Consider the following 144,179-nt stretch of genomic DNA (forward strand, 5'->3'; position numbering starts at 1 on the left):
AGAGCCATAAGAATAAATGCTCCAGATTTGTTATTACATGGAGAATGCAAGTAGTTACTAAAACAAACATGTCAGGACAAACAGGTCCTCTTAAAAGTGCTTGTACAGGACTTGGACATAACTTTTTTCTTCCAAACACAGTGCCACCTCTGTTTACAGGTTATGTGTGGTATTGCATCTTACTCCCATTCACTTCAATGAAGCTGAGCTGCAATATCAGTGACAGACCATGCCCAAGTGCCGAGCTATTTCTGAAGAAAAGAAGACATGCTTTCTTACAACTACTTGAAATATTTTCATGACAGATCTGCCTTAATGATTAAAATCTCTACCATTTTACTTGGTCGTGATACTTTGTGAGCTGTATGATTGTGTTTTTTTCATAAACCAGTTTCAAAGGTTTTTATTCTGCATACCACTGAATTAATTTCTATAATAGATAGATGCACTTGAACAATTTCTGTTTTTAGTGATAGATGCCAAATATTATGTGCTCTGAAATGTTAAACTCCGTAATTAATTTCAAAGTCGGTAATTGTGAAGTTTGAAGAAGCAGATAAAGGCTGCCAAACCACTTGAGCAGAAAAGTTGTGGTAATGGCTTCATATTATTGTTCCATGATTTATTTAATCTCTCTTGATCAAATCAAGAAAATCCAGCTGAAACTGAGTGCCTGTGTTCTAATGACAATTGTAAAATGGCTTTGGTACGCTGCTCACAAATGCAGCTTATTTGATTGAAAAATAGCCAAACTACTGTATTAGTGTTTATCGTTCAGAATACAGAATATAATCACCATATAATGCTCCTCATGAGGCAAGTGACACAATACAGGACATTTACTTAATGAATGGCCACTCTGAAAGTCCACAGAAATGCATCAGAAGGTCAATTGAATCATCCTTGTTATGAGAGAAATATGTTAACTCTTTATAAAAAAAAAATTAACAATTGGATTTGGGAGAGAAAGGAGAAATTTCAATATTTAAATTTAATGCACACGAAAGACAAAGGGGTAACTTGAAGCTGATGGGCATTAATTAACAGAACCCACACCTACCATGTACTATCATCTATCTATACAGTAGGCGGGCCCAGTCACACCCTCTATGACAGCGATCGTAACACCCATGGTCTCTGGTAATAATAATATTCCCCCACTAATGTATCTATAGCTCCCACAGTAATATCCCTATAGTGCTCCCAGTAGTACCCTTCAACTGCCCCAGTAATGTCCCTCACTGCCTCCAGTAATGTCCTTCCACTGCCCCCAGTAATGCCCCCCACTTCCGCCAGTAATGTTCGTCCACTGCCCCCAGTAATGTCCTTCCACTGCCCTAGTAATGTCCCTCACTGCCCCCAGTAATGTCCCAAAGTGCCCCCATTAATGTCCCCCACTGCCCCAAGTAATTACCTCCACTGCCCTTAGTCTTCACTCACATGTAACGGGCCCAGCACTGTCACTGTACTTCATGCCAGGCCTCGTCAGAGCGCTCATCTAAGCTGCATCACATGAAGTCTAGTATCTATCAGACCCCAGTGCTGCTACTATTACCGTATTTTTTGCCCTTTTAGATGCACCTGCCCATAAGACGCACCTAGGTTTTTGAGGAGGAAAATAATAAAAAATATATTTTTAACCAAAAGGTGTGCTTTTGGTGGGTTATGAACTAATGGTGGTCTGTGCATGACACTACTATGGGGGATCTGTGGATGGCACTGTTATGGGGGGATCTGTGGGTGGCACTGTTATGGGGGGATCTGTGGATGGCACTGTTATGGGGGAATCTGTGGATGGCACTGTTATGGGGGGGATCTGAGGGGGGCACTGTTATGGGGGGGATCTGTGGATGGCACTTTTATGGGGGGGGTGATCTGTGGATGGCACTGTTATGGGGGAAGGTGATCTGTGGATGGCACTGTTATGGGGGGTGGATCTGTGGATGGCACAGCTATATATGTGTCACCCACAGATCCCCCACCCCATAAAAGTGCCATCCACATATCCCCCACCCCATAATAGTGGCATCCACAGATGCCCTAATATACCGTAGCTAAACCTGTGGGAGCGGCCGGTGGCATGCAAATGCGGCGGGGCCGGTGAGGTCACTGTACTCCGGCCCCGCCGGTCACTCACTGCTTTATTGCCTAAACCTTTTATAATAATAACTTTAATTGAAGTACCGATCCCCAGCCCCATCTGTACTACTTACTAAATGTCCTGTAGCAGGCAGAGCAGGGCGGGCGGCCGGCCGTAACTCACTGATGTCACGTGCCTGCGCCGCCTACTTTATGAATGATCTTAGGGAGACCAGCTACAGAAAACACTGTGGAGCCTCATTTAAGAGTCTCAACACAGCAATCCAAAGTGCAAAGCTCCCTCGGAAACAGTAATATGCAAATAATTGTTGAGCCCCAGTTATGGGTCTTCAACACAGTGAAAGCTAGATATCCCTCAAAGGAAGGAAAACCGAGCAAAGGGGTGTCCCCATTACAGAGATCACCAAATCCACCATATTAAGTGGCCCCTATGTCAAGATCCCGCTCTTTTACTGTAGCTGGTCTCCCTAAGATCAGCCATTGTTTTGTTTGAGTAGTCTCCAAGGCATTGCTCCCAGTTAGCCAGAATCCTACTCCACACTGATGAGGGGCAACACCCTGAAACAGCTGTCTGTGGATGGATAAGTAAGACTATGTTTACATCACTGTTTATTTTTTAGTTCTTCTGATCCGTCAGAAGAACAGGCCAAAAAAAGCAGATCCTGTAGTTTGAGCATTCGCCTTCAAACCTTCAGTATTTGGTCAGCATTTGATCAGTATTGGTAAGGCAAAAACATGAGTTAGTCCAAAACAGAGATAACATGTGATGGAAATATTTGCATGTCGTCTGTGTTTTGGATCCACTCCTGCTTTTGGCTTCCAAATCATGATCAAATCCTGATGCAAAATACTGACCGTGTGATAGAGGCCTCATGCTCAATTTGCGTGAGTTTAGGCCATTTGCGTCTGAAATCGGTTTTATTCAGATGGAAATTAAGTTCTGCATGAAGGACTTCTTTGGCCAGTATTGGATCAGTTTTTTGCATCAGTTTTCGATCAGTATTGATAAGGCAAAAACAGGAGTGAGTCCAAAACAGAGATAACGTGATGGAAATATTTGCATACTTGTCTTCTGTGTCTTGGACCCACTTAAATCATGATCAAATCCTGATGCAACAAAAACAAAGACAGGTGCACTCTGCGGTCTTACTAAGCCCTCAAACTGGTGTTAAAATTGAGAGATTAGCCAACATGTCCTACATGAGGACATGACTGAGCCCGAACACCGCGCCAAGGTTTCTCAAGTAGCTCGGGACCTAACGCTAAACCTACCTGGGCCGTATGGGCAATACCAGGAGCCAGTGGGCGAATTACAGGAGCGCAAGGTCCGACTCAAAGCAATCTCCCAGTAACCTCCAGCATGTGACCATGCATACAATGGGAAGGAGGCAGAGAGCTCTGAGCACCACCCAAGACTGGCTGATATAGCCCGGGCCTCACATGTGCACCAGAATGCTGCCTGTGGATGGAAATAAAGGCACGTTCAGACTAGGAGTTTCTACACCTCCAAAAAATTCTAATTACAAACTGCAAATTGGAGTGGTATTAAAAAGCAGGAAGTACTCAACCCCATATGCAGTGGCTTAATTTTTTGGAGGTGTAGAAACTCCTAGTCTGAACGTGCCTTTATTTCCATCCACAGGTATCATTCTGGTGCACATGTGAGGCCCGGGCTATATCAGTCAGTCTTGGGTGGGGCTCAGAGCTCTCTGCCTCCTCCCATTGTATGCATGGTCACATGCTGGAGGTTACTGGGAGATTGCTTTGAGTCAGACCTTGCGCTCCTGTAATTCGCCCACTGGCTCCTGGTATTGCCCATACGGCCCAGGTAGGTTTAGCATTAGGTCCCGAGCTACTTGAGAAACCTTGGCGCAGTGCTCGGGCTCAGAAATGTCCTCATGTAGGACATGTTGGCTAATCTCTCAATTTTAACACCAGTTTGAGGGCTTAGTAAGACCGCAGAGTGCACCTGACTTTGTTTTTAGGTTATATTATTTTTACTGTTTATCACATCCACACATTTGCTATCCTGTGTAGGATGTGGTACTTGTTGTCCGCTGCAGGCATCCTCCATTGTATGCATTTTTGCTGGGGATTTCCAATAGCAGCGGACCACAAGTGCAGGATTTGCCCCCCTGGTATAGATGCACCACTGCATATGGGGTTGAGCACTTCCTGCTTTTTAATACCACACAAATTTGTAGTTTGTATTTCAAATCCTGATGCAAAATACTGACCATGTGATAGAGACCTTATGAATGCTCCCACAACAGGGCCTGTTTATTTTTTTTGTTCTGTTCTTCTGACTGATCAAAAGAACGGAAAAATAAGCAGTGATGTCAGCACTGCCAAACAGGGACACTAATGGCCTTTTAACAGACTGGTGAGGGTGGCAACAGCATGAAGAGTCACAATAGAAGCCCCGGAACAGAGTGGGTAGGGTGGCAACAGCATGAAGAGTCACAATGGTTGCCACGGAACAGACTGGTAAGGGGGAAGTGGGGGAAACAGCAGTGGCAGTAACAGCACAAGACGGTGGCATATCACAGTAGAAGCAGATGGCAGTAGAGGCAACAGGCGTGTGGCAGCAGGCAGGTGACAGCATCATAATAGTGGCAGCAGCACATGGGCAGAAGTAACGGGCCATTTATCACAATGTTCCAGTTACTGTTAGAATAATCTAGTCTGTTGTATAAGGCCCAGGTGTGTGGAAATCCTGGTTGATCCAGGCCTGATTCATCTTCATAAAGGTTAGTCTCTCAACATTTTGTGTTGAAAGGTGAGTTCTCTTTAGGGTAACTTTGCCACCAGCCGCACTAAACACTCGCTTTGATGCCACACTATTGGCCAGTCAGGAAAGCTTGTCCAGGGTAAACAACTGCTGGTTTAGGTTCTGCTCCATGTCCTGCTACTACTGGCTGGTTTCTTCAGTAGGTGGGTGAAGAAAAGTGCTCATTAGACACTCAAGTTGCTGCTGATTGAGCTGGTGCTGCTCCTGCCCCCGCTCCTCCCTCCAGCAGTCATGGCAGTGGAGTGTGAGTGCCATGGTCTGTCAAGGTCATCTGCGCTGTCTTCCTCGTCGCCCTTTACCTCCTCATGCTCCTCACCTGTTTATGTTCTCCTCCTCATCCTCCTCCTGTGCCTGTTCAGCCTCCACAGGGCTCAGATGGCCTTGAGATGTAGGCGCCATGATTTCTGTGCACTTGCCAGTCAGATTTATCAGCATCCCTTCCAGGACGTGAAGGAGTGGATTGACATCATTCATCCCACAGTCCTGGTAACTGACAAATAAAGTGGCCTACTCCAAGGGCCTGAGCAAACAGCAGGTGTCACGCATGAGCTGCCACTGTCTAACATCAAAGCTATACAAGGCAGTGGTCCTGTCAATCTGCATCATTAAGAAATTGTTCACGGATTTCCAATGCTCATACAGTTGGTCCAACTTGTGGAATGTGGAGTTCTAACGTGTGGAAACATTGCATATGAGGCAATGTAGGGGAACACATTCTGTAGCTCAAAAAGGGCATGTTTTTCACAGTAAGAGTGACTGAAGTGCATGCACAGTTTCCTTGACATTTTCAAGACGTCTTGCCGTTGGGTGAAAGACTTCAGGAATTGATTTAAAACCAGATTGAAGACATGCACCATGCAGGGAGAATGGGTCAGACCTCCATGATGCAGCATAGACAGAATGTTCTTCCCATTATTGGTAACCATGGTTCCTATCTCCAGTTGGCAAGGAGACAGCCAGAATTAGATTTCTCGGTTGATTAGGCAGAGCAGTTCCTCCCCAATGTCACTCCATTTGCCCAGGCTGAGCAGGTGCAGAACACTATTCTTTGCATAGGTGGTATGCTGGAGGACCACTCTGAACTGTGCCAGTAGACGCTGAGGACAAAGTGGAAGATGGGGAGGCAGAGGAGGACATTGGCGCAGAACTCCCATGATTACAACGTGGAGTCGGCATTTCTAACACCTGGCCAAGTTGCTAGTGTGCCTGGGCCAGAAGGACATTTACCTAGTAGGTTGTAAAGGTTGTATTGTCCTTGGCCATAGTTACAGCTGGCATAAAATTTACCAGACGCTGACAGGCTCAAGGACTGGACCACCTTCTGCTCAACATACGTGTGCAGGGCTGGTACAGCTTTTTAAGAGAAGTAATAACGGCTTAAGAATCTTCACCTTTGGTAGGCACAAGCCATTAATTCTCCTAAATGTTCAGAGTCAACAATAGGGAAAGGGAGGGACTGTAGTACTAGCCACTTGGCCAGGTGCATGTTCAGGTTCTGCGCTGTTGGATGAGTGCATGCGTACTGTTGTCTTTTTGCCATTGTCTTGGTGATCGATTGCTGGCAAAACACGAGGGAGGAGGAGCATAAGGATCAATAGACAAAGGTAAGGAATGACAGCTTCCCTCTGCTGAGGTTGAGGAGCCCTAACTTCTGGAGAAGGTGTGCGGGCCGCTGGGAGATGCAGTGGTTGCTGCATCAGGCTGTACATTACATTAGTGCCGCAGTTTTCGTTGGCCTCTTTATGGTGATGCTCCATGCGTTGACGCAGGCCAATGGTGCCAACATTACCACCATGACAGCGCTTCACCTTCTGCCCACATGTCCTGCATACCCCCACGCTAATGTTCTCTAGTGACTTGAAATTCCCACACTGCCGAATATGGCATTTTACCCCTAACAATCCATGCTGACTGCCTGTCATTCCTGTATGAACCCATACACTGCTAATTGTTTTCTGACAGGTAGGCTCCTGAGTAGCAGACGGTCTACCCCATGCACACTTGGCTCTCAATCTCCCACTGCTTCTACCCTGTTGGCTCATCGGCACACAGCAAGCCTCTTGCTGTCTCACAGGTCTGCTGCCACCCTCACCCCTTGATGATGATGATGTCCCCCACGTGTGATGGGATACATCCACTACTGTTTGCTTCTCACTCATGTCACCCTCACAAGTCTCATGGCAACATCCTTGACCACTCGCAACATGTGCTCCCACCCAACTGTTATCATCCTTAGCAGGACGCTTAAGGGAGGATGCAGCGGACCTTTCCTCAAAGTCCATGCTGGCCTGTAGCTGCTGATTATCTTCACTAAGTTTGTCCTCACTAAAAAGTGGAGAAGATGGCAGCATGCATTACTTCCCAAGCAGAAGGAGCAGCAAAAGAGAGAGGCACCACGCACAAGATTTTGTGCAAGATGTTGAATCAAGATAGCGGTTGCGGGCTTTTCACGATCAAACAGATGAATAATTATGATCATATATTAATTATGATATATATATATATATATATATAATTATGATATACTGTATATAACATATATATATATATATATATATATATATATACTATATATATATTATATACCCCTATTATAGCACATGTTACTATGCTTGAGAAAGGACTCATTGTGTTGGGCTGAAATGTCGCAGTTGGGTGAATGAAGAAGTTCCACCACCCTTCAACATATCCGGAGTGCTGCCTCGTGTTTGCAAATTATATACTGTGGGACCAAGAATCAACGGTCTTGGAGGGATTGCATGCATCTACATTTCAGAAGTGCTAATGATCTTTTCTTTTTCAGTATCTATCTATCTATCTATCTATCTATCTATCTATCTATCTATCTATATATTTCATATTTATCTGTCTCATATCTCATATGTATCAATCTAGAAAGTAAAGAAAAATAAAATAGCACTATACGAGAAGCCTCAGAATCAGCATCCTCAATATTCATAAGAAAGAATAGCAATCAATTGAGATCACAATGCAGTTAAAGGGGTTGTACAGTGGGTAGATACAGATGGGTGCATATTGATGACCTACCCCATGCCAATCAGCTATTTGAAAAGGAGGAAATTCTATGCGAGAGCTGCTTCCTTTTCATTACACTGCTTGTCATTTCCCTTTCAGCGGCTGTGCAGTGTAAATACAAGTACTTGGTCCATTGAAGTGAATGGAATAAATGCTTGTAATTATACTTTGCTGCCAAGACTTCTGAGAGATAGGCGGTAATGAACAAGAAGCAGCACTGGCATGGAGCGCCGTCTCCTCTTCAAACAGCTGAAGGGTCCTGGGTATCGGACCCATACTGAGGATAAGTCATAACTATATACTGCAACCCAAGGTAACAAGGTATATGAGTTATGAAGAGTGAAAAGATCACATACTGTATGTGTTAGAATGTAGAACAAGAGATAGGGCCAAGGGAAAAAATTTACTAATGGTTATTTTAGGATTATAGCTAATAATTTCACTGTATGATTCAAATGCTTTTAATCCACTCCAAAATTAAGTTAAGTGAAGTAAAGCTGGTACATATTCACCCATATATGTGCAACTTTTCTGCTCATATAGAGCCTTTTTACCTCTATCTCTGGATCACTTTCCATCTTCAAATAAAAATATGATATTCTAAAGAGGATCTTCTGCTCGCCTGACTCATTTATTCCACTAAATAATTGTGTTCCCCATAAATAATTTTAGAACATTGTTTCTTGGAACTCTGTGTTACGCCATTCCTTAGTGCTCCCAGTTTTGCCATTCCCCTTGTAAGAGGGTCAGAAACTTATGGGTGTAGCCTCTGACCATTATATGGCAAGGTTTATTAGAACAGTGGTTTACTTAGTTTGAACATCAGTGTTGTGTTAATTGGTGTCTCCGGCTATTGGTGAGGGAAGTGCACTGGATATTGTGCTTGAAAACTAGACTCCAGTCTGGATTAAATCAGAAAACAGATTTGTCATTCATATTGTGGCGATGTGTACAGTAGAAGTTCTGGAAGGGATGTACTGTATATCTCACCCGGGTTCCTCAACTTGGTGAGATAAGTAAAATGCAGGAGGATGGCACTGGCTTTTGTTGGAGTAGAAGGGCTGGATTTTATTTGGATTGGGAAGGTAGGTTTGGTAGTGGGACCTTCCCAGTTCACCCCCATTTCACGGCAGGTTTTCCCCTAGCCAGAGGTCATCCAGGTGAGGCCTACTGTAATCAAGGAGGCATAAAACCAACCCTCTGTGTGTCAGTCTGGGAGAAGAGAGGACTTGTAAGCAGAGGCCTAGTGAGGCTCTGGGTGGTCTCAGCCAGGAGGGCTGAGGGGCCACGAGGCTACTTATAGCCAAACCTCTTCCCCATATGGACTTGTGTTTTCATGACCGGATCTGCTAAGGCTTGGAGCCTGTGACCCTGTGTGTAAACCTGTGCTTAGAGGTGAGTCAGGAAAAACTACTGTGTATTAGTTAGAGCCCAGACGGGCAGGTGTTTATTTCATTTTGATGATTATGTTTGTGTGGGTGCTGAAATGCCACAATAAAGCACCAGTTTGGACATTAAATCCAGTTGTCTGTGAAGAAGTCTATAACTGCGACCCCCTGAGAGAGAGTGATCCCTTACAATATATTGAGTCTAAAGGAAGTATATATACAGTTGCAAGAAAAAGTATGTGAACCCTTTGGAATGATATGGATTTCTGCACAAATTGATCATAAAATGTGATCTGATCTTCATCTAAGTCACAACAATAGACAATCACAGTCTGCTTAAAATAATAACAATCAAATAATTAAATGTTACCATGTTTTTATTGAACACCCCATGTAAACATTCACAGTGCAGGTGGAAAAAGTATGTGATCCCCTAGATTAATGACACCTCCAAGAGCTAATTGGAGTGAGGTGTCATCCAACTGAAGTCCAATCAATGAGATGAGATTGGAGATGTTGGTTACAGCTGCCCTGCCCTATAAAAAAACACACACCAGTTCTGGGTTTGCTTTTCACAAGAAGCATTGCCTGATGTGAATGATGCCTCGCACAAAAGTGTTCTCAGAAGACCTAGGATTAATAATTGTTGACTTGCATAAAGCTGGAAAGGGTAATAAAGGTATCTCCAAAAGCCTTGCTGTTCATGAGTCCAAGGTAAGACAAATTGTCTATAAATGGAGAAAGTTCTGCACTGCTGCTACTCTCCCTAGGAGTGGCCGTTCTGTAAAGATGACTGCAAGAGCACAGTGCAGACTGCTCAATGAGGTGAAGAACAATCCTAGAGTGTCAGCTAAAGACTTACAAAAGTCTCTGGCATATGCTAACATCCCTGTTAGCGAATCTACAATACGTAAAACTCTAAACAAGAATGGATTTAATGGGAGGATATCACAGAGGAAGCCACTACTGTCCAAAAAAAAACATTGCTGCACATTTACAGTTTGCACAAGAGCACCTGGATGTTCCACAGCAGTACTGGCAAAATAGACTGTGGACAGATGAAACCAAAGTTGAGTTGTTTGGAAGAAACACACAACACTATGTGTGGAGAAAAAGAGGCACAGTACACCAACATAAAAACCTCATCCCAACTGTGAAGTATGGTGGTAGGGGCATCATGGTTTGGGGCTGTTTTGCTGTGTCAGGGCCTGGACGTATTGCTATCATCAAAGGAAAAATGAATTCTCAAGTTTATCAAGACATTTTGCAGGAGAACTTAAGGCCATCTGTCCACCAGCTGAAGCTCAACAGAAGATGGATGTTGCAACAGGACAATGACCCAAAGCATAGAAGTAAATCAACAACAGAATGGCTTAAACAGAAGAAAAAACGCCTACTGGAGTGGCCCAGTCAGAGTTCTGACCTAAACCCGATTGAGATGCTGTGGCATGACCTCAAGAAAGCGATTCACACCAGACATCCCAAGAATATTGTCGAACTGAAACAGTTCTGTAAAGAGGAATGGTCAAGAATTACTCCTGACCGTTGTGCACGTCTGATCTGCAACTACAGGAAACGTTTGGTTGACGTTATTGCTGCCAAAGGAGATTCAACCAGTTATTAAATCCAAGGGTTCAGATAATTTTTCCACCTGCACTGTGAATGTTTACATGGTGTGTTCAATAAAAACATGGTAACATTTAATTACTTGTGTGTTATTATTTTAAGCAGACTGTGATTGTCTATTGTTGTGACTTAGATTAAGATCAGATCAGATCACATTTTATGACCAATTTGTGCAGAAATCCATATAATTCCAAAGGGTTCACATACATTTTCTTTCAACTGTATTTATGTGCCTGTTCACAGTGATTGTGGTTTACACGTGTTAACTGTCATTGTGCATAAAGCTGTTATTAATACAAAACAATGTTCATGTTGGAACTTACACATGAACTTATTGTACATATTAGAGCTGATGACTCTAAATATGATGGAAGTAATACCGTTAGGGTTAAACTTGACTCTAATTTATGTCTATGATTAAGCTTGGGTGGAGCAACTTGTGTATTTTTTTGTGAATACCCCCTTATTGTCAGAAACTTACCTGTCCGGGCTCCAGCGGTGAGATCTCCAGCTTCGCTGCAAACGCTCCACTGCTAAGCTACACCCCCTGGTGTCACAACAGCATCCTTAGCAATATGATGCAATACTCTTTCTCCCCACCATGGGTGTGTGCTGGAGGTAGCAGTGGAATGATTGCTCAGCTGTTCTATTCCTGTGTACTGTGTCTCACTAATAGAGCGACGAGTAATGACCAATCAGGTTCCGATTCTGGGACTTGGTGCTCTACTAAAACCCCTTCCTGGCCATACACCAGTGCTAGTTATAGTTTTGCTTGGGCTCACTAGCTAGGTTTGGATTTATTTGTGCTTTTGACCTCGGCTTGTCTTTTGACCAGTCTCTGTCTCACGTGATTTGTTCTGTGCATCCCATCTGGTATTTGATCTTGGCTTGTCTTTAGACTACTCTCTGTCTCTCGTATTTGTACTGCTTTGTCTGCCTGGTTCTGACCCATTCATGTACAACTATACCTTTGTGTTGTTTTTTTCCTGTTGGTGTTTGTATGTCTCGCCCCCAGCCTGTCTTCCTAGTCAGCACAGCACTGCCCTGTTAGGAAGACGGATGTTACATTGTTACATAGTTACATACTTAATACGGTTGAAAAAAGACATACGTCCATCAAGTTCAACAAGGGATAGGTGGGGATGTGAATCCCAAAAGGAACTGAGACTCAGATTTCTACACATTTTCATAAGCATTAATGTTGTTTACTTTTAAGAATTCATCTAAACCCTTTTTGAAACTGTCCACTGTTCCTGCTGTGACCACGTCCTGAGGAAGTCTATTCCACAGATTCACAGTTCTTAAAGCATGACAATATCCTGGTGGCCTTAGAAGCAGCTGATTGACATTGTATGCTGTAATTTAATCTACCATCCACAAGGACACACAAATCCTTCTCTATAAGTGCTACATCACCTAGGACATATGAAGCACAGAGATTATTACTACCAAGATGCATAACTTTACATTTGTCCACATTGAATCTCATTTGCCAAGTTGATGCCCAATCACTCAGAGTGTTCAAGTCAGCTTGTAGTTTATGGACATCTTCTATAGACTGTACAGTTCTACACAGCTTAGTGTCATCTGCAAAAATAGATATGGTGCTATTAATCCCCCCCTCAATATCATTAATAAATAAATTAAATAATAAAGGGCTCAGCACTGAACCTTGGGGTACACCACTTATAACCTGGGACCATTCTGAATAGGAATCATTGACCACAACTCTCTGGACACAGTCCACACTACATTCACAGCCACCCCTCTGTCCAGGCTACTACTCACCTCCTCATAAAAACAAATCAGGTTAGTCTGACAACTTCTGTCCTTGGTAAACCCATGTTGGTTATCACTTATAATATTATTTACAGTCACATACTCCTGTATATAGTCCCTTAAGAGTCCTTCAAACATTTTTCCACAACAGAAGTTAAACTAACTGGTCTATAATTACCTGTGGAGGACCTTGATCCTTTTTTGAATATGGGCACCATGTTTGCCTTGCGCCAAGCACTTGGCACTGTACCAGTACCTAGAGAATCTTTAAAAATTATAAACAGGGGCACAGCAATGACTGAACTGAGCTCTTTAAGCACTCTTGGGTGTAATCCATCTGGACCCAGAGCCTTGTTCACATTTACCCTATTTAACTTCTCTTAGACCATATCTACAGTTAGCCAATTGAGTATATCACTGGATGTACTAACAGCCCCGGAGCCACACATATCAGCTCCTTTCTCTTCTTTTGTATATACAGAGCTAAATAACCTATTTAGGAACTCCGCCTTTTCCTTATCTTCAGTGACTACCCTCCCCCCCCATAATCATTATTTAGGACGCCTACCTGCTCAGACCTAGGTTTTTTAGTTTTTTTAGCATATTTAAAAAAACTTTTTGGAATTAGTTTTGCATTCTTTTGCTATCTGCTGTTCGTTTTGTTTCTTTGCTAATTTAATGTCCTTTTTGCAGATTTTATTAAGCCCTTTGTAATCTTTAAATGCTACAGCTGACCCCTCAGATTTGTATTTTTTAAATGCCCTCTTTTTGTCTTTTATTGCCCTCTTTACAGTAGCTATAAGCCATAGGGATTTAATTTTAGCTGTTTATACTTGTTACCTAAAGGGATACATTTTTTACTCAATGTGGATTTGAAACTCTCCCATTTATCTTCAGTATTATTACGTGACAGTAGCTGCTCCCAGTCTATGACCTGAAATGCTGCCCTCAACCCAGGAAAATGTGCCTTTTTGAAATTCAGTGTCTTTGCTCTGCCTCACAGAGTTTGCTTTTCATAGTTTAGGGGGAATATAATTATATTGTGGTCACTATTACCTAGTGTTTCTCGAACAGTAACATTTCCAACAAACGAAATTACCAGATCCAACCGAGCATCGCCCCTAGTGGGAGCTTCTACAAACTGGCCCAAAAAATGGTCCTGCAGCAAGTTGAGGAATTTTCTCCCCTTTGCGGTTGAGGCAGAACCATGACCCGAATCAATATCTGGGAAGTTAAAATCTCCCATTATGACCACTGTACCAGCCTGTGCCGCCTGCTCTATTTGGTTATACAGTTGCTGTTCTATCTCTTCTGTGATGCTAGGGGGTCTATAGATTACACCAAATATTATTTTTTCAGTGTTTATATCCCTTTAAACTTCCACTCATAAGGTTTCCACATCCTCACCATCCGCTCCCACAATTGCCTCTTTCACACTTGTCTTCAGATCACTCCTCACATACAGGCACACACCACCACCTTTTCTATTGACCCAGTCTTTCCTAAATAGTGTAAAACCCTCAAATTTAACAGTCCAGTCATGCAAAGAGTCCAACCATGTCTCAGCCACACCAACTACATCTATGTGTTCTTCTAGTACCATAGCCTCCATAGCTAGACTTCTGGTATTTGTGAAAATGCATTTTAAATTACTATTACCTGTATAGTGAATATCCAGTTTTTTTCGTTACCTGGGTTGATTTTTGTATGTAACAGGTTCTTGTTACCAGCAGTTCTATTTTTCATAAATGTATAGTTATGCCCAGTCTTCTCCCTATTTTCCTCGCTAACCCCAGCCCCCACTAAATCCCCACTGTCCCCTTCTATAACCCACTCTCTATCTACACTATCTACCCTCTTATTTGTATGACCCCCCACCCCACCCCCAGATCCTAGTTTAAAAGCTCCTCCAGCCGTCTAACCATTTTTCCCCCCAGGGCAGTTGCACCCTCCCCATTAAGGTGCAGCCCATGCCTACTGTAGAGCCTGTAACCAACCGAGAAGTTGGCCCAGTTCTCCATGAAGCCAAACCCTTCCTTCCTGCACCAGCTTCTGAGCCACCTATTTAACTCCCTAAGCTCCCGTTGTCTCTCTGGTGACGCTCGTGGCACTGGTAGTATTTCTTGGAGGTTCTGGACTTGAGCTTCTCCCCTAGTTCCCTAAAATCGTTTTTAAGAACCTTCCATCTCCCACTGACTTTGTAATTGGTGCCAATGTGTACAATGACCGCCGGGTCTTCCCCAGCCCCGCCCAGCAATCTGACAATCCGATCCGCAATATGCCGAACCCGAGCACCCGGCAGACAACACACTGTTCGGCATTCACGGTCTCAGCGACAGATGACCCTGTCTATCCGCCTAATAATAGAGTCCCCTACCACTAGCATCTGCCTGACCTTTGCTACACTCCTTTTTCCATCCTTCCTGCAGCGGTCATCCTCTTGGTTGCTAGGAGAAACGCCCTGTTGCAGTGTTGCTGGCCCTGGGCTTTCATCCCCAATATCAGCCAAACAAGCATATTTACTAGGGCGTGCCAGCTCAGGACTAGCCTCCCTGGCACTTTTCCCTCTACCCCTTCTTCCTACATTACCAACGGCTCTGAAAGAGATCACTGCTAAGGGAAATTTCAGCCTTAGTTATATGCTATAAATAAAGGTTTTCCCTAAAAAAAACTATCTTAGAAAAATGTTCCTTATCTCTGTCCCTACACATTAGCAAAATGTAAAACAAATTACAGTTACACTTTAAATGGAACTGAGCAGCAATACCAGATACAGCACATGGAAAAGAGTGGTGATTTTTTTAATTAGAGATGAGCGAAGTATTCAAAAATTTGATTCAGCTGCCTCACTGAATTTTACAAAAAAATTAGCTTTGTGACGAATTACTTCCATCCAGTTCGGCCTGTCATCCTGCAAGTTGATCCAGAGGAAGGCAAAAAAAAAAAACAACTGTGAGGTAGAAGACAATTTTCCCCACTTTAGGGGAATAAAAAATTCCTTCCCGACTCCAATCAGGCAATCAGAATAACTCCCTGGATCAACGACCCTTCTCTAGTATCTATAGCCTGTAATATTATTACGCTCCAGAAATACATACAGGCCCCTCTTGAATTCCTTTATTGTACTCACCATTACCACCTCCTCAGGCAGAGAGTTCCATAGTCTCACTGCTCTTACCATAAAGAATCCTCTTCTATGTTTGTGTACAAACCTTCTTTCCTCCAGACGCAGATGATGTCCCCTCGTCACAGTCCCAGTCCTAGGGATAAATAGATGATGGGATAGATCTCTGTACTGACCCCTGATATATTTATACATAGTAATTAGATCTTCCCTCAGTCGTCTTTTTTCTAAAGTGAATAACCCTAATTTTGATAATCTTTCAGGGTACTGTAGTTTCCCCATTCCAGTTATTACTTTAGTTGCCCTCCTCTGGACCGTCCCCAGCTCTGCTATGTCTGCCTTGTTTACAGGAGTCCAGAACTGTACACAGTACTCCATGTGTGGTCTGACTAGCGATTTGTAGAGTGGTAGGACTATGTTCTTATCACGGGCATCTATGCCGCTTCTGATGCAACCCATTATCTTATTGGCCTTGGCAGCAGCTGCCTGACACTGGTTTTTGCAGCTTAGTTTGCGGTTTATTAAAACTCCTAGATCCTTTTCCATGTCAGTGTTACTGAGTGTTTTACCATTTAGCATGTACGGGTGATTTGCATTATTCCTTCCCATTTGCATAACCTTACATTTGTCAGTGTTAAACCTCCTCTGCCACTTATCTGCCCAAGCCTCCAATCTATCCAGATCCCTCTGTAGTAGTATACTGTCCTCTTCAGTGTTAATCACTTTACAGAGTTTAGTGTCATCTGTGAAAATTGATACTTTACTATGCAAGCCTTCTACAAGATCATTAATAAATATATTGAAGAGAATAGGGCCCAATACTGACCCCTGAGGTACCCCACTAGTGACAGTGACCCAATCTGAGTGTGTACCGTTAATAACCACCCTCTGTTTTCTATCATTGAGCCAGTTACTTACCTACATACAGACGTTTTCTCCCAGTCTGAGCATTCTCATTTTATATACTAACCTTTTATGTGGTACAGTGTCAAATGCTTTGGAGAAGTCCAGATATACGACATCCATTGATTCGCCGCTGTCAAATCTAGAACTTACCTCCTCATAGAAACTGATTAAATTAGTTTGGCATGACCGATCCCCCATGAAGCCATACTGATATGGCGTTATTTGCTTATTTCCGTTGAGATGCTCTAAGATAGCATCTCTTAGAAGACCTTCAAACAGTTTACCCACAACAGATGTTAAACTTACCGGCCTATAGTTTCTAGGCTCTGTTTTTGGACCCTTTTTGAATATTGGCACCACATTTGCCATGCACCAATCCTGTGGGACATTCCCTGTCAGTATAGAGTCAGCAAATATCAGAAATAAGGGTCTGGCTATGACATTACTTAATTCCCTTAGGATACGGGGGTGTATGCCATCCGGTCCTGGCGATTTGTCTATTTTAATCTTTTTAAGCCGCTGTTGTACTTCTTCCTGGGTCAGACAGGACACTTTTAATGGGGAATTTATTTTTACATTCTGCATGTCAACTGACAGTTTATTTTCCTCAGTGAATACATTGGAGAAAAAAATATTTAACAGCTTTGCTTTCTCCTCGTCGCTCTCTGCGACTCCCCCCTCATTACTCTTTAAAGGGCCGACACCTTCAGATTTATACTTTTTAACATTTATATAATTGAAGAACATTTTAGGGTTAGTTTTACTCTCTTTGGCAATTAATCTCTCGGTGTTTCCTTATAGTTTTTCAGTGCTTCCGTGCTACCCTCCTGTTTTAGTGATTTATATGCTTTCTTTACAGTTCTATTTATCCACATTGGTTTCTTTTTGTTCCTTAACCTTTTATTCCCATACGGTATGTACCTCTCACAATGAGATTTTAGGATGCTTTTAAAGATATCCCATTTTGTGGCTGTATTTTTATTTTTGAGGACTTTGTCCCAATTAGTTAGGCCTATGGCCTCTCTTAGTTGGATAAATTTTGCTTTTTTGAAGTTTTGTATTTTTGTTCCTCCCTGTAGAAACGCTCTTTTGAATGATAATTGGAAGGTTATTACTTTATGGTCACTATTTCTCAGGTGTCCCCCAACCTGCACGTCTGTTGTTCCGTCAAGCCTATTGGTTAATACTAAGTCCAGTATGGCCGTCCCTCTAGTCGGGTCCTGAACCAGTTGGGAGAGGTAATTGTCTTTGGTTATTGCCAAGAACCTGTTTCCTTTATGAGATATAAAGTTTCAGTTTCCCAGTCTATATCTGGGTAGTTGAAGTCCCCCATAATAACCACCTCATTATGATTTGCCGCCTTGTCTATTTCGTTTAGTAGTAGATTTTCTGTGGACTCTGGTATATTAGGTGGTTTATAGTAATATCCTATTAGTAATTTATTATTGTTTTTAGCTCCATGTATCTCTACCCGCAGTGACTCCACATGTTCATGTCCCTAACTTATATATTCCCGGAGTGTGGGCTTTAGACAAGACTTTACATAAAGGAAAACCCCTCCCCCTCTCCGGTTTTGACGATCCTTTCTAAACAGACTGTAACTTTGTATAATAACTGCCCAGTCATAGCTATCATCCAGCCATGTCTCAATTATTCCCTTTATGTCATAGTTCTCCTCACACATCACTAATTCCAGCTTCCCAGTTTTATTAGTTTATTAGTCAGGCTTCTGGCATTAGTATACATACATTTGAGAGGTTTATGTATATTTTTAACCCTACACCTTTCCTTCTGAACTGTTCTAGTCCCTCCTTCCATTCCTCCCCCAGTCCCACTACCTTGCCCCCGGTCTCTATCTTCCCCTCCTATAGTGTAATTTCTCTCCCCCCCAGACCCTAGTTTAAACACTCCTCCAACCTTCTAGCCATCTTTCTCCCCAACACAGCTGCCCCTTCCCCATTCAGGTGCAGCCCGTCCCTACGATAGAGCCTGTAGCCGATAGAGAAGTCGGCCCAGTTCTCCAGGAACCCAAACCCCTCCTTCCTACACCAATTCTTGAGCCACTTGTCAATCTCCCTAATCTCCCACTGCCTTTCTTGTGTGGCCCGTGGTACAGGCAGTATTTTGGAAAATACTACCTTTGAGGATCTTGTCCTAAGCTTTTGACCTAAATCCCTGAAATCGTTTTTAAGGACTCTCCACCTACCTCTAACTTTGTCATTGGTTCCGATATGGACCATGACCGCTGGATCTTCTGCAGCCCCTCCCAGTAATCTGTCAACCCGATCCGCGATGTGTCGAACTCTAGCGCCAGGAAGACAGCACACTGTTCGGCGATCACGGTCTTTGTGACAGATTGCCCTATCTGTTCCCCTAATAATGGAGTCTCCCACTACCAGCACCTGTCTGGCCTGCCCTGCTCTCCTGGTTCCCTGCTTACTGGAGCTGACATTCCGCTGAGTATGATTTTTTTTGTTTTTTACCGCCATTCAGGGAAAATTGATTTGCTACCACGAAGCATGAGGAAATTCAGCTTTGCAGCGAATTAAATTTTCCCTGAAATTTGATTTGCTCAACACTATTTTTAAAATTTCACACATTTTTATCAAGTTGTACCAAGAGGGCTCAAAAATCTGAATATCTTCAACCTGCCTTTGATTTTGCCATTGTTTTACAAGGTGTCACAGAAATGTAAAGATTCATGTTTTGTATAATTTGTGGGGTTGCCTAGTGAATGAAGAAATGGTCACAAATGTAGCACCTAAAGGTGATCTGACCCTGCCAGGTTCATCTTCTGAACTGAGCTTCCATAACTATTAGACATGAGATATGCATCGCATGCCTTGAGATCCTTGTAGATCCTCCAGCAGTTTTCATTTAGCATAGTGGTGTAAATTACATTATGAAATTGATATATAGCATTTTGACTTGTTTGTAGAGGTTACTAGTCACATTAGATCAGCTCTAGCTATTTCCTAAATAATCTGAACCTAAAGAGCGCTTTCACCCAACTCGTGTGATGACACAAGATCATGTGATTTTTAATTGCACCCGTAAGTTGGGTTGATCAATTTAATTTTACTGAAGGACAATATTATTGTTTAAAATAAAGGAGCTGATTAAGTCTTTCACGGTCATGTTGTTTCTTTGTGGTATAGTCTGAGGAAAAATGAACTGATTTGCCTAAACAAATAGAAGAATAAATGCAAACATGACAAGATATTTAGGCAGAACTCATTTGGACAAAGCACAGTAAATACAAAGCTCTAATGGCACAAAAGCAATTCTGTTAAAATAAATAAAGGGATTGATTACTTGATGGGTTTCATATATAGCAAGGCTAAATGTTTTCATATTCACAATGCATCTGTCCTCAGCAAGGACAACAATTTAATTTTGCAAAAATTTGACTTTGTTTAAAAGGAAATCTGTCATCACAACTTAACATTTTCTGATTCAGAGCTGAAGACGGAGCACACAGACCAGTAAAGCACTAAGAAGTGAAGTAATACTTGCTAAGTAAACAAAATCCAAACTAATGCAGGGGGAAAATGGGGAATTGACCTTTTGTCATGACCGCCGTGCCGATCACATACGTGACGCAAAGGGAGGGAAATGGGAAGGCCCTGTCCAAGGGAGAGGGAAAGGTGGTGACCCCTAACTCACCTTGAGGCTGGCACCTGACTGCCCTGACGTCCCTAGACAGGTTTCTCACCCGTACGCCGATCACGTGCCTAAACCCTGGCTTTCCCTGAGATGAGCCCCACATAGTCCGCACCACTAACACTAAAGGGAAACACCAAGGAGAGGACAGACAATACAGACAAACATATAATCCCAGGTGGGCGACAACAGCGGACAACAAAAGCCCAACAGGGATCCGGAGGGTAACGCTCTGGAACAACAACCAGGAATCACAGCTACACAGCTCCAGTGGGTCAGTATAGAAGTCCAGGCAGGAAGCTCTATATCTGACAACCAGAGAAGTGGGAGATGGGAATATAAGGAGGTTGGGAGTGCTGGACAAGAAACAGCTGAGGAGAAGGAGCTACGGATCCCTGAGTGAGCCAAGAAGGGTTGCAAGGCAAACCCAGAAAGCTACCATTAAGAATCAGCACAATCTTTAGACATAGAGCGCGCAGCCACCCGCTGCGACTTCCTGACCCCGGGTATAACGGAGTCAGACGTGGCTCTTGACACCCTCGTGACACCTTTATTTTTATTTTAAATAATAGTTTTTTTGTTTTTTGCTAAAACATGGACAACACACAGAATAGTAGCATTGAATATGGGTCAGCATCTTTAAACTAGAACTGTACATTTCATTGTCATATTGGGGATAAGGCTATGGTGCATTTTTATCATGTGATGGCTATGACTTCAATGGGCAGATTTACTAATGCTGTTTAAACAGAATGTGTCTTCAGAATATGGAATAAATAATTACAAGAATAGGTGCACTACTATGGTGGATGCAAACAGTAACATCTGACTAAACCCTCACACTGATGTTAAAAATGAGATTTTAGCCAGTATATCCTTATATTAAGGACATACCTGAGCCCGCGCACCATGCCAAGGTTTCTCAAGTGGCACGGGACCTAACACTAAACCTACCTGTACTGTATGTGTAGTACCAGGAGCCAGTTAGTAAATTACAGCAGCGTAAGGTCCGACTTAGAGCAAACAGCTCCCAGTTCCCTCCTGTGTGACTAACGACACATACAATGGGAGGAGGGAGGAGGCTTAGAGTCCCACCCATGGCTGGCTGATATGTTGCAGGCCTCACAGGTGCACCTAAATGCTGCCTATGGATTGTAATCAAGGCACATTTAGATTGGAGTTTATACACCTCCAAATATAAATATACAATTTAAATGACAAAAATACGTGGTCTCAAAAGGCAGGAAATGCTAAACCCCAAATGCAGTTGTGCATTTATACTCGGGGGAGCAGATACTGCACTTGTGGTCTGTTGCAAAGGGCGATCCCCAGGAAAAAATGCATACAGTGGACGATGCCCACAACAGATCACAAGTGCACAGAGACATCCTACACCAGATGGTAAAATGTGTGGATGTGGAATGATATATAGAATAAATAATTAAAATAGGTGCACTACTATGGTGGATGCAAACAGTAACATCTGACTAAACCCTCACACTGATGTTAAAAATGAGACTTTAGCCAGTATATCCTTATATTAAGGACATACCTGAGCCCCTGCACCACGCCAAGGTTTCTCAAGTGTCACAGGACCTAACACTAAACCTACCTGTACTGTATGGGTAGTATCAGGAGCCAGTGGTCAAATTACAGCAGCGTAAGGTCCGACTCACAGCAAACAGCTCCCAGTTCCCTCCAGTGTGACTAACCACACATACAATGGGAGGAGGGAGGAGGCTTAGAGTCCCACCCATGGCTGGCTGATATGTTGCAGGCCTCAAAGGTGCACCTAAATGCTGCCTATGGATGGTAATCAAGGCGCATTTAGATTGGAGTTTATACGCCTCCACATATAAATATACAATTTAAATGACAAAAATATGTGGTCTCAAAAGGCAGGAAATGCTCAACCCCAAATGCAGTTGTGCATTTATGCTTGGGGGAGCAGATACTGCGCTTGTGGTCTGTTGTTAAGGGCGATCCCCAGCAAAAACTGCATACAGTGGAGGATGCCCCCAGATAAATATACAATTAAAATGACAACTGTATTTGGGGTTGAGCATTTCCTGCCTTTTGAGACCACGTATTTTAGTCATTTAAATTGTAAATTGCAATTTGCCGGAAAGCCCGAACACCAAACTCGAACTTTAAAACATGAAATTTGCTCATCACTAAATACAGTCTGAAAGCACCATGTTATAGAGCAGGTGGAGCTAAATAGGTTGATATATTTATGTTGGAAAAAGATATGTAAAACCTGTAATTTGTACATTTATATCTTTGCTTTTTCTAACAGTTATTGGTACAGGGAGGAGGTGTTATCAGTTAGTGACAGCTATATGTTATGTACACTTATACACACAAAGCTATCAGTCATTGATACCTCCTTTCCGTTCCGATAGCTGTTCACAGGAGGTGTAAAAAGCAAAAGTTTTCTGTAAATCTATAAAATACATATTTTACTGAATCTTTTCCCATAAAAAATATATATGAATGCGCTCAGCTTCTCCTGCTCTATTAGACAATGCTATCAGATTGCATTTTGTGGCAACAGGCCTTCTTTAAGACAAAAAATGACAGACAAAATGTCTTTGTTTTATTAATATTTCATGGGTCTATTACATTCGGCAGTTCAGGTAAAATTACCACAGATATATTTAGGAAAAGCACTGGCAATAATAATTTGCTACAATGGGAGAGTTGACATACTATTGCCCTTAAAAGAGGAATCCCGAAGGGCCAGTATCTCAGAGTGTGGAGAAATTGCTCAGAAATGATGGATTTTAAGGTGACGGCCTTTGATCTGAGTTACCAAGCAAGGATAACCACAAGTGGTGATTAGGGTTGAGCGAACCCGAACTGTAAAGTTCGGGTTCGTACCAAACTTTAGGATTTTTGAACCCCGGACCTGAACCCGAACATTTCTGTAAAAGTTCGGGTTCGGGTTCGGTGTTTGGCGATTTCTTGGCGCTTTTTGAAAGGCTGCAGAGCAGCCAATCAACAAGCGTTTAACTCTACTAATGGCATGGCTGTGATTGACCAGAGCGGCATGTGACCTAGCCTCTATATAAGCTGGAGTCACGTAGCGCTGCACGTCACTCTGCTCTGATTAGTGTAGGGATAGGATGCTGCTGCTGTGAGGAAGAGAATAGGACAGAATCTTTAATCAGAACTCCAATTGAACTTAGCGATCTACATAGATTTTGCTGTGTGGGTGCAGTGCACAATCTTTTTACCCTGCCCTGAGCCCAGTGACAGAGAAAAATAACTTTTATCCGTCTGTTAGTTAGGTGAGCGGCGGCGGCCATTTTATGCAAACTCAGTGCACCAGCACTACATCTGGTGCCTTTGCAGCATTAGTGAGTGTGCAATTTAAGCTAGAAATACAATTATAAATTTCTGGGTTTTAAAAAACACCCTTTTTGGGCAAAATATACAATTTTACAGCCCTTGCTGCATCTGCACGTGTGAAATTCTAGCGTTATATACTGATGTCATATTCTGTTAGTAAATAAACACCCTTTTTGGGCAAAATACTTAATATTGCAGCCTTTGCTGAATATGTCATTGTTAAAAACAAGCTTGAAATACTTCAATAATTTTCTGGCTTTAAAAAAACACCAATTTTTGGCAATACCCTCCATCTAGGGCCTCTGCCACATTAGTCAGTGTGCCTTTTAAGCTAGAAATACAGCTATAATTTTCAGGGTTTTAAAAAACACCCTTTTTGGGCAAAATACACAATTTTACAGCCCTTGCTGCATCTGCACATGGGAAATTCAAGCGTTATATACTGCTGTCATATTCTGTTAGTAAAAAAAACACCCTTTTTGGGCAGAATACTTAATATTGCAGCCTTTGCTGCATCTGTTATTGTTAAAAACAAGCTTGAAATACTTCAATAATTTTCTGGCTTTTAAAAAACACCCATTTTTGGCAATAACCTTCATCTTGGGCCTCTGCCGCGTTAGTCAGTGTGCAATTTAAGCTAGAAACACAGCTATAATTTTGGGGGTTTTAAAAAACACCCTTTTTTGCAAAAATATACAATTTTACAGCCCTTGCTGCATCTGCACGTGTGAAATTCAAGCGTTATATACTGCTGTCATATTCTGTTAGTAAAAAAAAAACTTTTTGTGCAAAATACTTAATATCGCAGCCTTTGATGCATCTGTCATTGTGAGATACACCCTTTACATACTGTTGTTCTATTCTGCTATTAAAAAAACACACATTTTGGGCAAAAATCTTATTTTTGCAGCCTTTGCTGCAAATGTCATTGTGTACAAACTGAAAAGACTAGCGTGGTATTAGCAGGAGGTGCTCAAACCCACATGCAGTCGTGCATATATATAGGGGAGCAAATCCTGCACTTGTGGCCCGTTGCTAATGGCGATCCCCAGCAAAAATGTATACGGTGGAGGATGCCCGCAGCGAACCACAAGTACCACAATAGACATCCCACACAAGGTAGCAATTGTGTGGATGTCATAATCAATATAACAATATAACAAAATAGCAAAGACAGGTGCACTCTGCGGTCTTAATAAACCCTCAAACTGATTTTAAAATTGAGAGATTAGTCAACATGTCTTACGGTGTAGGACATGTCTAAGCCCGGGCACCACGCCAAGGTTTCTCAAGTAGCTCAGGACCTAACACTCTCCTAACTGAGCCGTATGGGCAATACCAGGAGCCAGTGGGCAAATCCTCCACCGTATGCATTTTTGCTGGGGATCGCCATTAGCAACGGGCCACAAGTGCAGGATTTGCTTCCCTATATATATGCACGACTGCATGTGGGTTTGAGCACCTCCTGCTAATACCACGCTAGTCTTTTCAGTTTGTATATATAGAGATTCCTGGAGGTGTATGAACTCCAATTTAAATGTGCCTGTTTTCCATCTACAGGTCACATTTGGGTGCACCTGTGAGGCCTGGGCTATATCAGCCAGTCTTGAGTGGGACTCGCAGACTCCTCCCTCCTCCCACTGCAAGCATGGTTACATGCTGGAGGTAACTGGTGAGTTGTTTGTGAGTCGGCCTCATGCTCCTGTAATTCGCCCACTGGCTCCTGGTATTGCCCATACGGCTCAGTTAGGAGAGTGTTAGGTCCCGGGCTACTTGAGAAACCTTGGCGTGGTGCCCGGGCTTAGACATGTCCTACACCGTAAGACATGTTGACTAATCTCTAAATTTTAAAATCAGTTTGAGGGTTTAGTAAGACCGCAGAGTGCACCTGTCTTTGCTTATTTTGTTATATGTCATTGTGAGATACACCCTTTAGATAATGTTGTTCTATTCTGTTATTAGAAGAACACCCATTTTGGGCAAAAAACTTAATTTTTCAGTCTTTGCTGAATATGTCATTGTGAGATACACCCTTTAGATACTGTTGTTCTATTCTGCTATTTAAAAAAACACCCATTTTGGGCAAAAATCTTAAATTGCAGCCTAGTCTTCATCTGTACGTGTGAGATACACCCTTTAAATAGTGTTGTTCTATTCTGCTATTAGAAAAACACCCATTTTGGGCAAAAATCTTAAATTGCGGCCTAGTCTGCATCTGTACGTGTGAGATAAACCCTTTAGATGCTGTTGTTGTATTCTGCTATTAAAAAAACACCCATTTTGGGCAAAAAACTAAATTTGGCAGCCTTTGCTGCATATGTCATTGTGAGATACACCCTTTAGATACTGTTGTTCTATTCTGCTATTAGAACACCCATTTTGGGCAATAACCTTCATCTTGGGCCTCTGCCGCATTAGTCAGTGTGCAATTTAAGCTCGAAATACAGCTATAATTTTTTTGGTTTTAAAAAACACCCTTTTTGGGCAAAATATACAATTTTACAGCCCTTGCTGCATCTACACGTGTGAAATTCAAATGTTATATACTGCTGTCATATTTTGTTAGTAAAAACACACCCTTTTTGTGCAAAATACTTAATATTGCAACCTTTGCTGCATCTGTCATTGTGAGATACACCCTTTACATACTGTTGTTCTATTCTGCTATTAACCACCTCCAGGCCGCTGTACGCACAGACGCGTCCTGGAGGTGGTTGATTCATTCCGAGTGGACGCGCCGGCGCGTCCTCTCGCGAGACGCGAGATTTCCTGTGAACGCGCGCACACAGGCGCGCGCGCTCACAGGAACGGAAGGTAAGAGAGTTGATCTCCAGCCTGCCAGCGGCGATCGTTCGCTGGCAGGCTGGAGATGTGTTTTTTTTAACCCCTAACAGGTATATTAGACGCTGTTTTGATAACAGCGTCTAATATACCTGCTACCTGGTCCTCTGGTGGTCCCCTTTGTTTGGATCGACCACCAGAGGACACAGGTTGCTCAGTAAAGTAGCACCAAGCACCACTACACTACACTACACCCCCCCCCGTCACTTATTAACCCCTTATTAGCCCCTGATCACCCCATATAGACTCCCTGATCACCCCCCTGTCATTGATTACCCCCCTGTCATTGATCACCCCCCTGTTATTGATCACCCCCTGTAAAGCTCCATTCAGACGTCCGCATGATTTTTACGGATCCACTGATAGATGGATCGGATCCGCAAAACGCATCCGGACGTCTGAATGAAGCCTTACAGGGGCATGATCAATGACTGTGGTGATCACCCCATATAGACTCCCTGATCACCCCCCTGTAAAGCTCCATTCAGATGTCCGCATGATTTTTACGGATGCACTGATAGATGGATCGGATCCGCAAAACGCATCCGGACGTCTGAATGAAGCCTTACAGGGGCATGATCAATGACTGTGGTGATCACCCCATATAGACTCCCTGATCACCCCCCTGTCATTGATCAACCCCCTGTAAAGCTCCATTCAGATGTCCGCATGATTTTTACGGATGCACTGATAGATGGATCGGATCCGCAAAACGCATACGGACGTCTGAATGAAGCCTTACAGGGGCATGATCAATGACTGTGGTTATCACCCCATATAGACTCCCTGATCACCCCCCTGTCATTGATTACACCCCTGTCATTGATCAACCCCCTGTAAAGCTCCATTCAGATGTCCGCATGATTTTTACGGATGCACTGATAGATGGATCGGATCCGCAAAACGCATCCGGACGTCTGAATGAAGCCTTACAGGGGCATGATCAATGACTGTGGTGATCACCCCATATAGACTCCCTGATCACCCCCCTGTAAAGCTCCATTCAGATGTCCGCATGATTTTTACGGATGCACTGATAGATGGATCGGATCCGCAAAACGCATCCGGACGTCTGAATGAAGCCTTACAGGGGCATGATCAATGACTGTGGTGATCACCCCATATAGACTCCCTGATCACCCCCCTGTCATTGATCAACCCCCTGTAAAGCTCCATTCAGATGTCCGCATGATTTTTACGGATGCACTGATAGATGGATCGGATCCGCAAAACGCATACGGACGTCTGAATGAAGCCTTACAGGGGCATGATCAATGACTGTGGTTATCACCCCATATAGACTCCCTGATCACCCCCCTGTCATTGATTACACCCCTGTCATTGATCAACCCCCTGTAAAGCTCCATTCAGATGTCCGCATGATTTTTACGGATGCACTGATAGATGGATCGGATCCGCAAAACGCATCCGGACGTCTGAATGAAGCCTTACAGGGGCGTGATCAATGACTGTGGTGATCACCCCATATAGACTCCCTGATCACCCCCCTGTCATTGATCACCCCCCTGTAAAGCTCCATTCAGATGTCCGCATGATTTTTACGGATGCACTGATAGATGGATCGGATCCGCAAAACGCATACGGACGTCTGAATGAAGCCTTACAGGGGCATGATCAATGACTGTGGTTATCACCCCATATAGACTCCCTGATCACCCCCCTGTCATTGATTACACCCCTGTCATTGATCATGCCCCTGTAAGGCTTCATTCAGATGTCCGCATGATTTTTACGGATGCACTGATAGATGGATCGGATCCGCAAAACGCATCCGGACGTCTGAATGAAGCCTTACAGGGGCATGATCAATGACTGTGGTTATCACCCCATATAGACTCCCTGATCACCCCCCTGTCATTGATTACACCCCTGTCATTGATCAACCCCCTGTAAAGCTCCATTCAGATGTCCGCATGATTTTTACGGATGCACTGATAGATGGATCGGATCCGCAAAACGCATACGGACGTCTGAATGAAGCCTTACAGGGGCATGATCAATGACTGTGGTTATCACCCCATATAGACTCCCTGATCACCCCCCTGTCATTGATTACACCCCTGTCATTGATCAACCCCCTGTAAAGCTCCATTCAGATGTCCGCATGATTTTTACGGATGCACTGATAGATGGATCGGATCCGCAAAACGCATCCGGACGTCTGAATGAAGCCTTACAGGGGCATGATCAATGACTGTGGTGATCACCCCATATAGACTCCCTGATCACCCCCCTGTCATTGATCAACCCCCTGTAAAGCTCCATTCAGATGTCCGCATGATTTTTACGGATGCACTGATAGATGGATCGGATCCGCAAAACGCATACGGACGTCTGAATGAAGCCTTACAGGGGCATGATCAATGACTGTGGTTATCACCCCATATAGACTCCCTGATCACCCCCCTGTCATTGATTACACCCCTGTCATTGATCAACCCCCTGTAAAGCTCCATTCAGATGTCCGCATGATTTTTACGGATGCACTGATAGATGGATCGGATCCGCAAATGCATCCGGACGTCTGAATGAAGCCTTACAGGGGCGTGATCAATGACTGTGGTGATCACCCCATATAGACTCCCTGATCACCCCCCTGTCATTGATCACCCCCCTGTAAAGCTCCATTCAGATGTCCGCATGATTTTTACGGATGCACTGATAGATGGATCGGATCCGCAAAACGCATACGGACGTCTGAATGAAGCCTTACAGGGGCATGATCAATGACTGTGGTTATCACCCCATATAGACTCCCTGATCACCCCCCTGTCATTGATTACACCCCTGTCATTGATCAACCCCCTGTAAAGCTTCATTCAGATGTCCGCATGATTTTTACGGATGCACTGATAGATGGATCGGATCCGCAAAACGCATCCGGACGTCTGAATGAAGCCTTACAGGGGCATGATCAATGACTGTGGTTATCACCCCATATAGACTCCCTGATCACCCCCCTGTCATTGATTACACCCCTGTCATTGATCAACCCCCTGTAAAGCTCCATTCAGATGTCCGCATGATTTTTACGGATGCACTGATAGATGGATCGGATCCGCAAAACGCATACGGACGTCTGAATGAAGCCTTACAGGGGCATGATCAATGACTGTGGTTATCACCCCATATAGACTCCCTGATCACCCCCCTGTCATTGATTACACCCCTGTCATTGATCAACCCCCTGTAAAGCTCCATTCAGATGTCCGCATGATTTTTACGGATGCACTGATAGATGGATCGGATCCGCAAAACGCATCCGGACGTCTGAATGAAGCCTTACAGGGGTATGATCAATGACTGTGGTTATCACCCCATATAGACTCCCTGATCACCCCCCTGTCATTGATCACCCCCCTGTAAAGCTCCATTCAGATGTCCGCATGATTTTTACGGATGCACTGATAGATGGATCGGATCCGCAAAACGCATACGGACGTCTGAATGAAGCCTTACAGGGGCATGATCAATGACTGTGGTTATCACCCCATATAGACTCCCTGATCACCCCCCTGTCATTGATTACACCCCTGTCATTGATCAACCCCCTGTAAAGCTCCATTCAGATGTCCGCATGATTTTTACGGATGCACTGATAGATGGATCGGATCCGCAAAAACGCATCCAGACGTCTGAATGAAGCCTTACAGGGGCGTGATCAATGACTGTGGTAATCACCCCATATAGACTCCCTGATCACCCCCCTGTCATTGATTACCCCCCTGTAAAGCTCCATTCAGATGTCCGCATGATTTTTACGGATCCACTGATAGATGGATCGGATCCGCAAAACGCATCCGGACGTCTGAATGAAGCCTTACAGGGGCATGATCAATGACTGTGGTTATCACCCCATATAGACTCCCTCATCACCCCCCTGTCATTGATTACCCCCCTGTCATTGATCACCCCCCTGTCATTGATCACCCCCCTGTCATTGATCACCCCCCCTGTCATTGATCACCCCCCTTGTCATTGATCACCCCTCTGTAAGGCTCCATTCAGACCTTTTTTTTGGCCCAAGTTAGCGGAATTATTATTTTTTTTTCTTACAAAGTCTCATATTCCACTAACTTGTGTCAAAAAATAAAATCTCACATGAACTCACCATACCCCTCACGGAATCCAAATGCGTAAAATTTTTTAGACATTTATATTCCAGACTTCTTCTCACGCTTTAGGGCCCCTAGAATGCCAGGGCAGTATAAATACCCCACATGTGACCCCATTTCGGAAAGAAGACACCCCCAGGTATTCCGTGAGGGGCATATTGAGTCCATGAAAGATTGAAATTTTTGTCCCAAGTTAGCGGAACGGGAGACTTTGTGAGAAAAAAATTAAAAATATCAATTTCCGCTAACTTGTGCCAAAAAAAAAAAATTTCTATGAACTCGCCATGCCCCTCATTGAATACCTTGGGGTGTCTTCTTTCCAAAATGGGGTCACATGTGGGGTATTTATACTGCCCTGGCATTCTAGGGGCCCCAAAGCGTGAGAAGAAGTCTGGTATCCAAATGTCTAAAAATGCCCTCCTAAAAGGAATTTGGGCACCTTTGCGCATCTAGGCTGCAAAAAAGTGTCACACATCTGGTATCGCCGTACTCAGGAGAAGTTGGGGAATGTGTTTTGGCGTGTCATTTTACATATACCCATGCTGGGTGAGAGAAATATCTTGGTCAAATGCCAACTTTGTATAAAAAAATGGGAAAAGTTGTTTTTGTCAAGATATTTCTCTCACCCAGCAAGGGTATATGTAAAATGACACCCCAAAACACATTCCCCAACTTCTCCTGAATACGGCGATACCACATGTGTGACACTTTTTTGCAGCCTAGGTGGGCAAAGGGGCCCATATTCCAAAGAGCACCTTTAGGATTTCACAGGTCATTTACCTACTTACCACACATTAGGGCCCCTGGAAAATGCCAGGGCAGTATAACTACCCCTTAAGTGACCCCATTTGGAAAGAAGACACCCCAAGGTATTCCGTGAGGGGCATGGCGAGTTCCTAGAATTTTTTATTTTTTGTCACAAGTTAGTGGAAAATGCTGTTTTTTTTTTTTTTGTTTTTTTTTTCATACAAAGTCTCATATTCCACTAACTTGTGACAAAAAATAAAAACTTCCAAAAAACTCACTATGCCCATCAGCGAATACCTTGGGGTCTCTTCTTTCCAAAATGGGGTCACTTGTGGGGTAGTTATACTGCCCTGGCATTCTAGGGGCCCAAATGTGTGGTAAGGAGTTTGAAATCAAATTCTGTAAAAAATGACCTGTGAAATCCGAAAGGTGCTCTTTGGAATATGGGCCCCTTTGCCCACCTAGGCTGCAAAAAAGTGTCACACATCTGGTATCTCCGTACTCAGGAGAAGTTGGGGAATGTGTTTTGGGGTGTCATTTTACATATACCCATGCTGGGTGAGAGAAATATCTTGGCAAAAGACAACTTTTCCCATTTTTTTATACAAAGTTGGCATTTGACCAAGATATTTATCTCACCCAGCATGGGTATATGTAAAAAGACACCCCAAAACACATTCCTCAACTTCTCCTGAGTACGGAGATACCAGATGTGTGACACTTTTTTGCAGCCTAGGTGGGCAAAGATGCCCATATTCCAAAGAGCACCTTTCGGATTTCACAGGTCATTTTTTACAGAATTTGATTTCAAACTCCTTACCACACATTTGGGCCCCTAGAATGCCAGGGCAGTATAACTACCCCACAAGTGACCCCATTTTGGAAAGAAGAGACCCCAAGGTATTCGCTGATGGGCATAGTGAGTTCATGGAAGTTTTTATTTTTTGTCACAAGTTAGTGGAATATGAGACTTTGTATGAAAAAAAAAAAAAAAAAAAAAAAAATCATCATTTTCCACTAACTTGTGACAAAAAATAAAAAATTCTAGGAACTTGCCATGCCCCTCACGGAATACCTTGGGGTGTCTTCTTTCCAAAATGGGGTCACTTGTGGGGTAGTTATACTGCCCTGGCATTCTAGGGGCCCAAATGTGTGGTAAGGAGTTTGAAATCAAATTCTGTAAAAAATGACCTGTGAAATCCGAAAGGTGCTCTTTGGAATATGGGCCCCTTTGCCCACCTAGGCTGCAAAAAAGTGTTACACATCTGGTATCTCCGTACTCAGGAGAAGTTGGGGAATGTGTTTTGGGGTGTCATTTTACATATACCCATGCTGGGTGAGAGAAATATCTTGGCAAAAGACAACTTTTCCCATTTTTTTATACAAAGTTGGCATTTGACCAAGATATTTCTCTCACCCAGCATGGGTATATATAAAATGACACCCCAAAACACATTCCCCACCTTCTCCTGAGTACGGAGATACCAGATGTGTGACACTTTTTTGCAGCCTAGGTGGGCAAAGGGGCCCATATTCCAAAGAGCACCTTTCGGATTTCACAGGTCATTTTTTACAGAATTTGATTTCAAACTCCTTACCACACATTTAGGCCCCTAGAATGCCAGGGCAGTATAACCACCCCACAAGTGACCCCATTTTGGAAAGAAGAGACCCCAAGGTATTTCGTGATGGGCATAGTGAGTTCATAGAAGTTTTTATTTTTTGTCACAAGTTAGTGGAATATGAGACTTTGTAAGAAAAGAAAAAAAAAAAGAAAAAATCATAATTTTCCACTAACTTGTGACAAAAAATAAAAAGTTCTATGAACTCACTATGCCCATCAGCGAATACCTTAGGGTGTGTACTTTCCGAAATGGGGTCATTTGTGGGGTGTTTGTACTGTCTGGGCATTGTAGAACCTCAGGAAACATGACAGGTGCTCAGAAAGTCAGATCTGCTTCAAAAAGCGGAAATTCACATTTTTGTACCATAGTTTGTAAACGCTATAACTTTTACCCAAACCATTTTTTTTTTACCCAAACATTTTTTTTTTATCAAAGACATGTAGAACAATAAATTTAGAGCAAAATTTATATATGGATCTCGTTTTTTTTTGCAAAATTTTACAACTGAAAGTGAAAAATGTCATTTTTTTGCAAAAAAATCGTTAAATTTCGATTAATAACAAAAAAAGTAAAAATATCAGCAGCAATGAAATACCACCAAATGAAAGCTCTATTAGTGAGAAGAAAAGGATGTAAAATTCATTTGGGTGGTAAGTTGCATGACCGAGCAATAAACGGTTTAAGTAGTGTAGGTCAGAAGTGTAAAAAGTGGCCTGGTCTTTCAGGGTGTTTAAGCACTGGGGGCTGAGGTGGTTAAAAAAAACACCCATTTTGGGCAAAAATCTTAATTTTGCAGCCTTTGCTGCATATGTAATTGTGAGATACACCCTTTAGATACTATCGTTCTATTCTGCTATTGGAAAAACACCCATTTTGGGCAAAAATCTTAAATTGCGGCCTTTGCTGCATATGTCATTGTTAGATACACTCTTTAGATACTGTTGTTCTAGTCTGCTATTAAAAAAACACCCATTTAGGGCAAGATCCTAAATTTAAGAAATATGATGAGAGCGTCAAATAAGGAACGTGACCCTGGTCGTGGTGCTGCTGGTGGAGCTCCTGTTGCAGGGAGAGGACGTGGTCGATCTGTGCCAGCTACACGCACAAGTGAAACACCTTCCTCAGGTGCAAGTAGGCGACAGAACCTTCAGCGATATTTGGTCGGGCCTAATGCGGATCTATGAATGGTGAGGCCAGAACAAGTACAGGCGATAGTAGATTGGGTTGCTGACAGTGCCTCCAGTTCCTTTACATTGTCTCCCACCCAGTCTCCTGCTGAAAGATCAGAGTTGGCACCTGCAGCCGATGTCCATCAGTCTTTGACCTCACCCCCTTGCAAATCAGCCAAGCAGTCTAAGTCCCAAGTCATGCAGTAGTCTCTTCTTCTTTATGATGACTCTGTTAGCAGGGTTTCCCAGGGCCATCCACCTAGCCCTGCCCCAGAAGTGGAAGAGATTGAGTGCACCGATGCCCAACCACTTATGTTTCAAGATGAGTACAAAGGAGCTCCATCGCAGCACGTCTCGGATGATGACGAAACACAGGTGCCAACTGCTGGGGCTTTCGAAAGTGTGCAGACCGACAAGGAGGGCAGGGGTGCAAAAGCGGATCGGCCGTCCCCTAGAAAGTACGCCTGCTACTGCCCACCGCAGCAAGGGACCGAGCACACCAAAGCCAGCTCCAAAGAGTTTCCTGGCGTGGCAGTTCTTCAGACAATGTGCTGACGACAAGACACGAGTGGTTTGCACGTTGTGTATTCAGAGCCTGAAGCGAGGCATAAAAGTTCTCAACATGAGCACAACCTGCATGACCAGGCATCTAAGTGCAAAGCACGAGCTGCAGTGGAGTAGACACCTCAAAAACCAAGAAAGGTCTATGGCTCCTCCTGATTCCTCTACTGCTGCAGTCTCGGCCTCTTCATCCACCTCTGGAGTGATAGTGCCACCCATCAAACAGAGGATCTGCCAGCAACACCACCATCTAGGTCACCAAGCATCTCCACAATGTCCCACGAAAACGTTCAGCTCCCTATCTCCTAAACACTGGAGCGGAAGAGGAAGTACCCCCCCTACCCACCCGCGATCTCTGGCCCTGAATGCCAGCATTTCAAAATTACTGGCCTTTGAAATTTTGTCATTCCGTCAGGTGGAGACGGATAGTTTTAAAAGCTTTATGGCGGTGGCTGTCCCACAGTACGTCGTGCCCAGCCGCCACTACTTTTCCAGGCATACCATCCCTTCCCTGCACAACCAAGTGGAGGACAAAATCAGGTGTGCACTGCGCAACGCTATCTGTGGCAAGGTGCACTTCACTACGGGTACGTGGACCAGTAAGCGCGGTCAAGGCATTATATTTCCATAATAGCACACTGGGTAAATGCAGTGGCGGCTGGGCCTGAGGCGGATAGCAGTTTGTCGCATGTCCTTCCACCACCGAGGATTGCAGGGCGCTTCTCTTTGCCTCCTGTTGCTTCCTCCTCCTACTCCGCTTCCTCATCCTCTACCGGCTCCTCATCCGTTCAGTGTAACACCTTCACCACCAACTTCCGCACAGCCAGGGGTAAACGACAGCAGGCAGTTTTAAAAGTTATCTGTTTGGGGGACAAACCCCACATCGCGCAGGAGCTGTGGACGGGCCTTGAACAACAGACCGATGAGTGGTTGGTGCCATTGAGCCTCAAGTCCGGCCTGGTGGTATGCGATAATGGGCGAAATCTCGTAGCAGCTCTGGGACTAGCCGGTTTGACGCGCATCCCTTGCCTGGTGCATGTGCTGAATTTGGTGGTGCAGAGATTCCTTCAAAATTTCCCCGATATTTCTGAGCTACTGCATAAAGTGAGGCCCGTCTGTGCTCGCTTTCGGTGTTCTCACTCTGCTGCTGCTCGCCTGTCAGCGCTGCAGCGTAACTTCGGCCTTCCTACTCACCGCCTCATATGCGAAGTGCCCACAAGGTGGAACTCAACCTTGCACTTGCTGGCCAGGCTGTGCGAGCAGCAGCAGGCGATAGTGGAGTTTCAGCTGCAGCACACACGGGTGAGTCGCTCTGCGGAACAGCACCACTTCACCACCAATGACTGGGCCTCCATGCGAGACCTGTGTTCCTTGTTGCACTGTTTCGAGTACTCCACCAACATGGCCAGTGCCGATGACGCGGTTCTCAGCGTTACTATCCCACTTCTATGCCTCCTTGAAAAAACGCTTCTGGCGATGATAGAAGAGGATGTGGCACAGGAGGAGGAAGAGGGATAATTTCATAAGGTTTACCGCCAGTCACAAGTGGCTCCGAGGGTGTGTTCCTGTACCCACAAAGGCCAGGTACACAATTGTCCAGCCAGGGCACAGTTCTGGAGGATAAGGAGGTGGAGGAGGAGGAGGAGGAGGGGATGGAGGAGGGAGAACCATGTTCACAGCAGGGTGGTACCCAAACCAGCTCATGGCCATCACTGGTGCGTGGCTGGGGGGATACAGAGGACACAGACGATACACCTCCCACAGAGGACAGCTTTTCATTGCCTCTGGGCAGCCTGGCACACATGGGCGATTACATGCTGCAGTGTCTCCGCAACGACCGCCGAGTTGCCCACATTCTAACTTGTGCCGATTACTGGGTGGCCACGCTACTGGAACCCTGTTACAAGGACAACATACCATCCCTAATTCCATCACTGGAGCGTGATTGTAAGATGCGCAAGTACAAGCACACGCTGGTAGACAGATGCGCTGCTAGTGGCATTCCCACCTGACAGTGGGGGCACAGTGGAAGCACAAGGTGAAGGTACAGGAGGAAAAGGTCGCCAACGCAGCTGGGGCATCACCAGCACCTCAGAAGGCAGGGTTAGCATGGCCGAAATGTGGAAAAGCTTTGTCAGCACGCCACAACAACCAGCACCACCAGCTGATATGGAACGTCTTAGCAGGAGGCAGCATTTCAGCAACATGGTGGAGCAGTATGTGTGCACACAACTACACGTACTGAATGACAGGTCTGCCCCCTTTGACTTCTGGGTCTCCAAATTGGGCACATGGCCTGAGCTTGCCCTTTACGCCTTGGAGGTGCTGGCCTGCCCTGCAGCCAGTGTATTGTCTGAACGTGTGTTTAGCACTGCAGGGGGCGTTATCACAGACAAGTGCAGCCGCCTGTCCACAGCCAATGTGGACAAGCTCACATTCATTAAAATGAACCAGGCATGGATCTCACAGGACTTGTCCGTACCTTGTGCAGATTAGACATGTATACTGGCCTTAACCAGCCATTGTTATACTACAGCGCAATTGCTCATTGTTGTATTTTGGATATTTCACACTCTTTTGGAGTGTACCCTAATAAAAATTAAAAATTAAAATCAAAAACCAGTGTTGGCTACCTCGTCCTCCCCCACCGCCGCTTTCACCTACACCACTCCTCAAACTCCTACTCCATATGGACCTCCACCTCATAAATCAAGTTTATTTTTTTTAATTTGTAAGTATTTTATTTTATGTCATTACACAAATTTGTCTGTTACATTTTCGGGTGAAATTCGCCAATTTTTGGGTGTGATATACCACTGCTATACCTAGTAGACAGGTAAAATAAATTCATTAATTTGTCTGTTACATATTCGGGTGAAATCCACCAATTTATGGGTGTGATATACCACTGCTCTACCTAGTAGACAGGTAACATTTCACTAATTTGTCTGTTACATATTCAGGTGAAATTCACCAATTTTTGGGTGTGATATACCTCTGATCTTCCTAGTAGACAGGTAAAAAAAAAATCGCAAATTTGTCTGTTACATATTCGGGTGAAATTCACAAATGTTTGCGTGTGATATACCACTGCTATACCTAGTAGACAGATGAAAAAGTTTCACTAATTTTTCTGTTACATTTTTGGGTGAAATTTACCAATTTTTGGGTGTGATATACCACTGCTATTCCTAGTAGACAGGTAAAAAAAAAATCACTAATTTGTCTGTTACATTCTTGGGTGACATTTGACCATTTTTGCCGTGATTAAACCCCTGCTTTGCATAGGTGATAGGGACCTAAATTTCAAAAAATCGTCTGTTACAAGGTCACATTTTACCAATTTTGCCGTATACAAAACTCCTGCTCTGCATAGGTGACAGGGAATTAAATTTCAAAAAATTCTTCTAGTTTCATTCAATGATTAAACTAGAGGTGGGACGAATCCAATTTTTTTTGAATCCGAAAAGGTTCTCGAATCTCTCGAATCTTTCAAATCTCGAATTCTACGAATCCTGTACATAAGAATTGTGTGAACGGTGTAAGAAACAAAGTGATCCAAACTCAATATTCTTTTAATATGAAAAAATAAAGAGTCCTTACTTTTTTAACAAAGTATTCGGATTTGGATTCGAAAAAAATTGGTAATACAGGGCAAATACCTCTTACATCCAGTAAAGTCTCTTTGACGTAGATATTCTCTTTCCTTATCTTCTCCTTTCAGATCTTCAGATCAGACCTCCAGTTTTCAGCCATTTTTCGTCTCTGCAGTCTGACAAAAAAAAAATCGTAATTTACTACTTTTCCATCATTCTCGCATCTTTTGGACGAATCATCCTACCTCCCCCAATACTGTGCCGCTGTGCTCCCCAATACAATACTGCAGAAACAGATAAACCCCCTGATAATACTAGTACCACACAGAGCCCCCCATATAAAATGCCCCTTCTTTATGGCCTCAGTAGATGCCCCCATAGTGCCCCCCCAATATAGAGCCAGTAAAAATGGACCCCCGTAATGCCCCCCAATAATGTGCCAGTAAGTGTCCCCATAGATGCCCCCCATCATGTGCCAGTATCAAGTGCCAAACCTCCCCATGTGCCAGTATGAACTGCCTCTCTCCTCCCCCCTATGTCCCAGTATCATAGTGCCATCTCCCCCCCAATGTCCCAGTATTAAGTGCCTCTCTCCTTTCCCCCCTATGTCCCAGTATCATAGTGCCATCTCCCCCCCAATGTGCCAGTATTAAGTGCCTCTCTCCTCCCCCCCCATGTGCCAGTATCATAGTTCCATCTCCCCCACCCAATGTGCCAGTATCAAGTGCCTCTCTCCTTCCCACCCCCCCCATGTGTCAGTATCATAGTGCCAACCCCCATGTGCCAGTATCAAGTGCCTCTGTCCTCCCCCCCATGTGCCAGTATCATAGTGCCATCCCCCCCAATGTACCAGTATTATAGTGCCATCTCCCCCCTCCCAATGTGCCAGTATCAAGTGCCTCTCTCCTTCCCCCCAATGTGCCAGTATCATAGTGCCAACCCCCCCATGTGCCAGTATCATAGTGCCATCTCCCCCCCAATGTGCCAGTTTTATAGTGCCACCCCCCAATGTGCCTGTATCATAGTGCCATCTCCCCCCCCCTCCCAATGTTCCAATTTCAATTGCCTCCCCCCCCCCACCCCCCATGTGCCAGTATCAAGTGCCACCACCCCATGTGCCAGTATCAGGTGCCAATCCCTCCCCTTGTGCCAGTATCAAGTGGCTCCCGCTCAGCCCATGTGGCAGTAACAGTCCGGTATTTAAAAAAACAAAACACTTATACTTACCTACATGTCAGCGATGCGATGCAGGCCTTTTCCGGCCTGTGTCCCGTGCTGTATGTCCATATATGGAGTCAGTGCTTGTGTATTCGAACCCACACTCGAACCCACGACCTTCATGCATTAGAGAAAAGGCACTTACCCACACAGCTATAAGAGCTGCATAGCCACTGCCTGAAAAAATATGAGACTACTACTGTAGACTCTGTTATAGCTTTAATAGCCAGTGTACATCCATACACATGACAGCTGCCCCAGCACACTCAGCTCTGCTACATCAATACACATAACATCTGCCCCAGCACACCCAGCTCTGCTACATCTATACACATGACAGCTGCTCCAGCACACTCAGCTATGCTATATCTCTATATATCTATCTACTATATAGTAATACTTACAGATATATAGATATAGCAGAGCTGAGTGTGCAGGGGCAGCTGTCATGTGTATAGATGTAGCAGAGCTGAGTGTGCTGGGGCAGCTGTCATATATATAGAGAAATATAGTAGAGCTGAGTGTGCTGGGGAAGCTGTCATATATAGAGATATAGTAGAGCTGAGTGTGCTGGGGCAGCTGTCATGTGTATAGATGTGGCAGAGCTGGGTGCGCTGGGGCAGCTATCATATATAGAGATATAGCAGAGCTGAGTGTGCTGAGGCAGCAGTCATATAGAGATATAGCAGAGCTGAGTGTGCTGGGGCAGCTGTCATATAGAGAGATAGCAGAGCTGGGTGTGTTGGGGCAGCTGTCATATAGAGATATAGCAGTGCTGGGTGTTTTGGGGCAGCTGTCATGTGTATAGATGTACACTGGCTAGAACAGCTAACAGAGTCTACAGTAGAAGTCTCATATTTCTTCAGTCAGTAGCTATACAGCTCTAATAGCTGTGTGGGTAAGTGCCTTGCCTCTGATACAGAAGGTCGAAGGTTTAACACCCAGCAGACACCCATCTCCATCTCCTGCTGCAGCATAGGCAAGGCATCTGTATCACTGTCCTGAGGACTATGCCCAGGATTCGTCGGATTCAAATTTTGAAAATGAGGTCGGGATTCGAGTCCACGAATCCTTCAATCCAGCAAGATTCGAGGGATTCGTGGATTCGAGGGATTCGTCGTCCCATCTCTAGATTAAACTTTAATAACTTGTCCCACATTTGCGCTTCAATAATTTGTCCCACTTTTCCGCTCGATTATATTTAATTTAAAAAAAATTAACCTCCCTTGGATGTGGTCTTTCTTTCTCACGCTCCCTCTCCGGCGTGGAAACCTCATTCGCCGATAACCGTGATCAACATGGTAGGCTCAGAAAAAAACATCGAATGTTGATAGAGAAGATATCCAAATGGATCGTGGACGTCATGGTAACAGGTTGATCAGGTTGTGACAGGCTGATCAAGCTCACCAGCTACAAGTAGAAAATTTATTTTGGCATACATTTTCATTTGCACCCTATTGGGACATTATCCCGACCTGAAATCCTATAAAATGAAGAAAGAAAAATCATTAAGTTACATTTATATTTAGCTATAGTATATATCTATAATATCTTATGTTGTAATATATACGTTGTATAAATATTCCTGATTGGACACTCTTATTCATAGTTCATACGTGATTTTATATTTTAACACCTTATATTTTTTAAATTGTGTAAACCATTGTTTTAAAGTATGATTTTATCAAATTATTGTATTATCTGTATTATTTATATTATATATACAAGGTATTCTTGTGTTATGTTACTACCGAAAACCATATACCAACATCTGAATCTTTTTTGCAAAAATATGATTTGAAATATGAATAATTCGCATATGCAATCTTAGTCAACAGTTTCCTTTATATAGGAGACATAGAAGGACCAAAGGAGTGTATATTACAAAAAACGCACATATACAAAAAAGACGCATAAGAAACGCACAGAAAACGCACATGATTATTCATGGGCTGATGAAATCCAGGAATCCATAGTTTGGTACTGATTGTGGGTATAAAAGGCAGAGGCAAACAGAAGTGCGATCCCACTGATGAAGGGAAGGCGAGTTCCCGAAACGCTTCTGGGCTGGATCGCACATACTGGAGAAGAAGGACCTCCGCAATAATTAGCATGGCCATGCGAAGACTGTAATTATTACAAACCAACACTCGGAATCCAGATAGACTGTCTTTCTCTCGCATTGCGCTGGATAGAAGTCACGTGATTCAGGTAAAGCCGGAACATTGCCTCAACTCCCGCGAGAATTTGGGTGAGTTGGCTTGAGGAGCACGCAGTGAGACGCCGATAGTGTCCCGCGTTGCCCTCGCTGAACCGGATAAAGATATGAAATAACAACAAGGAAGGTAAGGTGAATTCACCGATAAACTCCTGTATAAAGACCGGCAATACATCTTTATTACAAAACCTGAATCTTACAGGCATAAGACTGCACCAAATGCCATTGTGTGTCAGCTACTAAAAGGAATCTAATTACATGTGCAATTACTGTGCGAATGGAGACCATCATCTAATACTGTTCACAAATTAGAGACTAGACCACTCATACCGTGTGCGTATACAAACACACGAACCATACGCATACAGAATAGAGTCTGGATGACTGCATAGTATCTCTTTATTGTACAGTAACAGAGAACTTTCGGCCAAACGGTTGTGGATATAAGGGATCCTTCCCAGAGTGAATATATGTGAATTTATGTGATTTTGTGTGAATTTTATATTTTCCCACAGTATATGGTTTATATTATTCTGTGTTTTATACCACATACATGTGAATTTTACATTATTAATTATAACTGTGTTTAATTAAACTTTTAGCACCAAATGTTGAGTGCTCACCCAATATTTTGCTATTTCTAATAATTTACAATTGGAGGGTGGGTGTCCCTCATTTTTGGGTTTGTAGCACCTAATCCGCAATTTCGTCCAGAGTGAGCCACCGTTTCTAAAACGCAATCCTGTATTGTTATTTATCGTCACTACCTCCCCAAGTCGGGAGTGGGTAATTGCCGTGCGCCCCCTTCATTCCTTTGATTCTTCCATTTTAATAACTTTTCCCATATTTCCGCTCGCTCACAATTAAATTTCATCCATTTATCTCCCTTGGATGTGGTCCCTCTTTCTCACACTCCCTTTCCGGCGTGGAACCTTGATTCTCCGATAACCATGATCAACATGGTAGGCTCAGAAAAGAACATCGAAAGTTGATAGAGAAGATATCCAAATAAATCGTGGACGTTACATTGACATGCGACATGGTGGGGCAGTATGTGTGCACACGCCTACACGAACTGACTGATGGGTCTCTAAATTTGGCACATGGCCTGATCTTGCCCTTTATGCCTTGGAGGTGCTGGCCTGTACTGCAGCCAGTGTATTGTCTGAACGTGTGTTTTGCACGACTGGAGTGGGTTATCACAGGTTATATTTCCCAATGTTTTGGGGTGTACCCTGATTTAAAAAAATATAAATAAATGTAAAACAAAAAAGCAGTGTAGGCTACCTCCTCCTCCTCCACCGCCGCTTCCATCTACACCTCCACATCCACTGCCTCCTCAACCTCCTACTACATATGGACCTCGTCCTCCTAGATCAAGATTATTATTATTTTTTTTTTTACGTATTTTATGTTATTTAACCTCTTAATTACCAGGCTCATTTTCACCTTAAGGACCAGGCCATTTTTTGCAAATCTGACCAGTGTCACTTTATGTAGTTATAACTTTAAAAAGCTTTGACTTATCCAGGCCATTCTGAGATTGTTTTTTCATCACATATTGTACTTCACGACACTAGTAAAATGGAATAAAAAAAATATCATTTTTATTTATAAACAAAATACCAAATTTACCCAAAATTTGGAAAAATTAGCTAATTTTTAAGTTTCAATTTCTCTACTTCTATAATACATAGTAATACCTACAAAAATAGTTATTACTATACATTCCCCATATGTATACTTCATGTTTGGATCATTTTGGGAATGACATTTCATTTTTTGGGGACGTTACAAGGCTTAGAAGTTTAGCAGCAAATCCTTAAATTTTTCAGAAATTTTCAAAAACCCACTTTTTAAGGACCAGTTCAGGTCTGAAGTCACTTTGTGAGGTTTACATAATAGAAACCACCCAAAAATGAACCCATTCTAGAAACTACACCCCTCAAGGTATTCAAAACTGATTTTACAAACTTTGTTAACCCTTTATATTCCACAAGAATTTATGGAAAATAGAGATACAATTTCAAAATTTCACTTTTTTGGCAGATTTTCTATTTTAATAATTCTTTTCCAGTTACAAAGCAAGGGTTAACAGCCAAACAAAAGTAAATATTTATGGCCCTGATTCTGTAGTTTACAGAAATACCCCATATGTGGTCGTAAACTGCTGTAGGGGCACACGACAGGGCACAGAAGGAAAGGAATGCCATACGGTTTTTGGAAGGCAGATTTTGCTGGACTGGTTTTTTGACACCATGTCCCATTTGAAGCCCCCCTGATGCACCCCTAGATTAGAAACTCCAAAAAAGTGACCCCATTTTAAAAAACTACACCCCTCAAGGTATTCAAAACTGATTTTACAAACTTTGTTAACCCTTCATGTGTTCCACAAGAATTAATGGAAAATAGAGATAACATTTCAAAATGTCACTTTTTTGGCAGATTTTCCATTTTAATTATTTTTTTTTCAGTTACAAAGCAAGGGTTAACAGCCAAACAAAACTCAAAATTTATGGCCCTGATTCTGTAGTTTACAGAAACACCCCATATGTGGTCGTAAGCTGCTGTACGGGCACACGGTGTCATGGTCTTACCTTCTTGCTGTTCTCCTTCGTTTGACATGTGCTGGCGGCCATCTTGGTTTCTGGGTTTCTTGTAGCCTTCCACCCTGCGGCTCCTCCTTCCCACTGGGAGGAGCTGGATGCCTAGCTCATATATGTAGGAGGTCTGTGGCTTCAGTTCCTTGCTTGGTCCTCCTGTGTTCACATGCTTCTAAGACTGCTGCTGCTTCTGGTTCCTGATCCTGGCTTCGTCTGACTACCCTGCTGGTTCCTGATCCTGGCTTCGTCTGACTACCCTGCTGGTTCCTGATCCTGGCTTCGTCTGACTACCCTTTTGGTTCCTGACCCCTGGCCTCTCAAAGACTCTGCTTCGGTTTCACCATCCGTTTGGACTTTTGCTTTACAGCTTTATTTTCAATAAAGCCTTCTTATTTTCACTTATCTCTTGTTGTACGTCTGGTTCATGGTTCCGTGACATTAGGACCAAGCCATGAATTCTGACGGTACAGGGCCATCCTCGCTACCCATGCTGGTTGCCAGACTTGATCAGCAGGATCACCTGTTGGGTCGGTTCGCTGTGGCGTTGCTAACCCTGCTTGAACGCACGGCTCATTTCGCTCCCGTTGCCGATGGGTCGGTTGTCGCTCCTACTGCCGCTCCGGTTGTTGCGCCAGAGTCTACCCCGACACCTGTTGTTGCGCCTGCGGTGTTTCGGGGTATGACCGGTTCTGCCCCTCTTCCACAGCGCTTTGGGGGAGAGCCAACTCAGTGCCGAGGTTTCCTTAACCAGGTGGGCATTTATTTTGAGTTGCTGCCACATGCCTTTCCTACTGAGAGATCAAAGGTGGGCTTCTTGATCTCGCTGCTCTCGGACAAGGCCTTGGCCTGGGCCAGCCCTTTATGGGAGAACAACAATCCGGTGGTTGCCGAGTTTTCCGGTTTTGTTGCTTCTCTTCGGAAGGTATTCGATGTGCCGGCTCGTGCTGCCTCTGCTGCGAAGCTCCTTATGTCCATCAGACAGGGTTCACGATCCGTAGCTGAATACGCCATTGAGTTTCGTACCCTGGCAGCAGAGGTGGGCTGGAATAATGAGGCTCTGGTCGCTGCTTTCTCTCATGGTCTCTCGGATGCCTTGAAGGATGAGGTTGCAGCTAAGGACCTACCAGTGGAGCTCGAGTCTCTTATTTCTTTCCTGATTTTGATTGACACCAGACTCAGGGAGAGACCTTCCTTTAAGGAGAGCCTGCGGAGGTCTTCTAACAGATTGGCGCCTACGTTTGCTGTCCCACCCGTGCCTCCCTCTCCTCCCACGCCTCCTGGGGATGACTTGTCTGGGGGTGAACCCATGCAGCTGGGGTTTGCTCGCCTGTCCGAGGGGGAGAGGGTACTCCGGAGACGCGAGGGCCGATGCATGTACTGTGGTCTCGGTGGGCATTTTCGGTTGGCATGTCCGAACCGTCCAGGAAAACGCTCGCACATGAGATCCTGTCGGGGGCAGATCTTGGGTGGAGTCTCCTCGTCCCCGGTTTCCCGTGTTGACAAACCACTGATCACTGTTGTCCTCTCCTGGGTCGGGGGCTCGGTGACGACCCAGGCGTTGGTGGACTCTGGTGCTGGTGGTTTGTTCATTGATAGTGTGTTCGCTGCCGCCAATTCCATTCCTCTGCAGGCTCGAGGTTCCCCACTGGCTCTTGAGGCGATAGACGGCAGACCCCTTCTGCCGCCACACGTGACTCATGAGACCCTTCCAGTGGGGATAGCCATTGGTGCCGTTCACAGAGAGTCGGTCTGCCTCCAGGTTATTTCGTCTCCACACTACTCGGTGGTCTTGGGGTACCCCTGGCTCCAGAAGCATAATCCGACTTTCGATTGGAGATCGGCCGAGATCCTCTCGTGGTCACCGCAGTGTGGGGCTAGTTGCATCCATGGGTCTGTCAAGTTGCTGTGTACTTCCTCGGACTCTCTGTTGCCTCCTGAATACGAGGAGTACCGGGATGTATTCGATAAGGTGCGCGCGGTTGCCCTACCTCCGCACCGCCAATACGATTGTGCCATAGAGTTACAACCTGGTGCCGTTCCTCCTCGTGGCAAAGTCTATCCACTGTCGGTAGCGGAGAATGAGGCCATGGAGGAGTACGTGAGGGAGGCGCTTTCACGCGGACACATTCGCAAATCCTCGTCCCCGGCAGGGGCTGGATTTTTCTTTGTGAAAAAGAAGGGCGGTGAGTTGAGGCCTTGCATCGATTACAGGGGTCTCAATCGCATCACGATCAAGAACGCTTACCCGATACCCTTGATTTCCGAGCTGTTCGATCGCCTTAAAGGGGCCACGGTCTTTACCAAACTCGACCTGAGGGCGGCATATAACCTGGTAAGGATCAAGGCGGGCGATGAGTGGAAGACCGCGTTTAACACCAGGACCGGTCATTACGAATCCTTGGTTATGCCCTTTGGGTTGTGCAATGCGCCCGCAGTCTTTCAGGAATTCATCAACAATGTTTTCCGTGACCTGTTGCAGCAGTGTGTGGTGGTCTATTTGGATGACATCTTGGTATATTCTGAATCCATGGAGGCCCACATTCTGGATGTCAGACGAGTGTTGCAACGGTTACGAGAGAACAAGCTGTTCGGTAAGCTTGAGAAATGCGAATTTCACCGATCCCAGGTAACCTTCTTAGGTTACATCATTTCCGCTGAGGGGTTCTCCATGGATCCTGAGAAGGTTTCGGCTGTCTTACAGTGGCCCCAGCCCAGTGGTCTTCGTTCCCTGCAGCGCTTTTTGGGCTTCGCCAATTATTATCGGAAGTTCATCAGGGACTTTTCCATGCTGGCCAAGCCTCTCACGGATCTGACCAGGAAGGGCAGTAATTCCCAGGTCTGGCCGCTCGAGGCCATCCGAGCTTTTGAGGCCCTAAAGTCCGCTTTTGTGTCGGCTCCGATTCTGTCGCATCCCAACCCTGGGTTGCCCTTTGTCCTCGAGGTGGACGCGTCTGAGACGGGAGTAGGCGCCCTTCTGTCTCAGCGTAGAACACCAGAGGGTCCTCTGCTTCCTTGTGGGTTTTACTCCCGGAAACTGTCTTCCGCGGAGTGCAACTATCAGATTGGTGACAGGGAGTTATTGGCCATCGTGCAGGCCCTTAAAGAATGGAGGCACTTGCTCGAGGGTTCGGTGGTTCCGGTTCTCATCCTGACGGACCATAAGAATCTGACCTACCTTTCTGAGGCCAAGAGATTGACACCACGTCAGGCCAGATGGGCTCTGTTCTTGTCACGTTTTAATTACGTGGTCTCCTACCTACCCGGTTCCAAGAACATCAGGGCGGATGCCTTATCACGGCAGTACTCCGAGCTGTCCAGGGAGGAGTCGATTCCGACTTCGGTCATACCTCCGAATCAGATCCTGGCCGCCATTCGCACCAGCCTGACCTCTCCCCTGGGTGAGCAGATTTTGGCGGCTCAATCTGGTGCTCCCTCTGGGAGACCCAACGGCAGATGTTTTGTGCCTGAGGAGTTGCGCACTCGGTTGTTGCGAACCTACCATAACTCCAAGACCGCGGGGCATCCTGGAAAGAATCAGCTGTCCTGGGCTGTTTCACGTCTGTTCTGGTGGCCTTCCCTACGTTCCGACATCGCCGCATATGTAGCGGCATGCTCCGTTTGTGCCCAGAGTAAGTCCCCTCGGCACCTTCCGTTGGGCCTTCTGCAACCCATAGCCACCGGGGAGCGCCCATGGTCACACCTGGGGATGGATTTCATTGTGGACCTCCCTGCATCCCGAGGCCATACGGTCATTCTCATGATTGTGGATCGGTTTTCCAAAATGTGCCACTGTGTTCCTCTCAAGAAGTTACCCTCTGCACAAGAGTTGGCCACGATTTTTGCCAGGGAGGTCTTCCGGTTGCACGGTTTGCCCAAGGAGATTGTGTCGGATCGGGGGAGTCAGTTTGTATCCAGGTTCTGGCGCGCCTTTTGCTCCCAGTTGGGGATTCATCTCTCCTTCTCCTCGGCCTATCACCCTCAGTCCAATGGGGCCGCAGAACGATCCAATCAGGCCTTGGAGCAATTCCTTCGTTGCTATGTCTCCGATCACCAAGACAATTGGGTTGACCTCCTGCCTTGGGCTGAGTTTGCCAGGAACACGGCGGTGAACTCTTCCTCTGGACGTCTCCCTTCATGGCCAATTATGGGTTCCAACCTGCCGTGTTACCGGAGGTATTCTCTCCCCAGGATATTCCGGCTGTGGAGGATCACCTTTCCGTCCTACGTGCTTCTTGGGTACAGATCCAGAAGTCCCTTGAGGCCTCTGCGCAGCGCCAGAGACTCCAGGCTGATCGCAGACGAGCGCCTGCTCCTTCCTACCAGGTCGGAGACCGTGTATGGTTGTCCACCCGCAACCTCAACCTTCGAGTGCCCACTCCCAAGCTGGCGCCTCGCTTTGTTGGTCCCTTCCGAGTGCTTCGCAGGGTAAACCCAGTAGCCTATGCCCTTGCGCTTCCTCCTGGCATGCGGATCTCTAACGTGTTTCATGTCTCCCTGTTGAAACCACTGGTGTGTAATCGTTTCACTTCCTCGGTTCCTCTGCCTCGTCCGGTCCGAGTGGGCAATCGTGAGGAGTATGAGGTGAGCAATATCCTGGACTCACGCCTGGTCCGCGGTCGGGTGCAGTTTTTGGTCCATTGGCGTGGTTATGGTCCAGAGGAGCGTTCCTGGGTTCCCTCCGCAGATGTCCATGCTCCTGCCTTGCTCCGAGCCTTCCACGCACGCTTCCCTCAGAAACCGTTTTTTGCTCCGCGGAGGAGGGGCCCTTGAGGGGGAGGTACTGTCATGGTCTTACCTTCTTGCTGTTCTCCTTCGTTTGACATGTGCTGGCGGCCATCTTGGTTTCTGGGTTTCTTGTAGCCTTCCACCCTGCGGCTCCTCCTTCCCACTGGGAGGAGCTGGATGCCTCGCTCATATATATAGGAGGTCTGTGGCTTCAGTTTCTTGCTTGGTCCTCCTGTGTTCACATGCTTCTAAGACTGCTGCTGCTTCTGGTTCCTGATCCTGGCTTCGTCTGACTACCCTGCTGGTTCCTGATCCTGGCTTCGTCTGACTACCCTGCTGGTTCCTGATCCTGGCTTCGTCTGACTACCCTTCTGGTTCCTGACCCCTGGCCTCTCAAAGACTCTGCTTCGGTTTCACCATCCGTTTGGACTTTTGCTTTACAGCTTTATTTTCAATAAAGCCTTCTTATTTTCACTTATCTCTTGTTGTACGTCTGGTTCATGGTTCCGTGACACACGGCAGGGCACTGAAGAAAAGGAATGCCATACAGTTTTTGAAAGGCAGATTTTGCTGGACTGGTTTTTTAACACCATGTCCCATTTGAAGCCCCCCTGATGTACCCCTAGAGTAGAAACTCCAAAAAAGTGACTGCATTTTAGAAACTACACCCCTCAAGGTATTCAAAACTGATTTTACTAACTTTGTTAACCCTTTAGGTGTTCCACAAGAATTAATGGAAAATAGAGATAACATTTCAAAATTTCACTTTTTTTGGCAGATTTTCCATTTTCATATTTTTTTTCCAGTTACAAAGCAAGGGTTAACAGCCAAACAAAACTCAAGATTTATGTCTCTAATTCTGTAGTTTACAGAAACACCCCATATGTGGTCATAAACTGCTGTACGGGCACACGGCAGGGCACAGAAGGAAAGGAATGCCATACGGTTTTTGGAAGGCAGATTTTGCTGGACTGGTTTTTTGACACCATATCCCATTTGAAGCCCCCCTGATGCACCCCTAGAGTAGAAACTCCAAAAAAGTGACCCCATTTTAGAATCTACAGGATAGGGTGGCAGTTTTGTTGGCACTAGTTTAAGGTACATATGATTTTTGGTTGCTCTATATTACACTTATTGTGAGGCAAGGTAACAAGAAATTGCTGTTTTGGCACCGTTTTTATTTTTTGTTATTTACAACATTCATCTGACAGGTTAGATCATGTGGTATTTTTATAGAGCAGGTTGTCATGGACGCGACTATACCTAATATGTATACTATTTTTTTTATTTATTTAAGTTTTACACAATGATTTCATTTTTGAAACCAAAAAAATCATGTTTTAGTGTTTCCATAGTCTGAGAGCAATAGTTTTTATTTGTTTTTGGGTGATTATCTTGGATAGGGTATGATTTTTGCAGGATAAGATGATGGTTTGATTGGCACTATTTTGGGGTGCGTATGACTTTTTGATCGCTTGCTATTACACTTTTTGTGATGTAAGGTGACAAAAAATGGCTTTTTTTACACCGTTTATTTGTATTTTTTTGACGGTGTTCACCTGAGGGGTTAGGTCATGTAATATTTTTATAGAGCAAGTTATTACGGACGCGGCGATACCTAATATGTACACTTTTTTAAATTTACTTAAGTTTTACACAATAACAGCTTTTTAAAAAAAAAAAAAATGATGTTTTAGTGTCTCCATATTCTGAGCCATAGTTTTTTTTTTTTTGGGCGATTGTCTTAGGTAGGGGCTCATTTTTTGCGGGATGAGGGGATGGTTAAATTGGTACTATTTTGCTGGGCATACGCCTTTTTGATCGCTTGCTGTTGTACTTTTAGTGATGTAAGGTAACAAAAAAAAGTTTTATTTAGCACAGTTTTAATTTTTTATTTTTTTACGGTGTTCATCTGAGGGGTTAAGTCATGTGATATGTTTATATAGCCAGCTGATACGGACACGGCGATAACTAATAGGTCTACTTTTTTATTTTTCCCTATTCTTTACAAATTTTTATTTTTTAACTCTTTGGGGGGGAAATTACTTTTTTTTTTATACTTGAAACTTTTAATTTTTGGGGGGGAAACTTTATTTTTTCAACTTTTTTCACTTTATTTTTTTGTCCCACTTTGGGACTTCCACTTTTGGGGGTCTAATCTCCTTTACAATGCATTCCAATACTTCTTTATTGGAATGCATTGGCTGTATGAGTAATACAGTGTGTATTACTCATACAGCTTCCTGTCTGTGAGATCCAGGGGGCTGGATCTCTTAGGCTCATCTCCGGAAGGCAGCGCCGATGCCTAAGGAAGGCATCCTGCTGCCTTCCATGCCATCGGGTCCCCATTACAGCCGCACGGGGACCCGATGGCACCTCCTGTCACCGCCACAACCACCCATAAAAGCTGCAAACCACAGGTCTGAATTGACCTGAGGTTTGCGGCGATTGCCGATACGGGTGGTCACGGGACCCCCCCGTGCATTGTCCCAGGGTGCCTGCTCAATGATTTGAGCAGGCACCCAGTTACGATCACCGCCAGACGTGCGGCCGTGATCGGAACTACACATGACGTACCGGTACATCATTGTCCTTAAGTACCAGGACATCATGACATACCGGTACGTCATATGTCCCCAAGAGGTTAAAGTCATTTTCCTATCCACATTTGTTTGCAGAGCTCTTGCCATGCTCTTAACCACATTTTGATGCCATTTGCAGCCCTTTAGCCCTTTCCATGACATTTTTAGAGCCATTTTAGTGCTCAAAAGTTCGGGTCCCCATTAACTTCACTGGGGTTCGGGCTCAAGTTCGGGTCCCGAACTCGAATTTTTTTTTGAAGTTCGGCTGAACCCGTCGAACCCGAACATCAAGGTGTCCGCTCAACTCTATTAAGAATAGATTGGAGGGGTGCAAGAGTGGTAGATTGGAGGCCACAGAGAAGGATATTGCTGTAGTCTAGGCAAGAGATGACGAAGGCATGCACTTGCATTTTAGTTGATTCAGGGGCGGTGAAGGAGTGAATACGAGAGATATTCTTGAGTTGAAAGCGGCAGGTGGAGGTGAGGGTTTAGAAGTGTGGTTTGATGGATAGGGCAGAATCAAATATTATGATTTATATATATAGTCAATTGCTTGTTTTATATTTCATTAAGAAATTTTATGAAATAAATAAAAAAATAATCCAGGGGGACATTCAAAAATGTAAAATTGTCGAATTTATCTGTTTGTATTTATCTTTTCTATGACAATGAAAAGAAGGGGATACCTTTTAAGATTTGGCACACACCAATAAACCTTTATTTTCTGAAAAGGGCACACAGATTATTCTAACTATAAAGACCCATTTATTTACCTCGCCTATGCTAGTTGTGCATTTTCAAAATGTTAAATACCTACAAACTATCAATGTTAAGTTTTATAAATGTAATGTGGGCAGCTTCTTGTCCTGATATTTTGTGATCTTTTAAAATGTACAGTCAAATTAGAAAACATGTTTGTAGATTTCAAGCACAAAAATAATAAAAAGTAAATATACTAAATAAAGTGAAAGGAGTACATCATTTGTTATAATGGAAATTCTTAGTTTTACATATAGTATATACATTAAATTTAAATTAATCATACAAGTCTCATTAATTTAGGTCAGTAGTATGTTCAGTTCCACACACACAAGTTGCTTGAGCATGGTACAAATTTCAAAAGCCATGTGGCTCTTGGTAGAATAAGGCACAATTATAAAAAATGGTCTAGGTTGGGAAATGTCTTAATTCAATCTTTAAAATGCTGCATGTATCTAAGGCTTATACACAAAGCAATTTGCAGTATTAGTCATGTGGTTCTGTCCCTGCAGACAACTATTTATGCATAGTGGTATTGGTACAACAGATAGCTGCTCTCTATCTAATCTGTCCAACTCTCCTCTTTTTCTTTATGATCACAATCTACTTACATTTTCACCCCATTTTCTCTCCAACTGCCTAGTGTCAAAAAATAGTACACCCACATAGGAAAGTCTAAATATCCATACCCTCTATGACCCTTCACAATGCAGATGCAGCCAGTGTTCTCTATAATACCACAATTACATCAACTCTTGACCTTGTTGCCAGGCAAAACAGGCAAAAAAATTAATAAAAATAAAACAGGCAAGCTTCAAAACAATGCTGGAAGAAAACTCACTCCAAGCAAAACTTACAGTGGCATGCAAAACTTTTGGCACCCCTGGCCAAAATTACTGTTACTATGACCAGTTGAAGATGAAATGATCTCCAAAAGGCATAAAGTTAAAGGTAAAACACACTTTTCAACATTTTAAGTAATATAAGCGAATTGTTTTGGTTTTGTACTATTTTAGAGTGAAAAATGAAAAGGAGTACCTTGCAAAAATATGGGAACTCAAGGAGATATGAGTGCTCAGATAACTTTGACCGAGGTATAAAACCTTACATAGCCTACTAGCGTTAAGGCTTGTTCACAATCATCATTAGGAAAGGTTGGTGATGCAAATTTCAAAGTTGTATAAATACCCAGACTTATTTAACCTTGTCCCAAAAAACACCAGCCATGGGTTCTTCTAAGAAGCAGCCTAACACTCTGAAAATGAAATTGGTTAAAGCACACAAAGCAGGAGAAAGCTATAAGAGGATAGCAAAGTGTTTTCAGGTTGCACTTTCTTCAGTTATAAATGTAATTAAGAAATGGCAGTTTACAGAAAAAGATACATTTCATAGACAGCTGCTTGTAGGATTGCTATAAAGGCAAATCAGAACCTCTACTTGACAGCAAAAGACTTTCAGGAAGATTTAGCAGACTCAGGAGTTGTGGTACATTGTTCTACTGTTCAGAAACACCTGTACATATATGGCCTTCAAGGATATGGCCTTCATCACAATATAGTTTTTACTACATCCTCACTGCAACATTCAGCATCAGAAGTTTGCAAGAACATCTAAACAAGCCTGATGTATTTTGGAAACAGGTCCCGTGGACCTATAAGGTTAAAATAGAACTCTTTGGCCACAATGAGCAAAGGTATGTTTGGAGAGAAAAGGGCCCATAATTTCATGAAAATAATTTTTCTCCAACCATTAAGCATGGGAGTGGATAAATCATGCTTTGGGTTTGTGTTGCAACCAACGGCATGGGGAACATTTCACGAGTAGAGTTAAGAATGGATTTGATAAAATTCCAGCAAATTCTGGAAACAAACATAACACTACTTATAAAAAAGTTGAAGTTAAAAAGATGATAGCTTCTTTTTGGTGAAATTGCAGCACGGAGGTCTGCAGTAAAAGTTTGCTGTAAAATTCATCATGTAAATGTCCTCTAGATCAAATATAACCATCTGCAGAGTCGTATTTACCAAAAGGCACTAAAGGCTCAGTGCCTAGGGCACCACCTTGCAGGGGGCATCGCAGCTACTAGTAAAGAAAACTTTCCTCTTTAAGAAGATCCTGCCTACCACCAGAAGAACTATGAAAACTAGTGTCTTTATGAGGTGTAGATTATTGGAAACATGACAGTGAAATATGAATGAAGACGCTTCTTTCTCTCCTTTGAGAACTTAGTACTGATGTTAGTTTTCTAAAAGGCGTGCCTGCTTTAGCCACCACACTCACTGATGTAAGGAGAAATGCTGCTGAACTGGCAGGTACAATTGTCAGCGAATGAAGCAGGAAAGATCACAGGGTGGAGAGGGGATGATGAGAGGAATAGGCACTCCAGAGTCTGCTCCCTGAGATGGTATATGGTGCAGATAGCATCTCCTGTGCATCAGTCACGTTTAACTGGAAAGATCTGCTTAGACAGAGGGAACATTGAGGGTTGTTGCTGGGGACTAGACAACATTGAGGGTTGTTGCTGGGGACTAGACCTCTTGCCGCCATAGAAAGTAAAATAAACAGTAAGTGCCTCTGTCAAGCAGCTTGTGGGGGAAAAACCATAGCTTCTAGAAAAGAGAAGGATTTAGTTTATCTCAGTCAGGAGGGGGTGACTTCAGTTTAACAGTCAGTTCAGTCACTTCTACTATTGAACCATCCTTATTCCCAGTTCCTAGCACTCACTACTGTGAAATCACTGTGCATCATGGCCTACTAATGTGACATCACTGTGCATCTTGGACTACTACTGTGAACTTCACTGTGCACATTAGCCCAGTACTGTTACATCACTGTGCATATTCACTCACTACTGTTACATCACTGTAAATATTCACCCTTTACTGTGACATCACTGTGCATACGTGCTCACTACTGTGACATCACTGTGCACATGATCTCTCTGCTGACTGCTGCAACTTCATTGATTTCAATACAGTTAATATGAAAAATGGCATCATGTTGAATAGCAAAAAAAACGACATATACAGTATTTTATGTCTGTGTGGCACGAAACTATGACAGTCTGCCCTAGGGCTCATTCAGACGACCATATGAATGGGTCTGCATCCATTCCGCAATTTTGCAGAATGGGTGCGGACCCATTCATTTTAATGGGACCGCAAAAGATGCAGACAGCCCACTGTGTGTTGTCCTCATACAAAGTTCTCGCAAAAAAGATAAAGCAAGTCCTATACTTATCCGCAATTGTGGACAGGAATAGTCATTTCTATCATAGTGCCGACCATGTGTAGTCACCGTCCGCAAAACACTACGGCCATCAGAATGAGCCCTTAGTGTGTATTTTGCAGTGCTAGTATGCACCGGTTGTGTATACTCTCTGGATTAATGTAAATCACTAACCAAGCACAGTAAAGCACTAACCAAGGTATTGTGCTAAACCTTTTGGCCAGGTTCACGCGTGACCGAACAGCTGCGGATTTGCTGTTGCCGATTTTCATGCTGCAAATGTGTTTTAGGAAATCTCATCCACATGCTGCATTCAAAAACTGCAGTGTAAACTTACCTGTGGTATGGATTTGAAATCTGCATCGTGTCATTTTACGCTGTAGATCTCCCTAGTGGATTTCCCACTTTTCAATGGAGAGGCTGCCTTTTCTGCTGAAAAACTACATGTGAGGCTGAGTTCACACATCAGATTTTTGATCACTTGTTTCCATCAGTTAGTGTGAACCAAAACTAGGTACGGGTCAACAACACAGAACAGGTGCAGATTTTTCCATTATACCTAATCTCTAAGGCCTCATGCACACGACCGTTGTGTGCATCCGTGGCCGTTGTTCCGTTTTCCGTGATTTTCTGCGGACCCATTGACGGACAACATTCAAGTCAATAAGTCCGTGAAAGAACACGGATGCACACAAGATTGGCATCCGCGTCCGTGATCCGTGGCCATAGGTTACTTTCATACAGACGGATCCGAAGATCCGTCTGCATAAAAGCTTTTTCAGAGCTGAGTTTTCACTTCGTGAAAACTCAGATCCGACAGTATATTCTAACACAGAGGCGTTCCCATAGTGATGGGGACGCTTCTAGTTAGAATATACTACGAACTGTGTACATGACTGCCCCCTGCTGCCTGGCAGCACCCGATCTCTTACAGGGGGCTGTGATCCGCACAATTAACCCCTCAGGTGCTGGGTTAATTGTGCATATCATAGCCCCCTATAAGAGATCAGGGGCTGCCAGGCAGCAGGGGGCTGACCCCCCTCCCTCCCCAGTTTTAATTTCATTGGTGGCCAGTGCGGCCCCCCCGGCCCCCCCTCCCTCCCTCTATTGTATTATTTTCATTGGTGGCACAGTGTGCGGCCTCCCCTCTCCCCCCGATCATTGGTGGCAGCGGAGAGTTCTGATCGGAGTCCCAGTTTAATCGCTGGGGCTCCGATCGGTAACCATGGCAACCAGGACGCTACTGCAGTCCTGGTTGCCATGGTTACTTAGCACTATTAGAAGCATCATACTTACCTGCTGCGCTATCTGTGACCACCCGGGAGCTCCTCCTACTGGTAAGTGACAGATCATTAAGCAATGCGCCGCACAGACCTGTCACTTACCAGTAGGAGGAGCTCCCGGCCGGTCACAGACAGCACAGCAGGTAAGTATGATGCTTCTAATATTGCTAAGTAACTGTCACGGCTGAGGATGGGGAAAATCCTCAGCCGTGTAACACCAGGTCATGTTATGGCCTACTCGGCCAGGAGAACAGGATAGGGAGCAGGTCACCTCCTAAGAGCGTCCCTACCCTGACCCTAACTCCTAACTGCATGGGCCGACCTTAAAGGTAGGAGGGCCCATGCGCAGGAACCTCGGATCCCTAACTCACCCTCCGTCCGGTCCCTGCGCTAGGAGTCAGAGTAAGACGCCCCACTCCTCCTAGGCACGGAGGAGCAGGAGTCTCAACGGCCAAGCTGTTGGGAAAATGGGGGAACACAAACAGTCCTATGGATATGGCAGGTAATGTGAACTAGTTCCACTTACCTGCCACAGCCTTGCTGACTGGATCCCTGTGCAGGCAAGCTGAAGTCCAGACAAGATTCAATGAACCCAGCAAACACACAACCACACACAGGAACCCAGATCCATAGCTGCACAAATATACACAGGAACAAATCTACTGATCATAACATAAGAGTATAACAATTTATGATCACAAGGGTGGCCCACACTGGCAGATGGAAAAGACCAGGAGAGTTCCTCCAGCTTACAAGGCTGGAGTACCCCTCAGAAGTCTGTCTCAACTGAAGCTATATAGCCCAGGCAGCCACACCCACAAACGGACACACCCAGTGCACACACACTAGGAAGGAGATTAACCCTTCCATCACCAGGGAAGGGGAACTCACAAAAAGGAAAAGTGTCCAACAACAGATCACACTGTGGCCGTTGCCGCAAGCAACGACATGGGTGGCAAGCGTGTCCTGGGAGTCAGCCCGAAGGCCGGGACACTGCCACCACATGTACACATACAACCAAACGTTGCCACGGGCAACCACAGTGCGAGGAATGATGTCCGTGCGCACACAAACATAAAACACAGTGCACACCAGACATACAAACGTGCATCCACACACAACTCCCCGGGAACCGCACACAAGGCTGTTGTCCGCGGCAACCGCACCGAGGCCAACTACATAATGCCTCAGCTGCGGTTGACACAACAACCAAAACCGCGGGCAACTGTATGCGACTCCCAAGGAGTCACGACCATAACCGTGGCCGTGACACTCCCACCCCTCAAAGCCCCCCCACCAAAAAAAAAAAAAACGTGAGGGACTCAGACAAGGGGATAGGAGAAGGGGACGTCCACTCTCAGTGCCGGTTCTAAAAAGGGGTCGCTGTCAGCTGCATCCTCTCCCGGCTCACACTAGCCAGTCCGACGAGGACTGCAGCCCGCACCAGCAACAAAGGGGAAAGAACCACTGAGAGATGGACGAAGGGACTCTCCAGACACGTCCCCACTCCAGTCGCTGCCAGCAGACACCCCTAACCAGCACGCAGCTGGACTACTTACAGAGTGCTGCCAGCAAACGACCAGAGATGGGAACAAGGAGAGGGACGAGGGATCCCCAACACGGACACGGAAGGTGAGGTGGCGGGGAATACGCCACCAACCGTGCCGTTAACGGAGAACCCCCAGGAACGCTCTCCCTCCGGAGAACGCGCATGCAGGCCACAAAGGTATGGCACTGCATGCTGCACCCTCTTTCGAAGGTATGCATACCGCATACCAAACACACACCACGTGTAACAAAATCAGGGGGACGCCACACGAGGCAACGGTGAAGGGATGGCTGGGAAACGCCACTCACCGCGCCCTCAGAGGCGAAACCCCCAGAACGCTCTCCCTCCGAAGAGCGCGCATGTACCCCTTCCGCAGACGGCGGTACATGCTTCACCCTCTTTCGAGGGAATGCATACTCCCACCCCTCAAAGCCCCTCCCAACAACAAAAGGGGAAAGGTTGGTGAGGCATAGGAAACACTGGGAGGGGGGGGGGAAAGACAAACAAAGGGGATACCAACACGGACAACGGTGAGCGAGGAATGGCGGGGAATGCCACTCACCGCGCCGTAAATGGTGAAAGCCCCATAACGCTCTCCCTCCGGAGAACGCGCATGCACCCCATCCGTAGATAGCGGTGCATGCTTTACCCTCTTTCGAGGGAGCACCACGTGAGGAGCCATTGTGATCATACTGTCACGGCTGAGGATGGGGAAAATCCTCAGCCGTGTAACACCAGGTCATGTTATGGCCTACTCGGCCAGGAGAACAGGATAGGGAGCAGGTCACCTCCTAAGAGCGTCCCTACCCTGACCCTAACTCCTAACTGCATGGGCCGACCTTAAAGGTAGGAGGGCCCATGCGCAGGAACCTCGGATCCCTAACTCACCCTCCGTCCGGTCCCTGCGCTAGGAGTCAGAGTAAGACGCCCCACTCCTCCTAGGCACGGAGGAGCAGGAGTCTCAACGGCCAAGCTGTTGGGAAAATGGGGGAACACAAACAGTCCTATGGATATGGCAGGTAATGTGAACTAGTTCCACTTACCTGCCACAGCCTTGCTGACTGGATCCCTGTGCAGGCAAGCTGAAGTCCAGACAAGATTCAATGAACCCAGCAAACACACAACCACACACAGGAACCCAGATCCATAGCTGCACAAATATACACAGGAACAAATCTACTGATCATAACATAAGAGTATAACAATTTATGATCACAAGGGTGGCCCACACTGGCAGATGGAAAAGACCAGGAGAGTTCCTCCAGCTTACAAGGCTGGAGTACCCCTCAGAAGTCTGTCTCAACTGAAGCTATATAGCCCAGGCAGCCACACCCACAAACGGACACACCCAGTGCACACACACTAGGAAGGAGATTAACCCTTCCATCACCAGGGAAGGGGAACTCACAAAAAGGAAAAGTGTCCAACAACAGATCACACTGTGGCCGTTGCCGCAAGCAACGACATGGGTGGCAAGCGTGTCCTGGGAGTCAGCCCGAAGGCCGGGACACTGCCACCACATGTACACATACAACCAAACGTTGCCACGGGCAACCACAGTGCGAGGAATGATGTCCGTGCGCACACAAACATAAAACACAGTGCACACCAGACATACAAACGTGCATCCACACACAACTCCCCGGGAACCGCACACAAGGCTGTTGTCCGCGGCAACCGCACCGAGGCCAACTACATAATGCCTCAGCTGCGGTTGACACAACAACCAAAACCGCGGGCAACTGTATGCGACTCCCAAGGAGTCACGACCATAACCGTGGCCGTGACAGTAACCATGGCAAGCAGGACTGCAGTAGCGTCCTGTTTGCCATGGTTACCGATCGGAGCCCCAGCGATTAAACTGGGACTCCGATCAGAACTCTCCGCTGCCACCAATGATCGGGGGGGGGGAGAGGGGAGGCCGCACACTGTGCCACCAATGAAAATAATACAATAGAGGAAGGGAGGGGGGCCGCACACTGGCCACCAATGAAAATAATACAATAGCGGGAGGGAGGGGGGCCGGGGGGGGCACACACTGGCCACCAATGAAAATAATACAATAGAGTGAGGGAGGGGGGCCGCACACTGGCCACCAATGAAAATAATACAATAGAGGGAGGGAGGGGGGGCCGAGGGGGTTCTGACCCCTGCTGCCTGGCAGCCCCTGATCTCTTACAGGGGACTATGATACGCACAATTAACCCCCCTCAGGTGCGGCACCTGAGAGGTTAATTGTGCGGATCACAGCCCCCTGTAAGAGATCGGGTGCTGCCAGGCAGCAGGGGGCAGTCATGTACACAGTTCTTAGTATATTCTAACTTGAAGCGTCTTCATAACTTGAACGCCTCTGTGTTAGAATATGCTGTCGGATCTGAGTTTCACGATCTAACTCATATCCGACAGTATAATCTAACATAGAGGCGTTCCCATGGTGATGGGGACGCTTCAAGTTAAAGTATACCATCAGATTGGAGAAAACTCAGATCCGATGGTATAATAGGGACTCCTGACTTTACATTTAAAGTCAATGGGGGACGGATCCATTTGCAATTGCACCATATTGTGTCAACGTCAAACAGATCCATCCCCATTGACTTGCATTGTAAGTCAGGACGGATCCGTTTGGCTCCGCACGGCCAGGCGGACACCAAAACTTTTTTTTCATGTCCGTGGATCCTCTAAAAATCAAGGAAGACCCACGGACGAAAAAATGGTCACGGATCACGGACCAACGGAACCCCGTTTTGCGGACCATGAAAAAATACTGTTGTGTGCATGAGGCCTAAGTAGGCTTCACTATTGGTTTGGGCTCACAATAACTGATAGAAATAACTGACCAAATAACTGCAGTGTGATATGGGTATAATCTGTCACCATTTTTAGGCTCTTTAGGGCAGCATAAATTTGTGACAGTGACCCTGAATAAAACTCTTAGGGCTGTTTCACACGAGCGGATGCCGTGCGTGGCATCCGCTCCGTGAAAGAGTGCCAAGACCCGATGCAGACTGCAGAGGCACGGAGCATTAACATGACTGATAATGCTCCGTGCCTCTCTGTGATCTCTTTACTACGAAATCACAACTGTGATTTCGTAGTAAAGAGATCACAGAGAGGCACGGAGCATTATCAGTCATGTTAATGCTCCGTGCCTCTGCAGTCTGCATCGGGTCTTGGCACTCTTTCACGGAGCGGATGCCACGCACGGCATCCGCTCTTGTGAAACAGCCCTTAGGGTTTCTGTCACGAGTCATTTTTTTTAAATTCTTATTGAGCAGCTCCAGTGCAAGCTAAACACTGGAGTCCACTCAATACACCCCACAAACTCAGAAGTCCTCGTATTCATGAGCTATTGCCTCTCCCATGCTAATTGGCAGCTTTTTATACATAGTATATAAAGAGAGGGCTCATGAATATCAGGACCCCAGCATCTGGCTTGCACTGAAGCTTCTCACTATGAATAAAAAAAAAAAAAAAAAAGTTGGCAGTATTTCTGAAACTGCACAGTTTGTTAAATGTTATTTGCTGCTGTGGTGAAAGTATGCCATTGTGAGAGGTGAATGTTTGTTACAAATGTGCGCGAGTGCAGACTGGCTTCAATTTGTATCGGAATTGGACCTCCACTGATTGGGAAAGGGTTGCCTTCTCCAGTGACTAACGTTTTCTGCTTCATTGAATGGATGGACGTTGTCATGACAGGCGAGAAACATCAGAGAACCAATACTCAAAGAACCATTGCTAGAAGCTCTAGCCCCACGCATTGATGTAGAAAGGGTCTCATAGGCACACTGTCAGTGTAAAACTGTTTTAATGTAGTACAATATAGCATGTATTGTACTACATTGAAACAGGGATCAGACCCATAAATGTTGAAGTCTCTGTACTAGTACAAAAATAAAAAGTGAAAAAGAGTAAAAATAAAAAAAATGTAAAAAATACATTTATAAAAAAAAAAAAAAAGTTTACATTAAAAAAGAAAAGTAAAAAAGTGATACTTGGCGCTCTCATACCTCATTACCTCATACCTTGACAACTAAACATTCAGCATCTTCTATTCACATGTTACCATGTTATTATGCATTTTCTTTGTGAGTGTCCCTCAAGACTCAAGACTACAGATTATAGAGTCCTGTGGCGTTCAGTACCATTTCTGTGCTGATGATGACACTTAAATTTACCTCTCACGTCAGATGGAACTTCCCTGCTATTCCAAATCCCAGCATGCCTATATCCTCATTCTTCTCTTCCTGTTTTCTAAAAGTCAGCATGGAGAACACCAAATTTATCATCTTTCCTCCATGTCAATTATCTCCCACACCAGATGTAATCACAATTAATCACACTTTCTTAAGACTCTCAAGTCCATTGCCTTCAGATAACATTTTCCCCGTCCTTTAAACATCACATCAAATCCTTACCTCCTCCTGATGCCTGCAACTCAAACACATTTCTTGTATCTCCTACTTCCTTAACCCTGGGTCAACTAAAATGCTGGTGCATGCCCTCATCGGCTGTCACCTAGACTACTGCAGCATTCTCATTTTTAGCCTCCCAATCCATCCTCAAATCCACCCTCAACTCTGCTACCTGATTAATCCACCTCTCCTCTTGCTTCTCCTCAGTCTCTCCTCTCTGCCAATCCTTTCATTCGCTCTCCAATATCTTACAAATTCAGTTTTAAATACTAACAATTTTATATAAGGTTATCAACAATTTGTCCCCACTTTATACCTCTGATCTACTCTTCCCATAAATCCCAATTTATAATCTCTGATCCTCACAAGATGTCCTTCTTTGTTGTTATGATATCTGCTCCTGACACAATCATCTACAATGTTTCTCAGGTGTATCGCTCATAATCTTGAGCACACAACCCCAACACATTTGACTCTCCTCAGTCACTCAAACTTTCAAAAGCAACCTGATAACTCATCTCTGCAAGAAAGCCTAAAACATACTGTACAATAAACCCAAATCCAGTTGCCACTACACAGCCATATTTTAAGCTTCTACTCTCACCTACTGTATATTTCCCCTTTTCTTTAAGATTTTAAATCCATGTGGGCAGGTTACCGTAATTCATGCTTATTGTTAATTCATGCTTATTGTACTTGTTTTTAGTTTATATTATGTATGTATACTCTTTTTTATATGTACAACATCTTGGAATTAATGATACTTTAAATACATAATAAACTCAGTTGTATTATTTTTTTCAGTGTTTTTTTTTCTACATGAAGAAACAGGAAAACATGCATAGATGTTCAAATATAAATGTAAATTATTAATATGCCAATACTTACAATTTGAAAATAAAATATGATGAAAACATGAAGAAAGCAACAAACAAGTCCCATTGAAATATCAGAGTAAAGAACTCATGTATGGGTCTTGCTATGGTTATTCTAAAATATATTATGCTTTGTAGTGTTTTTTTTTTACATTTATGTTATATTTTTTTCAGATCAACTTCAATGCGAAAGCACAACCAGAATGTAAATAATGAACAAATCATGTTCTAATATCTCTTTCTTTCCACCTATATTGATGATCACACTGTCTAGGTGTTTGGCCTCATGCACATGGCAGTTGTTTGGGTCCGCGTCCGAGCCGCCGTTTTGGCGGCCCAGATGCGGACCTATTCACTTCAATGGGGCCGCAAAAGATGCGGACAGCACTTCGTGTGCTGTCCGCATCCGTTGCTCCGTTCCGTGGCCCCGCTAAAAAAATATATCATGTCCTATTCTTGTCCACGCTTTGTGGACAAGAATAGGTATTTATATTAAAGGCTGTCCGTGCCGTTCCGCAAATTGCGGAACACGCATGGACGACATCTGTGTTTTGCGGATCCGCGATTTGTGGACCGCAAAACACACCACGGTCTTGTACATGAGGCCTATAATAGGTGCAAAATCTTCATCATTGGTAATGGCAATAGCACTGCTTAGTTATATTGTTATCGTGTAATGAAGTTAATAATCAGGAATATACAGTATCTCACAAAAGTGAGTACACCCCTCACATTTTTGTCAATATTTTATTATATCTTTTCATGGGACAACACTGAAGATATGACACTTTTATACAATGTAAAGTAGTCAGTGTATAGCTTGTATAACAGTGTAAATTTGGTGTGCCCTCAAAATAACTCAACACACAGTCATAAATGTCTAAACCCATGGCAACAAAAGTGAGTACACCCCTAAGTGAAAATACCCAAATAGTGCCCAATTAGCCATTTTTCCCTCCCCGGTGTCATGTGACTTGTTAGTGTTACAAGGTCTCAGGTGTGAATGGGAAGCAGGTGTGTTAAATTTGGTGTTATCGCTCTCACACTCTCTCATACTGGTCACTGGAAGTTTAACATGGCACCTCATGGCAAAGAACTCTCTGAGGATCTGAAAAAAAAGAATTGTTGCTCTACATAAAGATGGTCTAGGCTATAAGAAGATTACCATCACCCTGAAACTGAGTTGCAGCACAGTAGCCAAGACCATCCAGCGGTTTAACAAGACAGGTTCCACTCAGAACAGGCCTCACCATGGTCAACCAAAGAAGTTGAGTGCACATGCTCAGCGTTATATCCAGAGGTTGTCTTTTCAAAATAGACACATGAATGCTGCCAGCATTGCTGCAGAGGTTAAATAGGTGGGGGAGCAGCCTGTCAGTGCTCAGACCATACACTGCACACTGTATCACATTCATCTGCATGGCTGTCATTCTAGAAGGAGGCCTCTTCTAAAGATGATGCACAAGAAAGCCCACAAACAGTTTGCTGAAGACAAGCAAACTAAGGACATGGATTACTGTGGTCCTGTGGTCTGTGGAGGCCAAGAAAAACTTCTTTGGTTCAGATGGAGTCAACCGTGTGTGGCGGAAACCAGGTGAGGAGGACAAAGACAAGTGTGTCTTGCCTACAGTCAAGCATGATGGTGTGAGTATCATGGTTTGGGGCTGTATGTTGCTGGCTGTGGGGAGCTACAGTTCATTGAGGAAACCATGAATGCCAACATGTACTGTTGCATACTGAAGCAGAGCATGATCCCCTCCCTTCGGAGACTGGGCTGCAGGGCAGTATTCCAACATGATAAAGACCCCAAACACACCTCCAAGACAACCACTGCCTTGCTAAAGAAACTGAGGGTAAAGGTGCTGGACTGGCCAAGCATGTCTTCAGACTTAAACCCTATTGAGCATCTGTGGGGCATCCTCAAATGGAAGGTGGAGGAGCTCAAAGTCTCTAAAATTTACTAGGAAGAGGATTCCAGTGGAAACCTGTGAAGCTCTAGTGAACATGCCCAAGAAAGTTAAGGCAGGGCTGGAAAATAATGGTGGCCACACAAAATAGTGACACTTTGGGCACAATTTGACCATTTTCAATTAGGGGTGTACTCACTTTCGTTGCCAGCGGTTTAGACATTAATGGCTATGTGTTGAGTTATTTTGAGTGCACACCAAATTTTCACTGTTATACAAGCTGTACAATGACTACTTTACATTCTATCAAAGTGTCATATCTTCAGTATTGTCCCATGAAAAGATAGAATGAAATATTTACTAAAATGTGAGGAGCGTACTCACTTTTGTGAGATACTGTAGTTAATGGGGCAAGTGGGGCACTTGTCACAGGTACAGTTAGGGAGGTAGATGGATGAGAGTGTCTGGAAATCCTGTATTCCCCTCCTTCTCCTGTGTTCCGTAAGTTAATTCAGCCGAAGCCTCTTACTAGGTCTTGTAACTTGATGCAGACAGAAGGTCTGTCATGATGGACAAAAGAGGGTGGGGGAGAGAGTCTGCTCCAATGCTGAGATGTAAAAGCTTTTCTAGAGAGCTAAGTATATGTAATGTGTGTATCTATGGGTGTGATGAGTATGTATTTGGGAGGGGATGGGGTCTCACTACACACTACACACTACACACTGCCACTTGCATATACTACATATTAGTGAGTTTTTCTGTTAGGCTGCTCAGCCATGATGGCATATCATAGGCAGGATCACATCATTACCATCTGTTGTAGGACAATGTAATTTGTAGTGAGGCCCACCCCCCTCACACACCTAGAGAGCTTTTCAAGTGGTGGCAACCAGTTCTGCTCAAATTCTAGGACAGGTTGGTGATGGCCATTTTTAAACTTTATGATAGGGAGGAGGAAATGAAGGCACTATAGATGGCAACATCCAACATGAGGCTGGCCATGGGTATATGCAAGGGTTAATGGGGTTGTTGCACTGTCACTGTATACGCACAACCAGATCTTCTTGGGTGATAATTTGAATATTTAGCATACTTGATTTGGGGATTGGTGGGTTAGGAGTCATCTAGGAGTCATTAACATGAAATAAAATGAAGCAATACAGTGTATATTTTAAATAGCATAAAAAGCCAAAAGCTATAAATACAAAACAGAGACTAAAGCTAATGAAGTATAAATACTGAAATAGCGACAGTACATATCATTTCAAATTAGGTCATGTTAAAGCTGTTCTTTACCCAGATTTAAAAAAAACTTTACATAAACTCTTGAATATTCCTTTTATTTTTCTCTGCACAGTATTTAACTTGTTAAATCTGCTCTTCCTTCTGTAGCTGGGAGAAGAAACTTACATCTTTGTCAGTCATTTCAGAGCTACTTTATGGCTAGCTAAGCCTTCTCATGACCACATAACCCGGCCAGCACACAGAATGCTGTCAATTCTAATCAACACACGTTGCATGGTCACTAAAAAGTTATTGTTAGTCATTGCTGTATTAGAGGAACATAATATAACACAATGAAGAGTAATGCAACATAATTTTGAAATCACAAAATAATGACAGCTTATATTTATTTTTTCCATTTGACATTTAGTTATCAGCTTACCTGTATCTGTCTGCTTGGGCACACTGCCCTCTACAGTCCCTAATATGCTGACAACCATAATATATGTGTCAACAAATATGGTAATGCTATCATCCATTGAAAAACGACATAATTGTTGCTTATAAAGATGATATAATCCATCAGTTGTAAAGAATGTATTATATATTGTAATGCTTTTATTTATTTAATCATATTTGTAGATTTCCTTAAACAATCTAAAATGTATAAAAACTGGCACAAATGACATCTCTCCAAAGTGTTACCTGACAGCTTAAAAGAGGCAATTAGACTGGGTTCCCATACATCAGTTGTATCCAGCCAATTTTTTTTTTTTTTTGCAAAGCCAAACAGAAATGATATACAACACTCTTGGAAAGTTTTCAGACCACTTCACTTTTTCCACATTTTGTTATGTTGCGGTCTTGTGCTAAAATAAAAAAATATATAATCTGAGTTGTTCCCCATTTCATTGTTTTCCAATTCTGCACTCAATACCCCATATTGACAAAGTGAAAACAAAATGTTCGGAGTCTTTGCTAAATTTATTGAAAAGGAAAAACTAAAATATTGCATTGACATAAGAATTCAGACGCTCTTTATTCAGTACTTAGTTGAAGCACTTTGGGCAGCAATTACAGCCTCTAGTCTTCTTGGTATGATGCCACAAGGCTTGCACACATGGATTTGGGGATTTTCTGACATTCTTCTCTGCAGATCCTCTAAAGCTTGGTCGGGTTGAATGGGAAATGTCGGTGGGCAGCCTATTTCAGATCTCTCCATAGAAGTTTAATTGAGTTCAAGTCAGGGCTCTGGCTGGGCCACTCAAAGACATTCACAGAGTTGTCCCTAAACCACTTCTGTGTTCTCTTAGCTGTATGCTTAAGGTCATTATCTTGTTGGAATGTAAACCTTCGGCCACATCTAAAGCCCAGAGCATTCTGGATCAGGTTTTCATTAAGAATATCCTGTACTTTGCTCCATTTAGCATTTCAATAAACCTGACCAGTTTCACTGTCCCACCACCATAACATGATGCTGCCCATGCTTCACTGTAGGGATAGTATGGGGTCATGCCTGCTTTCCTCCAGATGTGATGGTTAGAATTGAGGCCAAAAAGTTCAGTCTTGGTTTCGTCAGACCAGAGAGTCTTGTTTCTCACAGTCTCAGAGTCCTTTAGGTGCTTTTTTGCAAAAAGATTGGCTTACATGTGTCTTTTACCAAGGAGAGGCTTCTTTATGGCCACTCTATCATAAAGCCCAGATTGTTGGAGTGTTGCAGTGATGGTTGACCTTCTGAACGTTTCTCCCAGTTATGAGCGGGAATCAATCATATACATTATACTTTATAGTATATATCATTGGAAACTGCTCAAATGTTAAAGGAAGCCTCAGAGATTATTCACAAAGTCTACAGAAACATAGAAGACTGAGTGCAGAAAGAAAAAAAAAAAAAACACGGTCAATCTAGTCTGTTAATAAATGACAGTAATTCCTTTTCAATTTTCTGTTAGAATAGATGCATGTTTTTCTCAGCCATGTTTAATTCCTGTTCTGTTGATATCCAAACCATAACTGCTAAAGTTTCTTCCAAGCATCTATTAGTCTGTCAGTAAAATAATATTTTCTGATATTGCGTCTGATCTTCCCTCCAATAATTTCAGATTTTGTCTCCTTGATCCTATACTTACTTTTTTTTGTTTTAAAACCTGTATTGTGGTGGGATCAGAAGTTTAGGAAAAAATAGACTTACAGGCTATGTACACCTTCGGCTCTTTATTAAAAATATTGACCTCTTCTGTCGCAAAGTGTTCAGTGTTTCTCTAGCTGTGTGAATCGTACTTTTTACTTTCACTTTGTGCCGTCATCTAATAACCCTTATCTCTAATTTACAAAGATTTCATAAACACTTATTTAAGCCACAGTCTTATCTGTAAGATAAGAACTGAGCTATAATAAGTATTTATAATGTCAGAGAGCAGAGATAAGGAGCCTGTCAAATTTGCTCGCTGACAGATAAGAGAGAAAATTCAGAGGCTGCTACTGGAGCATCTCAGCTATGTACAGTCGTGGCCAAAAGTTTTGAGAATTACATAAATATTGGAAATTGGAAAAGTTGCTGCTTAAGTTTTTATAATAGCAATTTGCATATACTCCAGAATGTTATGAAGAGTGATCAGATGAATTGCATAGTCCTTCTTTGCCATGAAAATTAACGTAATCTCAAAAAAAACTTTCCACTGCATTTCATTGCTGTCGTTAAAGTACCTGCTGAGATCATTTCAGTAATCGTCTTGTTAACTCAGGTGAGAATGTTGACGAGCACAAGGCTGGAGATCATTATGTCAGGCTAATTGGGCTAAAATGGCAGACTTGACATGTTAAAAGGAGGGTGATGCTTGAAATCATTGTTCTTCCATTGTTAACCATGGTGACCTGCAAAGAAACGCGTTCAGCCATCATTGCGTTGCATAAAAATGGCTTCACAGGCAAGGATATTGTGGCTACTAAGATTGCACCTCAATCAACAATTTATAGGATCATAAAGAACTTCAAGGAAAGAGGTTCAATTCTTGTTAAGAAGGCTTCAGGGCATCCAAGAAAGTCCAGCAAGCGCCAGGATCGTCTCCTAAAGAGGATTCAGCTGCGGGATCGGAGTGCCACCAGTGCAGAGCTTGGTCAGGAATGGCAGCAGGCAGGTGTGAGCGCATCTGCACGCACAGTGAGGCGAAGACTTTTGGAAGATGGCCTGGTGTCAAGAAGGGCAGCAAAGAAGCCACTTCTCTTTAAAAAAAAATCAGGGACAGATTGATCTTCTGCAGAAAGTATGGTGAATGGACTGCTGAGGACTGGGGCAAAGTCATATTCTCTGATGAAGCCTCTTTCCGATTGTTTGGGGCATCTGGAAAAAGGCTTGTCCGGAGAAGAAAAGGTGAGCGCTACCATCAGTCCTGTGTCATGCCAACAGTAAAGCATCCTGAGACCATTCATGTGTGGGGTTGCTTCTCAACCAAGGGAGTGGGCTCACTCACAATTTTGCCCAAAAACACAGCCATAAATAAAGAATGGTACCAAAACACCCTCCAACAGCAACTTCTTCCAACAATCCAACAACAGTTTGGTGAAGAACAATGCATTTTCCAGCACGATGGAGCAACGTGCCATAAGGCAAAAGTGATAACTAAGTGGCTCGGGGACCAAAACGTTGACATTTTGGGTCCATGGCCTGGAAACTCCCCAGATCTTAATCCCATTGAGAACTTGTGGTCAATCCTCAAGAGGCGGGTGGACAAACAAAAACCCACTAATTCTGACAAACTCCAAGAAGTGATTATGAAAGAATGGGTTGCTATCAGTCAGGAATTGGCCCAGAAGTTGATTGAGAGCATGCACAGTCGAATTGCAGAGGTCCTGAAAAAGAAGGGCCAACACTGCAAATATTGACTCTTTGCATAAATGTCATGTAATTGTCGATAAAAGCCTTTGAAACGTATGAAGTGCGTGTAATTATATTTCACTACATCACAGAAACAACTGAAACAAAGATCTAAAAGCAGTTTAGCAGCAAACTTTGTGAAAACTAATATTTGTGTCATTCTCAAAACTTTTGGCCACGACTGTACAGAAAAAAGGGTTCTATATTTGTAATAAAGACCATTATAAAAAATTATTTTAGCTCAAAATGAGTACAATGCAATAAAAAAAATAAAAAATATTGCCCCCAAAGGTGTACATAACCTTTAACATGACTTATGTACAGTATTTGCAAAAAGACAGTTTACTAAACTATGATAAAAGATATATACAAAGATATACAAAGACAAAGATTAAGTAAAGTCTCCGATTGAGGAGAGTCGTCAACAAATGGACTAGCTCTACTGACCAGTACCCAGTATGGCACTCGGCTGATGCCCATATAATACAAAGAGAGGTGATGGTAGCAAGACATCTTACCCTGATGATGTCTTCAATGGAGCTGAGCTCTTTGTTCCAAAACTAATGGGGTAATTTATTAATCTGAAATATGGCTAAATTAAGTGTATTTTAGGTGCAGATGGTGGCACAATGGTTAGGTATCTGTGAGTTTTTCCTGTTCAAGCCAGGTCTAAAATTGTCGGTGTTGAATGGGTAGGGAAGGGGACAGTCCTGCATTTGCCATTTTCTTTGCCTAATTTAGGCGTAGGAAATTGTTTAAATGTAAAACAGCTCGGAAGCTGTCTTACATTTAGAACTGGCGCTGGATACACCCAAGTTATGGAGAGGCCTGTGCCTTTTCATAACTTTGGCAGATCTTCTGCCAGCTACAGGGATTTATTAAGCCTGGCATCTAATAAGTGTGTCCCTAAGTGTTTTCTAGTCTCCTCACCTCTCCTAGCACCACCTAAAGGTTAGTATGCCTGTATAGTTACCTTATACTGCAGAAATGCAGCTAGATATAGACATCACTAAACAACTACATGAAATACTGGCATGGAGCCTGCATGCCTCCTTTAATATGGTGCCATAAAGCCTCCATTAACTGCTGTACAGGTGCTCATTTGTATGGAGATATGGTTATTATCGCCTAGCAACAATGTTTCATTGAAAGATAAATTTTGTATATACAGCTGGAATCCTACTCTATATGCCTAAGACCCAGCACCATGGCAAATTCTTCACAACCCTTCCCCCCCAGCTGGTTGTAACTAAATTTCCTCATGCCTTGCTCAGTATTACATCTCAGAAGATGATTCATCTTGTCTCTGCAGAGTTTACCACACAGAAATTTTAGATTCCTCACTTTTCTATCATCATCCACCCAACCCTGGTGCCCAGTACAGTGTTACCCAGCTGCTACCCACAGTACTATTCCTACTGTGCTCCCCAATGCCCCTAAATACTATACACTGCGTGCAGAATTATTAGGCAAATGAGTATTTTGACCACATCATCCTCTTTATGCATGTTGTCTTACTCCAAGCTGTATAGGCTCGAAAGCCTACTACCAATTAAGCATATTAGGTGATGTGCATCTCTGTAATGAGAAGGGGTGTGGTCTAATGACATCAACACTCTTTATTAGGTGTGCATAATTATTAGGCAACTTTCCTTTGGCAAAATGGGTCAAAAGAAGGACTTGACAGGCTCAGAAAAGTCAAAAATAGTGAGATATCTTGCAGAGGGATGCAGCACTCTTAAAATTGCAAAGCTTCTGAAGCGTGATCATCGAACAATCATGCGTTTCATTCAAAATAGTCAACAGGGTCGCAAGAAGCGTGTGGAAAAACCAAGGCGCAAAATAACTGCCCATGAAGTGAGAAAAGTCAAGCGTGCAGCTGCCAAGATGCCACTTGCCACCAGTTTGGCCATATTTCAGAGCTGCAACATCACTGGAGTGCCCAAAAGCACAAGGTGTGCAATACTCAGAGACATGGCCAAGGTAAGAAAGGCTGAAAGACGACCACCACTGAACAAGACACACAAGCTGAAACGTCAAGACTGGGCCAAGAAATATCTCAAGACTGATTTTTCTAAGGTTTTATGGACTGATGAAATGAGAGTGAGTCTTGATGGGCCAGATGGATGGGCCCGTGGCTGGATTGGTAAAGGGCAGAGAGCTCCAGTCCGACTCAGACGCCAGCAAGGTGGAGGTGGAGTACTGGTTTGGGCTGGTATCATCAAAGATGAGCTTGTGGGGCCTTTTCGGGTTGAGGATGGAGTCAAGCTCAACTCCCAGCCCTACTGCCAGTTTCTGGAAGACACCTTCTTCAAGCAGTGGTACAGGAAGAAGTCTGCATCCTTCAAGAAAAACATGATTTTCATGCAGGACAATGCTCCATCACACGCGTCCAAGTACTCCACAGCGTGGCTGGCAAGAAAGGGTATAAAAGAAGAAAATCTAATGACATGGCCTCCTTGTTCACCTGATCTGAACCCCATTGAGAACCTGTGGTCCATCATCAAATGTGAGATTTACAAGGAGGGAAAACAGTACACCTCTCTGAACAGTGTCTGGGAGGCTGTGGTTGCTGCTGCACGCAATGTTGATGGTGAACAGATCAAAACACTGACAGAATCCATGGATGGCAGGCTTTTGAGTGTCCTTGCAAAGAAAGGTGGCTATATTGGTCACTGATTTGTTTTTGTTTTGTTTTTGAATGTCAGAAATGTATATTTGTGAATGTTGAGATGTTATATTGGTTTCACTGGTAAAAATAAATAATTGAAATGGGTATATATTTGTTTTTTGTTAAGTTGCCTAATAATTATGCACAGTAATAGTCACCTGCACACACAGATATCCCCCTAAAATAGCTAAAACTAAAAACAAACTAAAAACTACTTCCAAAAATATTCAGCTTTGATATTAATGAGTTTTTTGGGTTCATTGAGAACATGGTTGTTGTTCAATAATAAAATTAATCCTCAAAAATACAACTTGCCTAATAATTCTGCACTCCCTGTACTGAAGAAATTATACTGCTATACAGATAGTCCTCCCATAGTATTATAAGAATCCCATGAATAGCTATAATCCTCTCCCAAAGTGCCATTATTAGTAATAGTGCCCCTACAGTGCTCCCAATAATGATAATGGTCTCCATGTATTAATAAGGCACCCCTGTAGTGCCCCAGTAGTATTAATGCCCCTTTTTAGTGCCCTTAGTAGTTGTTATTTCCCTTATAGAACCCCCTGTAGTTACTGTATAATGCACCTATACTGCTCCAGTAGCTATAAGGCCATCTATAGTGCCTCCCACTAGTTATAATGCCACAGTAGTAAAAATGCCACCCTATAGGGATCCAGTAGTTAAAATGCCCCTTATAGTGCCCTCTGCATTGTTTACTTTAACTCCTTAAGGTCGAAGCCTATTTTTGCATTTTGGATTTTTCCTCCCCACATTCCAATAACCAAAACTTTTTTATTTTTCAATTCACATATATATTTAGACACTGACACACATATTCAAGTTATAGCTTTTAGCTTTCATTTGAGGGTATCCACATTAAAATTGGATGGTTTATGAGTTTCAGCTCCTTTACATGTGGCACCCTGTTTTATAAAGGGACCAAAAGTAATTGGACAATTGACTTAAATGTTGTTTCATGGGCAGGTGTGGCAATTCCTTCAATATATCATTTTCAATTATGCACATAAAAGTCCTGGAGTTGATTTGAGGTGTGGCGCTTGCATTTTAAAGATTTTGCTGAGAAGTAAACATGCGGTCAAAGGAGCTCTCCATGCAGGTGAAACAAGCCATCCTTCATCTTCACAAACAGAAAAAAAACATCAGAGAAATTGCTACACTATTAGAAGTGGAAAAAGCTACCGTTTGGTACATCCTGAGAAAGAAACTAAGCACTGGTGACCTTAACAATGCAAAAAGACCTGGATGCCCATGGAAGACAACAGTGGTGGATGATAGCAGAATAATTACCATGGTGAAAGAGAAACCCCTTCACAACAGCCAACCAAGTGAACAACACTCTCCAGGATATAGGCGTATCAATATCCAAATCTACCATAAAGAGAAGACTGCATGAAAGGAAATACTGATGGCTCACTGCACGGTGCAGGCCACTCATAAGCCTCAAGAATAAGAAGGCTAGATTGGACTTTGCTAAATACTATCTTAAAAAACCAGCACACTTCTGGAAGAACATTCTTTGGACAGATGAAACCAAGATCAACCTTTACCAGAATGATGGAAAGAAAAAAGTATGGCGAAGGCATGGTACAGCTCATGATCCAAAGCATACCACATCATCTGTAAAACATGGAGGAGGCAGTGTGATGGCTTGGGCATGCATGGCTGCCAGTGGCACTGGGTCCCTACTGTTTATTGATGATGTGACACAGGGCAGAAGCAGCTGGATGAATTCTGGGGTTTTCACAAACATACTGTGTGCTCAAATCCAGCCAAATGCAGCCAAACTGATTGGTCGGCGTTTCATAATAGAGAAGATGGACAATGACCCAAAACATAAAACCAATGCAACCCAGGGGTTTATTAAAGCAAAGAAGTGGAATATTCTTGAATGGCCAAGTCAGTCACCTGATCTGAACCCAATAGAGCATGCATTTCACTTGTTAAAGACTAAACTTCAGACATAAAGGCCCACAAGCAAACAGCAACTGAAAACCGCTGCAGTAAAGGTCTGGCAGAGCATTAAAAAGGAGGAAACACAGCATCTGGTGATGTCCATGAGTTCAAGACTTCAGGCAGTCATTGCCAACAAAGTATTAGAAATTAACATTTTATTTACAATTAGGTAATTTGTCCAATTACTTTTCAGCCACTGAAATGAAGGGATTGAGTTTAAAAAATGCTTTAGTTTCTCAAATTTAATGCAATAATTTTGTTCATTCTGCTGAATTAAAGCTGAAAGTCTGAACTTCAACTGCATCTGAATTGTTTTGTTCAAAATCCATTGTGGTAATGTATAGAACAAAAATTAGAAAAATGTTGTCTCTGTCCAAATATATATGGACCTAACTGTAGTTATATGGGGGAGGGTTGCGGGGAAAGATGCATTTTTATTGCCACCATTTAATTTACCATATCTTGTATTTTGACATCACAGCGTTCACTGTGCGCTAAAAATGACCTGACATCCTCATTCTGCGGCTCAATATGAATGCGGCGATACCAAACCCATAGGGGCCTAGTACATGGGATCTTTTGATTCCTTCTTCTATTTACCCATTATTAGAGTGAATAGGATTTTCACACTGTCCATTCTGAGCTATGCCTCGTGCATATCTCAGTATAGAGAAAGACATTGCAGACGTGGATTGCTTCAGCAGCGTCCAGGCAGCCATGGAAACTGATCAGAGCCCCTCTATTTCACTACAGGGGCTTCTCTCGGAAGGCACAGTGAACAGCATCTCTCTGCCTTTACTCACAGGTGCTGCTATCAGCGTTGATTGCGGCACCTGAGGTGTTAAATGACAGGGGCGGTAAGATCGCTTGTTAACGATGGAAAAAGACAAAATTCCATCAAGTCCAACCTGTAATCCTGCTATATTGATGCACTGAACAAATCCCTGGATCAATGTCCAACGTCCTTTTTAAAAGGGGTTGCACCAAAGGGGAATAGTTTCTAAAACAATATTTCTATGCATTGTAATAAGCCTCATTGTTATTTTGAAATATAAAGTAATCTAAACCTTTTTTGAAGCCATCTATTGTAGTTGCTGTGACCGGCTCCTGTGGCAGGCTATTCCAGAGATTCACAGCCCTTAGGCCCCTTTCACACGGGCGAGTATTCCGCGCGGATGCGATGCATGAGTTGAACGCCTTGCACCTGCACTGAATCATGACCCATTCATTTCTATGGGGCTGTGCACACGAGCTGTGATTTTTACGCATCACTTGTGCGTTGCGTGAAAATCGCAGCATGCTCCTCTTTGTGCGTTTTTCACGTAACGCAGGCCCCATAGAAATGAATGGGGTTGCGCTAAAATCGCAAGCATCCGCAAGCAAGTGCGGATGCGGTGCGATTTTCACGCACGGTTGCTAGGAGACGATCGGGATGGAGACCCGATCATTATTATTTTCCCTTATAAGATGGTTATAAGGGAAAATAATAGCATTCTGAATACAGAATGCATAGTAAAATAGGGCTGGAGGGGTTAAAAAAAAATAAAAAAAAATTAAACTCACCTTAGTCCACTTGATCGCGCAGCCCGGCTTCTCTTCTGTCTCCTTCTTTGCTGATTGCAGGAAAAGGAACTGTGGTGACGTCACTCCGGTCATCACATGATCCATCACATGATCTTTTACCATGGTGATGGATCATGTGATGGACCATGTGATGACCGGAGTGACGTCACCACAGGTCCTTTTCCTGCAATCAGCAAAGAAGGAGACAGAAGAGAAGCCGGGCTGCGCGATCAAGTGTACTAAGGTGAGTTTAATTATTATTATTTTTTTAACCCCTCCAGCCCTATTTTACTATGCATTCTGTATTCAGAATGCTATTATTTTCCCTTATAACCATGTTATAAGGGAAAATAAAACAATCTACAGAACACCGATCCCAAGCCCGAACTTCTGTGAAAAAATCGTGGAAAAATCGCGCATGTTCCCGCAACGCACCCGCACCTTTTCCCGCAACGCCCGTGTGAAAGAGGCCTTACTGAAAAGAATGCTTGTCGTCTCTTATGACTGAATCTTTTTTTTTCTCCAGACATAGGGAGTGGCCCCTTGCTTTTTGAGGGGTTTAACACAGAATAGCTTTCCTTGATTATTTTTTTTTGATCCGTTTATATATTTGTACAAGTTAATCATGTCCCCCCCCTTAGACATCTTTTTTCAAGGCTAAACAAATTCAATTTGTTCAATCTTTGCTCATAGCTGAGATCTTCCAGGCCCTTTATGAGTTTAGTTGCTCTCCTCTGTACTTTTTCTAACTCAGGGCATCCTTTCTATGGACTGGTGCCCAGAACTGAACCACGTATTCCAGGTGAAGCTGCAGCCAGCCAGTCGCAGGGGCAACACATAAGGTGCACGCTGGACCGATGAGGGGCACAATAATATAACACACAGTTCATCAGTTTACTCACGGTTAGCAGATAGCCTCCCTAGGCTGGCAGCACAGTGTTGAGGTGGACAGCACGAAATCCTCCGGGGCTAGCTCTGTGGTAGGAAGCATCAGCCAAGATGGTGGTTGAGGTGCCCTTGATGTTAGGGGTGCTTAGGGTGCTTGTTGCGGCTGAGTCCCTTGATGGTTTTTGTCGTGACGCCAGTACCGTTAATGGTGGTACAACCATAGGTAGTAATAATGAGGTAGACAGTGGTAAGATGCAACTCACAACTTTTACTTTGGATGTCTCTTGGTTGCAGCAGTACAATTATGCATTCTCTAGATGGTACAGAGTTAATTCTGCAAATCCACTGTTTTAGGCTGTTTAGGTTTTGTGGCTTTGGAGCAGTGGGTTAGGTGTACCTGGTTCCTTTAGATGTGTTGGATCCTATTCCTTGACTTTCCCTACAAGCTGAATATTTTTAGACAGGAAAACTCAACTGTCTCTTAGAAGGTTGGTGTGGCTGCCTGAAGCTATAAAACCTCCACCATGCAAAGGTGTCTGTGGCCCTCAATAATGGCTCTTATCACCGATGAATTCCTAGGAATGCTTGTTTCTTTTCCAGGGAGGCAAACTCTTCTCCTACTGGTCAGGGATGCAAGTCTATAGTCCAGCTACAGAAGGAAAATGCTCTTCTGCACCTAACATTTGAGTATCACCTCCTAGCGAAGTTGGCTCCACTCACTAATCTGTGTTGCGAAGTCTTCACTCTATCTTTCATCCCACTAATTTGATCTGACTACCTTAGATCTGCTCTCTTCTGACTACATTTTCAACTGCCTAATCTCCTCTCATCCCCACAACTCACTAACTAGGCAAGGCCTAGGATATATATAGGACCCAAACTTTATCCCCATCTAGTGGCGGGATGTATAAATTACACCTAATAGGCCTGTTAACAGGGATTTTGCAGATACATAAATACAAAATCATACATTACAACCTACTGCTTTTAATAAAGTAAAAAGTGCTTTTAAGCAGTGCCCACACACACGTAGTGGGACGCTGCAAGGCCACACCAATGCTTTGTATAATGGCAATATTACATCCCTGTCCCGTGAGTCCATACCTCTTTTAATACAAGACAAAATTCTGTTGCCTTTAGAGGCAGCTGACTGGCATTGCATGCTGTTATTTAGTCTTTGATCTACTAATACACCCAGATCCTTCTCAGACAGTGACTCTCCCAGTTTTACTCCCCCTAGGACATATGCTGCATGCATATTATTAGCCCCCAAGTGCATAACTTTACATTTATCTATATTAAACCTCATTTGCCAAGTGGAGGCCCAAACAGTAAGTTTGTTCAAGTCAACTTGTAACTTCTTAACACCTTCCATAGACTATACCGTATTACAAAGTATGGTGTCATCTGCAAAAATAGAAACAGCCCTATTAATCCCATCCTCTATGTCATTAATGAAAAAATTTAATAATAGCGGACCCAGCACAGAACCTTATAGTACACCACTTATAACCGGGGACCATTCAGAAGGAATCATTGATCTTTGGATATGATCATGAAGTCAATTTTCAATCCAATTACAAATTATATTTTCTAAACCAATAGACCTTAATTTACACATTAGTCATCCGTGTGGGACAGTATCAAGTGGTTTCTACTCAGCTCTTTATAAAAAAAAATCAGGTTAGTTTGACAGCTTCTGTCCTTAGTAAAACCATGTTGGCTATCACTTATATTATTGACAGTTACATAATCCTTTATGCAGTCCTGTAGAAGGCCCTCAAACATTTTTCACACTATGGATGTTAAGCTTACTGGTCTATAATTTCCTGGTGAAGACCTAGCACCCTTTTTGAAAATGGGCATCATATTTGCCTTGCACCAGTCCCTTGGTACAATGTTTGTCATTATGGAATCTGTAAATATTATGCACAGAGGCAAATCAATAACTGTGCTGAGTTCCTTCAGAACTCTAGGGCGTAGTCCATCTGGACCTGGGACCTTGATTACTTTTAATTTTGTTTAGCATATTAAGGACCATATCTACAGTCAACCAGTTTTACAATTGGGTGGGGTGGGGTGGGGAATTAAATAAATCTTCTATGCCAGTTTTCTGGTGTAGAAAGGTAATACAGTTTTAGAGAGAGAGAGATGATAGTGAGAGCTAGAGAGAGAGAGAGAGAGAGAGGGAGAAAGAAAATTGATTAAAAAAAAATAAAGAAATAAGTTTTGAGGCTACAGGACATCTCAAAGTGTTATACACAAATTTTCAGGCCAATCGGTCCAAAAAATTGTCCAAATTGAACCTGAAATGATTTTCTTATCTCTAATTCATAATGTAATGTTAAAGAAAAAATAAATACATTTAAATAATGCGAATAGCAAAAGCTATAATGAATACACAAACAAAAATGACAAAAGTTTATTATATTTCACCACTTCACCATTTTCTAGTTTTATCATTCCTCTTATTTTCCTATTTATCATAAGGATTTGTTTATTTTGTAAATTTTTTCCTCTAGCCATAAGTATTACAATGACAAATAGACACATTTTTGGATAAATCTGTTGCAGATTGCCGTGCAAAGGGTATTTACACCAGGTCTGAAAAAGGGGGCATAGCGTGGATGGGGAAGGAAGCGGGCCAGCAGGCCCATCTCAATTATCATTTTCTACACCTGTTTTAGGCTTGGAAAATGGTCTAAATGTATTCTAGCAAGGTAACTGGCATAGATTTGGACAGATGATGTATATGCCAAAGTTATGTAGAGGCTGGAACATCCACCACCAGCTAAAGTGGTATTAAAACACTGGTCTTAATAAGTGACCCCCAGAGTACATAATAATGTCTACTATATATGGAAGAAAAATTTTTTTTTTACAATAATCAGTTAGTGCCAACTGGGTTCCATTCATTTCTGAATCCTTGAACACTGTTAACTTCCACTTTAGTTTTCAGTGTTCTACCTGTTCAGCCTATATACAAAAAAAAAAAAGCTACAAACCCTCCCTTCTTCACACATGGCAACGTCCTACTGTTTTCATTTGTTTTTGATTTGCCTCATTAAAATGCTATTGATAGCTTTAACTATTGTGTTTGTTTAGGTGCTGATTTACAAGCTCTAAAATCTAACTGTGCCAAGATTAATAGGCGACGATGGGGTTTAGAATTATTACAATTCTCCCTAAGTCCCTTGACCACACAGGTAGGAGTTTGGTAGAGGTCATGCACTTCTAAGAAGAACTCCAAAGAAGGCTTAAACCTAAGAACATTTTAATAGGATTGAATTTGTAATAGGATTTGGCAGCTCTACTTAAAGCAATGTCTTTTTTTAATGTGGAGTCATTATTTCAGAAAATAGGTCCAGCAATTTATGCTAATGAAGAATGATCTATTTTAGTATGTTCTGAAAAGAAAAATCAAGTATTCAAGTAAGCAAATTACAAACCATGGAATTTCATAATGGCAGAACGTGCGTGTTAAGAACAAAAATGTTGCTCAAATTTGTAAAGCAGTTAAAAAACTATGCCTATGAATGTGAACTTTCACAATATTTTAATCTGCCTATCCTATCATTTATTGGGCTGGTTTATATGGCCTCAGCAGCTTCCAGTTTTACTTATAGGTATCAATGCTAAGGCCAGTGAATGATTGCTGCGGTCACATGAATGTACGGTACATGATCACTGCAGCAAAGTAAGTAAAGGCCACCAGTAACCACCACGGCAGCAGAATGCTGGGAAATTTAACAGGTAAGTTATGGTTATTGCTTATCACATTCCCTGTTCTTACCTATTTTATTTTAAATCCCTGACAACTCCATGTAATAATACTTAATACTATCATGAGAACTATATCTAGGATGTGGAAAATGAGGGAAAAAATCATAAAAAATAATAGCCTGTATTTTCTGAGAAATTACAATGAGCACCAAGATCAGTTTGATAAAGTGTCGGTCCTAGTACCTTAGATAAAATTAAATGTCAGATTACACATGAATTCTGGTGTAAAGAAGGCCTCAAGTGAGACATAGTTCTTGCTCAAACTTTTCAACAAATTACTTCATTAACAGTTAGGGTACGTTTACATGGCATAAATTTCCCTTTAAGCGTGCATTCCACTCTGAAATCCACGTGAAAACCATACCAAAACCAAGTTCCATTGATTCCAATGAAAATACAAATTACCAGTCATATGCCAGTAGATGTTGTCCATGCATATTTTAAAACCATGTAGAAAAAGGAACACGTGGGATTCATGTGTAAACTATGATTGGATATCAACATGCAGAATGCAGAACAACCAACTACTGTCTTTTCATGGCGGGCAGCGCAGGGAATCAGTCTGCAATCATTTCTTTTGGTATTGCTGCAATAGAGGTGGCTTTCTGGCTCCAGGAGCACTCCTGTGCTAAGAACCTGCTGTCACTAACAACTATGGTTCTTACCGCAGGCAACTGCTTCAGAACTGGTTGGAGGAACCTCTGATCCAGGTCATTAAGTTTTAGATTGCTGTGATCCATGACTGTGAAAAAAAAATCACAGAAAAAACAAAGATAAAAACATCCTGCACGGTATGATATATAAATGTGCGGATGTCCCTGGCCATATTATTGAAGAAAATCACAGAAATGAGATAATAATGCACTTATAAAGTAGATGCAAGCATTATACAGTACAGACCAAACGTTTGGACACACCTTCTCATTCAAAGAGTTTTCTTTATTTTCATGACTATGAAAATTGTAGATACACACTGAAGGCATCAAAACTATGAATTAACACATGTGGAATTATTTACATTTCAAACAAGTGTGAAACAACTGAAAATATGTCATATTCTAGGTTCTTCAAAGTAGCCACCTTTTGCTTTGATTACTGCTTTGCACACTCTTGGCATTCTCTTGATGAGCTTCAAGAGGTAGTCCCCTGAAATGGTTTTCACTTCACAGGTGTGCCCTGTCAGGTTTAATAAGTGGGATTTCTTGCCTTATAAATGGGGTTGGGACCATCAGTTGCGTTGAGGAGAAGTCAGGTGGATACACAGCTGATAGTACTACTGAATAGACTGTTAGAATTTGTATTATAGCAAGAAAAAAGCAGCTAAGTAAAGAAAAACGAGTGGCCATCATTACTTTAAGAAATGAAGATCAGTCAGTCAGCCGAAAAATTGGGAAAACTTTGAAAGTAAGGGCTATTTGACCATGAAGGAGAGTGATGGGGTGCTGCGCCAGATGACCTGGCCTCCACAGTCACCGGACCTGAACCCAATCGAGATGGTTTGGGGTGAGCTGGACCGCAGAGTGAAGGCAAAAGGGCCAACAAGTGCTAAGCATGTCTGGGAACTCCTTCAAGACTGTTGGAAGACCATTTCAGGGGACTACCTCTTGAAGCTCATCAAGAGAATGCCAAGAGTGTGCAAAGCAGTAATCAAAGCAAAAGGTGGCTACTTTGAAGAACCTAGAATATGACATATTTTCAGTTGTTTCACACTTGTTTGTTATGTATATAATTCCATATGTGTTAATTCATAGTTTTGATGCCTTCATAGTCATGAAAATAAAGAAAACTCTTTGAATGAGGTGTGTCCAAACTTTTAGTCTGTACTGTATATGGATGAAATCCTGATATGATAAAATCTGAGACACTTAGCCAATATATTTTGATCAAAACACATCTGTGCCCGCCTACCAAGCGCCAAGGTGGTCTCAGGTCAGGCGGGTCCTACGCTAAACCTACCTAAGCCGTTGGGCTTCTATGTTCAGGAGCGCAGACGCCGCACATATGGTGTGCTGCTCCTAGTCACCTCCATGTGCATCAAGCAACCGATGGGAGGAGGAGCAAGCACACTTATATGTACCACCTAATCAAGGCGCTCTATTGGATAGGAATGGCAAAAGTGCAAATAAATGCTACTCCCAAGATAAAATAGGAGCTCATTCACACTTGAAGGTGCCACTCCCTCAAGCATAAACTACAAAAATCACAGAAAAAAACAAAGATAAAAACATCCTGCACGGTATGATATATAAATGTGCGGATGTCCCTGGCCATATTATTGAAGAAAATCACAGAAATAAGATAATAATGCACTTAGTAAAGTAGATGCAAGCATTATATATGGACGAAATCCTCACTCTGATATGATAAAACACTTAGCCAATATATTTTGATCAAAACACATCTGTGCCCGCCTACCAAGCGCCAAGGTGGTCTCAGGTCAGGCGGGTACTATGCTAAACCTACCTAAACATGGCTTAAATTTCCCTTTAAGCTTGCATTCCACTCTGAAATCCATGTGAAAACCATACCAAAACCAAGTCCCATTGATTCCAATGAAAATCCAAATTACCAGTCATATGCCAGTAGATGTTCTCCATGCATATTTTAAAACCATATAAAAAAGGAGCACGTGGGATTCATGTGTAAACTATGATTGGATATCAACATGCAGAATGCGGAACAACCAACTACTGTCTTTTCATGGCAGGCAGCGCAGGGAATCAGTCTGCAATAATTTATTTTGGTATTGCTGCAATAGAGGTGGCTTTCTGGCTCCAGGAGCACTCCTGTGCTAAGAACCTGCTGTCACTAACAACTATGGTTCTTACCGCAGGCAACTGCTTCAGAACTGGTTGGAGGAACCTCTGATCCCAGTTATTAAGCTTTAGATTGCTGTGATCCATGACTGTGGCATGATCAAAGAGGACTCCCTGCTATGATTGGATCACTGGGTTTCCCAGTGACCTGATTGGAGGCTGGAGAAGCCATATGCACTTGACAAGGGACTCTAGGGCCATCTGTCCAGTTTTTTTGTAGTTAGGGCACACTAGTGATGGGAGCATGTAAGTATAATAAGTTTAAATGAAAGTTAAAATTGTAATCCCATAGTGAAATAATCCCTCAGTGTTGCCCCGCTGTCTCCATCTTGTGGTTCAGGCGCTGTTTACATCCTTATTCTTTAAATATGCAAACTGACACCCAAAAAAATGATTACAATTAGTTCCCTATTTTGTGTTGGTTGTTTTGTACTATAATATGTATAGTTTTACATGAATGGAGGGAATGGCAGCGGTTTTGGTTGGTGTGGGCATTTAGTTTATTTTTTTACATTTTATTATTTTTTTGTCTTTTCATTTAACTTTTTAAATATATTTCTGCCACATATGTTACCCAATAGGTCATAAAAAGACCTTTGGGGGACACTGACCCTTTTTTTTTTATTATTTTGCACTCTTTCCTTTTTTTTATTTTAGTTGTATTTTATTATATTTTTAATTTTACTATTTTTTTAATTTTATTTTTTAACTTATTTTTTATATATATTTTTGCCACATAATTTGTCCACTAAGAGGTCACTAAAAGACCTGATCAGGGTCTAATGAGACCCTCCAGCTCTGCTCTGCCCCTGAGTGATCGCCAGGGTCCAAACTGCATAGCACTCCCCTATCTGAGGAGAATTCAGAAGTGGTAATAAGCTGCTTCTGTCTTCTCCTCAGCTACCCTGTTGTCACTGACAGCAGAGGACCTGACCTGCTTTTGTTGGAGTGCTGGAGCAGAAGCTGTAATCCAGCGCAGTGAGGCAAGCTGTGTTTCTGTCCAGCAGGAAAGGGGCCACAAACCATGGCACCGTGGGCTGTGCACCTTTGCCCTAGATCAATAACCAATCTCTAAAGTTCTGTACATAGGAGAGTGGACATCAGACAGAGAATAAAAGACTAAAACACAAAAAACAACAAAAAGGGATTATTTTGGACCGCTTTTTTATTTCATAAAGCATAAAACATACAGGCCATCCTGGCACTGTATTTGTTGTTGCCAAGTAAACAAGGATACCCCAATGCACAGACTTTGAGTCTATCTCCATGGATTATCTGCTTCCATCCCTATTTAGGTCTTTGCAGTTGGACTAGACAACTTCCAGCATGCATAGCAGCACAGCGATCCACATCCTTCAGCTATCCTGGTGTACAGGTGCACAGCCATGCCTGGTCACATTTGTCATAGCAGTTGGGGTTTATGGATTTCCACACTTGGTCTACCCTGTGGAGAAAACGGTTTTGCAGAAGAAGTTGTTTGTATATGCAAGTGCAATTGCTCACCCCAAACTCTCCTCACCTCAAGATTTCTAATCACAATTACTTTGCAAACAAGGGTTGGTGTGTAGCCCAAACAGGAATATCAGTTGTCAGGGGTATAGTGTTTTTTCCCACTTTATCTTTGTTACAGGAATTTTGAAGGCCTTTTATTCTTGCAAGGGCCAGAGTTTTACAGTTTAGTCCATTGTTCTTCACCAGAAGGAGTTCAAGACTACATCCAATTTTCCTTGGCCACTCTCCTTTCTTTATTTTGTGACTTTTGCAGCCAATTGAAAGTCTCAGATTACCACATTCGAAACCAGTGGAGATCAAAGCAGTGCTGGTCTGGAGCAGCTCAGTATTGGTTGCTTTATTATGCTAAAGTGCTCCCAACCATTGCAAAAAACTCATCTACTGGACAAGCCTTTTAATGTTTGTTGTCAAATGGTTTATTTTACTGAAACCTATCTGCAGCTATTTTTTAAGACATTTCAATAAAGCTTTTCCAATTGTGTTTCTATGTTATCAGCAAACATTTAATACTATTATTTATTCACTAGATAAATAATCTGGCATATAAGTCTCTAACTTCCAAATGATGTAGTAAAAGTATTTGGATTTATGGTAATATTGGCACTAGTAGGTAGTTTATGCTCGCAATAGTCTTTATTTGCCTCTGTGCTAGTCAGTGATTTTATGGCCTCATTAACTCATGTAAGGTAAGTCAGTAATAGCTGTAGGATTCATGACTTCAAGGCTTTGCATACCCGACACACCCCCAAAATTTATAATAGCTAATAATAGTCATGTATCCTAAGCTAAAGCTGTCAGGGTATAATGAGACATTAAATCAAGCAGAGCATATTGATTTTGTAAAATAGTTTCTCTTTAAAATGTAATTAATTTTTAACAAATTAATAGGTTGAAGAATGAATTGTACACTGACAGCTCTTTCTGCTAAGATCTGCTTAAATCTTTTGTCTGGTCCAGTTGAAATCATATGACCCTAGGTGGCTCAAAGTGTGATATAATTAACCATTTCTACAAAGTGGGGTGAATGAGAATGATATAACCCTGAGAAATGGAAATGGAAGTAGAACTCCAAGAATGTCATAAATGTTCACACAGCAATCCTTTATAATGGAGATTAAAAAGCTACGATTTTTTCTTTGCTAATCTTTTGTTCCAGTATTTAAGGTTTGCATAAGGATAATTAATAACTATAATTAACCTATCCAGCACGAGAATGACCATAATGAAATTACAGAAATTTAATAACGCTTTTAAACATTTAGGGGGTCATTTATCAAATCTGCTACACCAGTTTTGTGGTATAAAAAAGTTGCAAGTGATGCATTTTGTGCATATTTTTGCGACATTTGCCCAAATTTTGCCTTGCCACTTTTAGAAGTGGAGTGAAAAATAGGTCAGGATTAGAGATTAGAACAGTGTTATAGCTCATTTATGATGTGTGACTTTTTAAAGTGTCACAAAAATCACATTAGCACTTTACTGAAATTATTATTACTGTGCACCACTTTTATAAATTTTCAGCAGGTGTATATATACATATAAATATATATATATATATATATATATATATATAAAAAAAAGAGAAAAAGATGAGCAGCACACACTTTGCAGAGGTGCAATCCCTTGGGTAGATCACGGACTTGATCCAATAAGTTATATATATAGAAGAATCCAAGGCAGCACACGAATAACGGTGAAAAAAAGTGGTGTTTATTCCCACATGTGCAGACAGCAACGTTTCAGCTCTCTCAATGGAGCCTTTGTCAAGCCATAACAATCAATGCAAACTCAAATGTTTAAATAACATACATGATTATTGTGTAAATTACATGATTGTACAGAAAATTACATAATTATACAGGAATAGTCCATGAAAAATTCATCCTGGTTTCTCAAATAGGTGTCACATACTTGTAGTACATCGACTGCAAAATTCATATTCATTATTAAAATTGAACAGTGTCCCCAACTCACTAAATTGTGGTGTGAATACATAATTCATAATAATTACATTCAGGTGCCTGTGATTATGTGATATTTAAAAACATATAAGGAAACTCACATACTGGAGGAGAGCAGGAATCACACGGCGTCCGGAAATCGCAAACGCGCATGCGCGGAACTTCATCAGTCCCGCGAGACCGTCAATATTGCACAGAATTCAGAGGCCCACAACCAAGATGGCCGCACCTGAGCCGAAGCGATCTGCGCATGTCCATTCCCGACCCAGGGCGGAATCAGCATAGCCGGCGTAGCAGTCATGTGTCCTGTCATAAGGTGTAAACAATCCACCACGTCATGGACTATCCAGCGATCATACGCTGCAAATACTATATTAGGTCAACTCAAAGCAGGGGTCCAGCGGTGTATTCCAAAGCAGTGGCATCCACCACCTATATATAATACCGCCTCATCCCAATAATCAACAAGGCATTATACTAACGTCCAAGTGGTTCATACAAACAGATGACAATCTCTCAAGCCCGCGGTCTGCAACCGAACCTCGATCGGAGACCCCGGGCTTGTGCGGCAGCTGCAGACATGGATGCCACCAGTCAGGGGCCCCAAGCCACAGCTGTCCCAGAGAGAGATGCATCAGAACAATCATTCATTACACGTATCTCATGTCACCGTCCCTGATCCGTATACCTGTCAGTCGGGAAAGGCCACGCCCAAGATCGCCATCAGACCACGCCCCCTCCCTGGTCCCGGGTCTCAGAAATCTGATCATATAAAATATAACATTGTACAAATATATAAACATAATCACTATACAGTAGCCGATCGATCCTGCCTTCATCCAGTATTTCCAGAGATAATCCAATTGTGAAGCTTAGTTTCATATTGATCTAAAAAAATAATAAAGAAACAATGTTATTGTTCACTATTATTAGATGCTTGCACTTAAATACAGCCTTACTCCCGAGGTAAGTAGAATTTCCCAGAACCCCAATACATATAGACCACAAGACAAAAACAAAAAGGAAAAAAAGGGGGGGGGGGGGGGGGGAAAGGGGGGGGGGGGAAGGGATAGGGGAAGGGGAAGGGAAGAAGGGTCACCCACATTCATGACATGCGATACATAAAAGGATAGGGAAATGAAACAATACTAGAAGAATCAAATCACCCTAAAATCCACATTGAGCCCCATTGGTTTGAGAGTCTGCAACTCAAAAATCCAATAGAGCTCCCTTCTCTTCAGACGTGTAGTCCTGTCTCCACCCCGTCTGGGTAAGAGCACTTGTTCTAAAATCCTAAATTTTAAATCACGTTCCATATGTCCTGCTTCTGTGAAGTGCTTAGGCACAGGTAAATCCAATCTCTTCTTTCTGATAGTATAACGATGCTGATTTAGTCTGGTCTTGACATCCCAGGTTGTTTCTCCAACATACCATAGTCCACAAGGACATGATAGCAGATAAACAGCGTAGGTTGAGTCACATGTCAGGTATTGTTTAATATGCACTGTCTTCCCATTTGTAGGATTAACAAATGACTCTCCCTTTAGCATATATGGGCAGTTTACACACCCGTGGCACGGGTAGCAGCCCTTCCGAGACGAGCCAAAATACGTGGCACAGTCAATTTTGCTAGAACCCACATCAGATCTGACTAGTTTATCACCCAAATTCCGACTTCTTCGGAATGAACACAGTGGGGGAACCTTGAATTCCTCAACCCAGTCAAAACCACTGGTCAGAATTGACCAGTGTTTCCTGACAATGGATGACACCTGTGGACTACTATTGCAATAGTCAGTGACCAGAGGTATTCTAGATATAGACTTCTTGGGTCTGGCCAGATCACCATCTCTCATCCTCACTTTTGTCTTCTGGATGCTATCTGTCACAAGCTTGTTGGGGTAACCCCGCACCTTAAATTTGCTGGCCATTTCACATAAACGTTGGTCCCTCACTGGACCTTGCCCAACTATCCTAGCCACACGTAACATCTGACTCAGGGGTAGAGATTCAATCATAGGCCTGGGATGGTGACTCTCAAATCTAACCAAGGTATTTTTATCTGTAGATTTGACAAAAAGGTCGGTGACTAGGGTATCACCCTGAACCATCACCTCTGTATCAAGAAATTGCATTGTTTTTTTCGAATATAATACGGTGAATTTGACACTAGGGTCAATATTATTCAAATATGAATGAAACGCCATGAGGTCCTCTGTGGCTCCCACCCATATCAAGAACACATCATCTATGTAGCGCCACCATCCCAGCACATGGCTGAAGTGGTGACACCCATAGATGAATGTGTCTTCCAAGTATGTCATATATATATTTGCATAGGTGGGCGCCACATTGGACCCCATCGCGGTCCCCCTTAACTGTACGTAATAATCATCCCTAAATAAGAAATAATTTCTACATAAAATAAATCTCAATAAACCAAGCAGAAATGTTCTGCATTCCTCTGTGTAATCTGTCTGAAGGAGGCACAATTCCACAGCATGTAGACCCAGCTCGTGTTCGATTGACGTGTACAGGCTGCACACGTCAAACGAAGCAAGAACAGCTCCTTCTGGGACCCTCAGATCTTTAATCTTATCCAAAAAATCATTCGTATCTCTGATATAAGATCTAGCAGAAACCGCAAATGGTCGCAAGATCTTATCCAGAAAGATGGCCGGATTACAAAATAAAGACCCCCTACCAGAGACAATCGGCCGACCTGGGGGGGCCCGTATATTTTTGTGTATTTTTGGGAGAGTGTACAGTATAGGGGTAATTGGTTTTTCACATAACAAATAACTTTGCAATTTTTCGTCTATAATCCCACCAAGTTTGGCCTGACCTAGCATCTCACCCAGTTCCCTTAGCAATTTGAATTTTGGGTCACTGGAGACCCTTTGGTATACATTATTGTCAGCCAGTTGAGATAAAATCTCTTGTATGTACTGATCTGTGTCCATTACCACAACCCCACCACCTTTGTCAGCAGACTTGATGGTGAGGCTGTGGTCTGCAGACAGATCAGTAACGGCCTGTATATCTTCAGTGGTAAGGTTACCTTGACTCAACGGGTTCATCAACATATTTTGTTTAAGTTTTTCAATATCACGCCCCACCGCCAAGGTAAAAGCCTCAATAGCGGGATGGTGTGATACCGGATTGAAATTACTCTTAAGAAACAATCCCGTGCCATGTAAACTCAATTCACTAGGTCTTATATTCTCAGTCACTGGTCTATCTGAATGCTCAGAAGCCCAAATTTTCAATCTAATCGTGCGATAAAATCTTTGTAAATCCAATTCTACATTAAACCAATTGGTTTTAGCGACTGGGCAGAAAGATAGACCTTTGTTTAGAACCTGTATCTGTGCATCAGTTAGTGTGGTTGAGGAGATGTTTACCACTGTGCTTTCCTCTTTTCTCTCACATTCCTTGGTCTCTGGGACCTTGGTGTCTTTTCTCTTTCGCCACTTGTGCTGGCGCCGTCCACCCCGCCGGAGTCTCCTGGACCTGTGCTCTGCTCCGGAAAAGGAGGACCTGGGACTCTGGTGTTGGAAGAAGGCATTGACTCTTTATCCCTTGTGGCTCGATTAGTGTTTCTACTGTCACCCAGCGTAGATCCATATCTTTTATCACTTGACGGTCTCCGAATCTTCCTTGCGTCCCCTTGCCAATTGTATACATATCCTGTCACATAATCGTCCATGTCCCTGGACCATTTATTCCTTTTCTTGGCCTGGAGGTCATTTCGGAATTTGTCAAAAATTGAAGAACTGGCAGACATATAGTTATCGAATTCTTCAGTGGGTAACAGAGCCTGTAGTTGTTCAACAAGGGTCTGTACAGTCGCCACCGTAGAGATCAGTTCTTGTTGTAAAACTTCAACATTTAACAAAATAAAGTCAAAGGCATACTTATTGGAAATTTGTATAAATCTAGCACAGAAATCAGAATTGTTTAAAAATAAATCCGGCCTCAGATGTGACCGCATCCCCCTCGGTATTCTATGGAGGCGATGGTATTCACTGAGTGTTTGTAAATGCAGATTCAGATTAATGGAGCGTCTTGATTCATTCTCGAATTTTTTCTTTACGTCTATAATAGAAGGAGCAGATAAAAAGGAGACATCTCTCACCGTGTTCTGAAAAATTCTAGTCTCATCCTCTTTGGTGTAAGAAAACACATCAGGGTTAGTGGTATTTGCAGTGTTATCCATATGGTGGTGCAGTCGCTCGTCTGGTCCAGATAATAGAAAAAAGAGAAAAAGATGAGCAGCACACACTTTGCAGAGGTGCAATCCCTTGGGTAGATCACGGACTTGATCCAATAAGTTATATATATAGAAGAATCCAAGGCAGCACACGAATAACGGTGAAAAAAAGTGGTGTTTATTCCCACATGTGCAGACAGCAACGTTTCAGCTCTCTCAATGGAGCCTTTGTCAAGCCATAACAATCAATGCAAACTCAAATGTTTAAATAACATACATGATTATTGTGTAAATTACATGATTGTACAGAAAATTACATAATTATACAGGAATAGTCCATGAAAAATTCATCCTGGTTTCTCAAATAGGTGTCACATACTTGTAGTACATCGACTGCAAAATTCATATTCATTATTAAAATTGAACAGTGTCCCCAACTCACTAAATTGTGGTGTGAATACATAATTCATAATAATTACATTCAGGTGCCTGTGATTATGTGATATTTAAAAACATATAAGGAAACTCACATACTGGAGGAGAGCAGGAATCACACGGCGTCCGGAAATCGCAAACGCGCATGCGCGGAACTTCATCAGTCCCGCGAGACCGTCAATATTGCACAGAATTCAGAGGCCCACAACCAAGATGGCCGCACCTGAGCCGAAGCGATCTGCGCATGTCCATTCCCGACCCAGGGCGGAATCAGCATAGCCGGCGTAGCAGTCATGTGTCCTGTCATAAGGTGTAAACAATCCACCACGTCATGGACTATCCAGCGATCATACGCTGCAAATACTATATTAGGTCAACTCAAAGCAGGGGTCCAGCGGTGTATTCCAAAGCAGTGGCATCCACCACCTATATATAATACCGCCTCATCCCAATAATCAACAAGGCATTATACTAACGTCCAAGTGGTTCATACAAACAGATGACAATCTCTCAAGCCCGGGGTCTCCGATCGAGGTTCGGTTGCAGACCGCGGGCTTGAGAGATTGTCATCTGTTTGTATGAACCACTTGGACGTTAGTATAATGCCTTGTTGATTATTGGGATGAGGCGGTTATATATAGGTGGTGGATGCCACTGCTTTGGAATACACCGCTGGACCCCTGCTTTGAGTTGACCTAATATAGTATTTGCAGCGTATGATCGCTGGATAGTCCATGACGTGGTGGATTGTTTACACCTTATGACAGGACACATGACTGCTACGCCGGCTATGCTGATTCCGCCCTGGGTCGGGAATGGACATGCGCAGATCGCTTCGGCTCAGGTGCGGCCATCTTGGTTGTGGGCCTCTGAATTCTGTGCAATATTGACGGTCTCGCGGGACTGATGAAGTTCCGCGCATGCGCGTTTGCGATTTCCGGACGCCGTGTGATTCCTGCTCTCCTCCAGTATGTGAGTTTCCTTATATGTTTTTAAATATCACATAATCACAGGCACCTGAATGTAATTATTATGAATTATGTATTCACACCACAATTTAGTGAGTTGGGGACACTGTTCAATTTTAATAATGAATATGAATTTTGCAGTCGATGTACTACAAGTATGTGACACCTATTTGAGAAACCAGGATGAATTTTTCATGGACTATTCCTGTATAATTATGTAATTTTCTGTACAATCATGTAATTTACACAATAATCATGTATGTTATTTAAACATTTGAGTTTGCATTGATTGTTATGGCTTGACAAAGGCTCCATTGAGAGAGCTGAAACGTTGCTGTCTGCACATGTGGGAATAAACACCACTTTTTTTCACCGTTATTCGTGTGCTGCCTTGGATTCTTCTATATATATATATATATATATATATATATATATATAGCAACTCTTATCTGAAAAAACTAACCTCAAATACACCTACAATGATACATTCTCCCCTTAGTATACTTTTAAGTCTCAATACTTGGCCAACACACTCAAATATGTTTGACTTATAGTTTTAGTAGGATGATTGGTCTTTTTGTTAACAGGCAGTCATAGAGGATACCTTTACTTAGGTGTATGCTGATGTGACCACATCTTACTGTTATCTCACATATATATTCTTATTATAGCCAAATTTACCACCCTAACTCCTCCCACAGTTTTTACACTACAAAGACAGTAATATATCGAAACGTGCAGATTGTTCCTGATTTGTGTGCTATTACTTTGTGGAACATTTCGCCGAATGGTTCACGAAATATTGTCGTTTTTGTGGCAAAATTGGTCCCATAGGAATGAATGGTGGAATGTTCAAAACTAGAAAAGCTACAATTTATGGGGAAATTGTGTGAAGTGTTTTTGCCTCCACCAGTAGTCTACAACTGGAGTGGGCGGAGTAACTGGGTGGAGTGGCTGGAGTAACTGTTGTGTGGTTGGAGTGGCTGGAGTAACTGTGGAAAGGTTGGACTGGGCAGAGTAACTTTATGGAGTGGGCAGAGTAACTGTGTGGAGTGTTTGGAGTGAGTAAAGATAGTAAACATTACACTAACCAATTGATTGATCAAATATAAAAAGTGCACATTGCAAGCTTGATAGAGTGAGAAATGTATTTATTTATTTATATAGCACATTTGAATGCAATGTTGTTGCCCAAAGTGCTTCACAGTTACATTAAAACATACATTTACTAAAACATTAGCAGCATTATCAAGCCTACAGGTATGACCACATGCATTTGGGGGGTCTCAGCATCTTGATGTAGAATGGAGTTGAAGGTGTGCTATCTGTTTGATGATAATCAGTGTTCACAACCACTGTTTCCTGGCAACACTAATGCCCCGTTTATGCAGACTCTAAGCGTGTGACACCACATCACTATGTACCTTCTGGGCACATTTACTGTCACAAACCTCCATTTCCACTATGCTGCTGTGGGGCTCCGGATCCCGAATGTCACAAACCTCCATTTCCACTATGCTGCTGTGGGGCTCTGGATCTCGAAAGCATGGGTATGAAAGGTCCAGTTTAGTCCAGCGTATCTTTAGATCTCTTTCCTTTAGATGGCATGATGATATTCACACAGCTGTAATTTATTTTCGTAAATGTAGCTAGTTGAAACACCTCAAATACTCTCTACTACATAAAAAAAAATTCCAAACTTTTAAAGGTCACCCTAAGTATTAAAAATCTAAAGTCCCCCAGACAATAGCCCAAACTATGAAGTATTTATATTATGCTATATGTGCTGGCTATATGTAATTTTTCTAATCTGTTCACCATGACATGTTCCCCTGAGGAGCTTCATCAGACAGGCTGTGTAGGTGGAGCAGCTGTAAAGTGAAAGTAAATATCCCAGCATGCATTGCAGCAAGCATCTTCAGAGGAGTAGTCACATGACATCCCTGCCCACCTTTGTTCATATAGAGACAAGAACCCCTCAGACTTCTGTACAGACACAGCAATAGAAAGCACACCCCAGTCCCAGCAGTAAAGAGAGGTCACTTCACTGGCGGTTGCCATCTTCAAACGGTTGTTGTTTAAAGATTATAAATCCTACAGCGAGAGCTTTATATTGTAAGAATTAAAATACCCAGACCTACATTTTGATGCATAGTATGTCTCTGAAATATTAAAAAGGCACAGTTGCAGTTTAGAAATTGCTCTTCAAATTTGAGTTGGCTAGAGTGGAGTTTCAATGAATGTCAATGTGCGGCGTGAGTTGCAAACAAATGGTCATATTGTGTCATATTGTCAAAATTATCAGGACTATGGCTTAGCCGTGGACATTTTTAGTGGCAGCAGGGATAGCTGAACGTTTTGATATGCGTAGGTGGGCTTGAAAATGAGGGAGTGGTGGCAGTTTAGAAATCATGTACTGATTTTTTAGCATACACTCTAGCTTTTGTCAGCTCCCACTCTAGTTTTGAACATTCCGCCATTCATTCCTATGTGACCAATTCCGCCACAAAAACACCGATATTTTGTGAACCATTTGGCGAAACGTTTCACAAAGTAATAGCACACCAATCGGGAACAATCCACACGTTTTGGTATATTACTGTAGTGTAAAAACTGTGGGAGGAGTTAGGGTGGTAAATTTGGCAACAATAAGAATATATATATGAGATAACAGTAAGTGGTCTTGCCATGCAATAACACTTAACCCCTTAAGGAAAGGGCTCATTTTCACCTTAAGGACCAGGACATTTTTTGCAAATCTGACCAGTGTCACTTTATGTGTGAATAACTTTAAAATGCTTTTACTTATCCAGGCCATTCTGAGATAGTTTTTTTGTCACATATTGTACTTCATGACACTGGTAAAATGGAGTAAAAAAAAAAAAAGATATTTATAAAAAATTCCAAATTTACCAAAAATTTGGAAAAATTAGCTAATTTCCAAATTTCTATTTCTCTACTTTTATAATAGATAGTAATACCTGCAAAAATAGTTATTATTTTACATTCCCTATATGTCTACCTCATGTTTGGATCATTTTGTGAATGACATTTTATTTTTTGGGGACGTTAGAAGGCTTAGAAGTTTAGAAGCAAATTTAGAAAATTTTCAGAAATGTCAAAAACCCACTTTTTCAGGACCAGTTCAGGTCTGAAGTCACTTTGTGAGGCTTACATAATTGAAACCACCCAAAAGGTATTCAAAACTGATTTTACTAACTTTGTTAACCCTTTAGGTGTTCCACAAGAATTAATGGAAAATAGAGATACAATTTCAAAATTTCCCTTTTTTGGCAGATTTTCCATTTTTATATTTTTTTTCCAGTTACAAAGCAAGAGTTAACAGCCAAACAAAACTCAATATTTATGGCCCTGATTCTGTAGTTTACAGAAACACCCCATATGTGGTCGTAAACTGCTGTACGGGCACACAGCATTGCGCAGAAGGAAAGGAACGCCATACGGTTCTTGGAAGGCAGATTTTGCTGGACTGTTTTTTTACACCATGTCCCATTTGAAGCCCCCCTGAAGGCACTCCTAGAGTAGAAACTCCAAAAAAGTGACCCCATTTTGGAAACTACGGGATAGGGTGGCAGTTTTGTTATTTTAGGGTACATATGATTTTTGGTTGCTCTATATTACACTTTTTGTGAGGCAAGGTAACAAGAAATAGCTGTTTTGGCACCGTTTTTATTTTTGTTATTTACAACTTTCATCTGACAGGCTAGATAATGTGGTATTTTTATAGAGCAGGTTGTCACGGACGTGACACGACCAAATATGACTTTTTGGTTGTTTGTTTTAGTTTTACATAACAAAGCAATTATTTTTTTTTTTTTATGATTCTTTAGTGTCTCCACATTCTGAAAGCCATTGTTTTATTTAATTTTTGGTCGACTGTCTTGTGTAGGGGCTCATTTCTTTCAGGATGAGATGATTGTTTGATTGGCACTATTTTTGAATGTGTAAGACTTTTTTATCGCTTGCTATTACACTTTTTGTGATGTAAGGTGACAAAAAATGGGTTTTATTTACACAGTTTTTTTTTTTTACGGTATTCACCTGAGGGGTTAGCTCATGTGATATTTTTATAGAGCAGGTTATTATGGATGCAGCGATACCTAGTATTTCTGCTTTTTTCATTTATTTAAGTTTTACACAATAATATCATTTTTGAAACAAAAAAAAAATCATGTTTTAATGTCTCCATTGTCTGAGAGCCTTATTTTTTTATTTTCTTTGGGCAATTGTTCTATGTAGGGGCTCATTTTTTTTTGCGGGATGAGATGGCGGTTTGATTGGTACTATTTTGGGAAGCATATAACTTTTTGATCGCTTGTTAGTACACTTTTTGTGATGTGAGGTGACAAAAATGGCTTTTTTGACACTGTTTTTATTTTTATTTTTTACGGTATTTACCTGAGGGGTTAGGTCATGTGATATTTTTATAGAACAGGTTCCTACGGACGTGGCAATACAAAATATGTATAGTTTTTTTAATTTATTTTACTTTAACACAATAACAGCATTTTAGAAACCAAAAAAATCATGCTTTATTGTCTCCATTGTCTGAGCGCCATATTTTTTCACTTTTTGAGCGAATGTCTGATGTAGGGGCTCGGGATGAGGTGCCGATTTGATTGGTACCATTTTGGCGTACATACGACTCTTTTGATCACTTTTATTACCTTTTTTGGGAAGTAAGGTGGCAAAATATCAATTTCATCATAGTTTTTTTTTCTATTATGGCGTTCACCATGCGGGGAAAGTAGCATGACCGTTTCATAGATCAGGTCATTACGGACGCGGTGATATCAAACATATGTAGTGCATTTTATTTTTTCAATTTTTAATCTGTGATAAATGTGTTTTTTTATTTTTACTTATTTTTCTGACCCAGACCCACTTGGTTCTTGAAGATTCAGTGGGTATGATGTCTGTATAATACAATACAGTACACTATATAGTGTACTGTACTGTATTTTCACTTTACACTTAGTCTGCTCAGACTTGTGCCTTTAGCAGAAGTCTGATCAGACTTAGCCTTACCATGGCAAGCTGAAAGCCTGTGAAGGCATCCGGTTGCCATGGTAACCATCACCCGATGCCACAACAGAGCAGCGGATGAAGGGGATGGAGGGAGGGGGGCCCCCGTCAAGAATCGGGGGCTGAAATGGCACAGCAGCCCCCGATGGGAGAGGGAGCTCCCTCCCTCCCTGTTAACCTCTTCCATACAGCGGTCCCTACAGACCGCGGCATGGAAGGGGTTAAACGGCTGACATCTGTGAGCACATATGTCAGCCGTTTCAATCAGAGTGTCAGCAATGTGTTGAAACTCTGCTAACCGCTCGGCCACCCTGAGAGAGGGGGCAGGCGGATGATCGCGCGCCAGAGTGCCCCCCCGCACCGCCCGCACCGTGTCATTTTGAAGTTTCTGATCCCCGCGGACTGTGACCGCGGGGATCAGAAACTTCATAAAGCGGTGCAAACCACAGGTCTGAATTGACCTGCGGTTTGCATCGATCGCCAATACGGGGGGGTCACAGGACCCCTCTCGGCATTGTTACAGAGTGCCTGCTGTGGTGGCGGTGATCGGAAATACACAGGGTGTACAGGTACGTCCTGTGTCATTAAGTACCGGGACATTAGGGCATACCTGTACGCCCTGTGTCCCCAAGAGGTTAATAACAGTAAGTGGTCTTGCCATGCAATAACACTTAACTAGAGTGGGAGCTGACAAAAGCTAGCTTGTGAGCTGAAAAATCAGGACATGATTTCTAAACTGCCACCACTCTCTCATTTTCAAGCCCATCTACACAAATCTTATATCAAAACGTTCAGCTATCCCTGCTGCCACTAAAAATTTCCACGGCATAGTCCTGATAGTTTTCACAATATTACCATTTGCTTGCAACTCACGTCGCCCATTGACATTCATTGAAACTCAACTCTAGCCACCTCAAATTTGAAGAGCCATTTCTAAACTGCGACTGTGCCTTCATTTTAAAAATTTCAGAGACATACTATGCATCAAAATGTAGGTCTGGGTCTTGTGATTCTCACAATATAAAGCTCTTCGGTGTAGGATTTATAAACTACAAGCATTTAAAGATGGCAACCGCTAGTGAAGTGAGCAAGTTGGAGCAGTAAAAGTAAGTGGAGAGTAAGTTGCCATAGGAACCCATGTGTGTGAGCAGCCAGCAGAGTGACAAAAGCTAGAGTGTGAGCTGAGAAATCAGGACATGATTTCTAAACTGCCACCACTCCCTCATTTTCAAGCCCACCTACACAAATTGGCTGCTAATATTTTTTTATAAATGTATGTTTTAATGTAACTGTGAAGCACTTTGGACAACAACATTGCAATTAAATGTGCTATATAAATAAATAAAAGTTGAAATGCATTACTAACTCTATCAAGCTTGCCATGTGCACTTTTTTATTTGATTAATCAATTGGTTAGTGTAATATTTACTATCTTTACTCACTCCAAACACTCCACACAGTTACTCTGCCCACTCCATAAAGTTACTCTCCCCAGTCCAACCTTTCCACAGTTACTCTAGACACTCCAACCACACAACAGTTACTAAAGCCACTTTCCCCAGTTACTTCGCCCACTCCAGTTGTAGACTACTGGTGGAGACAAAAGCACTTCACACAATTTCCCCAGAAATTGTAGCTTTTCTAGTTAGAAATTGCACTTCTCTGTTTAGCTATATACAAAAACATACATCTTGTGGTATACTTTCTTTATGGCAGTCTAATGTACAGATGCAACATCGTTAGCGCTCCTCTTTTTTGCATATAGTTACAAACGAAACGCGATTTTCTCTTCTTCACAATAGCAATACATAACATGGCCAGTAGATGGCAGTGTTGAGCCAAAGTACAAAATGAAGCAGTAGTATTCGAATCTGGATATACTGTAACCCTTACCCGTTTCGCTATCATCATGATGTATTATATGGTATCGGCAGTGTTTTAAGGTTAAGAAGGAGGGTAATGCTTGCTCACAGATGTAGCAGAGCTGCAGCGAATCGAGTGACTATGTAAAAGTGTAAAGGACAAACTCAGCTCGGTGATCTCTGCCAGCTTTGGTACTTTTAAAAGCAGAACGGCAGCCCAAAGCGTTCAAAAGTTCAACTTTTTTTCTACGAAATGCGTGAGCGTAAAATAAAAAAGCCTTATGCGATATAGAGACGCAGTCCGGGGAGATCCCTGGAAGTGGAGCCGCCTGAGCCTTTTTATTAAAACAAACATATACAGCGCCTCACCTCCAGCCTCAACTAGATTGATAAATTACTCTGCTCCACTACTTTAATTATGTATATGGGATGCAAAATAAATCACCCAACTGCAGCACCTCAATCAATCACTTTTAAATGATAACTGCGTCTGGGTGAATCAATCTTTTCATTTCTGACATTTTGCTAATTTTAGTTTTGCCATGGTAATGCTATGCCAGACAGAGTCCTAATGGCCATTTACATTAATAACACTAGGTTTCATTCATAGAATACTGCAGCCAATGGTATACATTTTCCCACAGTCATGAGAGCCAATCAGGGACAGTCCCCAGGTAATTAAGGTTAATTGCTGATGACAGGTTGTCAAAACACTGGTTTCAAAATGTATCCCATTGGCTGCCTATTCAGTATTCTATGAATGAAACCTATTTTTAGTAATGTGAATCGCCAGAGGAGGGTATGTGACTCCTTCAGCCAATAAAAACACCCCTCCGGGGTATATATGGACCAGCCAGAAAAGAAAATGGCAGTCCTCTTTATGTTTAAAGCCGAAATACTGTCCTTTTATTTTTTATTGACCCGTATATATGGGTTTTGCTATGGACATGAGATATGACCCGATCCAGCCCACATTTTTCTGATACCTACCTGCTTGTTAGTGTGGGACACTGTGAATACACTTTATTTCAACTTAATAGAGACTTTGGATCCTTGCTGAACTCACAGCACTTATTTTACGTGTGATCCTCATGCAATACATGTACTTATAAATAACAAGGATGTGGGGAGATAGGTACTGAACTGCATTTATGTATTTGCCATTATAGCGATAAATAATGTTGATTTATTGATATCTATGGTATAGAAAACATATTTGTACTGTATGTATTTTTTTTATTTAATTAGGCGATTAGGCTATCTTTTTATGCTTATTTTTTATTTTATTTTTAAATTTTTAATCATTAGTAGTATGTTATCTCACAGTGCTATTTGTTAAATAAACTTAGATGCAAGACCAGCAGAGGGTGTGCACACCAAAAAGTTTTACTTTTAGATCGATAAATACGGTAGATAGCTTAATAATATCATACTTGGTTTGGATTGCACCAGTATGATATTAATAAGCGCTATAGCTGGGTTATATTACTGCCTGTGTAATTTTAACATATTCTTATATGTACTGAACATATTTTTTAAATAAAAAAAATACATACAGTACAAATATGTTTTCTATACCATAGATATCAATAAATCAACATTATTTATCAGATAGTATATACAGTACACTGGAGATTACAAGACTAATAAAAGTGTGAATTAGATATAGTGTTTTGTACAGTATAATGTACATAGATAGGTAGGTAGAAAAGAGGAGGAAGGAGTACAAAGACTGTGGCATTGAATTTCCATTAACCCAGTTGCCGTACAATGCGCGCATCCATCCCCCAAATTTCCTATTCATTGTTCACCAAGGAAACTCCTGTACAAAGGGCATGCTACTACAGAGGATATTGATATCTATGGTATAGAAAACATATTTGTACTGTATGTATTTTTTTCATTTAAAAAATATGTTCAGTACATATAAGAATATGTTAAAATTACACAGGCAGTAATATAACCCAGCTATAGCGCTTATTAATATCATACTGGTGCAATCCAAACCAAGTATGATATTATTAAGCTATCTATCTATTTATCGATCTAAAAGTAAAACTTTTTGGTGTGCACACCTTCTGCTGGTCTTGCATCTAAGTTTATTTAACAAATAGCACTGTGAGATAACATACTCATAATGATTAAAAATTTAAAAATAAAATTAAAAAAATAAGCATAGAAAGATAGCCTAATCGCCTAATTAAGTAAAAAAAAAAAATACATACAGTACAAATATATATTACTGTATATGGTGTTACTTTACACCCTACCCCCCACTCTCAGTATGGCTACATTAGGATCTAAGGCCCCCTTTCACATGGGCGAGGAGGGGCTGGAGGGGTTAAAAATAGGGCTGGAAGGGTTAAAAAAATTATAATAATAAACTACTGTACAATAGACTAACTGTACATTCAAATATTTATGTATCGATCACAATTATGATTCAGTACATCGAGAATATTAGACTATATATTTGCATATGCAGCTCTATAATATATCTGTATACACCGCTCCATTATGTCTTTAGATCTGTGAGACAAGTGGATTAGATTTGGATAACACCTGGTGATACATTGTACCAGATTTTTTGCGGTCTACTGCATACAGATATATAATAGAGCTGTGTGTACAGATATATAATGAAATGTTGTATACAGATATGTAATGGGCAGTGTACAGTATACAGATATATAATGTAGTAGATACAGAATGTGTATTTATTAGCTATGTTCCTATAGTGGCTGAATGTTAATACAGTATCGAAAAACAACATGTACAGTATGGATACATTTGTATTTAGCAAAGCCTTTTGATCATTTCCTCCTTGATGGCACCCCCCACCGACCCGCTCCCCCCCCCTTCTGCCAGGACAATTCCCACACCTATTCTTGCTATTCTTAATGTTAGATCTCTTTCTCCACAATTGCGCAATGGAAACCTAATATGAATTATGATGTTAACAGTGACACCATTAAAACTAATAATATTGTTACATGAAAAACAAAAATAAATCAATACAGCTGCAGCGCTGGGTACGTTTTAAAATACACCAAAAGTTTACAGGCAAAAATAGACCAATATATACAGCGTTGCTGCTATATTAATTTATTATATATAAATATATTTAATATATTTATATTATATATAAATTTACATATAGTATAATTAGTGTAATATTGTATAATTATTTTTCAATACAGAGGTTATCTATCTTTCTATCTATCTATCTATCTATCTATCTATCTATCTATGTCCATTATACTGTACAATACACTATATCTAAATCACCATACCTCATATGGATCATGGAATAAATAATTATACAATATTACACAAATTATACTATATGTAAATTTATATATAATATAAATACTGTATTAACATTCAGCCACTATAGGAACATAGCTAATAAATACACTCTGTATCCACTACTTCAGAGAAAAACAAATAATAAATAAAAATAAATATGGAAAACTGCATCAAGATACAAAACAATATACACTTAAAGGATAAAAAAAACTGATGAATGCAATAATATTGATTGTTTATCTGACATACTTGAAGCAAACTATCTTATTACTTGAAATTGGGACATTCTCTAATAACTTTCTTATCCCCTAAACACTGAAGGTATTTAGATGCAAATCGCGATTCATATGCTAATGCCGCCCTTCATTAAGGTTGCAAGTACATACAAAAGGATTGATTAATGGTGTACATTGCAGTATTATACCTCAGTATCGCTGACTACACTGCCTACGCCTGACTCTGGTGAACAGCTGATATGTGTGTAGGGCTCGCAAAGCTGGCCACGCACAGATAGACTGCTGGGTTGATCGAATATAGTAAAATACCCATATCCCTGCCAGACTCAATTTTGGCACAGTACGATAATGCAATATATCTATCCTCACTAACTATTGACATCAACCTGTCTGCCACAGAAATATAAATATAAAACCTGAATAGGTGTCTATAATTACTGAATAAGGGGACAGGATCCCTTGGTTGCGCTGGTAATTACTAGCAGCTACTAGTTCAGTAGATATAAAACCCCGCTGCACACTGACAATTTTAAACATATTTTTTTCTATTACACTTATGTTTTAAGAATGATGAAATAAAGATATATATTTTAATATTAGATAGAAACCCCTAAAGGGATTTGGTTTGGTCTATTGACCGTGGTATACATTGTTTACTGTATATGGTGTTACTTTACACCCTACCCCCCACTCTCAGTATGGCTACAATAGGATCTAAGGCCCCTTTCACACGGGCGAGGAGGGGCTGGAGGGGTTAAAAATAGGGCTGGAGGGGTTAAAAATTTATAAAAAATAATTTAACTCACCTTAATCCACTTGTTCGTGCAGCCCGGCTTCTCTTCTGTCTTCTTCTTTGAGGAATAGGACCTTTGATGACGTCACTGCGCTCATCACATGGTCCATCACATGATCTGTTACCATGGTGATGGATCATGTGACGGACCATGTGATGAGCGTAGTGACGTCACCACAGGTCCTTTTCCTGTGCACAGCACAGAAGAAGACAGAAGAGAAGAAGGGCTGCGCGAACAAGTGGATTAAGGTGAGTTAAATTTATTTTTATTTTTTAACCCCTCCAGCCCTATTGTACTATGCATTCTGTATTAAGAATGCTATTATTTTCCCTTATAACTATGTTATAAGGGAAAATAATAATGATCGGGTCTCCATCCCAATCATCTCCTAGAAACCGTGCGTGAAAATCGCACCACATCTGCACTTGCTTGCGGATGCTTGCGATTTTCACGCAACCCCATTCATTTCTATGGGGCCTGCGTTGCTTGGAAAACGCACAAAGAGGAGCATGCTGCGATTTTCACGCAACGCACAAGTGATGCGTGAAAATCACTGCTTATCTGCACAGCCCCATAGAAATGAATGGGTCCGGATTCAGTGAGGGTGCAATGCGTTCACCTCACGCGTTGCAGCCGCTCGGAAATCTCGCCCGTGTGAAAGGGGCCTTACAAGTGGAGTACGTGTTTATTAACTAAAATCAGGAAAATAGCTAAAATAATGACCAGCAATAAAAAATAGCAATGAATAAAAAGTAGCAAAAAATTTAAAATAGTGATAGATCCAGGAGCATACACAAACAAATAAATTAATATCCCATAAATATCATAGTTTATGTAGCGGCACCTGAGTTAGATAGTGTTCCAATTCACAGAGGGGAATAAGACAAGTTCAGTTCACTTCCATATTCTAATATAATTGTAGCAGCATAGAATAGGAGAATAGAGAATATATATACACTGCTCAAAAAAATAAAGGGAACACAAAAATAACACATCCTAGATCTAAATTAATTAAATATTTTTCTGAAATACTTTGTTCTTTACATAGTTGAATGTGCTGACAACAAAATCTCACAAAAATTAAAACATGGAAATCAAATTTTTTAACCAATGGATTTGGAGTCACACTCAAAATTAAAGTCGAAAAACACACTACAGACTGATCCAACTTTGATGTAATGTCCTTAAAACAAGTCAAAATGAGGCTCAGTAGTGTGTGTGGCCTCCACGTGCTTGTATGACCTCCCTACAATGCCTGTGCATGCTCTTGATAAGGTGGCAGACGGTCTCCTGAGGGATCTCCTCCCAGACCTGGACTAAAGCATCTGCCAACTCGTGGACAGTCTGTGGTGCAGCGTGACGTTGGTGGATAGAGCGAGACATGATGTCCCAGATGTGCTCAATTGGATTCAGGTCTGGGGAACGGGCGGGCCAGTCCATAGCATCAATGCCTTCGTCTTGCAGGAACTGCTGACACACTCCAGCCACATGAGGTCTAGCATTGTCTTGCATTAGGAGGAACCCAGGGCCAACTGCACCAGCATATGGTCACACAAGGGGTCTGAGGATCTCATCTCGGTACCTAATGGCAGTCAGGCTACCTCTGGCGAGCACATGGAGGGCTGTGCGGCCCTACAAAGAAATGCCACCCCACACCATTACTGACCCAATGCCAAACCGGTCATGCTGGAGGATGTTGCAGGCAGCAGAACGTTCTCCACGGCGTCTCCAGACTCTGTCACATCTGTCACATGTGCTCAGAGTGAACCTGCTTTCATCTGTGAAGAGCACAGGGCGCCAGTGGCGAATTTGCCAATCTTGGTGTTCTCTGGCAAATGCCAAATGTCCTGCACGGTGTTGGGCTGTAAGCACAACCCCCACCTGTGGACGTCGGGCCCTCATATCACCCTCATGGAGTCTGTTTCTGACCGTTTGAGCAGACACATGCACATTTGTGGCCTGATGGAGGTCATTTTGCAGGGCTCTGGCAGTGCTCCTTCTGTTCCTCCTTGCACAAAGGCGGAGGTAGCGGTCATGCTGCTGGGTTGTTGCCCTCCTACGGCCTCCTCCACGTCTCCTGATGTACTGGCCTGTCTCCTGGTAGCGCCTCCATGCTCTGGACACTACGCTGACAGACACAGCAAACCTTCTTGCCACAGCTCGCATTGATGTGCCATCCTGGATAAGCTGCACTACCTGAGCCACTTGTGTGGGTTGTAGACTCTGTCTCATGCTACCACTAGAGTGAAAGCACCGCCAGCATTCAAAAGTGACCAAAACATCAGCCAGGAAGCATAGGAACTGAGAAGTGGTCTGTGGTTACCACTTGCAGAACCACCCCTTTATTGGAGGTGTCTTGCTAATTGCCTATAATTTCCACCTGTTGTCTATCCCATTTGCACAACAGCATGTGAAATTGATTGTCACTCAGTGTTGCTTCCTAAGTGGACAGTTTGATTTCACAGAAGTGTGATTGACTTGGAGTTACATTGTGTTGTTTAAGTGTTCCCTTTATTTTTTTGAGCAGTGTATATATGTATCCAAGTTCACAGCAATTTGTTGCAGTATAGACAAGGTGGCAGTAGTTGGTAAGTAACTATCAATGTCAGCGCTTCGATCTTTTAATGGAATGGGCCGGATCGCATACCTGTAATCAAAGCACCTCCACGTCCACAAGCATGGCCATGCTGTAAATTGAATTGAAGGATTCCAATAACCAAGAACATATCGGAGACTCACTGTGCCTTCCCTGTCGTGCCGGGCGAAATCCCGCTTAGAAATCTCGTGAGACTTCGGGTAAGTCAGCTGCAGCTGAACGAAGCCAGACGCCGGCAGTATCCCGCGTCGCCCGACTCACGCTGGAAACAACCCGTCCACCACGAGGGAGGTAAGAAGCACTGTATCCATAAGTTGCTATACCCACAGTGACTACGGGACTTAGTAACATTATACAGCCAACTGGTGCATAATAATTAGCACCTAAGGTCCTATACAGGAGCTTACTTTAAGCAGTCGGCCAGAGACTGTAAGAGGATACTCTCTCTTCATATCGGAGCTATAATACCAGCACATACTTCTGGTGCACCATTCATGCAATAGACTTGTGACCAAAGATCTCCTGGATAGGAGAATTTAAGATATCTTATCATATTAACAGACTTTTATATGATACCTTGGTCCACATACCATTAATTGGACTTCACCTTACTGTGCAAACCATCCTATTTATCTGCGGTATTTATTTATTTAAGTGTATCAATCCAAGCCTATTGTTTTTAGTATTTTATTGTATTTTATTTTATTGTGTGACTGATTTTATCTATATCACGTGTTTATCTATTGGATTTAATTAAATTTTATGCACTGGATGATACAAATGCAGTGTGCTCGCCCATTATTTTAGTTTATCTACATTACCCTTTGAGGGTGGGTGTCCCTCACATTTGGGCTAGCAGCACCTGTTCCACATTTCCGCCTTGAGTGAGCCACCATCCCACTGTCTGTATACTATTTTAATGGAATTTGCCATATAACAGAGACAGCAGGCAGTTAGTGAAGGACCTATTTATGGGATATTAATTTATTTGTTTGTGTATGCTCCTGGATCTATCACTATTTTATATGTATTGCTATTTTTTATTCATTGCTATTTTTTTTATTGCTGGTCATTATTTTAGCTATTGTCCTGATTTTAGTTAATAAACACGTACTCCACTTGTAAGCAATGCCTGCTACTATTTATTTATTTATTTACAACTAGATTGGGTGTGTCTTTTAGCAGTGCACCTATCCATTATTACTCCTGGTTGAGCAACCCAATATTTTTATATGTGAAAAACTTGCATTAATTTTTAAATTATTATTTTTTCATTTTTCCTATTTACATATATTTTATTGATTTATTTATATAAGGACGAGTCAGAAAAGAAAATGGCAGTCTACATTTTTTGGGAGGCAGAGATACTGTCCTTCAGCCTGCAGACAATACCCCCCTTCCCCAAAACAGGGAGTTCCTTTTGTCTCCGGGCTTTCAGTGAATAGGAGCGCAGAGCATCAGTGTGTAGAGAGAAAGCGTGCGATCTAATTCACAGACAGCAAGATCCCTGTAGGGGAAGGGGGATGCAACCCTATTCAGAACCCCAGTAAAGTTCATTTGATATACATGTATGCATATATGTGTATATTTGTGTGTGTGTCTGTGTTTACATGTATCTATCTATCTATATATATATATATATATATATATATATATATATATATATATATATATATATATATATATATACATATATATATATATATATATATATATATACAGTACAGACCAAAAGTTTGGACACACCTTCTCATTCAAAGAGTTTTCTTTATTTTCATGACTATGAAAATTGTAGATTCACACTGAAGGCATAAAAACTATGAATTAACACATGTGGAATTATATACATAACAAACAAGTGTGAAAAAACTGAAAATATGTCATATTCTAGGTTCTTCAAAGTAGCCACCTTTTGCTTTGATTACTGCTTTGCACACTCTTGGCATTCTCCTGATGAGCTTTAAGAGACAGTCCCCTGAAATGGTTTTCACTTCATAGGTGTGCCCTGTCAGGTTTAATAAGTGGAATTTCTTGCCTTATAAATGGGGTTGGGACCATCAGTTGCGTTGAGGAGAAGTCAGGTGGATACACAGCTGATAGTCCTACTGAATAGACTGCTAGAATTTGTATTATGGCAAGAAAAAAGCAGCTAAGTAAAGAAAAACGAGTGGCCATCATTACTTTAAGAAATGAAGGTCAGTCAGTCAGCCGAAATATTGGGAAAACTTTGAAAGTAAGGGCTATTTGACCATGAAGGAGAGTGATGGGGTGCTGTGCCAGATGACAAGGCCTCCACAGTCACCAGACCTGAACCCAATCGAGATGGTTTGGGGTGAGATGGACCGCAGAGTGAAGGAAAAAGGGCCAACAAGTGCTATGCATCTCTGGGAACTCCTTCAAGACTGTTGGAAGACCATTTCAGGTGACTACCTCTTGAAGCTCATCAAGAGAATGCCAAGAGTGTGCAAAGCAGTAATCAAAGCTGTGTATTCACCTGACTTCTCAACGCAACTGATGGTCCTAACCCCATTTATAAGGCAAGAAATCCCACTTATTAAACCTGACAGGGCACACCTGTGAAGTGAAAACCATTTCAGGGGACTACCTCTTGAAGCTCATCAAGAGAATGCCAAGAGTGTGCAAAGCAGTAATCAAAGCAAAAGGTGGCTACTTTGAAAAACCTAGAATATGACATATTTTCAGTTGTTTCACACTTGTTTGTTATGTATATAATTCCACGTGTTAATTCATAGTTTTGATGCCTTCAGTGTGAATCTACAATTTTCATAGTCATGAAAATAAAGAAAACTCTTTGAATGAGAAGGTGTGTCCAAACTTTTGGTCTGTACTGTATATTGCTCTCTGTGTGGCTGACCAAGTGAAGAGTGACGGTTTATCATATTTAAATTTTAGATGATTACAGAAATACCAACTTTTACAGTTTTTTTTATAAGTTTATGTTTATTATTTTAAAAATACATTATTAACCTGTTCTTGCATTTTTAACCTGTTCTTGCATCTCCAATTCCAGCCTCAGCAGGTGGATGTCAGCTGTGCAACACAGCCAACATCTGCAGTGTTTGGAGCTTGTGAGCCTGCTCCATACATTCCCTCTATGCTGATGATGTACAGTTACACTGAGGTGCAAACATGTATAATGTTGATACTTATCTCCTTTAGGAATTTGGATTTTGTAGGTTATTATAGCGGTAATTAGTCTTTGCTCTGAATTTTAGTGTGTGTGCTTGCTTTAAAAAATAAAAATAAAAACTATAGGCTTTTATGTGCTATTGAATGTTGCATTAGCCATATATATGAAAGATATGTCCATAATATTGTGCTGTATGGAGGCACCATAATGCTGCACACAGAGTGCCTATGGCAATCTAGTACAGAATATGCCTTGAACATGAGGCCTGAGACATCTTGTGTTAGATTATATCCTTTTCGGCAGTGCTTTTTCTTCTCATTTATAATAGTTGCATGATATAAAAAAATACTGCCTCACCAAAAGTTTGCAAGAAAAAAGAACAGCACTTCCATGCTGAGTGATAATTTTATATTCTAAATATGACAGATTTGTTCTTGTTTACATAATATATTAGCACATACTTTCCCTCTGGAAAAATGCTTAAAACTCAACCACGTATGATCAAGATTAAAAATCTACTTTCCACACTGGCTTCTTTATTTATTCTAACAACTGTCATAACAAGATTGCAATGGACTTAATCACCTTCAATTACTGTCACAATTCTTAGTCTGTAATACTAGTGTGCTCCAAATAATTTGATTTCTTTTGTAAGACCAGTTTTTCTGACATAACCCATTTAGTTAAATTATTTATTATTACACATTTACATTACAAAGTCTGTTCAAGGTTAAAATCACATTCTCTATGTCAACAGGCATACATTTCAATTGAGCTGAAAACAATTAAAATTAAATCTTTTATTTTTAATTTGAGCAAAGGGGTTTTCATTAAAATTTATTCTACAATATTTCATTTAACATGGCCATGGTAGCCCTTAATATATTTTAACCCAGTAGAAATATTAGGAGGAAAACATTCACAGGTTTTTGTCAGTATTGAAAGTTTGGATATATAGATTTTAGGAAAAAAAATATTTTTATTTACAAAGATGGCCAAAAAATCTGAATATGTTGCTGTAGTACTCAGCTTTAAAGGGATTATCCTATGACTAATGTAAAAAATAAAATAGATCATATAGTACATGACAATCTCTTTCTAGCAAAAAAAGAACCAGCCCTGTACCTCATATGGATCAAGAGATTTTCCAATTCCATTCATTGCTCTGCTAGATTTATATTAGGCTGGCAGCTCAAGGGGAGTTTCTTTTCTGCTGCAGCTAAGGGGGCGTGTCCATACTCTCCCTATCACAGCTCAGGAGGCAGTTGAAGGATGAAACTGAGCATGTGCGGCCTTCTCAGTGAGCAGGACAAAGAAATAAGTGAAAAAACAAACAGCTGGTGGCGCTATACAGATACATTTTATTGAATAACTCAGTGGATATACAAAAATTTTAATTAAATGCATTCACAAAAGTATTCAGATCCAGGTGCTAGTTTTAAAACTGTAGAATATTTTTCACGGGACAACCCCTTTAATAAGAATGGGAAAATGGAGTGTGAAAATATCATCTGCGTCAACTGTCAGTAAACCTGGCTCAAAACTGCACTTAAGTAATGGTAAAAGTATAAACCCCTTTGAAAATGTTTTTGGTATGGACATTTCATTAGATTTTCTATGGTACTATGCATGTACAAATTTGTTAACCACTTGCAAACTGCCCATTGACTTTATATGTCTGGGCGGTCTGCATTTAACTGTGCAAGGGCATTTCTGAATGTCTTTTCAAAGTTACCAGCTGCAAGCTAATTGTGTAGCTGCAAGAGCAGTGAACACGCTGTCACTGACAGCTGCTAGCCGCATAGAGAAGGTAGGGATGTCTTTTACGAGCCCTGCCTCCTCTATCTCTGTATACACACTGCTCAATGAGCTTTGCCGCTGTGTATACAGTTCAGAAAGTTGCAATGCAGCTTCCTGCTCCAGCCCTAGCGATCATGTGAGTATATGCACAAGCTGTTGGGTCTTAGCAGATCCAGATCAGCTCTGCAGTAAAGCTTAACAGCATAACTACAACCTCACGGGGCTGTATTCACCCTGCAAATGGGGCTAAAGTGTCAGCCCCAGTTACAGAAGTCAGCAATAAATAAAAATTTAATGGTAAATATTCAGTGTCATTGAACATGTGTGGCCGAATTGCAATCGCTCATCCTCATACAAGCATTTGTACCAATGTTAGTTCCCAATAATCAGATTGATAATTGCCCCATGTAAACATCTAAATGTGGCATAAGACAGCAAGGAATATTTGGACATTTCAGTTCTGAAGCCGAACTGTGAATGTAGCTCTGAACTAAACTAACGGCTTTCTGTGTAGTATTAGAGAAGTAAAGAAAACTTTTAAATAGATTAGGCTGTGTTCACACCTATGCTGGAAGCTCCATCAAGAGTCTCTATTGTAAATTCCATCCAATTTGAATGCAGGGCAATTTTTTCCAGTAAAATGACAGACATTACAGGACCCTGACTGATCCAATTAAAGTCAAATGGGTCCATTAAGTTCCCTAGGTGTCCATCATGTGATTGATTATGTACCGCTGTCATTTTCATTTTTGTATTGCTATAATGGAAAGGAAAAATGAAAATGAGAACGTCAGTATGAACAGATGGGAGTTCATGAGTGAACATATTGTTGCAGAAGGCATTTTTTTATTTAATTTTTTTGTTGTTGGTATAGCACCTCTCACAATCTTATTAAACCTTTCAGGACCAGGCCAATTTGATGTTTTGATGCTTTTAATTTTGTTTCCTTGCCCTCCAGGTGCCATAACTTTTAATTTTTTCAGTTTACCTAGCGATGATGGCTTGTTTTTTGCAAGATGATTTGTACTATTTAATAGCATCATTTTTATGTTCAAGTGGTAAGGTGTACTAGGAGTCTCAACATAGTAGGTCTGGGGGCCTTCAAAGCACAGGGAGAGTCCATTCCCTCTGTCTACTGTCTAACCGCTCATGTGCCATGGTCACTATTGACCCCGGGATTTAAGGAGTTAATTGGCCAGGAACTGAGTTCTCTCCAAACCATTATGTAACTCAGCTGACACCCGCCATGTATGGAGAAAGCTCAGCTTCTGAACCTGCTCTATATAATCCTAAAGGACTTGTGAAGTACAGTAAGTCACGATGCTCAAAGGCGCTAGCCCTTTCATGTTTAATGTCTACTGTGTTTTGAATATAACTTTGGTTTATTACATTATGTCTTATATGACTGTAGGTTGTGGTAACTAGTTCAACATATTAGTTTCAAATAATATTGGAAAAATTGCTTGAGAAACTCCTGGCAAATATACAATGATGCTACTAGTGTCATTTAACAAACAATGGCTGCTAGTTCTATAGTCTAAGTCTATAATAACACAGAATATAACAAGATGGCAGTACTGGAAAAGATGTCAATACGACTTCTCCTTTCTGATCTCATACTGTAAATACTGAGGTCTTTCTGATTCTTTCAGGTAACATTCTGGGAACTGGCGACAGTCAGTATACCAGGAGTATCAGAAAAAGCCAATTCAGCAGAGGAGATGTTAATCCAGAAACTAGTCATGGTCAGTAGGCAGAGGGTTATTGAACAGGTCTAGAGCTAAGATACAAAGCACAGAGGTATAAGCCGGGCTAGGATACATACGCAATCATTAGAGATGAGCACATTTCTTAAAAATTGAATTCGGTCGGTTCGCCGAATTTTCCAAAAAGATTTGATTCGATAAGAATTTATTGTTTGGCGAATCAAATTAAAAAACAGCTATATCCTGGCTGCATAGAGACTGTATAGTGTGTAGAACACTGTGCCTTGCAGTAGCATGCATAGGGAGTAAGCTGTAGTAGTGAAACAATACTGTGAGTCAGTATGACACGCAGATGACAGGCGTCGCTCTTAGAATCATGGCACACTTCACTTATTTGGGCAGTTATGGGGCTGACCAAAAAACTCAAGTGTGAACTCGGCCTTACAGGACAATGTTAGTGTCAAGAAGAAGTGCACTCCTTTTACAAGGTCGTCAGCTGATTCCACATAAATGTCTACAAAACCTGTTCTATTATAACGCTTATACAAGTAGAGCCCCCCGACAGAGTTTAGAGGTTGTCAGCAGTAAGTTTATGTTGACTTCACAGATTATTTTGCCCTTCCTCTGATCCGTCAGAATAATAACCCCAAAAAAATGGATCCTGTCTGTTTGATCATCCGCCTTCAGCATTTGGTCAGTAATCCATCAGTATAGCTAAAGCCAAACAAAACAGGAGTGGATCCAAAACAGAGATGACAAGTGAATGCAATCTTTGCATATCTTCTTTGTTTTGTACCCTCTCCTGCTTTTGGCTAACAAATTATAATCCAAGTCTGATGCAAAATAGGGACCATGTCATACAGGCCTTACAGCTGCTACATAGACAGGATCCGTTGTGCGTTTCATTTTTTCTTCCGTCTGACAGATCAGAAGAAGGGTCAAATAAACGATGATGTCAACCAGACAAAAAATGTAAAATAGTTGCCCAGTCGTGAAGTAAGGAGGTTGGGAACAGCAAAGAGAAGTCCACGGAGAGGTCCAATGACAGAGTAGTGAGGTGGCATCAGCATGAGGAAACCACAGAGTGGTGAAGTGGCAGCAGCATAAGGAGATCAAAAATTGTCACGATGACATAGTGTTGAGGTAGCAGCATCATGAGGAGACCACAGAGTGGTGAAGTGGCAGCAGCAAGAGGAGACCACAGAGTGGCCCAGTGACATGGCGTTGAGGTAGCAGCAACATGAGGAGACCACAAAGTAGTGATGTGGCAGCAGCATGAGGAGACCACGAAGTGGCCTAGTGACATAGTGTTGACGTGGCAGCAGCCTGAGGAGCCCACAGAGTAGTGATATGGCAGCAGCATGAGGAGACCACAAAGTGGCCCAGTAAAATAGTGTTGAGGTAGCAGCATGAGGAGACCACAGAGTGGTGAAGTGGCAGCAGCATAAGGAAACCACACAGTGTTAAAGTGGCATCAGCATGAAAAGACCACAAAGTAGTGAAGTGGCAGCAACATGAGGAGACCACAGAGTGGCCCAGTGACATAGTGTTTAAGTGGCAGCAGCATGAGGACACCACAAAGTTGCCCATTGAACTAGTGTTGAGGCAGCAGCAGCATGAGGAGACCACAGAGTAGTTATGTGGCAGCAGCATGAGGAGACCACAAAGAGGCCCAGTGACATAGTGGGAAGGTGGCAAAAGCATGAGGCGACCACAGAGTGGTGATATGGCCGCAGCTTAAGGAGTCCACAGAGTAGTGATCTGGCAGCAGCAGGAGGCTTACAGAGTGTCCCAGTGACATAGTGGGGAAGTGGCAGCAGCAGGAGGAGACCACAGAGTGGTGATGATGTGGCAGCAGCATGAGTCCACAGAGTAGTGATGTGGCAGCAGCATGAGATGGCCACAAAGTGGCGCAGTGACATAGTGTTAAAGTGGCAGCAGCATGAATAAACCACAAAGTGGCCCAATGACATAGTGTTTAAACAGCAGCAGCATGAGGAGACCACAAAGTAGTGATGTGGCAGCAGTATGAGGAGACCACAGAGTGGTGAAGTGGCAGCAGCGTGTGGAGACCACAAAGTGGCCCAGTAAAATAGTGTTGAGGTAGCAGCAGAATGCAGAGACCATACAGTATTGATGTGGCATCAAAATGAAGAGACCAAAGAGTGGCCCAGTGACATAGTGTTGAGGTGGCAGCAGCAGAGTGGTAATATGGCAGCACCATGAGGAGTCCACATAGTAGTGATGTGGCGGCAGCATGAGGAGACCACAGAGTGCTGAAGTGGCAGCATCATGTGGAGACCACAAAGTGCCCCAATGACATAGTGTTGAGGTAGCAGCAGCATGCAGAGACCATACAGTATTGATGTGGTGGCAGCAGCAGCAGCATGAAGAGACCAAAGAGTGGCCCAGTGACATAGTGGTGAGGTGACAGCAGCAGAGTAGTAATGTGGCAGCAGCATGAGGAGTCCACAGAGTAGTGATGTTGCAGCAGATTGAGGAGACCACAGAGTGGTGAAGTGGCAGCAGCATGAGGAGACCACAAAGTGGCCCAGTGACATACTGTAGTTTTGAAGTGGCAGCAGCATGAGGAAACCAAAAAGTGGCCCAGTGACATAGTGTTGAGGCAGCAGCAGCATGAGCAGACCACAGAGTAATGATGTGGTAGCAGCATGAGGAGACCACAAAGTGGCCCAGTGACATAATGTTGAGGTAGCAGCATGCGGAGACCATAGAGTAGTGATGTGGCAGCAGCAGAATGAGGAGACCACAGAGTGTCCAATTGACATAGTAGGGTGGTGGCAGCAGCAGAGTAGTGTTGAGGCAGCAGCATGAGGAGAACACAGTGTGTGATGTGGCAGCAGCATGAGGAGACCACAGAGTGGTGAAGTGGCAGCAGCATGTGGAGACCACAAAGTGGCCCAGTGACATAGTGTTGAGGTAGCAAAAGCATGCAGAGACTATATAGTATTGACGTGGCAGCAACATGAAGAGACCAAAGAGTGGCCCAGTGTCATAGTGTTGAGGTGGCAGCAGCAGAGTGGTAATATGGCAGCAGCATGAGGAGTCCACAAAGTAGTGATGTGGCAGCAGCATGAGGAGACCACAGAGTGCTGATGTGGCAGCAGCATGTGTAGACCACAAAGTGGCCAAGTGACATAGTGTTGAGGTAGCAGCAGTATGCGGAGACCATACAGTATTGATGTGGCAGCAGGAGCAGCATGAAGAGACCTAAGAGTGGCCCAGTGACATAGTGGTGAGGTGGCAGCAGCAGAGTAGTAATGTGGCAGCAGCATGAGGAGTCCACAGAGTAGTAATGTTGCAGCAGAATGAGGAGACCACAGAGTAGTGAAGTGGCAGCAGCATGAGGAGACCACAAAGTAGCCCAGTGACATAGTTTTGAAGTGGCAGCAGCATGAGGAAACCAAAAAGTGGCCAGTGACATAGTGTTGAGACAGCAGCAGCATGAGAAGACCACAGAGAAGTGATGTGGTAGCAGCATGAGGAGACCACAAAGTGGCCCAGCGACATAGTGTTGAGGTAGCAGCAGCAGCATGCAGAGACCATAGAGTAGTGATGTGGCAGCTACAGAATGAGGAGACATAGTAGGGTGGTGGCAGCAGCAGCAGCAGCAGAGTGGTGTTGAGGCAGCAGCATGAGCAGACCACAGAGTGGTGATGTGGCAGTGTAACGAGCCCCTGCTCGCTCTATTCTGCTCTCACGGCACTCCCTGATGTGACCACAATATCTGCTGGTTCCGCCGTTGATGATCCGGCCTCAAACGACCGCTCGTGTCGTTTTAATTCTCACAGAACTAACACCAGTCAGGCTGTATGTGAGTTCAAACTGACAAAAAATTATTTATTGAATGCCCCACATATATTTATATTGACAGTTGGAACACCTCTTTCAATTGGTAAATTGTAAAACCCCCTCTGATTGGCTATGCAAATGAGGTAAGCAGGGATTAGTTCAAGAGCTTGGCTGGGAGGCAGATGGGTGTGGCCATTGTCACAGAGAGATTCAAGCCATGACATTACCACCCCTCCCGGGAAACAGTCCAACAGCCACAGTGGGACCCTCACCGGGTCAACTCGAGGATGTTGGAAAAGTAGTCTTAAGATTCCAGGTCCGTCTGCCGGGATAATCCATCCGCATTCCCGTTTTGAGGCCCTGGCCGATATTGTATGGTGAAATTGTAGGGTTGCAAAGCCAGGCTCCACCTTAGTAATCGGCCATTCTCTCCCGCCACCCGGTTTAGCCATATCAAGGGATTGCGGTCTGTCATGACGGTAAAAGAGCGTCCATACACGTAGGGCTGCAATTTCTTTAAAGCCCAGACAAAAGCCAAACAGTCTTTTTCCACGGCAGCATATCCAACTTCACGGGGTAACAACTTGCGGCTGAAATACGCCCCCGGTGCTCCTTCCCGTCATCGCCAACTTGACTTAGTACGTCTCCCAGTAAGAACATGGAGGCGTCTGTATGTACGACAAAGCGTTTGTTAGGATCGGGTGCCGCCAGTATGAGAGCTTGTGTTAGGGTGGTTTTCAACTGTTGAAATGCTGTTTCGCACTCCGGGGACCACAGGACCTGTCTAGGGAGATTCTCTTTGGTCAGGTCCGTCAGTGATTTGGCTATGTCACTATAGTGGGGTACAAACTTTCTGTAGTACCCGGCTGTCCATAAATATGCAAGTACATGGGCCTTGGTTCTGGGAACCGGCCAGTTTAGGATGGCCTCGATTTTTGCAGGCTCTGGCCTCTGCTTCCCACATCCCACTCTATGTCCCAGATATTATACATCAGACATCCCGACATTACACTTGTCTGGCTTCAGGGTCAGCCTGCAACTCTGATTCTGTCTAGCACTATGCCCAGGTGTCTGAGATGCTCCTCCCATGTCTGGCTATAGATTGCGATGTCATCAAGATATGCGCATGCAAAATCCTGCAGACCATCGAGGAGTTGATCTATCATTCGTTGGAAGGTAGCCGGAGCATTTTTTATCCCGAAACTGGTAAAGGCCAAACGGGGTGATGAAGGTCGACTTTGGAATGGCGTCCGCCTCCAGGGGAATCTTCCAGTAGCCCTTACACAGGTCAATAGTCGTCAAATAATGTCCCTGAGCTATTTTGTCCAACAATTCGTCCACTCGGGGCATGGGGTAGGCGTCTGTCACAGTACAGTCATTCAGTCGCCTATAGTCCACACAAAATCGGGTCATGTCATCCCGTTTTGGGACTAATACTACAGGGGAAGCCCAGGGGCTTGCTGATGGTTCGATCACCCCTAACTCAAGCATCTCCCTAATCTCTGCTCTCATCCCTTCTTGCACAGCTCCGGGAATCCTATAGGCTGATTGTCTAAGGGGCTTCTGCCCGAGGGTCTCCACCTTGTGCACTGCCAAGTGAGTGTATCCAGGGAGTATTGAGAACATCTCTTTCCGGTCCTGGAGTAATTCCCTGACCTGTTCTTGTTCCTGGGGTCCTAACCCCTCTCCTAACTGAACATCTTCCACCCCCCCAGAACGGTTAATGATTGCGGCAAGCTCCAGCATCGGCAGGTAATCAGAGTCCCCTGTGGTAGGAACGCATATGGCAGCTACTGCCTCAGCCCTCTCGTGATAGGCCTTCTTCATATTGATGTGGAATGTCCTCTTAATTCTTGTGTCTGCACAGATGGCGACCACTTAGGTGGTGGTGCACAGCTGTTTTACCACCTTATAGGGGCCCTGCCAGGAGGCCTGTAATTTATTTTGCTTTAAGGGTTTTAGTACTAGGACCTTCTGTCCGACACAAAAAGTCCGATTCCGAGCAGATCGATCATACCAAACCTTCTGCTAACTCTGGGCTGATTGCATATTCTCATGGACTAGCTCGGTAAGTTCCCGCAGTCGCTCCCTGAGTTCCAAGACGTAACTAAGGATGGGGAGGCCTTCTGGATCCTCTCTCCCTTCCCACTGGGCCCTCACAAAGTCTAAGGGTCCCCTAACCCTTCGCCCATACAGAGGCTCAAATGGTGAAATCCCTGTGGACTCTTGAGGTACCTCCCTGTAGGTGAACAGTAGGTGGGGAAGATATTTCTCCCAATCCTTCCTACTCTCCACAAAGGCCCGAAGTAGCTGCTTTAGGGTCCCGTTAAATCTCTCGACAGCTCGTTCGTTTGGGGGTGGTAGGGTGCGCTCTGGAGGGTTTTAATACCACAGAGGTGCCAGAGCTGCTGGGTCAGCTTGGCGGTGAACTGATTTCCTTGATCAGACAATATCTCCTGGGGAAATTCTACCCTAGTGAACACCCGCAATAAGGCATCAGCTACCATGTCAGCCTGAATATTGGATAGGGGAATGGCTTCCGGGTAGCAGGTGGCGTAACCCACCACTGTAAGAATATACTTCTTCCCAGTGGCACTGGGGCATGCCAGTGGGCCAATAATGTCTACTGCTATCCAGCTAAAGGGTTCCCTAATTATCGGCTTGGGGTGCAGAGAGGCTTTTGGATGATACCCCGCCTTTCCTACCCTCTGGCAGGTCTCACAGGTCCGGCAGTATTCTCGTACATCTGCATGTAACCTAGGCCAGAAGAAAGCACGAGACAACCGACTCCGGGTCTTAGCTATCCCTAAATGTCCGGCCAAGGGAATATCGTGAGCCAGCCTCAATAGCTCCTGTCTGTACTTCTGGGGTACGACTAGCTGTTTGTGTGAGCCCTCGCGCTTCCCGTTGCCCACCCCTTCAGTGTAACGATAAAAAAGCCCTCCCTCCCACTCTTTTCTGTCTTCCCCTAACCCCCCCTGGATCCTTGCCCGCCCTATCCAGATAGCACGCTAAAGTAGGGTCTCTCCGGGTTTCTTGCCTAACGTCGGAAGGAGAATCCCAGGACATGGGGTTGTCAAGTCGGGGTAACGTGGGAGGATTTGGTCTTACCTGGGTCCCCATAGGAGTGGAGTGAGTTGCTTTGTAGGTGGCTTTGTTGTCGGGTGGTCACGGCCATGGTGGTCTCTGGTGCAAATGAAGAAGTCAAATGCACCAAGTCGTTCCCCAAAAGTACTTCCGCGGGTAACTCACGGAGTATCCCTACTCGCACTTGTCGCTTCCCTGAGTCCCAATCCGGGTGAACTCTGGCGGTGGATAAACGCAGCACCTTGCCCCCTGCTAGCCTGACTGCCACAGTCTGGCTGGTTCGGGACTACTGAGGAACCATGTGAGGCTGAATAAGGACAATCGTAGCCCCGGAATCACGAAGTCCCTGGGCCGGCTGCCCGTTAACCTATACCGCCTGACGATGGTGCTGTCGATTATCTTCAGCTGCGGCCTGGACGGGATCAGCCTCGAACAGCTCACCAAACTCTTTCTGAACATCTAGAGGGTTGGCCTCATTCTGGAGGCAATAAGTCGCCGACCTGGATGACTGGGCAGTCTCTTGGTACCTCGGGGTTCGGTTAGGGCAATAACGCTGTAGATGACCCGTCTGATTACATGTATAGCAGTTAGGCCCGGTAGAAGGTTTTGAGTGGTGATGTGGCAACAGCATGAAGAGTTTACAGAGTAGTGATGTGGCATGAGGAGACCACAGAGTGGCCCAGTGACATAGTGTTGAGGTATCAGCAGTATGCAGAGGCGATAGAGTAGTCATGTGGCAGCAGGACCATGAGGAGACCACAGAGTTGCCCAGTGACATAGTGTGGAGGTGGTAGCAGCATGAGGAGACCACTGAGTGGTAATGTGGCAGCAGCATGAGGAGACCACAAAGTGGTGATGTGGCAGCAGCATGAGGAGTCCATAGAGTAGTGATGTGGCAACAGCATGAGGAGACCACAGAGTGGTGAAGTGGCAGCAGCATGAGGAGACCGCAAAGTGGCCCAGTGACATAGTGTTGAGGTAGCAGCAGCATGCTGAGGCCATAGAGTAGTCATATGGCAGCTGGACCATGAGGAGACCACAGAGTTGCCCAGTGACATAGTGTGGAGGTAGTAGCAGCATGAGGTGACCACAGAGTGGTAATGTGGCAGCAGCATGAGGAGACCACAGAGTGGTGATGTTGCAGCAGCATGAGGAGTCCATAAAGTAGTGATGTGGCAACAGCATGAGGAGACCACAGAGTGGTGAAGTGGTAGCAGCATGAGGAGACCACAAAGTGGCCCAGTGACATAGTGTTGAAGTGGCAGCAGCATAAGGAAACCACAAAGTGGCCCAGTGACATAATGTTGGGGCAGCAGCAGAATGAGGAGACCACAGAGTGGTTATGTGGAGACAGCGTGAGGAGACCACAGAGTGGTTATGTGGAGACAGCGTGAGGAGACCACAGAGTGGTGATGTGGCAACAGCATGAGGAGACCACAGAGTGGTGATATGGCAGCAGCATGTTTAGTTCACAGAGTACTGATGTGGCAGCAGAACGAGGAGACCACAGAGTGGTGAAGTGGCAGCAGCATGAGGAGACCACAAAGTGGCCCATTGACATAGTGTTGAAGTGGCAGCAGCATGAGTAGACCACAGCATGGCCCAGTGACATAGTGGGGATGTGACAGCAGCATGAAGAGTCCACAGAGTAGTGATGTGGTATCAGCATGAGAAGACCACAGATTGGTGAAGTGGCAGCAGCATGAGGCGAACCCAAAGTGGCCCAGAGACATAGTGTTGAAGTGACAGCAGCATGAGGAGACCACAGAGTGGCCAAGTGACATAATGGGAAGGTGGAAGCAGCATGAGGATACCACAGAATGGTGAAATGTCAGCAGCATTAGGAGATTACAAAGTGGCCCAGTGACATAGTGTTGAAGTGGCAGCTGCATGAGGAGACCATAAAGTGGTAATGTGGCAGAAGCATGAGGAGACCACAGAGTGGTGATGTGGTAGCAGCATGAGGAGACCACAGATTGGTGATTTGGCAGCAGCATGATGAATCCATAGAATAGTGATGTGCCAGCAGCATAAGGAGACCACAGAGTAGTGACATAGCAGCATCATGAGGAGACCACAATGTGGCCTAGTGACATAGTGTTGAAGTGGCAGCAGCATGAGGAGACCACAGAGTGGCCCAGTGACATAGTGGGGAGTTGTCTGTTCATAACTCAATAGCGCCCTCTATTGATTTCATAGTCTTTTGACAAGAATATTTGTCTCGTCATAAGACTGTGAAACCAGCAGAGGGCGCTGTTCATAACTCAATAGCGCCCTCTATTGGTTTTCATAGTCTTATGACAGCTGAAAAACAAGGCAGATTCTGCTCATTTGCATGTCTTTCCCATATGCCCATGTTTATGCAAATGAGTTTTTACATGACAAAACTGTATAGAAAGGTTATTAAATATTATGTTAGGACAATAGGAAAACTTTTTGTCGCCCTAATGATATTGATCTAGGTGTGCAGGTCCACCCAAGCCATCCAACAGATCCAAAATAACTTCGAGGTTTGCTGGTACTCAGTCAGATGAGAGCTGGTTTGGAATATCTCATAGTGCACAAGGCTGCCATTGTAAGGTATGCTGACTAAGCCTGTCATCTGTCTCATGGATAGGTTGATGGCTTGCACATACCTGGCTTTTGGCATACAGCCTTTGTGTGGTTGTCTATTGTATGTTGTACATATTAGGAGTCTAAGACGCATCCAGCTATTCTCTTAATGCTATTTCCAAACCATTTTGATGGGGTTTCCATCAATTTCTAACCTTTTATTTTTATGAACCAGACACCCTCTTCTCTTCTGAGCAGGGGGTTCCTGGTTGTCTCCCATTGACTTCCATTATACTCAGGTGCTCGACCGAGCACACGAATATAGCAATGTGTTCGGGCAAAACACCTGAATACTTTGGTGCTTACTCATCACTAGTATCCACATTACGGGCGTCACCATGTGTGGCTTTACTGAACTGGCCTTATAAAAGCATAGGAATCTATGGTGACTAAGTCCACTTCAGTAGAACCACAGAAGATTCGAAAGTTGAGGAGGTAGTACTGGGCGTGAAGCGTGACTGGTAAGGAAACTGTAGGTATAGTAGTTACATTTCTGCTATGAGGGCTTCTGGATACTTATTGTACATTTGGACATACTACCTTACATAAAGGAGAAGCTGTCTACCGACAGGTAGAATTAACAATAACATACATGACTGACTAGTTTCAATGTGGAATGTACACAATGCAAAATTTCATTATGCAGAGCTTTATCAAATGTGTAACACTGCTGGCAACACAAATGACTTAAGTACATGATTTTTATTATATTTATAACCTTTCCTGTCAGAAAGTGACTTACAGCAGGTGGGCAATCCTCAAACTGTGAAACTAATTAGAAACAAATATTATACATGTTTCAGTGGAAGCTCATCACATCATGCACGGCTGTTTCACTAAGCATGCAAATTTAATTTCTGTTTCTAGGTATTGTAGTTGAAAATTATTAAGGGAGGCTTTAAAAATTTGTACAATTCAACAATTCTCAATTCATGTTTACAAGGAGTTTAATATTGATGGCCTAAAGATAGGTCATCAATCAGGGGCGGACTGAGAACCCTCAGGGCCCCCGGGCAAAATAAATCAAGGGCCCCCTTACAGGCCCCACCCATGTTCTGCTGCGAGCCCCACCCTTGTCCCGCCTCCATGCCCCGCCTCCAGCCACACCCTACACAATCTTTAATATGATTTCAAAGTTAAAGCGACACAAAAGGCACCCAGACTACTTCAGCTCATTGAAGTGGTCTGGGTACAGTGTCCCTTTTGCAAATCGAGCTGCAATGTTCTAGAGAAACTGCATTGTTTACGTTCCAGCAATAAGTCGGCCTCTAGTCGCCGGCAGCCACCTGAGGGCTTCCTGGAGTAAAACAGACCTTTGGTCTGGTATCTGACGCTGGACGTCCTCACACCCTGCATGATGACCTCCAGGGTCAGATTTTTCCCCATAGGAAAGCATTGATTTAATGCTCTCATATGGGGGGATCTAATCTCAGCGTCCATTAGTGAGCCTCTGTTAGAAGCAGTGTGAGCATAACTACTGTGAAGGGGGCACATATCTGGGCATAACTACTGTGAAGGGGGCACATATCTGGCCATAACTACTGTGAAAGGGGGGGAGGCCCTTCACAGTAGTTATTAACCCCTTTCAGCAGTCCCTCCTTCAGTGAATGGGGGACTGCTGAAAGGGGTTAATAACTACTGTGAAGGGCCTAGCCGTCTGAGCAACCCCACAGATCATCCCCCCACCCACCTTGTACTTGTTCCACTGATCCGCTACTTGCGGGCTACATGGGCATGAGTTTAGTCACTTCGGTGCGCAATCCCATCCTGCGGCGCGTGATCCAGCGAGACCCGTGACCTACAGCGGCGGGTCTTGCGGGATCACGCGCTGCAGGACGGGATTGCGCACCGAAGTGACTGAACTCATTCCCGCGCAGCCCACAAGTAGCGGAACAATTACAAGAGGGGTGGGGAATAGCCAAATTAAAAAATATTTTGAACCAAAAGGTGTTATGGGGGCTCTGTGGATGGCACTGTTATGGGGGCTCTGTGGATGGCACTGTTATAGGGGCTCAGTGGATGGCACTGTTATGGGGTCTCTGTGGATGGCACTGTTATGGGGTCTCTGTGGATGGCACTGTTGTGGGGGCTCTGTGGATGGCACTGTTGTGGGGGCTCTGTGGATGGCACTGTTGTGGGGGCTCTGTGGATGGCACTGTTGTGGGGGCTCTGCGGATGGCACTGTTGTGGGGGCGCTGTGGATGGCACTGTTGTGGGGACTCTGTGGGTGACACTGTTGTGGGGGGGATCTGTGGGTGACACATATATAGCACCTTATGCTATATATGTGTCATCCACAGATCCCCCCCATAACAGTGTCGCTGTGAGTGAATGACCCCCAATACAGGGTCTGGGGGCCGGCATCTGGTGTTGTAATGGCAGCAGGGCCCGGTGCAGTCACTGTATTCTATTACACCGGGCCCCGCTCACTGTAATACTAATATTCATATGTGAACAACTTGAAATCCTCTGCGATCCTCTCCCTCTGAGCTCTCCGTACTCACAAACTCATTAGCAGGCCAGGCGGCAGCGCAACTCACTGACGTCACGCGCCTGCTCCGCCTGCTTCATTCATAAAGTGGGAGGAGCAGGCGCGTGACGTCAGTGAGTTGCGCTGCCGCCCGGCCTGCTACTGAGTTTGTGAGTACAGAGAGGGAGAGGATCGCAGAGGATTTAAAGTTGTTCACATATGAATATTAGTATTACAGTGAGCGGGGCCCGGTGTAATAGAATACAGTGACTGCGCCGGGCCCCGCTGCCACTACCAGGCCAGCATAACATTCGGAATCGGGGTGCTGGGCACAGTGCTCCAGACTAAAAAAAATACCTAGTAGCCATTGGCTCCTGAACTGAAAAATTTAGGAGCCAAATTAAATTTTTAGTCGCCAAATCAAAACTGAATCAAAATTTTGGTATCGTGACAACGCTACGCCGATCAGATTGGCGTAGGGTTGTTTCGATTCCAAAGTTTTGATTCGCTTTCGTCACCATAAAAAAGTATTGCGATACCGTGCAAAAAAACACCAAAAAAAGCCACGTGCATTTTGCATTTTATAAAACGTTCGGCCCATAATAGAACAGTCCTATCCTATTTTTTGGGGTGACAAGGTGACTAAAAATGGCGAATGCTCACCGCATAGGAGATATTTTTTAATAATTTAATAGTTTGGACTTTGCGGACACAGCGCTATGTAATATGTTTATTTATTGTTTATATATTTTATATGTAAAATTGGGAAAGGGGGGATTTTTAGGGTACTTTCACACTAGCGTTTTTCATTTCCGGCATAGAGTTCCGTCACAGGGGCTCTATACCGGAAAAGATGTCTTCAGGTCAGTCTTTTTGACTGATCAGGCAAAAGATAAAACCGCAGCATTCTACGGTTTTATCTCTGGCGAAAAAAACTGAAGATTTGCCTGAATGCCGGATTCAGCATTTTTCCCCATAGGAATGTATTAGTGCCGTATCTGGCATTCAAAATACCGGAATGCCGGATCCATCCTTCCGGTTGAACCGTGCGATTTTCACGCATGGTTGCTAGGATGAAAGTCTATTCACTGTATTACTTTCCCTTATAACAACATGGTTATAAGGGAAAATAATAGCATTCTTTAATGCAGAATGCGTAGTAGAAGGTCAATATAATAAACATTGGTGGCGCAGTGCGCCCCCCCAACACCCCAGTATAGTAAACATTGGTGGCGCAGTGCGCCCCCCCAACACCCCAGTATAGTAAACATTGGTGGCGCAGTGCGCCCCCCCCCCCCACACCCCAGTATAGTAAACATTGGTGGCGCAGTGCGTTCCCCCCAACATAATAAATATTGGTGGCGCAGTGTGCCCCCCCTCATTAGTATAATAAACATATAAACATTGGTGGCGCAGTGCGCCCCCCTCCATAGTATAATAAATATATAAACATTGGTGGCGCAGTGCGCCCCCCCTCCCTAGTATAATAAACATATAAACATTGGTGGTGCAGTGCGCCCCCCTCCCTAGTATAATAAATATATAAACATTGGTGGGCAGTGCCAATGAGGGTTAAAAAAATAAATAAAAACATTGAGTGCGGCGCCCCCCCCCAGTATAATAAACATTGAGTGCGACGCCCCCCCCAGGATAATAAACATTGAGTGCGGTGCCCCCCCCCAGTATAATAAACATTGAGTGCGGCGCCCCCCCCAGTATAATAAACATTGAGTGCGCCCCCCCCAGTATAATAAACATTGAGTGCGGCGCCCCCCCCAGTATAATAAACATTGAGTGCGCCCCCCCCCCAAGTATAATAAACATTGAGTGCGGCGCCCCCCCCCCAGTATAATAAACATTGAGTGCGCCCCCCCCCCCCAGTATAATAAACATTGAGTGCGGCGCCCCCCCCCAGTATAATAAACATTGAGTGCGGCCCCCCCCCCAGTATAATAAACATTGAGTGCGGCGCCCCCCCCCAGTATAATAAACATTGAGTGCGGCGCCCCCCCCAGTATAATAAACATTGAGTGCGGCCCCCCCCCAGTATAATAAACATTGAGTGCGGCGCCCCCCCCCCCTGTATAATAAACATTGGTGGCTCAGTGGGAAGTGCCAATGAGGGTTAAAATAAATAAATAAAAATTAACTCACCTCCTCCAATTGATCGCGTAGCAGCCTGTCAAAGGACCTGTGGTGACATCACAGTGCTCATCACATGATACATCACATGATCCATCACCATGGTAATGGACCATGTGATGGAGCTCAGTGACGTCACCACAGGTCCTGAAGAAAGAACAGGAGACCGGCAGCTGCGCGATCAATTGGAGGAGGTGAGTTAATTTTTATTTATTTATTTTAACCCTCATTGGCACTTCTCACTGAGCCACCAATGTTTATTATACGGGGGGGGGCCGCACTCAATGTTTATTATACTGGGGGGGGCGCCGCACTCAATGTTTATTATACTGGGGGGGGGGCCGCACTCAATGTTTATTATACTGTGGGGGGGCGCCGCACTCAATGTTTATTATACTGGGGGGGGGGGGCGCCGCACTCAATGTTTATTATACTGGGGGGGCGCACTGCGCCACCAATGAAGATAACTGAGCTGTTAATACAAATGACAGGGAGCTGCGATCAGCGGCAGTTAACCCCTCAGGTGCCGCTCCCTGTCATAGAGGTGGGGTGCCGGCTATTTGATTCCGGCACCCGCCTCCTGTATTTGTATTAACAGCTCGGTTATCTTCATTGGTGGCGCAGTGGCCACAGCCCCTCCCCCTGTCCCTCTTCTTATTGGCCGCGGCAGCAGCAGCATAGGGGGAGGGAGAGACTCTTCCACTGCGCTGCTGATAAGAAGTGATAGTTCAGCTTCTGTCTGTGCCCGCCGCTGTATTCAGAGCTGCGGCGCGGCTCTAGTCGCAAATGGAGCCCTGGGGGATAACATTAACAACACATAATGTTATTCTGCGGCGGGCCCCCATCCCGCCCGGGCCCTCGGACCATGCCCGAAGTGCCCGACCGGTCAGTCCGCCCCTGTCATCAATAGAGATGAGCAATATTCTCAAAAATTCTATTCGGCCGGTTCGCAAAATTTTCAGAAAAGTTTCAATTCGATCCAAATTTATTTGCGGCGAATCGCGTTAAAAAACAGCTATTTCCTGGTTGCAGAGAGAGCCTGTATAGTGGTGTAGAACACTGTGTCTTGCAGTAACATGCATAGGGAGTCTGCTGTGGTAGTGGAACAATACTGTAAGTCAGTATAACACACACATGACAGGCGCTGATCTTAGAATAATGGCACACTTCACTTATTTGGGCAGTTACAGGTCCAGAACTGACCAAATAACTTAAGTGTGAACTCAGCCTTACAGGTCGATGTTAGCGCCAGGTGTAAAGAACTGTGCAGAGGCCCAAGATCCTACTCTAGCGTGAAAGAGCACACTCCTTTTACACCATCATCAGCTGTTTCCACATAGATGTCTACAGAACCTGTTCTACTAAACGGTAATACAAGTAGAGCCCCCCTGACAGAGTGGAGAGGGTGTCAGCAGTAAGTTTGTGTTGAAGTCACTGATGATTTTGCCCTTCCTCTGATGGGTCAGAACAATAACCCACAAAAAACGGATCCTGTCTGTGGAGCACATGCCTTCACTCGGTCAGTATTTGCTCAATAATCCATCAGTATTGCTAATGCCCAAAAAAAACAGGAGTGGATTTAAAACAGAGATGACACGTGAATGGAATATTTGCATGTCTTCTGTGTTTTGTACCCACTCCTGCTTTAGACTACTAAATCATAAGCCAATTCGGATGGGACCACACAGGCCTTACAGCTGCTACTCAGGCAGGATCCGTTGTGCGTCTCATTTTTTCTTCCTTCTGAAAGATCAGAAGAAGGGTCAAATAAATGATGATGTCAACCTGGCCAAAAAGGCAAAATAGTGGCCCAGTCATGGAGTGGGGAGTGTGGGATGACAGCTTGAGAAGTCAACAGAGTGGCCAAATGACATAGTGTTGAGGTAGCAGCAGCATGAGGAGACCACAGAGTCGCTCAGTGACATAGTGGGGAGGTGGCAGCAGCAGCATGAGGAGACCCAGATTGGCCCATTTATATAGTATTGAGGTGGCAGCAGTATTAGGAAGGCACAGAATGGCCCAGTGACATATTGCTGAGGTTAGCAGCAGCATGAGGAGGCCACAGACTGGCAAGGTGACATAGCGTGGAGGTGGCAGCTGCATGAGGAGACCACAGAGTGGCAAGGTGACATAGTGTGGATTTAGCAGCAGCAAGAGGAGACCACAGAGTGGCAAGGAGACATAGTGTGGAGGTGGCAGCAGCAGCATGAGGAGGCCACAGAGTGGCCCATTGACATAGTGTTGAGTTAGCAGCAGCATGAGGAGGCCACAGAGTGGCAAGGTGACATAGTGTGGAGGTGGCAGCAGCTGCAGCATGAGGAGCCACGGTTCTCCCAGGTCACTTTATGGTGACGCTGCATATGTTGATGCAGGGCCGTGGTGCCAACATTGGCACCCTGGCCACGCTTCACCTTCTGCCCACAGAATCAGCAAATGGCCATGTTCACCTCCTCCAGCGGTTTTACAAAAAACTGTCACACCACCGAGTAGGTGATTTTACCCCAACAGTCCGCACTGACTGACTGCTACTGCCGCTGCCTCTGTGAACCCATGCACCACTACTTCCTGGGCAGGTAGGCTGCGGCGAAGCAGGTGGTCTACCCCGGGCACGTTTGGCTCCCGACCTTCCACTGCTGCCACCCTGTTGACTCCCAGCCATTCTACCACCTTGCTGGCTCAGCTGCTGCCTCGTGGGCAAGCTGCCACCCTCTTCTCCTGATGATGATGAAACCGATTCTGCACCAAGCTCCCAAGTGCAATCGGCTTCATCATCATCGAGTAGTTTCTGCACGTCACTGATGTTCTCCTCAACGGTCTCTGGGTCAGGAGCCTGACTGCTTGCAACACCAGCTCCCACGCCACTCTCATCACTACTTGCCCGTTAGTGGAGGAAGCAGTGGATGTCTCCTTCAGATCTTGGCTGGGCAGTAGCTGCTGACTGTCCTCTAGTAGCTCGTCCTCGCTGTATAGTGGACCTATACATAACTTCTCTGGCTGAGGAAACAGAAAAGGACAGAGGCAAGTTGAGGACAGTTGAGGGCACAGGGCCTGCTCCCGGGCCATGCCAACTAAGGGTTGTGTCTGACAAACCCACCGACTGTTGGCTGGGGGTGTCTGATGTCACTTGGGAGGAAGTGGATGACCGAGTTAACCAATCAAGAACTGCTGGGTTGCTGGTCAAGACAGGACCCCTAGATGACACCTTGAGCTCAGGCCTCTCGCTGCAACTCCTGCTGCCACACACCCTTAGGGTCCATTCACACATCCGTGTGTGTTTTGTGGATCCACTGATCCGCGGATCCGCAAAACATGGACAGCGGCAATGTGCGTTCCGCATTTTGAGGACCGCACATTGCCGGCACTAAGAGAATATGGACATGTTCTATTTTTTTCAGGATCGGAATTGCGGACCCAGAAGTGCGAGTCCGCAGTTCCAGGTCGGGGCCACACGTCGTGCGGCCCCATAGAAATGTATGGGTCCACAATTCCGTTCCGCAAAATGCGGAATGGAATTGCGGATGTGTGAATGGAGCCTTACTCTGCTGCGACCTCTGCCTGCCCCAGAAACATTTAGGCCTCTTCCCCTCCTCTGTGCATAGCCTGGCACTTCTCTGTCTGACATACTTTTAGCTGAACTAAATAAATTAAAAGCAAATTAAAACACCCCTAAAAGCGATAAATATTTGTGTACTGAAATAGGCCAGTAAACGCTTTCAACACATACAGTATATATATATATATATATATATATTTTTTTTTTTTTTTTTTTTTACCTGTATGGTGTTTTTTTTAGTTTAGTTTTTAGTGTATTTTTAGGACCCTTGACGTGGGTTGCGAGCTTACATATTTTGCAGACATACTGGGGGAAATTTATTAGAACTGGTGTAAAGTAGAACTAGCTTACAGCAGTATGATAATTCACCCCCATACTGTTTTAAGAAATGTCTGTGAAACATGAACTAATACCTCACTGTTAGGAACAGAGCAATGTAATTTGCAATCTATGAAAAAAATTTATACCTGTAACAATAATTGTATTTGGCCTACTTTAATTAATGGTTACATATGCAATGTAAACATAAAATATGATTATTGTTTTTCAAATTGGGTACATTAAGTACATTATAGTCATTGATGTTTTGAGCACTGACATATATTTTATTACAATTTAGAATCAAGGGTATACTTGTTTAGGTACATTTTCACACGGTCAAACACATCCTCAGTGTACTTTGGGTATGTTATTTATAGGAAAAAATGCCTACGGAGGGATATGTTGAATGTGTCAGTACACAATAAATATAAATATGCACTCTTTGATTAATGAAAACCATACAAGTGAACAAAGAAGAAAGTCCTTTATTTTAAAAGTGAGATTTCTTACCTTTATACTTACTGAACCTGTGCAGGTCCAAAAACCAAAATAAAACAACATAAAATTACAAATGAAAAAAATGTACTGGTTTGGATGGGGGTCCCTCATACTGTTACCCATCGTAACTGCCATGTGAAGAAGTCGTTGGGTGGTGAGAAGGCCCAGGTTGGGGAGAAGAAGGGACATGTTGGCTGTAAGTAGACTCCCCACTATATGGAGGCCCATAATGTTGAGGTGGAGGGCCATATTGTCACCCTTGAGGAGGGTATTCTGGTGGGTGCTGGGAAACTTGAGGTGGCCTTGGTACAGAGCCAGTGATGTGCCCATGGCTTTGCCAGTTCTCCAAAGCTGCATACATTTCGGAGGGGTCATTTGGAGGAGAGGCTGCCTCCAGAACAATACCTACTGCTGCTTGAGCTCTAAGGTATCGTTCTAGAGACAGATTCCTAACATGAGTACCCAGACTCCTTATGCAGCGGTCTATTGCCAGCGTCCGGGGTATCCCTTGATCCTTAGGAGGTTTCTATGTAATATGTCCCTCTTATAGAGCAAGTAATCATGACGCCAGTTGCAGTTAAGCAACGAGGACATGGAGTCCCCTTTGTAGATGGTAGTGTTAGTACCCAGGGTAGGATAACCAGAGTGGTGTAGAGTGGCCTAAAATGTCTCTGTAGATGTTGTATGCATGTGTCATACTGCTCCTACCTGGATACCCTTGGATCCCAGATGTGGTGTAGTCCGAAGCAAGTGCAAAAGGGATGAATAACTTGGATGATGAAGGAATAATCGAGTCTAGACTTGTAGTATCATAGAACACAGCTTTACTTAGTATAAATCGGTAATCCAAACAGTTTCCAAATGGTATCTTTGTCATCAGCAGGTATTAGATTATTCTGGCAGGCAAACACTTCTGCAACACTCTCAGCCCTGCTATTTTAGCTGGGTTAAACAGGAACTTTCCTCTTCTGCTGGAACTTAGTTTAGCTATAGTCTGTCTCTTACTTTATGTTTAATACTAGGAACTTCTTGGCTTCAAGCTCCATTAGCTTGGCTTGTAAGTAGAGTTGAGCGAACACCTGGATGTTCGGGTTCGAGAAGTTCGGCTGAACTTCCCGGAAATGTTCGGGATCCGAACTCGACCCGAACTTCGCCCCGAACCCCATTGAAGTCAATGGGGACCCGAACTTTTCGGCACTAAAAAAGCTGTAAAACAGCCCAGGAAAGGGCTAGAGGGCTGCAAAAGGCAGCACAATGTAGGTAGATCCCCTGCAAACAAATGTGGATAGGGAAATGAATAAAAATAAAAATAAAATAAATAAAAATTAACCAATATCAATTGGAGAGAGGTCCCATTGCAGAGAATCAGGCTTCATGTCACCCACCACTGGAACAGGCCACTGTCAGATATTTAGGCCCCGGCACCCAGACAGAGGAGAGAGGTCCCATAGCAGAGAATCAGGCTTCATGTCATAGCAGAGAATCAGGCTTCACGTCACCCACCACTGGAACAGGCCATTGTCAGATATTTAGGCCCCGGCACCCAGAGAGAGGTCCCATTGCAGAGAATCAGGCTTCATGTCACCCACCACTGGAACAGGCCATTGTCAGATATTTAGGCCCCGGCATCCAGACAGAGGAGAGAGGTCCCAAAGCAGAGAATCAGGCTTCATGTCATAGCAGAGAATCAGGCTTCACGTCACCCACCACTGGAACAGGCCATTGTCAGATATTTAGGCCCCGGCACCCAGAGAGAGGTCCCATAGCAGAGAATCAGGCTTCATGTCACCCACCACTGGAACAGGCCACTGTCAGATATTTAGGCGCTGGCACCCAGACAGAGGAGAGAGGTCCCATTGCAGAAAATCAGGCTGCATGTCACCCACCACTGGAACAGGCCACTGGCAGATATTTAGGCCCCAGCACCCAGACAGAGGAGAGGTTCATTCAACTTTGGGTTGCCCCGCAATATAATGGTAAAATTAAAAAAAAGGGGATTGAATAAAGTGCCCTGGAGTACAAGAATATATTGTTAAGAGGAGGTAGTTATAAATGTGTAATCCTGTGGGATCCATGCCTGGTTAATTTTTATGAACGTCAGCTTGTCCACATTGGTTGAGGATAGGCGGCTGCGTTTGTCTGTAATGACGCCCCCTGCCGCGCTTAATACACGTTCAGACAAAACGCTGGCCGCCGGGCAGGCCAGCACCTCCAAGGCATAAAAGGCTAGCTCTACCCACGTGGACAATTTGGAGACCCAGAAGTTGAATGGGCACGAACCATCAGTCAATAAGTGGAGGGGTGTGCACACGTACTGTTCCACCATGTTAGTGAAATGCTGCCTCCTGCTAACACGTTCCGTATCAGGTGGTGGTGCAGTTAGCTGTGGCGTGGTGACAAAACTTTTCCACATCTCTGCCATGCTAACCCTGCCCTCAGAGGAGCTGGGCGTGACACAGCTGCGTTGGCGACCTCTTGCTCCTCCTCTGCCTTCGCCTTGGGCTTCCACTTGTTCCCCTGTGACATTTGGGAATGCTCTCAGTAGAGCGTCTACCAATGTGCGCTTGTAATCGCACATCTTCCTATCACGCTCCAGTGCAGGAAGTAAGGTGGGCACATTGTCTTTGTACCGGGGATCCAGCAGGGTGGCAACCCAGTAGTCCGCGCACGTTAAAATGTGGGCAACTCTGCTGTCGTTGCGCAGGCACTGCAGCATGTAGTCGCTCATGTGTACCAGGCTGCCCAGAGGTAAGGACAAGCTGTCCTCTGTGGGAGGCATATCGTCATCGTCCTGCGTTTCCCCCCAGCCACGCACCAGTGATGGGCCCGAGCTGCGTTGGGTGCCACCCCGCTGTGAACATGCTTCATCCTCATCCACCTCCTCCTCATCCTCGTCCTCCTCATCCTCCAGTAGTGGGCCCTGTCTGGCCACATTTGTACCTGGCCTCTGCTGTTTCAAAAAACCTCCCTCTGAGTCACTTCGAAGAGACTGGCCTGAAAGTGCTAAAAATGACCCCTCTTACTCCTCCTCCTCCTCCTGGGCCACCTCCTCTTCCATTATCGCCCTAAGTGTTTTCTCAAGGAGACATAGAAGTGGCATTGTAACGCTGATAACGGCGTCATCGCCACTGGCCATGTTGGTGGAGTACTCGAAACAGCGCAACAGGGCACACAGGTCTCGCATGGAGGCCCAGTCATTGGTAGTGAAGTGGTGCTGTTCCGCAGTGTGACTGACCCGTGCGTGCTGCAGCTGAAACTCCACTATGGCCTGCTGCTGCTCGCACAGTCTGTCCAGCATGTGCAAGGTGGAGTTTCACCTGGTGGGCACGTCGCATATGAGGCGGTGAGCGGGAAGGCCGAAGTTACGCTGTAGCGCAGACAGGCGAGCAGTGGCAGGATGTGAACGCCGGAAGCGCGCACTGAAGGCCCGCACTTTATGCAACAGCTCTGACATGTCGGGGTAGTTGTGAATGAACTTCTGCACCACCAAATTCAGCACATGTACCAGGCAAGGGATGTGCGTCAAACCGGCTAGTCCCAGAGCTGCAACGAGATTTCGCCCATTATCGCACACCACCAGGTCGGGCTTGAGGCTCCCCGGCAGCAACCACTCGTCGGTCTGTTGTTCAATACCCCGCCACAACTCCTGCGCGGTGTGGGGCCTGTCCCCTAAACATATGAGTTTCAGAATGGCCTACTGACGTTTACCCCGGGCTGTGCTGAAGTTGGTGGGGAAGGTGTGTGACTGACTGGATGAGCAGGTGGAAGAAGAGGAGGAGGAAGCCGAGTAGGAGGAGGAGGCTACAGGAGGCAAAGAATGTTGCCCTGCGATCCTTGGCGGCAGAAGGACGTGCGCCAAACAGCTCTCCGCCTGGGGCCCAGCCGCAACTACATTTACCCAGTGTGCAGTTAGGGAGATATAGCGTCCCTGGCTGTGCTTACTGGTGCACTAATCTGTGGTTAGGTGGACCTTGCCACAGATGGCGTTGCGCAGTGCACACTTGATTTTATCGGATACTTGGTTGTGCAGGGAAGGCACGGCTCTCTTGGAGAAGTAGTGGCGGCTGGGAACAACATACTGTGGGACACAAGCGACATGAGCTGTTTGAAGCTGTCTGTGTCCACCAGCCTGAATGACAGCATTTCATAGGCCAGTAGTTTAAAAATGCTAGGGCCAGGGATCGAGGGTGGCTAGGTGGGAATTTACGCTTTCTCTCAAATGTTTGTGAGATGGAGAGCTGAACGCTGCCGTGTGACATGGTGGAGATGCTTGGTCACGGAGGTGGTGGTGTTGGTGGTACATCCTCTGTTTGCTGGGCGGCAGGTGCCAACGTTCCTCCAGAGGCAGAGGAAGAGGCCGAGGCAGCAGCAGAAGAGGTAGCAGGGTGAGCCTGAGTGAGTTCCTTGTTTTTAAGGTGTTTACTCCACTGCAGTTCATGCTTTGCATGCAGATGCCTGGTCATGCAGGTTATGCTAAGTTTCAGAACGTTAATGCCTCGCTTCAGGCTCTGATGGCACAGCGTGCAAACCACTCGGGTCTTGTCGTCAGCACATTGTTTAAAGAACTGCCACGCCAGGGAACTCCTTGAAGCTGCCTTTGGGGTGCTCGGTCCCAGGTGGCGGTGGCCAGTAGAAGGCGAACTCTCTTGGTGGCGGGTGTTCTGCTTTTGCCCACTGCTCCCTCTTTTGCTACGCTGTTGGCTCGGTCTCACCACTGCCTCTTCCCTTGAACTCTGAAAGTTAGTGGCATGACCTTCATTCCATGTGGGGTCTAGGACCTCATTGTCCCCTGCATCATCTTCCACCCAGTGTTCCTCCCTGACCTCCTGTTCGGTCTGCACACTGCAGAAAGACGCAGCAGTTGGCACCTTTGTTTCATCATCATCAGAGACGTGCTGAGGTGGTATTCCCATGTCCTCATCATCACGAAACATAAGTGGTTGTGCATCAGTTCATTCTATGTCTTCCACCGCTGGGGAAGGGCTAGGTGGATGCCCTTGAGAAACCCTGCCAGCAGAGTCTTCAAACAGCATAATAGACTGCTGCATAAGTTGAGGCTCAGACAGTTTCCCTGATATGCATGGGGGTGATGTGACAGACTGATGGGCTTGGTTTTCAGGCGCCATCTGTGCGCTTTCTGCAGAAGACTGGGTGGGAGATAATGTGAACGTGCTGGATCCACTGTCGGCCACCCAATTGACTAATGCCTGTACCTGCTCAGGCCTTACCATCCTTAGAACGGCATTGGGCCCCACCAAATATCGCTGTAAATTCTGGCGTCTACTGGGACCTGAGGTAGTTGGTACACTAGGACTTGTGTCTGTGGCAGAACGGCCACGTCCTCTCCCAGCACCAGAGGGTCCACTAACACCACCACGACCATGTCCGTGTCCCTTACTAGATGTTTTCCTCATTGTTGCCGTTCACCACAATAAGAAAAAAATTATTTGGCTCAATGCATTGAATTCAAAATCAGGCCTTTTTTTATAGGCACCTAACACTATCTGGCTATCTATTTAGGTACCATATTACACTAATACAGGCACAGCAGAAACCACTGATTTAGGGAATTGCTAATTTGGGAATTGTATTTCAACCCAGAACAAAAACTGTGCTTTGACAGACACTAAATAACTTGACCAGCCACAGCAGTAACCTCGGATTTAACTGAATATAAATTGTAGGCCTAGTATTTAGGCCCTGGATAGATGACAGGTATCCCTTTACGGACAGAATTACACTTGGAGATGCACGGTAGCGTGTGAAGTTATTGAGAATGACCCTATCAGCACCTTCAATGTAATATACCCTTTTATGGATAGATTTAAACTTGGCCTGCTACAGCAGAAACCACTGATTTAGGGAATAGCTCATTTGGGAATTGTATTTCAACCCAGAACAAAAACTGTGATTTGACGGACACTAAATAACTTGACCAGCCACAGCAGTAACCTCGGATTTATCTGAATATAAATTGTAGGCCTAGTATTTAGGCCCTGGATGGATGACAGGTATCCCTTTACGGACAGAATTACACTTGGAGATGCACGGTAGCGTGTGAAGTTATTGAGAATGACCCTATCAGCACCTTCAATGTAATATACCCTTTTATGGATAGATTTAAACTTGGCCTGCTACAGCAGAAACCACTGATTTAGGGAATTGCTAATTTGGGAATTGTATTTCAACCCAGAAAAATATATATCCTTTGCTAGACAGCAGACAGTATTACAATTGGCTAGCCACAGCTGAAACACCAGATTTAGGGTACTGCTATTTTGGCAATTGTATTTTACCCATCAATAAAATAGCAAGCATAGCCAAGCCCCTGATGTAGGATATAGCAAAATAAAAACACACTATTGATGGTTAAATGGACTTGGTGGCAGCTTGTGCTGGCGCACCACAAGACACAAAATGGCCACCGATCACTCCAGAAAAAAGTGACAGATAAACGCTCTGGGCAGCCTAAAAACAGTGAGCAATTAACTAGCAGAAGTTGAATGATACACAGCTGTAGATCTATCACTTCATGTAATCACAGGGAACGACCTGTTTAAAACGTAGCCTTTAATCCAATTTAGACATAAAATAACAAAAACTCCCACAAACATAAATAGAATAGAACAGTAAGAAGATATATCCTTGATGACATGAAAGATGATAATTGTAATCGTCCAAAGAACACGGGGCAGAGATGGACGGGATGGACTGAGATGGAGTCTAATCTGTCCCTATTCCTGGCCCTGGGCTAAATAGCCCTGCCTGAGAACGGAATAGCCGCCCTGATAAGGATGATCCCGTGTTCTGGAACCTCCTTGTAAAACCTAAATAGACCCTGTAATCCTGGTGGATCCCTACTGTGCGGTCTAATCTAGGCACACAAAACAAAAAAAACAAGTATAGATAATCAATATATAAGGCAACAGGCCAACCACACTCGTGGATGCTCAGTAGCGCTGGTGGAATGTTGCCAATGAAAAGTATGTCATAAAGGATGCACAGGCAGCCAGATGGTATGGCTATCTGTGATCGCGCATCATCAAAATGGACGATATCACTGCATAGACTCCACACACCAGGATCAATGTGCGGCGTCAATACATCATGAGTCGCCGTTCACATTTGTACATATCAGTGTATAATTGAGATGTATATACACGTACGGCACCAGAAGCACTACATGTATCAGTATGCAATCAGGTGCCAGTGTCCCAACGCGTTTCACCCTGATTGATTTTCGGGTTCCTCAGGGGACATATATCAAAGTACAATGCTGTTATTTGGCATCAATGAGAGGTAACCAAACCTTAGGTAGGGTCCTCACTTATGATGACATCATTCGACCAGATCATTCACTGGTCGCATTACGTTCAATCACCCATTCGCTTAAAGTGATCAAAACATCAGGACCGCATCAAGGGGCCTATGGAATATGCATGAAACAGATTATGATAATAGTAATCATTCGCCTGTGTGGATATATGTCCACATAGATATCCAGGCGTATGTGATTATCACAACAGTAGTCAGAGTGACAGACTACTACAGACAGTCAACAGTGTGTAATGCCATGTGTGATGTCATGGCCAACAAGTCACAGGATACTACTTGCGTGTCCAAATGCGGCCAAGGATGGCCCAGGCTGTCTGTAAAGATGATCATACGTCCGCTGTCACTCCAGTCATAGCCCGCATAAACACTGTTTAAGACATAATTGATGATCAAGATTAGATGCCCAATAGTGCCAGAAACCAACCTTTTGTAAATGGGAGGAATCAACCCCCAGTTGTCCAAGGAACTCACAGATAGTGGTGCCTCACTGGTCCTGTGTGTGAGGTCTCCAGGCAGGGAAACCTGCCTGGTTTAAATAGCCCGCCTTAGAGAGATGGAGCAGGGGGCCGGACTTTGTCCCGCCCCTCCCTTTCCATGCTATGGTTAGTCATGGAGATATGGCCAAATCACGCCTCAAAATGGGCGTGCCCGTGATGCTTGGTAGGTATGGCCAGTCCCCCTGCCTACTGAATGCTAGACATCGCGCACCGCCCCTGTGCCGTCACGCCTATAAGGGGTGTGTCCCATTAGTGGGAGCGAGCCTGGGATAGGTAATCCATGTAGATCGGCCGGCGTCCGATGACGTCACTGGCCGCGCCCGATCACATGGTGTTACTGGGATAGCGTCCTCGTGCCGGAGCGCCGCCTAATGATGACGCCCTTTACCTCCAATCACGTGACAGGTGGATGTAAGATGACACAGTGTGATACCTATAATGCAAGGTTCCAAAGTCATCAAAAATCGGGTAATTTGTATAAAAAGCACAGATATGCCTCAATAAGAGGGACCCCGTATGGATGCATGGACCTTAGTTAGATAATACAAGGCAATTAGCACAGTATATATGCGCGGACCATAAGCCATTTTAGTATAGATTGATAAGATAGGGATACTATCCAGGAAAGGTATTAATCCCTGGGGACAAGGTACACATAATGTACGCACCAGTAGGAGGGGATATGGATACCGCGGGCTAAATAAAGCTATAGGTGAATACTCTATTATATCTTGGTGAATAGAGTTAATGGTGTGTATATATATATATATATAAATTGATGTTCTACATGGGATGGACCACAACGGCACTGTAGTGGGGGTGGCCACATATCCTCCCCTTAAAATTATTACAGTGATCAAGATATATATGTCGACCCCATGTTAAAATAGTATATGGCTGGCTAAAGAAAGCAGGAGTAATCAATATTTTCATTCAGTCCTGCAGGTGACATGGTGTTAAGCATATGTATCCATTTTGACTCTTTCTGTCTCAGGATAGTGTCAATGTCTCCTCCCCTGATGGAGTGTTTTACTGTTTCCACCATGGAGAAGTTTATCACTTTCGGGTCTCCTCCATGTTTTAAAACCACATGCCTGGACAGAGGCTTATCCCTCTTATGGCGGATATCGCCAATGTGTTCCAGGATCCGCTTTTTAAAGGCTCTACACGTTTTGCCGATGTACCTTAAGCTGCATATACATTGGGCCATGTAGACCACGCCCACTGTATTGCAATTAGCAAAGCCTCGGGTCATATACGTGTGGGTCTGTTCGGTGTTTGTAAAGGATTGGCCCACTGTTATAAAGGAACAAGCCTTACATTTACCGCATCTGTAGGTACCATTTCTCCTATCCACTAGCCACGTACAAGGGGGGGGGACTGGTTCAAAGTGGCTGTGTACCAGTTGATCCCCTATACTGCGACCCCGCCTAAAGGTTATTGAGGGATGCTCCGGGAGAAGATCAGTCAGGTCAGGGTCAGACTTAATCAGTGACCAATATCGTCCGATGATCTGACGGACTTGATTAGCTCCAGTATCGTATGTGCCTATGATTCTAATCACTTCATCTGATGCTTTCTTCCTCCCTACAGAGTGGATTAGTGCTGATCTATCGAGGGATCCTGCATGGTTCCAGGCATCGTAGAGACAATCCTCTGAGTACCCCCTCTGTTTAAATCGATGGAATAGAGTACTTGCTTGTTTGTCAAACTCGGTTGGATCGGAGCAGTTCCTGCGGATCCGCAGGAACTGTCCCTTAGGGATCCCTTTCTTGAGCGGTTTCGGGTGAAAACTCTCCCACCTCAACAAACTGTTTGTTGAGGTAGATTTGCGGAACAGAGTGGTAGTTAGGGTATTATCTATGTTCTTACTTATCTGTAAATCGAGGAAATTGATTGTTCTGGGTTGTAGTTCATGGGTAAAAAACAGACCGATGTGATTAACATTCAGGTCCTTCATGAACCCATCAAAGTCTTCTGCGGTACCCGACCAGAATAACAGGATGTCATCGATGAACCTCGACCAAGATATTATATGGCGGGTCCATCTCTGCATCCCTTCTGTAAAGACAATGGTGTCCTCCCACCAGCCCAGGAGCAGGTTGGCGTAGGTAGGCGCACAGGGGCTTCCCATCGCCGTGCCCCTGAGCTGGTGGTAGAACCGACCATTGAACACGAAGTAATTATGCTTCAATGCAAAATCCAGGAGTCTTATAACGAGGTGATTGTGATCCCTGAGATCAGTTGATCTGGTATCCAGGAAATATTTATTTGCTGCCAAGCCCTTGTTGTGTGGAATTGAGGTATATAGAGCTTCCACATCTATAGAGGCTAGCCACACATCTGGATCCAGTGAGATGCCCTCTATCCGTTTCAACAGATCATTTGTGTCGCGGAGATAAGATGGTAGAGACATCACGAATGGACGCAAAATTTTGTCTATATAGGTGCCTATGTGTTCTGTTAGGCCCCCTATCCCAGATACAATTGGGCGACCCTTGAGGGGGACCTTACCCTTGTGAACCTTGGGGAGACAATAGAAAGTGGCCACCCGGGGGTTAGATATTTCAAGGTAGTCACATTCACGTCGATCAATGGACTTGAATCTTTCTACATTAGTTTGTAGCTCAACTTCTTTTTTTGAGAATTCTGGGTGGTCCCTGAACCCCAGTGCTGCTTCCACCTGGGTGTTCAGTGATCTCCCAATCGTCTCCAAATTAACCCGCTCCTGATCCAACAACAATCGCATAAGCCGTAAAGAGCTCTCAATTATTTCACTCTCCCACCTGGTCAAAAAATCTGGGGTACAGATACGTGGTGCGGGTTTCAGAAAAATGCGTAGGCCTCTAGGTATAATCGAATTCCTGATATAGTTATCCAGGGACTGGACCTCCCACCAGGATTTGTGATACTCCTTGTGGGTTTCATAGAGGTCCTTGAAAGTAGTTTTAATTGATGGAGTAACATCAATTGATGACTTTGGAACCTTGCATTATAGGTATCACACTGTGTCATCTTACATCCACCTGTCACGTGATCGGAGGTAAAGGGCGTCATCATTAGGCGGCGCTCCGGCACGAGGACGCTATCCCAGTAACACCATGTGATCGGGCGCGGCCAGTGACGTCATCGGACGCCGGCCGATCTACATGGATTACCTATCCCAGGCTCGCTCCCACTAATGGGACACACCCCTTATAGGCGTGACGGCACAGGGGCGGTGCGCGATGTCTAGCATTTAGTAGGCAGGGGGACTGGCCATACCTACCAAGCATCACGGGCATGCCCATTTTGAGGCGTGATTTGGCCATATCTCCATGACTAACCATAGCATGGAAAGGGAGGGGCGGGACAAAGTCCGGCCCCCTGCTCCATCTCTCTAAGGCGGGCTATTTAAACCAGGCAGGTTTCCCTGCCTGGAGACCTCACACACAGGACCAGTGAGGCACCACTATCTGTGAGTTCCTTGGACAACTGGGGGCTGATTCCTCCCATTTACAAAAGGTTGGTTTCTGGCACTATTGGGCATCTAATCTTGATCATCAATTATGTCTTAAACAGTGTTTATGCGGGCTATGACTGGAGTGACAGCGGACGTATGATCATCTTTACAGACAGCCTGGGCCATCCTTGGCCGCATTTGGACACGCAAGTAGTATCC

Source organism: Bufo bufo, chromosome 4, assembly GCF_905171765.1.
Source record: "Bufo bufo chromosome 4, aBufBuf1.1, whole genome shotgun sequence".
Taxonomy (NCBI): domain Eukaryota; kingdom Metazoa; phylum Chordata; class Amphibia; order Anura; family Bufonidae; genus Bufo; species Bufo bufo.